A 138,630-nucleotide genomic window follows, 5' to 3' on the forward strand; every position below is an offset into this window, starting at 1 on the left:
AAAATCGTGAGATTGTTTTATAAGATTAAGGGAGAGAGATAAAAGGCTGTTAGGTTTTTAGATTTATCTAGGTGATAGTCTGAGAGCATAACATATCATTCATTCATCGTGGAACTTTGTGGAAGCTTTGCTTGTGAGGAAGATCAACCTGCGTGAATTGGTGTTCATCCAAGAGAAAGTGAAGTGGACGTGTTCGTACAAGACAAGAGTATTTGATCAATCTTCTTTTGTGGTGTAAGACAGTATCAATTGAGTCTTGTATATGTCCTCAAGTTTTTAGTGAAATTGGCTGTGTGCCTTGAGGTTTTTCTCTCCTGTGTGGAGGGTTTTTTCCTCGTGCGAGATTTCGTACAAATACTTTGTCGTCGTTTATTTTCTCAGTTTGTTGTGTTCTGATTTTTATTTTGCTGTGTAGTACAAGGATTGAATCACATATCAATCTTGCATATTGCATTTTAACATTGATCCATCCAGGTTTACATTTACAATTGGTATCAGAGCAGTCCTCTTAACTTATTTAGAGATATCCTAGGGACTACTGTGATGGATCGAGCAGCTGGATCAATCTCACATCCACCATACTTTGATGGTGAGAACTATGGTGCTTGGAAAGCAAAGATGAAGGCGTTTCTTTGGTCACTAGATGCTTGTGTTTGGAACACGGTAGTTTTTGGTTACTCTCCTCCAACCAAAACTATAATACACAAATCAAAGAAAATGTCTGAAGAAGGTAAGGGAGATGGTGATGTTGTCACTGAGGAAGTTGTTCTCAAATCTAATGAAGAATGGACACTAGCTGATCAAACTCACTCCATGAATAATCAAAAAGGATTGAATGCTCTATTTACTGCCTTATCTCCTGATCAATTCTCTAATATTTCAAATTGTGAGACCTCCAAGGAGGCTTGGGATATCTTGCAGGTCACATATGAAGGAATAAATGCTGTTAAAGAGTCAAAGCTTCAAAGGTATGTCACTCAGTTTGAAATTATTAGAATGGAAGAAGATGAAACCTTTTCCGATTTCTATGCTAAGTTAAATAATATTGTCAATGCTTGTGCTAATCTTGGAGATAAAATTCCTGAATCTAGAGTTGTCAAAAAGGTACTTAGATCACTACCTTCTAGGTTTCAACCTAAGAAAACAGCAATTGAAGAAGTTAGAGACTTAAACACAATGAAAATTGCTGAATTAGTTGGGTCTTTGAAAACCTATGAAATGGAGCTTCCTACTGTGAAAAGGAGTAAAAACATTGCTCTAAAAGCTGTAAAAGAAGAGTGTGAAGAAAGTGAGGAAATTGGTGATGAGGAATTTGCTCTAATCACTAGACAGTTTCAAAAATTTCTCAAGAGTAAAAACTTTAAGGGAAAAGGAACAAGTTCAGGATCGAAACCCTTTAAGTCCAACAATTTTAATTCTGAAAAAGGTTCCAGACTTATTAAACAAACTGAGGGTCGAAAATGTTATGAATGTCAGGGTTTTGGACATGAGGCAAAAGAATGTGCTAATACCTTGAAGAAATTAAAATCTGAAAAAAAACAAAGCCATGAAGAGTACTTGGAGTGATAGTGAATCAGATTCAGATTCTGACAGTGAGATAGTTGCATTTGTGGGATTTGCAAATATTGCTGATACAGAGGAATCTGATAGTCAGGAGCTTGATGCCGAAGAAATACTTCAAAAATATAATGAACTTTATCATGTCTCTGTCAAAATTAGAAAGCATAATTCTGATATGAAAGAAAAATTGAAAAATCTGGAAACTGAGAAAAGTAAGATCGAAACTGTGTTTCAATCTCGATTGTCTGAACTTGAGAAAGAAAACAAGTCACTGACTTCACAACTTGAGGCGTCTAAAGAAAAAATCATAAGATTAACAATTGGCGCAGAAAAGATTGACAAAATGCTCAGTATTGGAAAATCCAGTGAAGATAAAACTGGTTTGGGTTTTGATGGCTCTACCAATAGTTCTTCAGGAACAAAATTTGTGAAAACTTCAGGTACGTGTGCTATGCCTAAGACTTGTGTTCTTACCTGTCATGCTTGCGGTGAGGTAGGTCATATTCGACCTTTTTGTGACAAAAAATATTTGAAACATTCTGATAAGTTTTCTATTGGTGCAGCACGTACACATCTCTCAAATCTCTTGAGAGAAGCGAATAGGCTGTCTAAACTTGTTCATATTCCAAATTCATGGTTACGTAAGATGAAACTTGTGTGGAGAGAAAAGAAAAGGACTAAATCAATGAATGAATCACATTGCTGCTTACTTGCTCATTCTTCAATTAAGTCCAATGATTTCAAATGCTTTGTTGCCTTTACTGCCTTGGATTCTTGCAACCCTAACAAGTGGTATTTTGACAGTGGTTGTTCAAGGCATATGACAGGTGATACACGTTGGTTTCAGACATTCTCAGATAAAAAGGTAAGAGGCACAGTAACCTTTGGTGATGGTAAGAAAACCAAGGTTTCAGGTGAAGGTACGGTTACAGCCCCTGGTTTACCTACTTTGCATAATGTTTTACTTGTTGAAAACCTTACTGCAAACCTTATGAGTATTAGTCAACTATGTGATGATTTTGGTAAGGTTACATTTGACGAAATTGAATGCATCGTAAGTACAAAAACAGGTGAAAATGTCATTCGTGGACCAAGGTCTGATGATAATTGCTATTGTACTATGGCTAATGGTTTGAATGTTTGCTACAGGGTTGAAAACAATATCACTAATCTATGGCATCGAAGATTAGGACACATGAATTTCAGAGATCTATTCAAAATTTCAAAGAAAGAATATGTAAGGGGGCTGCCCACATTAAGTGGAAAACAAGAAGGAGTTTGTGGTGATTGTCAAATAGGAAAGCAGACCAAAAGCTCACACAGTCCCACCAACTTCTCATCCACATCAAAACCGTTGGAACTTATGCATATGGACTTGGTTGGTCCAATGCAAACATTAAGTTTGGGAGGTAAAAAGTATATACTGGTTCTTGTGGATGATTTCACTCGCTTTACATGGGTTGCTTTCTTGCATGATAAATCTGAAGCATTTAAATCTTTCTCTATTTTATGCATGAAAATTCAGAATGAAAAACATGATAACCTCATTAGACTAAGGACAGATCATGGGACAGAATTTGAGAATCATCTATTTTCTGAATTTTGTGATGAACATGGCATTTCACATGAGTTTTCTGCTCCTATTACACCTCAACAAAATGGGGTGGTTGAAAGGAAAAATAGAGTTTTGCTTGACATGAGTAGAGTAATGCTTAATTCTGCAAATTTGGCGAAACATTTTTGGGCTGAGGCAATAAGTTCTGCTTGCTATACTGCTAACAGAGTTTATTTAAGACCAAAGTCAACAGCAACTCCTTATGAACTTTGGAAAGGAAAGAAGCCTAATGTGAGTCATTTGAGAGTTTTTGGGAGTACATGTTATATATATAAAGATAGGGAACATCTCGCAAAATTTGACTCTAGAAGTGACATTGGTATTTTTCTTGGTTATTCTTTAACTAGCAAGGCGTATAGGGTCTACAACACTCGAACTAAGTCTGTAATGGAGTCCATAAATGTTGTGATTAATGATTCTGATTTGAAGCATGTCAAACAGATAAATGATGATGATGATCTCAATGGAATACAAACAGAAAGTAGGTGTGATCAAGTTCAAGCAGCGAATGACGCTTTAAGTATCACAAACTCAGAAGACATTCATGACACATCATCTCAAACACTTAGAATTGGAGCTAAGCAAGTAAAAAGAGATCACAAGCCAGAAAACATCATTGGGAAGCTTAATGATAAAATGAGAACTCGAAGTCAAGATGTTGAAGAAATAAGCTACTTGTGTTATGTCTCTCAGATTGAGCCAAAAAATGTCAAAGAAGCCATAGTTGACAATGATTGGATCTTAGCTATTCAAGAGGAGTTAAACCAGTTCGAAAGGAATGATGTTTGGTACTTAGTTCCACGGCCCAAGGATGCAAATGTTATTGGTACAAAGTGGATTTTTAGAAACAAGACTGATGAGAAAGGGAAGGTAATTCGCAATAAAGCTAGATTGGTTGCTCAAGGTTACACTCAAGTGGAAGGACTTGACTTTGATGAAACTTTTGCTCCTGTAGCAAGATTGGAATCAGTAAGATTATTGCTAGCAATTGCATGCCATCTCAGGATCAAGCTGTACCAGATGGATGTCAAAAGTGCGTTTCTGAATGGGGTCTTGCAGGAAGAAGTTTACGTGGAACAGCCAGCTGGATTCAAAGATCATTCTCATCCTGATCATGTTTACCGACTAAAGAAAGCATTGTATGGTTTAAAACAAGCACCTCGGACTTGGTATGAGAGGCTGTCATCTTATTTGCTTCAAAATGGCTACACCAGAGGAGCAATTGACAAAACTTTGTTTGTCAAACGGGTTAAAAGTGATTTCGTTGTTGCTCAAGTTTATGTGGATGATATTGTGTTTGGTTCCACCTCAAATTTTCTAGTTTCTGAATTTACTAATATTATGAGTAATGAATTTGAGATGAGTATGTGTGGAGAATTGAATTACTTTCTTGGTTTGCAGGTTCAACAATTGAAAGATGGAATGTTTCTGTCCCAAACAAAATATGCAAAGGATCTTGTCGCTAAGTTTGGTTTGGAAAGTGCCAAACCTGTGAGAAATCCCATGAGCTCCACAGCGAAGCTCCACAAAGATCCTACTGGAGAACCAATTGATCAAACGTTGTACAGAAGCATGATAGGGAGTTTACTATATCTTACTGCTAGTCGTCCTGACATTTCCTTTAGTGTTGGTGTTTGTGCAAGATTTCAAGCATGTCCTAAACAATCACATTTGGCTGCTGTTAAAAGAATAATACGATATATAAGTGGGACTTTATATTTTGGAATTCATTATTCCTTTGACTCAAATGTGGAAATTGCAGGATTTTCGGATGCAGATTGGGCTGGTAATATAGATGATAGAAAAAGCACTTCAGGAGGCTGTTTTTATCTAGGAAACAACCTAGTTGCGTGGCATAGTAAGAAACAAAATTGTGTCTCACTCTCCACCGCCGAGGCTGAATATATAGCTGCTGGTAGCTGCTGCACACAATTGTTATGGATGAAGCAGATGTTGTGTGACTATGGTATAGTACAAGGTACGTTGATCATTTTTTGCGATAACCAAAGTGCAATTAATATCTCAAAGAATCCTGTTGAGCACTCTCGCACTAAACACATTGATATAAGGCATCACTTTATACGTGATCTTGTAGAAGATGATCTTCTTGCATTGGAATATATTCCCACAGATAAACAACTTGCTGATATCTTCACAAAACCACTTGATAATAATCGATATGAACATCTCAGACAATCCATTGGTGTGTGCTCCATTGCCTGATTGTGTAGTTCTCAAAATGCCAGTAATGCATGTCTTTCGTCTGCATATGTGTCTTTCTATATATACATATATAAAATTCTTGTTAATCCCTCTGTGCTGCTACGATTCTTTTGATCTCAGATTGGATTACTATTGTGGTTTCACTACTCCATTAGAGATAAGGTGGTATTTTGTCTATCAAGAACCTAATATTGATATTCCCTATTTTGTCTGTTTTGTCATGTCTCAGTTTCTCACTATCTCAAGTGTTTGTGGGGGTATGAATTCATGATCAATCATACCTTGTTGATTAGTGGGGCACTTACGCTAGTTTTTTTTCCTACTCTGGTTGACCATAAGCACTATGCTGAAAAAAAAAAAAAAAAAAACATGTACTGCAATTACAATAATATTTATTTGGTCTCCTGTCTAAGCTTTGCAGTAGAAAGTTCAAGTTGCAAGGCACACAACGAAGATATGTAAACGTCTCACCGTTGTGACAACCGCTAGCAATAATGTGTCTCAAATACATGATGCAAGGCACACAATGAAGATATGTGAACGTCTCACCATTGTGACAACCGCTAGCAATAATGTGTCTCCAATAAATGATGCAAGGCACACAATGAGGATATGCAAACGTCTAAACATTGTGACAACTGATAGCATCTGTGTCAATTAGAATGCCCGATTTTGGACAAAACAACTAGTTTGTATGGGCTCTTTTGGTTCGTAAGGGGTGTTGACTATGGTTCTTTAATCCCACACTCTTGAGACACACTTACACTTCCTCACACAAGCTGTTTAAAATTCCCATACTTTTCCCTTGGTTATCTAGTTTTTAAATTTCCTCTTATCTCTTGTGGTTTTAGTTAAACTAAATGGACTATCCTGTATGCTGTGCCTAAGAGGAACTAGTACTGCACTTTGGGATTGGCATTCTACTTCTTTTTATCTCATGCATATCTATCTCTTTCTCTCTTTACTGGCAATTTGAACTACCATTTACTGGCATGGCATACCTTAGTTTTGTGATCATTGATCCGCTGCCTTTGATCTCTGTTCATTGGTTTCCTTGGCTTTCCCTTGACAAAAAGGGGGAGTAGTAATATGTTTTGTGTGTTAGATTCAGGGGGAGAATATGTTCGGTAGATCTTTTAAACTGTTCTGCAAATATATCTTTTGTGCTTCACCGGTAGTTTGTGTTTGTGCAGATAAATGTAATTCTCTGGAACAACTATTATTTCTTTTTCATTGGGAATTTTGTCTAGGAAATGCCAAAGGGAGAGATTGAAAGAGTTTTTTTTATTGGCTATTTCCTAGCAAATGTAAAGAGTCTGTAAGTTGGTTATTCCTAGTTTTAGAATTAATTGTAACTTACGACGTTGGAGCTTGCGGCACATGAGGAGCATGATTGACTAGTGTTACACGGCAAAGCTCTTTTCTGGTAAGAATCTTTTGCATTCATATAGGATTTGTATTCCTAATTAAAGATTACTTTGGTATAAAGTCTATACAAATCTGCATAGAGTCTTAAATAAGGAAGAGTTTTAAATAAGGCCAATCTCTTTATTTATTAGGTAAAAGAGTTAACCTAGTATATAAAGGGTTGGGCTGGACGTTTTTTTGGACTCCCCTTCGTTGCACTCAAATAAAAATCGTGAGATTGTTTTATAAGATTAAGGGAGAGAGATAAAAGGCTGTTAGGTTTTTAGATTTATCTAGGTGATAGTCTGAGAGCATAACATATCATTCATTCATCGTGGAACTTTGTGGAAGCTTTGCTTGTGAGGAAGATCAACCTGCGTGAATTGGTGTTCATCCAAGAGAAAGTGAAGTGGACGTGTTCGTACAAGACAAGAGTATTTGATCAATCTTCTTTTGTGGTGTAAGACAGTATCAATTGAGTCTTGTATATGTCCTCAAGTTTTTAGTGAAATTGGCTGTGTGCCTTGAGGTTTTTCTCTCCTGTGTGGAGGGTTTTTTCCTCGTGCGAGATTTCGTACAAATACTTTGTCGTCGTTTATTTTCTCAGTTTGTTGTGTTCTGATTTTTATTTTGCTGTGTAGTACAAGGATTGAATCACATATCAATCTTGCATATTGCATTTTAACATTGATCCATCCAGGTTTACATTTACAGTATCACATGCTACAGGACGGATCGCCTTGCTAAAAGCCGGAGCATTAAGAGAGAACTACACTACGCCAAGCCATCATCTGAAATCATGCAGCCTGCAAAAAAAAAAAATTAAGCAAAGAGTGATCAAGAATTAAGCAAAGACCCAAGATGGAAGCCTGCATATATGTGGAAGAAACATAAATAAGGATGCTACAAACCTCAAGTGGACAAATCATACAATACGAAGGAAGCCTTACGAGCTGATCCTGTCGCTTCTGCCAACACACGCTCAGCACCACCCGGAGTAACTCCTTTATTTATCAAGAGCCTACGTAGCTTACAACATTCATTTCTCAACTCATGACTTATTGCTCCTACTTTAGAAAATTGAGCTGATACTTCGGTATTCCGAACAGCCCGCGCCTCAAAAATGGCACGTGCTAATCTCGTCTTCAAAATGTCAAGTAAGAAGTCAATATGAAGCCCCAAGGAGGCGGCATCACGGATCGCATCTCTCCAGCACATAAGCCTATGCTCAGTGACGTCTAAGTATAGTGCGTTATCCATACCATGGAGTACAAGGCCAAGATCTCGAAACACCATATTTTTCAAACGAAAAGGGAGGTTACAGCAGCCCTCCATGCGAGCTCCATAAATATCAAAAAATCTACTCAAAGCCTTCATTGTTTCCGGGAATACTTGTGCGCCCCGAAATGTTTCATAGCCACGAAATACGTAGTGCAATGGAAGAAGCTCATCAGTGGATCTAAGTATTCTCACGTCGCTATCAAAAAAGGCAATGAAGGAATTCAAGTCATGCTCCCATGAAGTATCTACATTCTGGGGGGAAGAAGTTGGTGTTGGCAAGTGAGAAGTTGGTGCTGGCAAGGGGGAAGTTGGTGCTGGCAAGTGAGAAGTTGGTGCTGGCAAGGGGGAAGTTTTTTTTTTGAAAAGAGACAATAGTGTTCATTAGAACGTAAAAGAACGATACAGGAGATGGCCAAGAAGGCCACCAAACCGATACAAAGAAAAGAAAGACCTACACTACATGGCTACCGCTTTCCAGTCTAGATGGATAAGCTGATAGCTAATCTCCCTAAACTCTGCTGTAACAGAAGCCCAAAGTGATGCCCAGACACGGATACGGTCCCATAACTGCTCAATGTCCTCCCCGACCACATTCTCGAAAATTCTCCTGTTCCTTTCCCCCCATATTACCCAGAAAATGGCCATCAAAGCGCAATTTCCCAGCACTGAGCCCTTCCTCCTGCCATCAAAGAATTTCAGCCTAGTTACAAGCAACGCTTTGCAAGTTGCGAAGTTTCCCCACGTTAGGCCTGCCACCTTAAATAACTTAGCCCACAGGGATGAGGCAATCGGGCAAAGTAAGAATAGATGATCCACAGATTCGTTATCTTTTTTGCACATAACACACCAGTTAGGAGAGAAGTACCAGCCGGGTCTTTTCCTTTGGATCAAGTCGCAAGTATTAGTTTTGCCATGAGCAATTAGCCAAACTAATATTCTTACCTTAGGAGGGGCTTTAGCTTCCCAAATTACAGTGGACGGAGAGAAGAGAGATGATTGGTGATTTACCATTAGGTGTCTAGAGAATGATTTACAGGAGAAAGCTCCCGAGGTCTCCAGATTCCATACTCTGGTGTCACTTCTGCTTTGGATCAACACCACGTGTTCCAATCTTGAGAGTAACTCAGACAATTCTTCATTTTCCTCCTCCCTAAGATTCCTGCGAAAGCCAAAATCCCAACTCAGCGGAAGGGAATTCATGTCTATGCACATATCTGCGATCTTGGCATTCCTTTTACAAGAAGTTCGAAGAAGCCGTGGAAAACTCTCGCCCAAAGCTCTAACTCCCAGCCACACGTCTTCCCAGAATCTTATTCTCCCACCGTTGCCCACCTTGAGACGACAGCAAGCCACAAACGAGCCCAAACCTTTAATTATTTCTGTCCAAGGGCAACGGCTAGAACCATTTGACTTCCTTTTAGAATCCCAGCCATTCATCTGCAGCCCATATTTACTCTTTATTACATCATACCAAAGGGTGTTAGTTTCAGTTTGGAATCTCCATAGCCACTTCCCCAGTAGGGCCTCATTACGTTTTCTTAGGTTTCCTATCCCAAGTCCCCCATTTTCCTTTGGTAAAGACACAACCTCCCATTTCACCAAATGATCCTTCTTGCCTTCCTCCATACCCTCCCACAGAAAGTTCCTCAATATCTTCTCCAAGCGCTTTGCCACACTAGCAGGCATTCGGAATAATGATAAGAAGTAAGATGGCAGATTACTCAACACTGCTTGGATTAAGGTCAATCTTCCCCCTCGAGATAGCAAGGCCTTGCACCATCCTTCTACTCTTCGCTCCACTTTCTCGATTACTGGAACCCAAAATGGTAAGGTCTTAGGTTTACCACCGAGCGGCAGACCAAGATAAAGCAGCGGCCAACTTCCCATGCCGCAGCCTATCTCCTCAGACAGTGACTTGACTTCGTTGTCTTCTGCGTTAATTCCAACAATTGAGCATTTACCTCTGTTTATTTTCAATCCAGAGCACAGGTTGAACACCTCCAGAATGTTTAGTAAATTCCTAAAATTTCCTTCCTTGTCAGATAGGAGAAAAATAGTATCGTCTGCAAACTGTAGATGTGATACCATCACCCTATCTCTTCCCACGACCAGCCCCTCAAACAAACCTCTTTCTCTGGCCTTTGAACACAATCTGCTCAGTGTGTCTGCAACCAATGTAAAAAGAAAAGGAGACAGTGGATCTCCTTGTCTTATTCCCCTTGAAGCTCCAAACTTTCCCCTGGGCCTACCATTTATTAGAACTGAGTAGTTTGCTGAACGAAGACACCCTTTTATCCATTTCCTCCATGTCAAACCAAAGCCTTTTTTTTCCAGCACAAAATCTAGAAAACCCCAATCCACATGGTCGTAGGCTTTCTCGAAATCAATCTTGAATATGAATCCTTTTTGGTTTTTCATCCTTGTTTCTTCCACCACCTCGTTTGCTATCAGCACCGCATCCAAGATTTGCCTCTTTTTTATGAACGCCCCTTGCGTTTGAGATATGGTATCGCTCAGCACCTCTCTCAATCGAGCTGCCAAAACCTTTGCAATAATTTTGTACACACTTGTGATCAGACTTATAGGTCTAAAGTCTCCCACCTTGACTGCTTCAGCTTTCTTAGGAATTAGACAGATGTAGGTTTCATTGGTTACCAAGTTCACAATGCCTGACTCATAGAACTCTTCAAACACCCTCATTAAATCACCTTTCAGGATCGACCAACAGTGTTGAAAGCATGCCAATGAGAATCCATCTGGGCTTGGGGACTTTTCCTTTCCGCACTCAAAAATAGCTTTTCTGATTTCCTCCTCTTCGAAAGGTCTTTCCAACCATGAAGCCCTTAATTCCTCCAAAGCACACCAGTCCAAACCTTCTAGTCTAGGCCTCTCCCGACCCTCACTTGAGTATAAGTTTTTGAAGTATGAGATTATTTCTTGTTCAATTCTTCCATCATCTCCCGTAGTGGACCCATCTGCTAATTCTAGTTTTTCAATTGAATTCCGTTTCTTTCTGCAATTAACAATTCTGTGGAAGAACTTTGTGTTTGAGTCCCCTTCTTTTGCCCATGCCACCTTTGCTCTCTGTCTCCAAATGATCTCTTCTTTGAAAGCTATCTCTTCGATTCTTAGTCTCAGCTGCGCTCTCTCCTGTCTTCTGTCTTGGGATAGGCCATCCCTTTCCTCCAATAAATCTAAGTCCTTGATTCGTTCCTTTGCTTCTTTTGATTCGGAGCTATTGTCTCTACTGATTTCTTTACTCCATATCTTCACTTTGTCTTTCACAGCCTTTAGTTTCTTCATAAACTTGAAACCTTCCCACCGATGTTGTAGATCTCCCTCCCACCATTCTTTAAATTTTCCCCTGAAGTCTTGCTGCTTCAACCATGTATTCTCAAATTTAAAGGGCACCGGTCCCCATTTCTTTGCAATCGAGTCCAATAGTATGGGGCAATGGTCAGAGGTTACCCTAGATAGAGCCACTTGCCTAGTGTGAGGAAATAATTCCTCCCAGGCAGGGGTGAACATGAATCTGTCTAACCTTCTTAGGATCGCATTCTCCCTCATATTGGACCAGGTGAAAGCGGCGTTATGAAGATCCGGGTCACATAAATTTGTCTCCCTGATGAAGTCGTTAAACACCCTCATGCTTCTTGTGATTCTTCCCCCATTGGATTTTTCTGATGGAAATCTGGTGATATTAAAATCTCCCCCGATACACCAATTAGAACCACAGATGCCATAAACAGCAGCTAATTCTTCCCAAAACAGCACCCTGTCTCTTGAGCCATTTGGTCCATACACCCCTGTCAGCCACCACTCTTTTCCTTCTGTATCCACACAATTGATGGAAGCCGTATAATTTCCCAAGAGAGACTCTTTCACCTTGATAGCTTTTGTATTCCACATGATTAATATCCCTCCTGACGCTCCACATGAAGGAATACAAACCCACTCCCTAAATCTCGCTCCCCAAATATTTCCTATTAGTCTTTGGTCGACCTTCTCCTTCTTTGTTTCCTGGATCAGCACAACATCTGCATCATACGTCTTTAACATCTTCTTTATTACCACTCTTTTTTTCCTCCCCCCCAGTCCCCTTACATTCCAGCTAACTATCTTCATTGGTCTTTTTCTTTCCCCCATCCTCTTTCGTAGCTCACCCCGAATTTCAGATTTTCCAGTTCTCGTTTCCCTTTTCTCTTGGTATCCCTTTTTCCTGCTTGAATAACCTGTGTACTAATGTCCTCTTCCACCAATCGCAGGCCCATACTATCCAGCATTGTTTCCATGGTTTCTAAGCTCCCTTTGGGGGCATGTTTCTTTGAGCTCTCAGCAAGTGGTGAGACCCTTTCGTTTTCAAAAGTCTTACTGTTATTCCCCAGTCCAAACTCTTCTTCTTTACCTTCCCCTGAGTTTTCAGGAATTGGATCAATAGATTGATCCAATCCGTGGGGGGAACTAACCTGATTTGACTCGCCAGCCTGGTTATCCTTCTCAGAAAACATCTCTTGCAGATATTGTTCCGTTGCTGAATCTCCTCCCGGTTCCTCCGCAGCCACTGTGTCTACATCCTCAGACTCCACATCAGAGCTTGATAGTTCTTCCCAATTATCCGTTCCGGTGTAGTTCCCCATTTCTAGATCAGAATCAATACCCAAATCGACCTCCAGATCCTTGATGTTTGAGTGAACTTCCATATTCTCCAAAAACATCTGTGTCTCTGCGTCATGAATATCACATATTCGTGCCTGTGTTCCATCAGATAAGCCAATTCCCTCTTCATCGGACCCCCCCTCTTGCAAGTACTCATCTGCAGATTCCTTATCATAATGATTTATCACTGTTGTCAACTTTCCTTTTTTTTGTTTTCTTGCCCCCACTACCTTATCCTTCTCACGCTGGTTCCCAAATTTAGAGGGAGAAACCCGTGATAGTCCTTTTCCTTTGTTTTTATTCTGCCCGAATCTTGTAAAGAGATTTGGCATAGAGATAGGAGATTTCGGGTGGACCCACTTATTTCTCAATCCCATTCCAAACTCACTGTGCCGAGTGGGTCTGTTTGTTGGCAGCAGCATGTAATACTTATTACTCCTAGTCTTTTCTAGCTCTTGGTCCTTAATAGATATTGCTCTGGGCCCAACTTCAGAACCACTCAAGCCCCTCTTGGCATCCTTGAACATCCCTTTGTCCTTGAGTTCCACGTACTCTTTTTCTTTTTGTGTTGTGTGCAATTGCTCGACAAGCGTGAGAGCTTCCATGCTTCTGCCAACGACCAGAGGTATTGTTCGCGTGGTCTGGGATTCAGCGATCCCGCATGCCTCATGCGGACTTCCAGCTGGCGAGGTGGCCTCGATCACCGGTCCTCCTTCCTTTGCAATCTGTTTCTCGAGTCGGAATACTCCGCCCCAAGTCGGCGCCGGAGTTAATTCCACTAGTTTGTTACGAACTGACTGGTTTGGCCTTACCGCCGGTGATATTGGTCTGATCTGAACGTAATAGACCTCGTTTCCTTCTGCTAATTTAAGTAGTTCAGGCAAAAATCCAACTGTATTTTTTCGGACTTTCAGTTTGGCATCAATGAGGTATTTAAGCTTCTCAGTCCTCCAACCCACCTCCAGCAGACCTCCGCAAGCATCACCAATTCGTTCAAAGTATTTTTTGGACCACCAGTGTATCGGAAGCCCAGTGACAGCAATCCAACCTCCGTAGCTAACCACTTTTGTTATGTTGTTCTTCAGGCTTTGTTCCCAACACCACAATAACACCTCTGGTTGTCCGTCCATCTTCAGTTTCCTTGCTCCCCCTATCCTCGTTGCCTCCTCTTTACTGTTACAAGCAAAGAATGCTCTGTTATTTTGATATGGAAATAACTCTACTTTGAACTGTAGCCATTTGCCTAGAGCTTCTTCAATATCCTTCCAAGTCTGGTGTACTACTTGTCTCTCACAAGCAACCACCCAACTCCAATTTTCCGTTTGGGTCGAATTGTGTTGTGATGAAAAGTCTGCCTTTTTCTTTTCCACTTTTTGTCCCACTGTTCCTTTGTCTTGTACCGCCTCCTTGTACGATTTTCCTGTTATTCTAGTTCTATCATACGGCAGATTTTGTTCCTCTCCCCTTTGAACAGATCTTTCCTTTGTGAATCTATCACCAACTAGGATTACCTCTAAGCTTTCCTCCAGCTTTCTCCACCCTTGCCCTCCTTGACCTTGTGGTATTACAACCGACGACACAGTTCCATGCAAACATTTGGAGATCCTCAGAAAACGTCCATACTTGTTGCATGATTTCTCCATCCATAGGTGGTAAGAATCTCCTCTGAATTTTCGAAAAAATCTCTGTTCCTTCCTGTCCACAGGCTCTTGTAGTTGTTTTATGATCCATCGAACGCAGCCCAGTTCGACGGATATATGGAACACCTTGTCTTTGAGACTCTCACTGATCAAGATAGAGCCCCCATACGAAAGATCATCAATCTGAATGCAGAAAACTTTAGCTTCGACCCTGAAAAATCTAGGAATGTGTCTCACACTCCTCCCTGCCCGGTTTCTCTCTCTCTCTCTCTCTCTCTCTCTCATCTCACCAATTATATATCAGACGTGGAGCGGTATCTCATTCAACACGACCTACTATTCACTTGCTTTTCTTCAACGTACAGAGCTCTATTAATGGCGTCACTCTCCAATTGAAGCTTCAGGCCAACAATTTTAACCTAAAAACCAAGCCTTTTCCAAGTTCTTTGTCTTCACAAATATATAAAAAAAAATCCACAAATATATATATGAAAGCTCATTTCTGGCAAGGGGGAAGTTGGTGATGGCAAATGAGAAGTTGGTGATGGCAAGTGGGAAGTTGGTGCTGGCAAGTGGGAAGTTGGTGCTGGCAAGGGAGAAGTTGGTGCTGGCAAGTGAGAAGTTGGTGCTGGCAAGGGGGAAGTTGGTGCTGGCAAGTGAGAAGTTGGTGCTGGCAAGTGGGAAGTTGGTGCTGGCAAGTGGGAAGTTGGTGCTGGCAAGGGAGAAGTTGGTGCTGGCAAGTGAGAAGTTGGTGCTGGCAAGGGGGAAGTTGGTGCTGGCAAGGGGGAAGTTGGTGCTGGCAAGCGGGAAGTTGGTGCTGGGAAGAGGAAAGTTGGTGCGGAAAGAAGGATAGTTGGTGTTGGTATCGTATCTTCTACATCAAGATCGGTGAAATCCCCACCACCATCTCCTTCGACTTCCTCGTTAACCCTAGCCTCATCAGCACCATTGTCATTATTTATACAACCAGCTGACCCATTATTGCCACTGTCCCCGTGTCCTTCTGTGCATTCTTCGGCACCATCATCATTTTCAGATATACTTGAGAGTTTGCCTTTCTGGATATTTTGACAACTTGCAAGAACTTCTTCTTGCGGCTGTAAGGCAACTCCTGAAAAAGATACATACATCAGTTAAAGCGGGGAATGATCATGTATCAAAAGTACATTTGCGGCGCTTACTTTGATACTTGGTTGATTTCCTTACTTTGATACTTGGTTGACTTCCTGTTGTGGATGCGAGCATTAGAAGTTGTCACAAAAGATTTCGCATGCTTAAGGATTGGTGCAGCAAGTTCTTTTCTGGCCTTGGGAGGATCAATCGCAACCACTTTGGGCATAAACTTTTTTGGTTTCTTAGAAGCACACCCTCTACGCCGTGATTGGCTTCTTGCTTTCTCTTTTCATGAACACTACTCTTTTCTCCGTCACAAGATGCTTGTCGATATGTTTTTCTATCCGATCTGGAGAACTTCCCAACAATCTTACCACTTTTTGAAGTAAATGTCAAGTTTCGCTTCTCACTTAGGTAAATAGCTCTGTCCTCTGGCACCAGCCTTAGATGGCGATCGATAGAAGGGAGCAGTCCTGCACAACTATTCGTGTGAAATCGGTTGAAAGAGGCAAAACAACGGTTCCAGTAGACCCTGTAACCTTTTGAGAAGCTGCCAGCTCTTCCTTTATCAGCCAATGCAAAAGCAAATTCCCTACTATGGTCTGCAGCACCATTCCAATAAAACTTGTGCATTGAAGACGGTTCGTGGTAACCAGGCCCCAGTGGAACGCCTTGATCAAGCCCATGTTGTAGTTTAACCCGATGTGGTGAATAATAAACAGAAGTTTCACCATGGTTATCTCCGAAAGTAGGTAGTGGAAGACTCGCCACATTCAGGATGGCATTTCTTTTCTGCGGTGCACCGCTCGTCATTACCATGGAAATCTTTGCTACTCCATCCAGATCTCCATAGAGGGACACATGCTCAAACCCTTTCGGCACCATGGTGTAAGGGCGAAAAATGAAGTTCTCAATGTTGTCCAATGACTCAAGAAAATCTTGACCTTTACGTTGTCTCCTTTTGAACCACCGGGAAATTAAGGGGAGCATTTTCGGCGTGTAGGAATCCTCACTGGTTTCGATAAGTGCCTTAGCCTGTGGAAAAGAAAGTGGAGATACGTTCAAACCCTTGATGCGCTCCCAGAGAAATACTTGCAGAAAGCTTGAATTAAGAAGAGTTTCTAATGCCATGCTCCCAGCAACCCCTTTTTCAAGAAAATGTACTTGGTCCAGTAAAAGATACAGGTGTCCCAAGAACATGGGGGCTAAGGGGATTGCATCACCCCTTGCAATTGACAAAGCCATGGGGAATACCCTATCATGAATGAGATCTTGGTGGAAGTCACAAAACACGAACTTTCCCAACCACATAGATAACAGTGCCGACAGTCGGCAAGGATTTTCTTTGTCTTTATTCCCAAAATGTCTCACCCAACTACTAAACCGAAGGGACCGACTACTGGAAATAGGAGCACCCTTCCGAAGAATATGAAGTCTTTTTTTGTCCTCGGCACTCAGCAGAATATTAAATGGATCTTGATTACCGCTAACTGGAAGATGAAGGAGGTTCACCACGTCTTCAAGAGTAGGGGTGAACTCCCCCCATGAACATATAAAAGTATGGGTGTCAGTGCTCCATCTACGAACCACATGGCGAAGTAGCTCCACTTCTAAATGAATCTCATATTTTCTAGATAAGAAGATGGCGTCCAACACTTCGGTCCTCCGCAGGATATCTAGAGAAACCGGGTTTGCCAACTCGGACTCAACCCATTCAGACCAGCCCTTAGTAATGCCACAAGGATACTGAAAAAAAAGAGGAACCGCTGGGAACAAGCCTTTTTCTATACAGCATCTAGAAACGGTTGTGGGATCTATAGTAGGAATTGTCTCTGGTGCTGGTTCTCCCCCCATAAGCGTGCAAATATTCTTGATTGACGGAGGAGGTCGTCCTTTCTTCAAACCATCGTTCAGGGAAAATAAGTGATCCTTCATAGTCGAACCAGGATGAATTGGCAAAGCTTTAGAAGCCATAAAATTCTGAGTTCCTACAAGCAAAAAGAAAAAGAGAGAGAGGAAATGTATAAACAACATGCAAGATAATAGGCAAGCTTATTAATCAAGCATTTGGTCATTTCACATGGTATAATACCAAATCACACAACAATGTTTACATGCCAAGCTCGTAGGAGAATGAATGAGACCGACAGGCTCAATGCTAAAACATGCCAAGCAAAAACTTATAGACAAGCTTTCCAACCATGTCAGCTGGACATCCCATCTTTGGAAAATCGCCAAAATTCAAGTTTGCAGCCAATAAAAGTCAAACTTTCCAGACTTGAATTAGACATGTCAAGCTTTATCCTCCCAAAATTTCGCTGCATTTGGAGCTAGGGAAGTATGTCAAACAGATTCCCAAACACAGCCTGTGAAACAGAAATTACACGGCAGCTTATCCCCTACTTTAAAATCTCAGCAAGTATTTCATTTTTTCAAATGACACAAAACTAGTTCCGTCACGCCCGTTAAGGAGTCTACTTCATTTATCAAAAACTCAAGCTTCAAGCATAGAAAGCAAGCATGCAACAAGGGATGCCAAATCGCGGGGGATCCAAATAAGAAAAGGTTTTGCTTGTTCTCAATGCAGCAACCAATTATTCGTACAATGAAGTCAAGCATAAGCGGAGAAATACGAACAACCAGTTACAATACAAATTCGAAGCTATTTCACGAGGGTTTGAAGAGCAAGTAGGGAATTGTATACCTCCAGCAGAGTTCGTTAATGAACTTCATCAATCGATTGGTGGAGATGGAGGGGGCATCTCTAGTTGAACTTGGTTTCATTATTAAGCAGCGGTTAACTCTTGAAGAAGCAACATAAAAGATAAAGATCATCTTTCATGGGAAAAGGCAGAGGAACTTGCATCTTAAGAAGAAGCTTTTGGAGCACAGCTAAACCAACTCCATCAAGCTTGGAACCAAAGAGATTTGCGCACTCCCTCTCCCACAAAAAGAGAATCGTATATAAGGAATGCCTTGGCTACTCCTGCCCACCATTTTCAGTTTCTAGTTGGCATCAAGGATAGAGCTGCATGTCTCAAAAGGCAAAGTGCTACTGTCAATGCTTAGTGATTCGGAATCAATCGATGAACATATTGTGGAGAAAATGAAACCATAGGACATTACAATGGTCGGATGATTCTGGATTTTGGATATGATTTAGATAACATAATTTCAACCAGCTTTCATGAAGAAATCGAGATCATCCAAGCAGCAAATATCGAAAACAAGTGTGGAAAACCGAACAGGCAGATGCTCACCAGCCGTGAATGAACACAGACATTACGGAGCAGGTTCAGGCATCCAGCAAAATTCGAAAAATTCTGAAATTTTTACAGCATATAGTAACCGAGCAGATGATCAACTTCGATGAAGAAAGTTTTACGATCTGAGTGTCCGAAATATCACTTCCGTGCTGACGAACAGTACCCTGAAGTAGCGGCTTAAAGAAAAAAAAAAAAAAAAAAAAAAAGGGGGATGATGAAAAGAAAGACAAAAATTGGAACATGCGTCTCTTCAAATCGGCGAAAAGAAGAGGGGACAGAAGTTATTACCGCAAGTTATGAGTCTCTCAAGTGACAAGACAATCAAGAAAGGAGGTTCTCCCTGTTAAAGCAAGCTGCAAGCAACAAGCAAAAAAATAAATAAATAATTCATACACAGGGGGAGACTGAAACTTGCGGCTTCTCAATCAAAGAAAAGAAGGAGAATCATTTACCAGGACTGCTGGACTAGCAAGGCATCAAAAGAAGAGGAAAGTGGTTAAAGAAAAGGGGAAGTGTCTGAAGGAGGAAGAGACGAAAAGAGAAAGGAAGAGGAAAGAAGAAAAGAAAAAGAAGGAAAGAAGGGGTGGTCTTATGCGGAAGGTGGCAGGTGAATGTGGTTTTCACAATATAAATAAATAAATAAAGGAAACAAGCCCATTTTCCATGTCTTATTATTCAGCCCAGGAAAGTGTTGCTGGCAGTTCGAGTTTGGGCCAGATTTGATTATTTGGCCTATTTTAGTGACCCTTCGTAGCCCCAATAATCAAGGGGGCTAATGTAGAGGCCCAAAAAATTAAGGGAAGCCCAATCTCATCTCAAGCCCAATGCTTTGACTTACTGTAGAGAAGTCTATCTAAAACAAACATGCCATACTGGAAGATATTACAATTTGGCACGTGAGAGGTCACAGTAGACATATGAAATTCACCATTTTACTCAAGCCCATTTAATTCATTAAGCATTTTAAACAGGCCAAAGCCACATTCGTGCACAAGCATACAACTGACACACAAAAGACAAGCAACTCTCTCTCACTGTCGAATTACCCGACAAAGCTTAAGTGGGCCCAAGCCACATTCGTGCCCGGGGCTTGCTGAGCGGGTTGTGGTGTGGATGGTTACAAGGATCCATGAGGCCCATTAAAGGTTCAAAATTATGCAGATTTTGGGCTGCTTGGGAGCCCAAAATCCAGGCCCATTTTCTTGAACCCACTAATTGGGCAAGCAGAGAGATGAATCTGTCACTTCACCAGCACCCAACACCTACCCATATACACAGCACCTCTCCCATACGACATTAAACCAATCATACCCATGTATACAGCACCTCTCCCATACGACACTAAACCAACCGGCACCAAAACCTTATCTTTTCTCCCAAAAACCAACCACCCGGCATTGCATAGAAGGAAGGAGCCTCGTCATCTCAACTAGGAGACAAGAGTGCATAGCCGAGGAGCATGTGCGACCATCTTGGTACCGGAACAGCATGCGCGCATAGAGAGATGCATTCCAAGGTCTATAAAAGGGAGAACATACCAACCAGTCAGGGCAACAATCTCACTGCTGGAAAGAAGAAAAGTTACAAACAAGCCATAATCTGACTGCCGGAAACACTAGAGCTTATCCCAGAAGCCATCCCCCTCCCTTTTTCAGAAACTTCGTCCTTTTCCCCCCAAAAGCCATTCTCCCATTTCTTCCAGAAACCATCACCTACTTTCTTTGTTTTCCATAAACCAAAAAGCCATTCCAAGCTGTAAGAGAGCCTTAAGCCAAAACCCCATTTCAACCCAGGCAGACTCTCTCGCTAAACTCATAGAGACTTAGCTCCCACGCCACAAGCCACTCAAGCCAAGCCAAAATCTCAATTCACAACGATCATTATCAATTTGGTGAGAAGAAACCAGAGCATACCTTAAGTACTTTCTTTCGGAGTGTTTTGGGGTCTGATTCTTGAACTCAGAAAGGGGGTACTTTCTCTCTGTAGCGGTCCAAGCCCACAAATAACTGCAAGAACAAAATAAGCCCCCACAATACCATAATTCAGAATATCTGGGTTAAGAGATTGGCCGTGGAGAATTTACACAATTGGAGAATATTATTCAAAATATTTATTTATTTGGAGTGGGAGATTTCAGTTTGAAGACCAACAATCAATGATCATGATTTTAATCCAAGAAGGCATAAATTTGAGGACAAATTTTTGTCAACCCAGTGAGAATGATGTAGATAAAGAGCCATTAAAGTTTATGGGGCATTTGAATCAAAGCATTAATAAGTTCAATGCATGAACGTTTTGTTTTGGCTTCTAATAAATTCCATGTATTTGGAATGGAATAGTTAGAGTCGTAATTATTTGGATGGGGCTTAATGTATCTAGATTAACGGGTTTGAGTATTTTATTCTATCTTTTATGCCAAGTTTTGGGTATTCTTACACTAAACGGGGCTTGGTGGTTTGTGGTTCGTGTTTGACAAACATCCTTACTCGAGTGTCGCTGCTTCAGTTAGCTTATATAGGACAACACAAAAGGCAATTTGGTGCGTATTTGGGGCTCCATTTGCTCCATGGGTCATGTCATCTTATGCCACCTATCCCTTGGGCCCAATAGCCTTTTGAGCTATTTTGTCCATTTCCTTTTAAATCATATTTAAAGATCCAATCCAATATTTCTATATGTCAATATTAATTCCATAATTAATCTTTTAATTATAATTTAACTATTAAATTATAATTATAGTCTTACTTAATTGACCCGGTCGAACTATTTAACTTTGGTCAATTGCTCCGGTCAACACGTTGACTTTTGACCGCTAACTTTGACATTTGATTATCAACCATTGACTTGTGTCTCCTCATTTGTACCTCTAATCACATTCTTATGATGCCTCAGGTCTAAGGATTAGTTTGCACCATTGCATTTATGAGTTCCAACTTGACATGTGAGTAAAGACTTCCATGTTGTAACTCATGTGTTGGATAGCATTCAGTGTACTTGTTCTTCTACAAGCACCTACACACATATCAATGTGTCTCCACACTTAATGACTTGAGACTTTGTCATTCCCTACATATAAAGATGATACTGTGTGTACTGGTCTTTGCGGAATATTGACGCCCAATCAATATTCCTACGACCAGGAACATATTCAAGATTTAGGGATGATGAGAAGTCTCAATGTATGCAATCTCATTACATAGCTCTCATATCCACTTGTGTATTCCTTGGATTATAGTTGTTCTAAATATTGAAAGATAATATAGGATGATTTAATGTATAAAACAACCTTTCTTGCCCATTGATAACATAATATGTCTTTTATCAAAGATGTCCTTAACTCTAACTATTACATAATTAGTTGGCTTTAAGGGCATATTTCTAACAATCTCCCACTTGCACTTTAAAGCCAATCTGACATGTATCTAATACCCATCTTCTCCATGTGTCGGTCCAGTTGAAGCTGACTCATAGGATTTGTGAGTGGATCTGCTACATTGTCTACTGAAGCCACTTTGAGCACGATAATATCTCCATCAGCAACATATTCCCTAATTAAGTGATAGTGCCTCTAAATGTGCTTGGATCTTTGATGAGACCTTGGTTCCTTGGCTTGTGCTATAGCCCTGTTGTTGTCACAATATAAAATGACTGGTGACTCAATGCTTGGGACCACTCCAAGTTCAGTAATGAACTTCCTCACCCAAATTGCTTCCTTTACCGCTTCCGAAGTAGCTATGCACTCTACTTCAGTTGTGGAGTCCGCAGTGGTGCTCCGCTTGCAACATCTCCAACTGATTGCCCATCCATTCAATGTGAACACATATCCAAAAGTGGATTTCCGATCATCAACATCAGATTCAAAATTTGAGTCTGTATATCCTTCCACCAGTAATTCTGAGTTTCTTCCATAGACTAGGAACATATCCTTGGTCCTTCTGAGGTACTTTAACACAGTATTTACAGCATTCTAGTGTTTTGATCCTGGGTTTGATTGATATCTGCTTGTGATGCTCACAACATATCTAATATCAGGCCTCATACACAACATGACATACATTAGGCTCCCAATTGTGGAGGCATATGGGATCTTGCTCATCTGTATCACTGCTTCTGGGGTTTTAGGGCTCATACTCTTAGATAGGTGAATGCCATGTCTGATTGGCAAAAAACCCTTCTTGGAATGTTCCATTTGGAATCTTCCGAGCACCTTGTCCACATATAGGGATTGAGATAATCCAATTAGTTTTCTCGATCTATTCCTATAAATCTTGATACCCAGTATGTAAGATGCATTTCCCAGATCCTTCATTGAGAATGTCTTTGATAACCATAGTTTCACAGAGGTCAGCATGCCTATGTCGTTTCCAAACATTAATATGTCATCTACATATAGTATGAGGAATATGACTGCGCTCCCACTGTTTTTCTTGTACACACAAGGTTCATCTTCATTTTGGCTAAAACCATAACCTTTAACAAATTCATCAAAACGAATGTTCCAACTCATTGAAGCCTGCTTTAGTCCATAGATGGACCTTTGAAGTTTGCATACTTTCTTCTCTTCATGTTTAGATATGAATCCTTTAGGTTGATCCATGTAGATTTCTTCTTGAATGTGGCCATTCAGAAAAGCCGTTTTCACATCCATCTACCATATCTCATAGTCATAATATGCTGCTATGGCGAGAAGTATGCGGATGGATTTTATCATTGCTACATTAGAGAAAGTTTCTTCATAGTCAATTCCATTTCTTTGTCTATAGCCTTTAGCTACTAATCTAGCTTTATAGGTCTCCACCTTGCCATTTGAGCCCTTCTTTAACTTGAAGACCCATTTGTTTCTTATTGGTACAATACCTTTGGGAGGGTCAACCAGAGTCCAGACTTGGTTGGCATACATAGAATCCATCTTAGACTTCATGGCTTCCTACTATTTCTTTGAGTCAATGTCCAACATTGCCTTCGTGTAGGTTTCAGGATCTTTCATGTCATATCCCATGAGAATAACATGGTGTAAGCCCAGATATCTATCAGGTGCTTTACTGTTCCTTTCAGACCTACGTAGAGGTTGGGTGAGTGTGGGTAAAGGGACCGGATTGTCAACTAGATCAAACTCTACTTTATGTTCATGAGGCTCTCCAGACTCTTCCTTGAGCTCAACCTTTTGCACACAAATACCATCCAATGAAAAAATCAATCTCAAGAAATCTTGTAGATCTTGCAACAAACACCTTTTGTTCATTTGGAGGGTAGAAGTAGTATCCTAAAGTTTCCTTTGGATATCCAATGAATCTACACATTTCTGATCTAGCATCTAACTTGTCAATATCATACTTTTTGACATAAGCCGAACACCCCATATCTTAAGATGATTAAGACTTGGCTTCCCCCCAAACCACATTTCATATGGTGTTCTGGGCACGGATTTGGAAGGTACTCTATTTAGCAGGTATGCTACAGTTTGAAGTTCATATCCCCAAAACAATACTAGCAAGTCAGTATAACTCATCATTGATCGAACCATGTTCATTAATGTTCGATTTCTCCTTTCGGAGACACCATTAAGTTGTGGAGTTCCAGGTGGAGTCCATTGAGATAGGATGCCGTGTTTCTTGAGATATTCAAGAAACTCAATACTAAAGTATTCTCCTCCTCGATATGATCTTAGAATCTTGATACTCTATCTTATTTGCTTTCCAACTTCATTATTGAATTCTTTGAACTTTTCAAAGGCCTTGGACTTGTACTTTATTAGGTATACATAGCCCAACCGAGAGTAATCATCGGTGAACGTAATGAAGTAAGAAAAGTCACCCCTTGATGTAGTGGACAAAGGGCCCACATACATCAGTGTGGAATAATTCAAGAAGCTCAGGGACTCTTTCCCTTTTTCCTAAAAAAGGAAAGTTTGACATTTTGCCTTGAAGACAGGATTTGCAGGTGGGATAGGGACTGAACCCAAAGATTCAAGGTATCCATGTCTGACCATCCTTTGGATCCTATCTTGGCCAATATGTCCTAACTTTAGTGCCAAACTTGTGTCGGATTGAGTTCTTCTCTTGGCCTCTTAGGTCCTGGCATCTCAATCAAGCAGTTGCTATTTTCCACAATTTGAATTTGGTAGAGACCATCGATCATAGTACATTTACATATGATTTGATTGCCTTGTTGTAAAGAGCATCCCATTCTATTGAATGTGACAGTGTAATCTTCATTCAGCAATGTTGAAACAGATACTAGGTTTTTTACCCAACTTGGAAGATAAAGACATTCTTTAAGTTCAAGTGTCTCCTCATGTGGTAGCTTAAGGTGGAAAGTGCCTACTGCTTTTGCAGATATTTGGGTACCATTACCGACACGTAGCACTATTTCCCCTTTTGACAACTTCCTATGATCTGCTAGACCTTCCAATGTATTGCAAATGTGTCTACTAGCTCTTGAATCCATTATCCAGGTGGAAGTTTCAACTGCCATTATTGACTCAAGGACAAAATTGCTCTCTTCATAAGTTCTGTTCCTTGTGCATGAAAGATGTACATTACATCTCTTCTTCCTTTTAGCATCCTTATGGAAGCTAATCCCTTTTGACATTATATGGTTCATTTGAGGCTTGCTTTGTGTAATGTGTTATGAATGGGGTTCTACAGAAGTATCTAAAACATAACAGAAATAAAATTAGATTGTTTTGGTTAAGGCCATAGAGTTAGGGTCTTTAAATTCTATGGCTCCTCCCACTATTTTAAACGATTTCCATAACCCCTCAAAAATGGAATACAAGAGAGTTCTGTAAGATGTCTCTTAGCGGGATGGGAGGCTCTCTATTATTTGGATCACCGCACCATAATAGGATCTAGGGATACCACAAATAATAAAGAGAGAGTCCTTCTACTCATTCACATCATGATGTGAGTTCCCATATAATTTGGCCTCTAGCAAATGTATACCCCCGAATATTATCGTGAGGCACCATTGTACTAGTTAAGTATTAGCCCACCATTCTTGCAAAGTATAGTGATACAATCATGAACCTCATCATAATAAAATGTTGGTTCATGTTTGAGCCTATCCTTGCAACATCCAATATATAAATGAATTCTTCCTAAGCAAGAACATCTTGCTGTCAGCCCCTCATATCTGAGGCAAAGCCTTCACAAGGGTCAAGCCTATTTGGAATTCGCCATGGTGGAAGGCCACGACTAGGCTTTCAAAAAGTCTATCATTTTTCTACTTAATTTAGTTAATTGAGGGTTTTAAGGTCTCATCATAAACATGCTTAATCCAATTAAACTACTTGGCCTAGTACAACTATTATTCTAAATCATATTAGTAGTTGTACGATACTCCAACTATTTGTTTTGCAAATCAAATCAATTTCATAAAACTCTTTAATTTGAGATTGGGAATATGCACTACTACTAACGGAAAGCCTTTGCATTTCCTTTAGTTTAGAAAAATAGTCATCTATAGGTTTATGGATGATTATGGACTTGATTTCGATCTAACATCTAGCCAAGATGTCGAATCTAAGGCCTTTGGAAGGAGGTCGATTTTATTACGTGTCTTAACTACTTAAAACATTCATGGTTGTTATTGGGCGTTGGACCAATGAATAATACAAGTAAGCTTAACTTGATTATTCCTTCTCTTAATCTTCCTTCTTCCCTATAACTATTTGAGAATAGAGAACTTAAAGCTAGGGGTGGGCACGGTCCGGATTGGATCGGTTTCACCTCAAAATCACGCCCAAACCAATTACAATATGACGGTTTGGTTTGGTTCGGTTTGGATAAAAATTATAAAGGAAATCGAACCAAACCAAACCAAACCAATTTAAGACGGTTTGGTTCGGTTTGGTTTATCCCGGTTTGGGCCTAAGCCCAATTCTCTTTCTTTTTGCATTTTTTCAACATTATTAGCCCAATTTTAACCAACAAATTCACAACTTGCTTCATACATAAATAATTTTTTAGAGTACGAAACCATCCTAGAGCTCAAAATGTCATAAAACTTCATATTTCACTAACTAATATAGCTCAATTCAAATATTCATATATAGTAATTAACTAATTAGAGTATTACACATGTAAAATAAAATATAAATAGATAAATATAAACATAAACGATTCGGTTTAGTTTAAGTCTTTTAACAAAAGCTCAAAATCAAACCAAATCAAATCATATACAGTCCGGTTTGGTTTTTAAACTGTTTGACTTTTTGTTGGTCAAAACCAAACCAAACTGGTAATTATGGTTTGGTTCAGCCGGTTTCATCGGTTCGGCCGGATTGATGTCAAACTTAAAGCCTAATGGACTTTAAGGGAATTACATTTGAGATTAAGATAGAGGAGAGGCATGCAAGCCCCTATTTAATTTACAAACCAATAAATCAAACCTATTCCATTCATCTAATGAATAATCGGCCAATCACATTGTGTCATGTATTTGTGTTCATAAGTTCATAATAATCCCTTTGATTATTTAATCTCATTAGATAATTAACTTAGAATCTAATTCCAAAATTTGTTATTGGATAATATGGGTTTAATTTCAATGAAACATTTATTTCAAACAAATAAACAATTTTAACAAAAGGATGAAAAAACTTTGTCATTTAGTGAAATGGGGCAAAACTGCGATTAATTAAAGTTTTGGGCAAAAATGTAATTTTCCAGCAATTGCATAAACAGCCCCTAATTTACAAAAATGCATGAGGACCCCAAAAGGTATCCTAGGGTGGGGCCGGCCATGTAGGAGAGAGAGTGTATGTGTGTATGTGTTGTGTTGTGTGTGTTGATATTTTGAAAAAGATGGTGTGATTTTGGGATCACAAGGTGGTACCATCTTTTGTACCCAAAAAGCATCTTCATTTTCATTGGTTTCTTTTTAAAACTTTAGGGGACAAAAACTATATATTATATGAAAATGTCATAGGATGTCATAAAATGTTCTTGATTAATATTCAACATACAAATGTCTAGTATCAAATAAGATCAAAAAACATGCTTGACATGAACTCCTATGAACATATCATGAACACCAAGAACATTTCAAGAACCTTTTTCAAAACTTTATGACTCTTCATAAATCACACAAAAATCCTATATTCATGCAAAAATCATATCCAAGCTTGGAATTTCAAGACAAATACAACCATATAAACATTTCACACATGGACACACACAAGACCCAATGGTGTCATCTCTTGATTTTTCTTTTCATACTCCTGCTCATTCATCCTATTTCCCATATTTTATGAATAAGTGACATGAAAAAGAAATCTAACACATATATCACATAAGTTTGAAAACAAGCCCATATTAAAACCAATAACCAAAATAAAAGGCTCAAAGAGACTAGACCTTGGCTCTTGATACCACTTGAAGGAAACATGTATCTAATGCTTAGGAAATGAACTTTAGCCACAACCTATATAACAAAAACATTCTAAATGATGGATTCATTTTGTTTATACTAGTTGAGCTAAACCTTTTTCATTTTAAACCAAGTATCTTAGCCTAGTCTCTTTGAACACAAATAGAAAAGGAAAAAAAGGAATAGATCTTTACCCTTGATGAAATTTTCTTGATTTCTCAAGAATGAACATCATTGTTGGAAAGACCTTTTATTTCTCTTGATTTTGACTCTTTCACCTTAAGGCTCCAAGATTGGAGTCATCTACCTCACCACACCAAATGTTCCTAGAGATGAAGAGAATGCAATCAAGAAGTATGGATGCTAGTCTACTTCTTGATTAGACCAATTTTTGGTTTATGGAAGATGAGATATAAAAATGATCACTCATCAACCAAAGTAGGAAACCAAAAATCCTAGCTAGGTTTTCTCCAACACTTAGCTTATATAGGACAACACAAAAGGCAATTGGGTGGGTATTTGGGGCTCCATTTGGTCAATGGGTCATGTCATCTTATGCCACTTATCCCTTGGGCCCAATAGCCTTTTGGGCTATTTTGTCCATTTCCTTTTAAATCATATTTAAAAACCCAATCCAATATTTCTACATGTCAATATTAATTCCATAATTAATCTTTTAATTATAATTTAACTATCAAATTATAATTATAGTCTTACTTAATTAAACCAGTCAAACTATTTGACTTTGGTCAATTGCTCTGGACAATGTGTTGACTTTTGACTGTTGACTTTGACATTTGATTATCAACCATTGACTTGTGTCTCCTCATTTTATTTTTCCTCATTTGTATCTCTAATCACATTATTTGGGTGTGCATATCCGTAGGTTACCTTTAGCAAGATAGTTGGTTGACTCAACTCCTCAAAGATGATATACAAATTAAATTCTACAATTTAATTCTTCATATTAATAAAGGTTAATTGAAACCTTTTAGGACATCCACAAACCATGGTTGTCGCCTAGCAGCAAGTCACGGTTATCCGAGCTAAATGAGACGTTGTGAAAGAACCTATTCAAATTGGAATGACAGTGCAATTGAATCCTTTTTCTTTCAAGTCTTATCCACTACTCTGCGTAGAGATTTGACCAATCATATCTTGGAGTATTCTCTCTCTCCTTTACTGAGAGTAGAGATTTTTTGTTGTACATTCATTTGCTTCCATAACTTTATTGAGAATCCTGATGAGCACCTTTAAGCTATGCCTAATTCAGCATGACCGTATAGTGTCCTCAAAGATTAACAACATAGCCACAAAACATCTATGATGCCTCAAGTCTAAGGATTAGTTTGCACCATTGCAATTTATGAGTTCCAGCTTGACATGTGAGTAACAACTTCCATACTGTAACTCATGTGTTGGATCGCGTTCAGTGTACTTGTTCTTCTACAAGCACCTACACACATATCGATGTGTCTCCATACTTAGTGACTTGAGACCTTGCCATTCCCTACATATAGAGACGATACTGTGTGTATTGGTCTTTATGGAATATTGACGACCAATCAATATTTCTATGACCAGGAACATATTCAGGATTTAGGGATGATGAGAAGTCTCCATGTATGCAATCTCATTACATAGCTCTCATATCTACTTGTGTATTCCTTGGACTATGGTTGTTCTAGATGAATGAGTGTTTTTATTGAAAACTAAAGAACATCGCAAACATCGCAAGTTGTTCTTCTCAGATGTTCCTCTTCTTACCAAATGCCTCTACTTATATAGAAGAGATAAATGTTCTATAACACCAACACATACAAAGAAAAAACAAAAACACGTGCGTCACTAAACTAAAACAAATAATTGACAAGGAATCTTTTGGTAGAGAAATAAACATGTGAAGTTTGTTTTGGTACTTATGTGTCTTTATTATTTGATATGTTGTTCCCAATTTGTGTTGTAAAAAATTTTTTGATGCTTAATAAAATCTTGCTCTCCTTTTAGGTGTTTTGATCATTTGGCAAAATGTTGCGATGGAAATCTACTATGAAAAAAAAGACAGCTACACACGCAATTAATACAAGCAACAATCTAAACTATTAGTCAACTTTAAAAAAAAAAAGGGGGGGCGCGCGCGGGGGGGGGGGGGGGGGAATTCGAACTTGGGTGCAAGCCGGGGCTCACTGGCATGCCCAACTGACCTTGCCTTTTTTGTGTTTATTTTGTATTTTTTTTTTTTAACTTGAAAGTACATCCATTAGATAATTAAGGTGCATTTGGAAGTGATTTTGGAAGGGCCATAATTATTTTTGGGGAGAAGGATCTACCACGCTCTGCTTCTCCCCAGAATCACTTTAAGTAATTATAAGGAGAAGTGATTCTCCATGGAAGATTATTGGTCTTTTGGGTGATTTTGGGGGTAGAGAAATAGAAGTGATTTTCAGGATATTAAAGGGGACAAGGTTGAGCAGTTACTTTAAGTAATTATATGAAGAAGTGATCCTCCATAGAAGATTATTGGTCTTTTGGGTGATTTGGGGGGTAGAGAAATAGAAGTGATTTTCAGGATATTAAAGGGGACAAGGTTGAGCAGTTATGGGATCAAATTTGTTTCTGGGCGTCGTTGTGGACTTCTACTTCATCAAAATTTAGGGAGATCAGCTTTCATTTTATTTATGCTAAAATGTGGCAATAGTACCTTAACTAAGACCCAACTTTACTTTTTGTCCTTCAACTCTAAAAATTATTATGGTTGTTCTTCAATTAGATATTTTGTTACATCTTTTGTATTTTTGTCAATTTGGTTAAATTTTCTATCAAAATTAAGGGCAAATTGGGAAATTCATTTACTAGATAAGTAGACTCATTTATAAAATAAAAATAAAACCAGTCTCTCCGCTCTCTTGTCAACGATCATGTATGTGATCCTCTCCTTGTACTACAAGCAATCCTATCAATCCCAGACTCTCCTCCTAGTAATTAGTTTCCTATAATACACGATTGTAATGTTGGCAAATCCCTTTAGACCTATTGTACCCATATAAGTATGTACTATATACAATTGATTAATACAAGAGGAAATACATTTTCTACATGGTATCAGCTTGAGCCTAGGACTTTATTCCTACCATCTTGTCCTTCTTCTTCGCTCTCTCTCCTTGTCCTATCCCTATGGCGTCTTATTCATCTTCCTCCTCCTCCCTGTCGTCTATTCCTAGCCCCAACTCCTCTCACTTCATCAAACTCTTCGACTCCAACTATCTTATCTAGTTCCGTCAAATAAACCCTTCCTTGTTGACCATGGTCTCTGGAAATTTATTGATGGCTCTAATCCTTAGCCCCCCGCCACTGTCTCCTTTTCCACCACTGATCAAGAAACTACCACCATTGCTCCTATTCTCAAATCTAACCCCGAATATGACATGTGGTATTAACAAAACTAACTTATTGTCAGCTATATCACTAGCACACTTACTGAATCTATCCTTTATCTCATCATCGATTGTGACTATGTTCGTGATATTTGGGATTGTCTCCAACGCCATTTTTCTCAGTCCTCTATTTCCAGTGAGACCACTCTCTGTTTTCAACTCATAGATATGCAAAAAGGCTTCCAGTCTATTGATGAATACCTTCGCCATGCCAAATCTCTTGCCGATACCTTGGCTGCCATCAACGAACCCATATCCAATAAAGACCTTGTCATTGTTGTCCTTCATGGCCAAGGTCCAGACTAAAAGATGCTTGTAACTGGTCTCCTCAACTTTCCTCCCCTTCCCATCTTCATTGAACTCCGTGCTTGCTTGTTGGCCTTTGAAGCACAAACACCCATTAAATTGTGGGACCTGTGACTTTAAGTACATGACTTTTACGAATTGGTATGTATAAATTGGGAATAGTCATGTTTTTAACAGAGAAAAAATAAAATAATATTTATTTTGTTGTTTGTGAATAAAATAATAATAATTTATGTGAAAAGTTGCATTATTTCATGGTAATTGAAACATTGCACTTCCTGGACATTTCAGAATAAAGAGTTGCATCTCTATTTGAAGTCTGAGTCTGACAGAAAAGAAAAGGTTCCTCTTCGAAAGAAGGTAACTTACGGTTGTAATAGGAAAAGACACATTTGTTGATATTTTTCTGTCACATATTTTATAAACAGAGCCCTTGTTGCCTATAAATAGAGAAGGTCCTATAACATTTCATTCATCTAATTGTCATCCAACAATAGTAGTTTTTAGAACATTCATGGCATTGTATTTTTAGAAATATAGTGAGTTAGTAAGAGAGAGTTCATACACAAGTTTGAGTTCGCTTTTCTTGGGGATTGGAGTGCTACTTCAACAAGAAGTCGATCGATGTATCTAGGGAGACGTTTGCCAAGCAAATCTTAAAAGCACCTGTGAGGAGGCAATTTCGTCTTAAAGAGATAGAACCAAGTTCTGGACTCGATCATTTGTAAAATATTCTTAATTTCCTTGTCGTTATTTTCTTGTATTTATTTCGAATTTATAGTGAAGTTTTATTTTTGAAATTCTGTAAATATAGCAATTATCTTTATATTTTACCAACAAATGCTGTTCTTATGGTGACTCAACCATCCAACCCTGGCCTCCACCCAGTAACTACACCACTGCCACTACCCCTAACCCTACCCCCTCCCTCATTTAAAGACCTTCAATTGGGTAAACGGTTATGGTGGTTTGGATTGGATTAAGGCGTTGGATGTGTCTCTTTGAATTACCAAATACTCTGTCTCTGAGAATTTGAGCCATTTTCAATTCGAGCAATTGGGGAGAAGGAAAAGGCTGTGTGGGTTACTGATGGTCTTGCTCTGTAGAGCCTTCGTTTTATGTTATTCTTGCTTGACCTTTAAAAAGGTACTGAATTTCACACACACAGAAAAAAAATATTTATTTATTTATTTTTGCATATAATGATGTGCTCTTTTGCTTTATGGTACAAATAGATGAAATCAAACTAGAAAAGCTATGCGTCTGCGTGTGATTAGACATAGAGAGTTTTGATGGGTTTGATTTTGAATTGAATTATAGAAGGGGAAGAAGAAGGGTTGGGTGATTGTGGGGAGGGGGCAGTGCATGGTTAGGTTGAGAGGTGGTTTGGGTACAAGGGGGTGGTGGCTTGGTAAAAGTTTTATTTGCCCTTAAAAAAAAGGTCACGTGCATCACATGTGATTAATTTTGACAAAAAAAAAAACAGAATGGACAAAAGGGATGAGTGGTGATTGGAGGATGATTGTAGCTATTTTTGAAGGAAGAAAAGCAAAGTCGGATCTTAGTTCAGGGATCATTACTACAATTTTAACCTTTTATTTATTTAGATTGGAATGTCGTAGTCATGTAATGTAGAAGGGATATTTCTGGTTTTCATGTTGCTATCTTGACAACACTTGTTTGTTTTGTTGGTTCTGATCAGTGGCGGTTCCAGCCTGTGGCAGGTTGGGCTCATGCCCGGCCCAAATTTATGTTAAATAAATATTACCCACACTTTTCTCTCTCCTCTCTTCTCTTTTGCCCAGCCCAAATTTTTGTTAAAAAACATATTACTTAAACTCTCATCTCTCTCATCTCTTTCCATTTTTTTATTCTTTTCCCCTCTCTCCTTTTTTTATTCTTTTTCTTCTCTCCTCTCTATCTCTCTTTTTTTCGGTTGTTTTCCTTCTCTCTTCTCTCCCTCTTTTTTTTTTCTTTCTTTTCCTTCTCTCATCCCTCCTCTCTTTTTTTTCCGTTCTTTTTCTTCCATCTTCTCTCTTCTCTCTTCTCTCCTCTCTCTCTCTCTCTCTCTCTCTCTCTCTCTCTCTCTCTCTCTCTCTCTCTCTTTCTTATTTCTTCCTTTTCCTTCTCTCTTTTTGTTAGAAAAATATTACCTACATTACTTATGATTATTTAAAAAAATTTGTCTTGCACAAAGATAACTATTTCAGAAATTATGAAACATGATTGATAGGGCTATAGAGCTCGAGGTGGAAAGCTAAAAACGGATGTCATAATAAACGTTTATAAAAGGAAATAAGGGGAGAAATGAGGTCACAACTGGTTTTAAAAAATTAAAAAAAAACCTAGCTCCGCCAATTTTCTTCCTTCCCATTTCTCTCGAAATAAATCTAATTTTTTTAAAAATTAATGTAGTCCCCTATTTTATCTTTCTTTTTAATGTAACTTTTTTTTTTCTATTTTTTTCTTTTAATTTTTCTTTTGGTTTTTATTTTAGTTTTTGTATTTGTAGATATAAATGCATTTGAGAGTAAGGCTTATTATGTCTCCTCTCACTATGTAATTTTTTTTTTTTATGTTTATTAATGAAATTCACTCGTTTCGTCAAGTTTGTTATATGAATTTTGCCCGGCCGGCTTTCGAATCCTGGAACCGCCACTGGTTCTGATGTTTATTGGCAGTAAAATTTTGTTTCTTAAAAAAAAAAAAAAGAAAAAAAAAAGTGATTATCCAGAATCACTCCCAAGGCGTCAAAAATAAAAACTCTGAAACCAAAAACAAGGCACTACCAAACTGCGGATGGAATCTCATTCACGTGCGAAGAAAAAGCACGGGATATAAAGCCCAAAAAAGAAAAATGAGAAAAATGAGGGCCTCAGGTGAAAAAAAAAAAAAAACAGTGAGACGAGGACTCGCCAGACCGCGGTCATAACAGAGTAAACCGTAGGCAGCAAGCCCCACCTCTCATTGCGATCGTGTCTGGTCAAGAAAGAAACCCTTCTCGTTCTCGGCCCATAGGGTTTTCTCTTATAGCCTCTCACACCACCACCAAGCGATATGGGTATGTTTCTCTTCTTTACTACACTCTACACATTGTGCTTGCCTTCTTTTCTTTTGTTTTCCCAGTTACCAAACAGAGTTCAGAGAATGGTGGCTTTAAAATATGTGAACTTTTCTAGAAATGGAGCAGTAATATACTAATCTTTTAGTTAGAGAGTTGCATTTCAAAGCCTTTTCTTTTAGCCATTGACAAAGGTTAAGTGATAAAAAAAAACTGATTTAATGTGTGTATATGTGTATATGGGAGACACACTTGTCGGTTGCCTAGAATCTTGGTGACAGGTATGACCCACATTTCAGACTAATTTTCTTTGAATTTCCTTGGATATGGGTAAATTAAATTTTCAGTAGAGGATCTTCCTTGTAAAAAGGTTAAATTAAATTCTTTGGGGAAATGGGAGCAATTTAGAGTTTAGAGTTTGTTAGTGGCCTTTGGGTCACATGCTATCTTCTCTCCCCACATCTATGGAGATGTAGGGTGAGTTGGTGGGTTTAATACTAATAATTCACCAAGAAAAATAGAGGAAAAAAAGAGAAGGATGTGACTGACTTTCTAGTATTATCTTTAGGTCAACAGAAATGAAGGTCAAGTGAATGTAAAAATAGGCAAGGGCATGTAGGGAAATTCCGTAGTTTATGATATTTTTTATTGGGTCATAGGACATGTAAAAATAAGCATAATTGATATTGTGCTAAAACATAGTTGCACTTCTTGAAATGGAAAGAAGCTCTCCTGGAGCTGGATGAAATTTATCCCAGTCCCACCTTTCATCTGCAAGAATACATTTTTAATTGTATGGTGGCTCAGGGGCACATATTTAAAACAAATGGGCTATTAAATAATGTGTTGCTCTTCTACTAGGCCTACATGGGATTTCTAACCAAATTCAGTTTCATGGAGGAGTTCAATTTTTGTCAAATATGGATCAGTTTTGGCTTTTTGGTATATATAAGGAGCATGTGATTTTTTATTTTCTGTACTACGTACCAAAAAAGATTTCTTTACCACTTACAACGAGCATCTTCAGCTGGTTAGTTCTATAGGTTTTTTCTGTGCAGTGACTGTTTCCTGCAGGGGTTGCCATTCTTTCCTTTAATATAGTAAAAGACTATTGGCATAAGAATCTGGTTTACGATCATTTGATGCATAGATTTCCTTTCTTGGTTAGACTATAATATGATTTCCCTGCAGAAAAGGTGCTTTATGTCTGAAGGAAGTTTGATATCTCTAATTACTGAAAGTTTAGGTTGATCATGGTTAATCTGTGCTTCTTCCATTTTAACCAGCACTTTTGGGGTTGAATGCAAATCTAGAACACGATTGATCTTATTTTCTCCATAATGTTTATGATATTCATTGTATCTTTGTAATCAGGTTGCTCTTTGCAATTTTGGATTGAAGTAAATTAATATTTTGTAGTGAATGTATGCAATTGATGCTCCCTTTAGAAACCTTTCTGTCCTTTAAATGCTTCCAGTTTATATCTTCTACTTGATATGCTTCATTGGTATCTACGAAAACTAAACTAGAACATTTTCCCAACTAAGCCTGATCTATTACTAGGCTTTCTCATATAATTTCCATTTCTTTTCTCAATTGAAAATAAATGAAGCAATTGCAAAAGTGGAGTTGAAGTTGTTAGTTGGCCCACGAACCTTAGCTGAAGTGGTAAGGGGTGGATGGGGGTGAGGGTAGAGATCCTAGGTTCAAACCTCCCTGTAATAAAACAATTTTGTTCTTTGAATGTCTTATTTTATTTTTCAATCAGGAAATTACAAACACAATCATGGTATTGGATCTGAAAGGATGTCTCCAGCAACAAAGCCTCATGGAAGGGATGATTGGGATATAGAGTTTCAGATTCACCGTATGGAAGCAAAGGCATACCATGCTGTGTTGAGGGCTTTTAGTGCTCAATCGAATAATCTAACTTGGGTAAAGTTTTAAATGTTAACCTCTTTTTTGGCACTTACAGATTTCATAATCATGTTGCTTCCTATTTGTCTCTACGGATTATTTTTATTTCCTTGTGTTATTGTGAATTGTTTTCTTTCCATTTTTGTGTTATCTCAATATCCAAAAAGTCTTTTATTATATAGGGACGAGAGGCACTTATGACTGAGCTGCGGAAGGAACTTAATATTTCAGATAATGAACATGGAGATCTGCTCATGAAGATTAAGTCAGATGAGGCGATAAAAGTGATAAGGTCCTCATAATTTGTTCCCGTTTAGTCATACAATAATACATCTTTTGTGATTGTTATCATAACTTGGCTGTGGAAAATCTTGTACAGTTTTTTTCTTTTCACTTTTTTGGTGTATTTTATGCAGGGAATGGCGGAATGATGCCCGTTGTGCTCAAGAGTGTGGTAAGGATGCTCCTAGATATCCTTCTAAACTAGTGAGCAATGCTCAACAGAGAGAAGTGGAGACTCAACATCCTCCTGTTTCAAAGTCTCAAAAATATTCCTCATGCAGTCAGCCTTGTACAGAAGTTATCCCTTCTGCTACTGCTGCACCAGTAAGTAGAAAATTTCCAAGCTGAAGATTGTTTATTGTCATTACATTTATTTTATAGCACATTTCTACATCCTATGGAAGGATATTTGGTCTCAGTAATCTCTTTAATAAATATCACAGGGTGCCCAAATCAAAGACAATGGTGGAATGAGAGTGAAACTTGGAAGAAACTTTGTGACTCAAGGAAACAGCCCTTTTTTGAACTTGAAGGCATGTATTTATTTAACTGTGGCGATGCTAGAGTGTTAGTCTTGAAATTTGCATCTCTCTCTCTCTGTATGTCTCGCACTCACTCACTAGTCACTCTCCCATACACACTCAGAGGCTGTCTCTTGGGAACAAATATGAGCTCTCTTCTGCTAGAAGCAAACATATAAGTCCATATAAGTCTCTCTTGTTGGAGTTGTGGTTGCAAGAGAAGGCGAACATTTCATTTAGAAGGTAGTGAATGGGCTTACCTTTGAGTATTCATATCCTTAGTGGTGTGTTATAACTTATAAGTTGCTATAAATTTGTAAACTGTATTGGCAAGTCAGATGGACGAGTCTTATCGTCAACTTGATCTTGTCCCTTTAAATTACTTTTCTTGTTGACAATAACAATTGTAAAAATGGTTTTCTTGATGTCTTTTGTGTTTGCATGGGTAAAGAAAACTGTAGAGTTTGATTCAGTGTCTACTTGTTACTGTAACCGTGGATTTACAACAAAATAAATGATGCCTTAAAGCTGCTGTCATTGGATAATGATGTTGTTGGCTTGGAGAAGCTCAAGGAATTATAAGATTAAAAATCAAAATACATTTTTGTTGGTTATGTGGATTTAAGGCATAGATCTAACTTGATGTAGTACATTGAGTGGTCAATGCATTACTAATGCGCATCCTGACAACAAAACTTTTCACAGTTTTTCCTTATCACTCTTGATTATTCATGGTCCTTTTGGGGAGATTTCTATACTGTCCTTACATTTATCTTTGAGGAGTTTTAGATTTATTTCTTTACTTCTTCAGCTACAATCTACATTAACCTCTGGTTCTACTGGATTATACCAAAATAGTATGTAATTGGGACAATATTACCTTAATTATATGTTAGATTTGCTGATTCTAAGACCTACTCCAACCTCACTTATCCTGTACCAGGGACAGGTTCAGTTTATCTTTGTTTAGTTTCAGATTTATGTTTGTTTCCTATAACTTCCTTTAAATGATTGTACTAAAATCACATGCTTTGAACTCGAGTTTCTTAAAATTCTTATACAGTACCAAGGACAACTTAGCAAGGCTCAAGGGAGTGGTGACTTGGCAATGCTCTCATCTGGGAATGGCAGACAGTCTATGCATATAAATGGTCATAACCCTCAGGCACCATATGGTAGCAGAAGTACTGGACTGGTAAAATCCCAATTGAAGATGGGCGTTCACCCAACTGGCTCTGATAATTTAAACAAAAGTTCTGATTTGATTAAGATACGTGCTACAGATAAAGTCCTTTATGAGGTGAGCCAAAATTTGTGTTCATATTTTTTCATAACATGGTTATTTGTTTTTTGCAATGTTTTCATGAGTTAACTTGGATATTTATTTTTAAACTGGATTCGGGTGCTGATTTTAGAGGGGAAGTTTAAAATACAACTTTTGATGCAGATATATGAAATGAAGTATTGATGGTTTACAATACTTGATATTGGTAACCATTGGAATCCCAAATTATGTAAAGTAATGAGAGTTTTATAAATATGGCTAAGCCATGTTCAAAGAATCTTTACCTTTTTAAAAACATGAGTTGGAATTAATGGAGATTAGTGAGTAGGATAAAGTAAAATTGTATGTTATAATGGGATTCTTCCACCATTTTAGCAAACTTTGATTGGATGAACCTTGGTATAGGGTTTGTAGCTGTTTATAGATTTTAGCAAACTTTGATTGGATCAACCTTGATATAGGGTTTGTAGCTGTTAAAAGAAAGAAACAGAATAATTCTATTAAGATGTCATAAATACAAGTACAACAACAACAGGATCAGTCCACCAATGTACAGATAGATCTTCAAGACTCAATTAGCAAACAGCCTCAGATACAAGTAGAACAGCAATGTATGATGCCCAAAAGAACTTGATCTCCTCCTCGCAGATATTTTTCCGAAGAAATATGATCTTTGAATAAATTATCAGTATGTAATTGCCAACAAAAGAAATTTTAGTTGGACATCTGAATAATTTCCATTGACACAATTAGTTCTGAAGGGTTCTTTGCCGCTTTATCTGTATGAGGTAATTGAGTTTTTGTTTGTCTTTTCAAACTCTTACACCCACGTCCCTCATATTGGGAAATATGAATTATTAGGTCATTAAGTATTCTGTTATACATAACGAATCACATCAGTAAAAGTTTTATTTTTTGTCTTTTCCTTAGGTGGCATCTCCTACTCTTGAGACTCTGTCTTTTGTAGTTCTGGACTCTGTCCGTAGTTACTGATCCATTCAGCATGCTTTTGTGTATGCTCAACATATAAAGATGTTCTCACCTGCGCCCTTGAAAGGTGGTTAGTTCGGGATACAAAAAGGAGATATGATTGAAAATTCTATTAATATAGAAACATATGATTGAAAATTCTATTATTATAGAAACCTTGTTGTATACTCCGAAAGTGCTGCTTGTCGTGTGTTTGCTTATGTTGCATGTTTCGCTTTTGGCAGGTTGAGAAGCTATTTGATTGTCAAGAAAGCCTAGTCCCACTTCATGTTGAGAAGGCAAAGTTAATCCTTAAAGTAATTTCTATACCCCATCCTGCAGCAATGCAGATAGTACCATTTTGTTTAAATTTAAATATCTGGCCAATAAGAACTCAACTATGATTTTTAAAACCTTAAAAAAGTAATACTATAAACCACCCAAATTTTATTTTGGTTTAGGAGCATGAAAGAGCTATCCTTGAAGCACTTGGCAAACTGCCTGATGTGTCAGATGTAGGTAAGGACTTCTTTCTTCAATCCTCTCTTCTCTCTTTGACTGCTGATTTCTGAAATATGAATATTGACAAGTGCTTGATTTTGTAGATGATTCTCCCAAGCAAATCAGGCATAAGTATCCTCATGAACAGCTTCCAGTAATGGGACGCAAAATGTTGATACGCAATGACTTCTATGGATAGGCCGGTAGGTTGACATACTGAGGGTTTCTGTTCTATTGAAACACACGTGGTTAGGATTTCCTTTCATTGGCATTCGAGATGATGAAGCTGCCACTTAATTTGACCTGGTAATCTTAGAGATTTGAAGTCATGTATATATAACTATCTATCATACGGTCCAAGGCCATCCCAGGCCTAACTATAGCTTCCCATGGTGATCACTAAGAATAGATGTTAGCTTTTGTTGCTTTATGAACAGAAACGCTTGAGACAGATTTTCTGAGCAAATAGGTTTTCTTGGCACAAAGATGTTGGTAAAAATTAACTGGTTTATTTTGCTGAAAAGTTATCCCAATTTCAAAAAATGTTCAGTTGCCCACGTTCTGAACAGTGTTCATATTCTTTTGGTTGTAGCATGTGGATGTTTTGTTTTGCACCCTTGCTCTGTCTCTCTCTACCTTTTTTTCTTGCTGCTAGGAAATTTCGTTTTCTGGAACTTATTTCGGGTACATAAGAGATTTAATTGGGATTTCAAATCAGAGGACGAAAACTGTATCAGAATTCCAAATCATTATGGGTTTGAGATTTTAACAAAATGAAGGTGCCTCTTACTAAACCAACCCGTGTTACTGATATATCATGTGTCATTTTTTCTAGTATAGCTAAAGGCTTGTTATAAATAAATAAAAAAGAAAATAATAACACCGCACGTTACCTCTACGAAAGATAACAGATTCCTCTCCAGAAGTTCCAAAAATAATGGACTTCAATTAATATCTACATCCTCAGCAACACTTCCTCAACAAGCTCGTGTGTGAAGTTTTGAATGGCAAGCTCAACCTCCACACTTCAACCCAAGAAACTCTCACTTTTAATCCTCAACATATCCTTTCTCTTCCTCTTGTGTCTCTCTCTCATCACAACGCCTCTCTATTCTCTCTCTCATGACAGCTTAGGCTTACTGGGCCAATCCAATAATACAAATCTCAGTGAGATCAAACTAGTTGATGGCTGCACAAATCTCCATGACCACACAGATTATGCAACCAAGTGCTTGTATGTCAAAACACATACAGGTTGCAGGCCTAAAGGGTACATCAATTATCTCCAAATATTTTACTGCAATCTTGGCAAGTTTCCAGTTCTAGGCCATGCTGCAATTCTACTTTGGCTTTTTGTTTTGTTCTATCTGTTGGGAAACACAGCTGCTAATTATTTCTGTTCCTCCTTAGAGAGCTTGTCCAAAATCTTGAAGCTCTCTCCTACCATAGCCGGAGCCACCCTCCTCTCCCTCGGAAATGGGGCCTCCGATGTCTTTTCGAGCATCGTTTCTTTCACGAGATCCGGTGATGGTGATGTTGGCCTCAACAGTGTGCTAGGGGGTGCCTTCTTTGTGTCCAGCATTGTGGTAGGAGTTATTAGCATACTGATTAGCCCTCACCAGATTTCAGTTGATGAGGCCAGCTTTGTTAGAGATGTCATCTTCTTCTTATTCTCTCTCTCATCTCTTCTTGCAATCATTGTTATTGGAAGGATCAACTTGTGGGGTGCCATTTCTTTTCTTGCTATTTACTTCGTTTATGTTGGCACAGTTTCAGCCACTCAATTATACAAAAGGAAAAACAGAGAATTGTTAGGGGACAGGTTTTCAACATCTCTTGCTGCTTCAAAGAATTTACAAGTGCTACAAAGCTTTGATGACTTAGGAGATAGTACTAGTACACCATTACTAGGCTATGTCGATGAGGATAAACCTATTTTCGACACGAATTCGAAAGCCAGTCTTGATGTTCATCAAGAACAAAATTCTGGGTTTTCTTATTTGGGAACATTGATTTATATCTTGGAGTTACCTCTCTACTTGCCTAGAAGATTGACCATACCGGTTGTGAGTGAAGAAAGATGGTCCAAGCCATATGCAGTTATTTCTGTAACTTTGGCACCAGTTTTGCTGGCTGCCCTTTGCAACACACAGAGGGAGAATCTGAGCTCAAGAGGTAAATCAGTAACATACATGACAGCAGGGCTGATTGGGTTGGTTTTGGGTAATCTTGCATATGTGACCACAAATAAGTGGGGCCCACCAAAGAAGTGCTTGTTCCCTTGGCTTGTTGGTGGGTTTTTTATGAGTGTAGCTTGGACTTATATTATTGCTGCAGAATTGGTCTGTTTGTTAGAATCATATGGGAATATATTGGGGATTAGCCCTTCAATTCTAGGACTTACTGTCCTAGCTTGGGGTAACTCCCTTAATGATTTGATAGCTAATGTTGCTATGGCAGTGAATGGTGGGCCAGATGGGGCCCAGATTGCTATTTCAGGCTGTTATGCGGGTCCCATGTTTAACACATTGGTGGGAGTGGGTATGTCACTGGTTTTCTCATCTTGGTCTGAGTATCCATCCTCCTATGTCATTCCCATTGACCATTCTCTCTATGAAACGATAGCGTTTTTGATGGGTGGCTTGCTGTGGGCCCTCGTGATTTTGCCCAAGAAGGATATGAAGCTGGATCGTTACATGGGGATTGGCCTTGTGGCAATTTACTTGTGTTTTCTGTTTCTCAGGCTGGCCATGCTCTTGGTCTTTTGAATTTTAATTTCATGGCTCATTCAAAATGGGGCATTGTCGCAAGTTTATAGAAACTTCCTTTATCAATATACATACATTTTAGTTAAATAGTATCCTTTTGTCTAGTTATTTTGATGTCGAGTTAGTACTTCCTTTTTTTGTTATAAATGGTGTTAGAAATTTGGTTCAGACCAAATGGTTTTTAGTCAACTATGAGACACAAAATTGAAAGGATTTATAGTTCAAGTGATTAAAAACAATTAACTCTACATCCGATATCCTGTGTTCAAATCACCGCTCTCCTAATATCGTGGTTGAGCATGATAGACTCTTCCCCCAAGACATGTCAAAGGATTTTTAGCACACACACATGGTCCAAAAGCTTTTAATGCATCCACTTGGACTGGACGTCCATTTCCTTCCCGTGGTTTAAAAGCACTTATGTGGTCCATAGAGAGCCCATGGACACGGTGAGTTCGCCAGCCTGTTGGAGAGACAAGAAGCGTTGGGTAGGTAGCCAATTATCGCACGGGTTCCAAAGGTCGACTAGGTTGTGTGTTGTATTTTAATCATGATCCTCTTTAGTGAGGTCTGTGCCACAAATAATTCCACTTGTGCAGAATGCTTGTCGAGCACTCGCATGAAACATGTGGATTTTGTAGACTCTAAATTAGTAATTTTGTATCCAAATTATTATTCATAGAGCAGTGTAAACTTACATATTGGGAGTAGAGGTGCCAAATGGATCGGGTCGGCCCGTTTAAAGCTTATTTATTAAATTTTATTTATTTTAAAGAAAAATAATACATAATATTATTACATTTATATCTTAAATTCAAGTTTATTTCTTATTTTTAATAATATATATTAAAATTTAATGTTTTCTTTATATATAAAATAATGATTTTATTTTTCAAGTTTCAAATTTTAAAACCCAAATAATAATCCAGCCATTTTCTATGTAAATGTACTTTAAATAAAGTTATTGACCTCGTTTTTTAAAAAAAAAAAACAAATAATAAAAAAATTATTAGTATATACATAATTGTAAAAATGATTTAAATGATGTTGTAAAAAAAATTACAAAAACAATGCAATACATAAGTTAAATTTGGCGTGAGCCCATATCGGCCCGTTTAGTGGCCAAGCACGAGCACAGCCAGAGCCTGTGGGCTCGGGCCAAGATTGCAGATTTTTATAAATGAGCTGGCCCAACACAATCCATTTATTAAATGGGCCAGGCCAGGCCAGCACGGTCCTTTTGACACCTCTAGCTGGAAGTGAGAATTGTCATTCCTAAACAGCTTCTAGAAGCTGTTTCTCTAATTAATTTAGCATTACTGTGGCAGTAAATAAATTATCCACCAAAGTTATTCATTATAACGATAGTTATTGTTGGATGCGTATGACATTTCGCCTATAAACTCAAAAGAAAACACATAAGTAATTTAAGGGTCATTGACAAATAAGAAAAAAAACAGTGTCAATTGAGTAAAATAAAGGTTCTTGGTCCATTTTTATTCTCGTTACACTATATTTTCATGCAATTTCGAGTAAGAGTTTTTAGTAAGATTTAGGGTTTTTACAAGATTTAGGAATTTTGTACAATAAAATTTCACTAGTACTCCGCATATCATTTACAGCCAAGTCCACAATCGATGGTATCCTTATTGAGGATCTCTTGTAAAAGGGAGGAGGTAGAGTAAAAAGTTACAAAGCATAAATCCTTTTTTTTTTTCAAAGTTTGGAAGGGGGAGGGGAAGATTTCATTAGGGTTCGAACCTAAGACAACTGATCTGCAAACAAATGCTATTACCGCTGAGCTATGGACTCGTTGGCAGTTACAAAGCAATAACTTATTAGTAATCTAGCTAACATAAAGTAAATTATTAGTAAGATATGGTACACGTAAGTTAAATTTGAGAGATAATTGTTGCAGAATATAAATCCCACATCAGAAACTTGACTAAATGAATGGTTCCACTACTAATATCATCGAGACCTTTTGTATAAAACTCCACACTTGCTAAACATATGGTTAAGTTGGGGACAATATCAATATTACTAGTAGTGGGCCATGGGTTCGTCCCTCTAAAATCTTAACAGTAATGAGGTCAGACAACACCTACCTAAGTCATGGGACGAAGAGTACCATTAGCATTTGCAAATTGCAACAACAATCCTCTTAGGTAGAAATACTCAAAGCAAAGTCATACAAGGTAGAAATTACCAGTGTCAAAAGTCGTATAAGTCATTAATAAAAAAACCAAAAAAGAGAGATTTAGAGAGAGAGGCTCCTCCTTCTCTCTAAGATTTCTCTCATCTCCACCGCCCTTTTTTGAGTAGCTAGTGTTGACGCGAGTCTCCTAATTAATCAAGAAGATTTATTTCCTTGATTAATTAAGGGATTTACTTTCATATTCTATATAGTTGACAAATCATTGTATAATTAGGAGATACTATCCTAATTGATTACTGTATATATTTCCTTGTAAAACGCTCATGTAAACTTCTATATATACCTTCTTATGGAGATGAATAAAACCTAACCAAAAGTATTCAAACCATATTCATATTTAAGCATGGTATTAGAGCAATCGATCCTAAGTTGTCTCTAAACCCTTATCTCAAATTTCTCATATTCAAATCCAAAACCCTAAATCAAATTCCTCATATTTTTCCCTAAATCCAAATCCCTCAAATCTAAAGTCCTCAAATCCTCTTATCAAAATCCCTAAACACATAACCTCAAATCTTATACACATACCTCTCAAATCCAATCCCTACATCAAATTCATACATCAAATTCCTCAAATCAAATTCCTCAAATCAAAATTCCTCACATTTTCATATCACATCTTACTTCCGTTGAGATGTCAGGAACCCCTACGATTCTCCCCCTTATTGCAGACTCATAGAAGCATGTGGTCAATCCTGTTAACCCGGCTACCTAGACTCGTGCTTCTATCGCCACCACCAAAGGTTTTACTTTTCATACTTCCTCTCAAAAATCCGCATGGATTATTGACTCTGGTGCTACGGATCACATGACATTTGATCCTGGCCAACTTATTAGTTGCAAATCATCCACTCCGTCGGTGGTGTTTAATGCTAATGGTACCCCCTCCCCTGTGGTTGGGGAGGGCTCTCTATCTCTCTCCACTTCCTTACAACTGGATTCTGTATTATTTGTTCCATCTTTGAACCATAACTTGTTATCTGTTGCACAACTTACTGCTACTTTGGGATGTACTGTGACATTTTGGCCGAATCATTGTGTTTTTCAGGATATCCTCATAGGAAAGACAATTGGTTGTGGTACTCGGCGAGGCAAACTCTACCACTTGGACTGGGCACCAAATAGTGAGATCAAGGTTTGTCAAGCTTTCACAACCAGTGGAACTCGTTCTAAGGGGGAGAGAGACAAAATTTGGTTATGGCATAAACGTCTTGGGCATGCCTTGTTCGGTTATCTTAAGAAGTTGTTTCCATCATTATTTTATAGTCTTGATGTTTCCAACTTCCAGTGTGATACGTGTGAATTGGCTAAGAGTCATCATGTCCCGTTCCCATTAAGTTCAAATATGAGTTTGGTTCTGTTTTCTCTTGTTCATTCTGATGTTTGGGACCCTGCTAAAATTGTCACTCCGACAGGGGCTCGATGGTTTGTCACGTTTATAGATGATTGCACACGCATGACTTGGGTTTCCCTTCTCAAAACTAAAGTGAAAGTCAGTTCCAAGTTTCAACAGTTTTATCAAATGGTGGAGACTCAGTTTCATGCTAGAATTCAGGTTCTTCGTTCTGACAATGGCGGAAAATTTCTCAACCATGATCTTAACTAGTTCTTACAAGATCATGGCATCATACATTAACGCTCACGCCCTTACACTCCCCAACAAAATGGGGTGGCTGAAAGAAAGAACAAACACTTATTGGAAATCGTTCGTGCCTCTCTCTTTGGTGCCAATATGCCACAATCTTTTTGGGGCGAAGCCGTCGTCTCTGCAGCATACCTTATCCATCAGATTCCCTCTAGTATCCTAAATTTCTAAACACCACTTCAAACACTTCACCACCATATCCAAACACCTCCCACCCCAAACTTGGAACCCCGAATTTTCGATTGTGTTGTATTTGTCCACTTACATGATCACCAATGAAGCAAATTGGATCCCCGAGTTGAAAAGTATGTTTTCATTGGCTATGCACCTCATCAGAAAGGATACCGGTGTTATCATCCTCCTACTATGAAGGTCCTTACCTCCATAGATGTTCTGTTTCGGGAACATGACTTATATTTTTCAACAACCCATGAGGAGAATCGAGAATCCACCACTGCTCAAATTCTTGATTTTTTTTTCCACAGGACGTCACTCTGCATCAAACGACCGTTCGCCAGTGGAAAGAAACCGGTTGCCAGTGGAAAGCAACTGGTTGCCCCCCTTACTTCTTCAAATACAGAGAACCTGCTTCAAAACGATCGATCGCCAGCAGACAGTGACTGGTCGCCAGAGGAAAAGGATCAGTTGTCTTCACGCTGTCAAAATTAGGAGGAGGAAATTGAACCGTTTTATGAGATTTTGCCCGCTTAAGCTTCAGTGCCACACCAATCACCTGCTGAGAAAGTCATTCAGGTAACATCTTTTCCTGAAACTGATAACACTAATGAAATATCCCATGATGATTTGATTTCAGAAGGCACAGAGCCTACATATCAGCTTCCAGAAAGGAAGAACCGTGGTAAACCTCGAGTACAATATGAAGCATATCTTAAAGCCAAAGGGAAATACCCCATCAATAATTATATATCTCTCAGCAGATTATTAGAGTCATGTGTGCACTATGTGAAGCAGTTGGCTGACATATCTGTCCCCAACAGTATAACTAAAGCACTAGAAGACTCAAAATGGAAAGAAGCTATGAATAAAGAAATGAGAGCTCTTCAAAAGAATGTCACATGGGGACTTGTGCCCTTACCTCATGGAAAGAAGACAGTACGATGTAGGTGGATTTATACTGTGAAACTCAAAGCAGATGGATCCGTTGAAAGATATAAAGCTATATTGGTGACGAAGGGGTACACATAGAGATATGGGATAGACTACGAGGAGACCTTTGCCCCTGTAGCCAAGATTAACACTATTAGAGTCCTATTGTCTCTAGTAGCGAATCTTGATTGGCCACCACATCAGTTTGATGTTGAAAATGCATTCTTACATGGAGACTTGGAAGAAGAAGTATATATGGACTTACCCCATGATGTAATTCAGCTCCTGACAAGAAAAATCAAGTTTGCTAGCTCAGAAAGTCATTATATGGGTTAAAGCAATCTCCTAGGGCATGGTTTGGTAGATTTACTAAATCTATGAAGAATTTTGGATATACACAGAGTAATTCAGATCATACCATTTTCTTGAAGCTTGATGAAGGAAAACTTACTGCATTGATTGTTTATGTATATGACATAATCGTAACTGGAAACGACGCAGAAGAGCAACTGAAGTTGCAAAAGTATTTGTCTCAGGAATTTGAGATGAAGAATTTAGGTGATCTGAAGTACTTTCTCGAAATCGAAGTAGCAAGGTCAAAAACTAGTATATTTCTGTCTTAAAGGAAGTATGTAATGGATCTACTCACTGAAACATGAATGCTTGGATGTAAGCCTGCTGACACACCCATTGAGATGAATCACAAGTTGTGTGAAGACATGAACCAAGAACCAACTAATAAGGAACAGTACCAACGCCTTGTTGGAAGGTTGATATACTTGGCACACACAAGACCAGATATTGCATATGTTGTGAGTGTGGTTAGTCAGTTTGTGCATTCACCCAATGTTTCTCATAGGAATGCAGTTGATCGGATCTTAAGATACTTAAAGTCAGCCCCTGGGAAAGGATTAATGTTCTCAAAAAATGGAGATCTTGAAGTTGTTAGATATACAGATGCTGATTGGGTTGGTTCCATTACAGGTAGACACTCTACTTCTGGTTACTTTATATTCGTGGGAGGTAACCTAGTCACTTGGCGGAGTAAAAAGCAAAATGTGGTTTCTCGGTCTAGTGCAGAAGTAGAGTATCGAGGAATGGCTCAGGGAGTTTATGAATTATTGTGGATCAGAAGACTCTTGATAGAATTGGACTTCAAGCCAGAAAAGCCAATGAAGTTGCATTGTGTAACATCCCACATCGACCAACGGAGAGGGGGTGATCTGTCTTATATGTACATGCCCACCTCCATCTAGCACGAGGCCTTTTGGGAGCTGACTGGCTTCGGATTCATGGGAACTCCGAACTTAAGCGAGTTGGGGCTAGAGCAATCTTAGGATGGGTGACCCACTGGGAAGTTGCTCGTGAGTTCCCAAAAACAAAACTGCAAGGGTAGAGAAGGGGGCCCAAAGCGGACAATATCGTGCTACGACGGAGCCGATCTCGGGATGTGACAATTTGGTATCAGAGCCACTCTGCCGTGTGGTGCGAGTGTGCCGACGAGGACGTCGGGCCCCTAAGGGGGTTGAATTGTAACATCCCACATCGACCAACGGAGAGGGGGTGATGTGCCTTATATGTACATGCCCACCTCCATCTAGCACGAGGCCTTTTGGGAGTTCACTGGCTCATATTCGTGGGAACTCCGAAGTTAAGCGAGTTGGGGCTAGTGCAATCCCAGGATGGGTGACCCATTGGGAAGTTGCTCGTGAGTTCCCAGAAACAAAACCGTGAGGGCGGAGAGGGGGGCCCAAAGTGGACAATATTGTGCCACAGCGGAGCCAATCCCGGGATGTAACACATTGTGGCAACAAGTCAGCTATCGATATTGCCCATAATCCAGTTCAACGTGATCGAACCAAACATGTTGAGGTAGATAGACATTTTATCAAAGAAAAAATTGAGAATAAGATCATCCGCCTACTATTCGTAAAATCAGAAGATCAACTAGCAGATATCTTAACAAAAGCTGTTTGTGGCAGAGTATTTCATGACTCACTTACCAAGTTAGGCATTTGTGACATATGTGCACCAACTTGAGGAGGAGTGTTGATGTGAGTCTCTTAATTAATCAAGGAGGTTTATTTCCTTGATTAATTAAGGGATTTACTTTCCTATTCTATAGAGTTGACAAATCATTGTATAATTAGGAGATACTATCCTAATTGATTACTGTATCTATTTCCTTGTAAAGCGCTCATGTAAACTCCTATATATATCTCCTTATGGAGAAGAATAAAACATATGCAAAAGTATTCAAACCATATTCATATTTTAGTAGCTAGTGTCTCTCCCGTCGCCCTTCGGGGTGGCTACTCCGCCACTTATGGTGTGGCTACCCTGCCTCCTTTTGTGTGGCTCTTTTCCTTTTCCTTCATTTTCATTTTGTCCTTTTGAAAGCCCTTCCTCTCTGGTATTCTCTGATGCAAGCCCATAAGTCCTATAAGTCTTCTACTTCTTCCTCTGAACTTCCTCCCCCTTTGTTCTACAGCCCTCACATCTCCCTCATCTCACTTTCCTTTCATCCCTCCACCACCCCGTCGACCCGTATCTCTTCTCCCACAAAATCTCAAATCCAAAAGTCCTCTATCCCTAAGATTTACTTGGTTTGCCATCGGATTGATGCAGTTGTTTTACTCCATCAACCCATTCTTAGATCTAAGATTTGGATTTGCACTTGTGGGCTCTACAAATCTATGGTCAATCTTGACCACAACTTGATAGATTGCTTGAGTATAACGCATGGGGGCTTGCTCCCTCAAATCCACACTCTACATATCTCCTCTCTTGGTTCCCATGGCCCTTGCTTTTCTTGTGGCGGTGGCGGTTGCATATTTGTTGGTGGCGACGGCAGCTTGTTTTGTTTAGGGTTAGATTTTAGGGGTTTTGTTTTTTGTGGGCTTTTGTTGTTTTGGGCCTGCTATTTTGGCACTTTAGGTGGGGCTTTTATTTTGTGCTGTTTGAGCCCATGCAGTAGTCTACTGTTAAGAGACGGACAAGCTCCCCTGGGAGGTGTCGATACTCTGAACTCTAACTTTATTACTTGTTCCTGGTATCTGTTTGTGTTTAGTTGACTTTGTTTTTGGGCTATTGGTAGCCTTGTGGTGCTTTGCTCTTTGTTTGCTGTGTCTGGCTATTGTTAGCCGTGTTTCTCCCTAATGTACTATCTTTTGTTTAATGGAAAGTACATTTGACCCAAAAAAAAAAAGTCATATTAGTCAAACCAAATTCAAAGCAGAATTTGAAGTAGAAATACTCAAAGCAAAGCAAAGATTACCTAAGTAGGGTCTAGAGATGTAGTTCACAATTGTAGATAAACTACATATCACCCTCCATTTGCAAGGTAACAAAGGGTATGAGTAGGTAAAGCACCGGTGGATCCAAAAAGCCTTATCGTCGCCACTTGCCATCTTGGTTGGTGTGTGGCTATGAGGTAAGAAAAATTTATATAAGGTTAAGGTTTAAATGTTGGGTCGAGGTGAAAGTAGTCCAAGGTGGAGGATCAATCGCTTTGATACCATGTTTCGATTTCATAAATGGATTAGCATTCCACTACTTTCAACACTACTATTGTCCTAAACTGAACCATCAACATAGTCCACAAAGTATAATGTTTTATCACAAAATGCTTCAATCTTATTAATAGTGAAATCACTCAACTATATATTTTATTTTATCAAGTCTTCAAAGTAGAATTTCACATTCTTCGATAAATTATCTAATTTGAATCAATTTTAGACACTATATGTGGCCTAAGGATTTTAGCAAGCTTATTATTATTTCTTTAAAAAAAATCATGGCAAAAGGGTTTGGGTGTATGTGAACTTTAAATCGAGGGGAGAAAATTAAAGGTGTTATACAGTAGTAGTTGTCTCCAGTTATTGATGCCTGAACGAACTCCTTGTCGCCTTACTAAATTCTAAATGTCGTTTTGCTATTTATTTCAGTGTCAAAGCTTGTCAAGATCTACAAAAAGTATACGTTCCTCTCATCTCATATTCCCAATATTATATATATAGATTAAATTAATCTGGCATGTTGCCATTTGTAGGACCTATAATGCAATAAAATTGGACAAAACGAAGCTCTTGTTGTGGAGGAGAACCATTCACATTCAGTGTCGCTTGTTGAAGTGACGAGTTTTGAATTGACTTCAACTGGGATCATGAAATGTATCATCCTCCACCAAATGAATAATAATGACGATGCAGCTAGGTATTTTAATTAAATTCTATTTTCTTTTATGCAACCAAATATTTAGGAGGGGAGACTCGATTCTATAACCTCGGACGTATGAATAATTGCTCTCAACCACTTGAGTCACAAGTTTCTTATTTTAATTAAATTCTTATATTTTTTTTTAGACAATTGAGGGTTTAGGATCAAATTTAGGATCCAAGATTCTTGGGTAAATGCTCTTAAACACTTAAACTACAAGCCCTTTACCTTTAAGAAAATTCTTATAAATACAAAAGAAAGTGAGTCTCTCTGCTCGTCATATCTTGTCTCAATTACTAGAGGTGTAAAACGAGTTGTACTGGACCTGTCTATTTATGAAAATCACCAATCCCGGCCCGAGTCCACAGTTCTAGCTCATATGGGCTTCGACTGTGCTTGTGCCGGTCCACTAAATAGGCGGAGATGGGCCCATGCCCAATTTGACTCATGTATTGCATTTTGTTTTTGTAATTTTTTTTACAACTTCATTTAAATCTTTTTTTACAATGATGTATATATAAACAAGATTTATTATTTATTGAAAAAAGAGGTCAATAACTTTATTTAAAGTACATTTAAATAGAAAATGACTAAATTATTATTTGTATTTTAAAAATTGAAACTTGAAAAACAAAATCATTATTTTATATATAAAGAAAACATTAAATTTTAATATATATTATTAGAGAAAAGAAATAAACTTGAATTTAAGATATAAATATAATAATATTATGTATTATTTTCTTCTAAAATAAATATAATTTAATAAATAGATTTAATAATAAATATAATTTAATAAACTTGGACCTAATTACCTCATCCCAACTCACCCAAAAATACGTGCCGTGTTGTGTCGGACCTTACTTTAACGTGCCATGCCAGACCTTACTTTAACGGGCCATACTCGAGCCGACCCGGTCCGTTAGACATCTCCATCAATTACTCATATTTCTCTGTCAAAATTTGGCATAGCCTTAAAAGATAGGAAGTAAATGACAGTCAAACATGGACCCTTGGTTTGTACACTACACATCATGTCCATGTTGTCTTTTAGCCAATAATAATTTATCCAATTTATTATGAGGTGTCCCCTTCTTTACTTTGTCCAAACCTCAGTCTTGTTTTGGACTTCAACTTTTTCCCATTGTTGTTTCTTTTAATCTATTAAGCCTTTGTCTTCATGAAAATTATGATGGCAAGAAATGAACCAAAATACAATTGTATGACATAGAGAGCTCTTGTGCATATTGTCTGGCTTGTGGCCCACGAGAGTACTGTATATAGTAAAAGTATCATGCCAAAGGGTGCAGGTGTTTAGGACCACTTTGAGAAAATTTCAAGTTGATGGCGCAGACCAACCCACCCATAATTTCATATACCAAACTTACCTCCTTATATTTGCAATCAATAATTAGTTTCATTATGTAATGCTCCCAATTTCTGTAGGAAATACTATTTCTAATTCCATTCATTTACTATTTCGTTTGGTGTCATTGAGATAAGAGATGTCGTATTGTAGGTGCGGAAGGGAAAAAGGTTTTGTAATCATGTTGTTACAGCAATTCAAGTTTTGTTGGAGTATGCTTCCTTCCTCAAGGATGATATGGCAGAATAAAAATTTCAGGTCATGCAAAACATTGAGCTCCATATTCCATGAGAGGCAAACCAATCATAATGTGTGATGCATTTGTGATTGCATACATGGTTATGCACAGTTCCAGAAAATAAAAAACTAAAAACAACACATGATGGGTACAAATTGAATGATTCAAATCATTAGACGACATTGTAGAGTGAGCTCAAATGAGTGATCAACGGCATATTAATTACTAACCGGTTAGCACTTGAGTGGTCCTTAATGGAGCAAAACTCAACGATACGTGGTGAAGCGGTAATTTAAACCTTGCTTCGATATAGGTAGATGCTCTTAATTATTAGAGCTAGAAGGCCTAAGAAACCAAGCTTGAAATACAAATAATATGTTAGAGAAAAACAAAGCAGGATTTATTTATCAAATCCTTGAATACACAAAATAACAATAGCGACTTGGCTCAACCACCTCTTTACCAATACACAAAGGAGGTTATATATATTGTAAGAACAAGCTATTCTCTTTGTCTTCAGACAGACTTACAACTCAAACCTGCAATTACCAAATCTCTTTGGAAAATCATACCTTGGTGCAAAGGCATGGCGTTCCCGAAAGCTACATAATTTCGATATTTAGGAGAAATTATAGACTCAAAACAAAACAAGAAATTAGGGGCTTATCAACTACACCAGACACCTCAGTTGAAGCTGAAAACACAAGCAGCCTGCAACTTAGTTTGTCAACTAGACTAAACAAAGTTTGTAAGTAACTATTTACATTATAACTAATTTACAAATCTACAATTCAGTCATATCATACCACAGTTACTAGGATTAGTTTATCTCTTTTTGAAGCTTGAGAGAACCAAGTGTTTGAATCAACCTCAAAGACATAGAGCTGATGTATACAACTAAAAGCCCCCCTCCCAAGACCCCATCAAGCCTCATATTTCTCCTCGGTAGAACCACAAGTGCCCAAAGCAAGCCTCCTGCTAAGAAACACACTGTCTCCAACAGGTATGGATCTCCGCGGATCACAAGAGGTGATGGATATGTAGACCAAGCAGAGCCAACAAGGGATAAGCCTAATCCAAACAGAATGTTGAAGATGGGACCAGCATAACAGGCTGCAAATGCAATTTGAGTTCCTTCAGGTCCACCATTCAAAGCCATTGTCAAATTGGTAATCAAATCTCCAAATGAGTTACCCCAAGCAAGGACTGTTAGCCCTAAGATAGAAGGACTTACACCTAATAAGTACCCTACTGAAACTAGCAAACCCACCAATTCCTGAGCTGTAAAATAACTCCAAGCAACACTCATTAGAAACCCTGCAACAAGCCAAGGAAATAAACAATTCTTTGGTGGGCTTGACATCTCTGTTGTCACAAATGCAACAAGCCCAAAAGTGACTCCAAGAATCAATCCAGTAATATAGATCACCAAGCTTGTCATGAAGGTAACACAGTCAAATTGATGGTTCCAAAGGATTGACAATAGCACTGGTGCTAGTGTCACTGAAGCAACTGCATACGGCTTAGACCATCTCTCTTCACAAACAACAGGAATAGTCAATCTCCTTGTCAGATAAAGAGGCATCTCGAGTATGAAAAAAACCATACGACAAGAAGCTGATGATCTAAGATTAGAGCAGCATTTCTTGACTTCTAGTACTTCAGAACTGCCTTCTACAGCTCCTTCCTCTGCAGCACTAAGCTCTTCCTTTTCCATGTTGCTAAGAATTGGTACACTCAAGTCCATGTCATTCCTGGAAGTACAGTTTGATTCACTGATATCCCCAGCAGCATTCTTCCAATGAGTATGTGAGATGTAAACCACAATCACATAAACAACATACATTGAAGCAAAAGCCATTGCAGCCCACACATCTATTTCACTCTGAATCAAGATCAGAACCAAGAACAGAATGACCAAAAGGTAGAAGCAAATATCTCTCACAAAGTCACATTTCTTAACTCGAATACGCCTCTGGCGGATTGAAATGCTTATGATTCCAACCACAACACATGATACAAAGGAAGCTCCCCCCAAAATTGTACTAAGACCAATTTCACCTGTCCCACCACCCATAAACGAAACAAGACTGGAAAAAACATCAGGGGCTCCATTGCCAAGAGAGAGCAGAGTGACTCCAGCAATTGTAGGGGACAATTTTAGTAGCCTTGATAGATTTTCCAGTGAAGAACAAAAGTATTCAGAAGCTGTATTCCCCAACAAATAGAACAAAACCAGGAGCCACAAAAACATAAGAAAATAACCCAAAAGAGGAAAACTTCCAAAATTGCAGTAGAAAATGAAAAGATAGTCAATATAGCCTTGAGAGACACATGGGTTTTTGGATTTAAGGTAGAGGCACTTGGCTTCATAGTCATCTAAACGAAGAAAACCCTTGCAATCTAGTGTATTGCTGTCTCTGAAAATTTCAAGACTGCTTAGAACCAGATATTCTGAAGGGTGAAAATGTATAATCAAGAGAGCACATGCCACTAGGAGAAGTGAGATATTCAAGAAAATGATGTAATTCCTATACTTAGGCATGAAAACTGAGGTACCCATTATAGAGATTCAACCTGAGGCCAAAAATACAAAACAAAAATAGAAAAGTTCAATTGAACCTACCTAATCTATGCTTGTGCACAAGAGTAACTTGGAGTAGATCATGAACAAGGAATTGGGTTTATGGCAACTAGGTAGACAAACATTTGAAGGATGAAGGGTTCGGAATTTGGTGCCTTGAAAGGTTTCCTTTTGTGCAGACTGATTAAGCAATGGAATGGAGCTTTTGGTGAGAGTCAAGCCAATTGCAGATTCTCTTCTTGTTTCCACATTGTGGGAATATTTCACTTTCCCCATGAAAGGTATAGATCATACATGCTGACATGGCTGGGACACGTGTCATATGATAGTGCCATGGGGATCAGGACAGTCGACAAGCTTCAATTCAAGCTAAAACTACACGTGGAAATTGGGTAGACGTCATCTTTCACGGTGAGCATTAGCATCTGTGAAAGCGAAGATAACCCACGAATTCATACAAATTCTTTTTCTCTTGGCTAATGATTCTGTTAGGCTTGTACCAGTGTAGGTTTTTCTGGTTTTCTGGGGCTTCGGCCCTCGAAAAAAGACAGAGAACCCACGAAATAGACTTATGTGACGGCTTCAAACATCAATCCTTGTTTTGTTAACTTCAGATTTTTCTTTCTTTTTGATAAATTCTTTATATCATGCATATCATATATTTGTATGATTCTGCTAGGCTTGTACCAGTGTAGGTTTTTCTGCTAGGCTTCACATTCAGGTCGGCCCTCAGATTCCTGTACCTCATCAACACCATACTTGTATTCATACTATATCCAAAACAATTTCTCAAATTATCGAAAACAAAGAAAACTGAACTCTAAATATACAATACTTTTGTGGGTGTAATTATTATTATTTTTATTAATTGATGAAGTGAAGCAATGAGCTTGGAAATTCTTGGGATTTTTCTAATTGTTGGGTAATTTATTATATGACTACGAATCCCTCCGTTATTATTTGAGAACACTAAAAGTTGTTGTACCAAAAAAAAAAATTTGGTTAGAATGATTATGTTTATACATTAGACTAATTAAGCGAATAAATAATATAAGGGTGATAAAATTTGGAGGCCACATGAATCGAGGGTCCTAAGTAGCCACCTTATGGGCCTACCTTTTATGCCGACCTTGATCGCATTCTCCCAGTTCATCTCTTTTTAAGTACTAATGCCGACCTTTTTTGTTTTTTTTGGGGTGAAATACTAATGCCGACCTTAATAAGTGGTTCAACTACTAATAGTACTGATGCCTTTTGTAATAAAACTAGGGGTTGGCAACCGAATCAACGCACACCTGGAGGAGAGGAACCATATTCTAACCTTACTTAAGACAGAAGAGAGAGATCTGCAAACAAGTTTATTAAACTAAATAAGGACCAGAAGCATCACAATCAAAACCCTCAAAACAAAATTAAACAACGGGAAAAAAAAAACACTCAAATGCAGAAACCAACAACCACCTACATAGAATAATACTTAAACAAACTTCATTCTTTAATTTTACTAGACCATATATAGCAGCACCCTCCAGGCTTGGCAAGCTGGTCAATGACCATGGGTAACGATGCTGTCAATAATCTTAGCCACAACCTCCTTAGAATCCCTCAGCTTTCTGATGCTCTTATTCAGGTTTGTACGCTTCACTGCTACCGCCGGTGACTCCTCCAGCATCCTCTCAATCCCGCCACCGTAAGGTCCCATCAACTCATTCACAATCTCAGCTTCCATCTCCTTGTTCACCAGGTTGGAAATAGACAGCTGCAAATGCAACGCCATAAAATCAACAAACCTCCTCATAACAACCTTCCAATAAGCAGCCATCCTCATTTTCAGATCAAAGGCTTGAGGTAACATAAGAGGGTACCGCCTCAGACCTTCAACTTCCACCTCCCCAATACCTTCTATAGTTATAGTAGAAGGGCGTTCATTGTCACCTAAGACCCCTTCTATGAAGGCGTTCTGGTGAGCCATGAGCCTATTCCATTCAGCAACATACTCAGGATCACATGTATAATCCGTAAGCTTCTCCATATCCACAATTTCGGTCATCCATTTAATCGACCTTTCTTTCATCTTGGCCATCAGATTGTGTCCAGCTCGCCTCGCACATAGTTGAAGCTGATAATAATTATCCGAATGCCTCATCAACACAGAAATAACCACTTCCTCAATGTAAGTCCAAACCTGCTCCACAAACCCAATTGGTATGCTCGAAATTCCGCTCACTTTTCCCTGCAAGATAGTAAGAAAAGCATTGCGAGGAAGAAAATTCGGAAGTGCTATACCTTTCACTTCCTCCAATGCCTTGATCTCTTCTAACAAGAAGTTATTCTTCGGGTCGCTTTGAACACAATTGTGAAGTGCATCTGAGTACTGATTGAGCATTTCAACCAATCTAGCAGTGCAATGCATGTGTCTGTCTTCAGAGTACTCTTCAAATTCTCCTCTCAGAAGAATCTTCCTAAGAGATTCTTTGGCCAAACCAATGATCTGCATGAAAGCTGTCATGGCCTCAGCAACAGAGGAAAGATTCTTCGGCATTTTATTCAGTTCAGAAAGGCAGTAATTCAGCTTGTCATTAATCTTCTTCACAATTTCCGGCAAGTTTCTTGCTATGCTGTTAGCTTGAATTTGCACCAACTTTTGCGCCAAAACTGGAATACCGACAATAGATTTGTCGATCTTCGACAGAAGATGATGACTCTGAAATAGTTCATGAGCAATGGCCCTTGCCTCCTCATATGTTTCATCTCCAATGCGGTTCCTCACACAGACATAACCAAGTCCGATGTTGACATCATCTCCCGTGACCTTCTCGAGCAGTCCCTCAGGTGCCTTATCAACTTTTGTAACCACAGCCAGCGTCCTTTCACCAGTCTTATCCACACTCTGCGACATCCTAATCGATTCACAGGTGGCAAAATCGACACTGGCAGACAACACATTCAGAATGATACTCTCTTCTGGCTTTATATATTCCATGATCATATCTTTGATTTGATCATAAATATTTTCAGGCTGCCCATGAATAGGCACTCTAGTAATACCAGGCAAATCCACCATAGTCAAATCAGGAACACCCTTCTTTTTCACCAACAGAGTCAATGGGGTGTTAGAAATTCCCTTACCTCCCCCTGCAATAGAATTAGTGGCTTTAACAATATCATCAGTCACGTTGTCTTCATCGGTACGATCAGTTCTGCCGTTGTACTCCAAGGAAAGCTCTGGCAGAGGACTTGAGTGGTGCTGCAGCCTCATTATAAGGGGTACCCTTGTGCAGATGCCTTGACCCCGTGGGAGGCTGATGCCGGCCAAAGATTCAAGGACACTAGACTTTCCAGATGACTGGTCCCCAACCACCACAATTGTTGGGAGCTGAATGCCTTCATCCATTATCATCAAGTTACGGAGTTTGTCTACCGCGTCAAGTAGGGGACGGATTTTGTCATTGTAGGATGACACAATAGGTGCGCAGTTGATAGGTACAGCATCTTGTTCTACCTCAACCAGCGCGAATGACCCTTCACCATTCAAAACTGCAGCATTTGGTGTTGTCATGGACAGATTAGCTTGCTTTCCTCCTCCCATATCTGAATTGTAGCAAGAAAATAGTTCAGAAAGAGAGAGAGATATAGAGAGAGAGAGGGAGATAGTGGAGGTGTTGATGAGAAGAGAAATGAGACAAGCTAGCTAGCTATTGATGAGAAGAGAAGGGAGATAGATATGTTTGTCATGCAACTAGCTAGCTATTTATAAATGTTCAACCATGCCTCTGTGTTATTCTTCTGGGCTAAGCGACTTCCCCTTTCGGTTTTCAACATTTGGAAAACCCAAAGTTGTGGTTTGCTCATTTCATTTCATGCACTTATCAGTTTATGCACATACACGACATGAAAATTTTACTTTGATAAAGCAAAAAAAGGAATCAGCTTTACTTTGGTAAACCAATGTCGTGATTTCCTCATTCTCTCCAAAACTTCTCTCCTCTCCACCACCCTCTTCCGAGTAGCTGTAGCTTTCTCATTCAATGAAAAAGGAAACTTCTCTCCTCTCCAACTCAACTTTGGGTTTGCTAAATGTTGAAAGACCAAAGCGCATGTCCCTTAGCCCAGCAGAAAAATTATATTGGCTTTTGAATGGATGACTTTCCATTTATTTAACTAAAATTTGATAAATGATATATATTAATTGAAAATTTGTTTTTTTGGTCCCCATCTAATGAACATTTTTCCAATCAAATTGTATGTGGTTTCCTTCCAACAGACAAAAGCAAGCACATGAAAAATCTGGCGTTTAAAACTCACACTGTTTGCCTCACTTCTTCAGGGCCTGCAGCAGGATATTGATTCCTTAATGTAGAAGTAGATTCCTTAAAGTAGAAGCAGATGGACTAGAGTGCTTTTTAAAAGAAATTAGAATTGTTAAGGGAAAAAGTTGGTGTTGGTGATGTGGGTGTCCTGGAAAGGGGGATGTATAGGACTACTAGAAAACTTTTCAAATTCGTGCGTGACTCAAGTCCTCCAAAATTAAAGCTATACCTAAGCAGTGGGCTGAGTAAGTCTAGTAAAACTCATGATACTATTTGTACTATAGAAAAGTTGTCAGCAATGCGGTAAATAAGAGTATCTCTTTTAGAGGGAGATGTAAAATGCCTTGAAATGGACATTTTACATCTCAAAAACAAATTTAAAGCTCCAATGAATATTTGAGGATATAAATTTAAATAGCACCGGAAAGTGTAAAAATTTCATAGATATACATTATCTTTTACGTCTCTATTTGTGGGTCTCACTGACACAAATACATATGAAAAAGTTGGAGAACTAAAGTGGCTAAAGCTCCACTCACTCACGAGTTTATCAATACTCGCTCACATCTTCTTCAAGCTTGCACTGCCACTGATTTTAATTTTTTTTAATACAAGCGATATTCTATTTTAATCTAATTTAATCTATGGGGAGGGGGGGTTTAAACTCGAGTGCAGGGTGGGGAGCACATCCGCTCTAGCCAACTTGGCTACGCCCATGTTTGCCCCACTACGGACTCTTTTGACTAATTGAAAATGAGTTGTGGGGCCCACCACTAAGTCAACAAATTCAATTCAAAACACCTAAGGGCAAACCCAATAGTAAGCTCTAAATAGGGCTCTAAAAATGGTGGATAGAGACTCATTTGGAGCTCCAATGGAATCTTTCAGGCTCTAAAGATATCTCTCCCACAATGGAGGCTCTATATTTAAAGTTCTACAACTTTTATGTTGTAATTTAAGTATTAAATTTTTTTTTTATTGTAAACATATTTTGTGTTAATAGATATTTATGCTTTGCTAGTTCTTTTTAATGAACATTTTGTTTAAAAAAATTAAAATTTGGATGAGATTCTAATTATAAAAAAACTGCTAGCAAACACCATGAAACAAGGAACAAAACAAAAATAGAACCAAAAAAAAAAAGAAGCTAAAAAGAGGTCCATACAAGTTGCGGGCCTCACGTTAGAGCAAAAATGAGTAAAAAGTGGGCTCAACTTTTCCAGTTTGCGGGCCCCACATTGGTTCAGAGATCCCTATATTTATGTATGTGGTTGCATTCCTCTGGCTAAGCTGAGGGATTTACTGCCCAAAAGTGGACCATTAGAGCACTTCCACCACTAGGGGTTAGCCTAGGCAGGAGGGGCCCCTAGGCCCAAAAGGAGACTTCAGCGCGCAAGGTCCTACCTGGGCAAGCCCACGAGGAGATTTGGCATGTCTCCTTGCCTTCGGACTGCTGACGTCAGGCTGGCATTAGCACAAGAATTTCAAATTATTTTTACCGTTGGCACTTGGAATGCACGCGTCAACGGTAAAAACGTTCTGGATTTCTTGCGCTGACCCACAGCTACCAGAAACCAATGGCTACAAGCCACGTGGCTTCTCCTAGAGCCTCCGATCCAAAAATCTTATCAAATCCAAGGCTGTCCATTTTTTGGCTAAACAAATTGAAAAAAAATCGAAAAAATGTGTAAAAAAGATCAAAAAAATCTGGATTTTTTCTTTCTTTCTATAAATACATGCCAATATTATTCACTTTCCACACCAAATCTTCGTACAAATTCATCTCCTTCTAATATTTTTCACTTTCAACACAAATTTTTTTACTACTAAATTCCATTTGTGTAAAAATACAAATGACCTCTTCCATTGAAGCCAGAGGCGCGTGGACAACCGTGGAAGATATTTTGTTGTGTGAGTGTTGGGTCAAAGTTGGTCATTGCTCGATCATGGAGAATTTTGTGAAAGATCGGGTTCGGCTCGTATAGAAATGGCCTTGGCTAGTAGGTGAAATTTTTTGAATAAAGAGTTAGGGAAATGAAGAGATGCGTTGGCAAAAGCGAGGGAGAACATTCGAAGCGGTCAAAATCTTGGCGATGAGGTAAAATATTTCTAAATGCCATTTTATTCAATTTAATGTCACGTTTTTTTAAAAATATTTTCTTGCATTTCCATTTGTTTAAAAATAGATTATTCAAGCACAAATGTGGTTCAGTGCCATTGCCCAAGGCAAAAAAAGTTTTATCAATCACCAATGTTGGGACGTTGTGAAGAATTGTTCGAAATTCAAAATTATTTCCACTGGTCCGACGGTTGTGTTAAATGAGATGCTGATCCACGATTCATCGGCAACCGATTCGCCATTGGACTCCCCAATGGATCAAGACTCAACGTGAGCCGATGCCTATTGGGAGAAAGGCAACAACGGCCAAGAGAGGGAGCACTTCGAACACTGAATATGCAAAATTTTTGGAGCAAATTACTAAGAACAGCGCACTGAGAATTGAGAGAGACTATATGAAGCATATACAATTGAAAGGTAGCAGGAACAACAACAAGACATGGAGGATAGAGAGATGAAAATCATGGTCATGGATACGAGCCATATGTCTCCTGAAACAAAGTCCTATTGGACGCTAAAAAGAAGAGATGTTATGAGAAGAAAGCTTTTCCATGAAGATGGACCTAGTAACACAGATTGGTTAAATGATCAAAACCATTAGGCTGTATTGAAAGAGTTGACATATGTATTAATTTGTTATATTGTTTTTCTTTTATTGAATAAAGAAAGCATTAAATAATATAGCTATTTATTAAAAACATTTCATACATCAAAACAAACCTTAATTCATTACCAACCACACACAAAACAAAGCTTAATTAAAAACAAACTATAGTTTAAAACAAACCATAATTCCAAACAAAGAATTAAACTTGACTTCATCCATAGTGATTGCCTTTCATCACCCATAAGTGCTCGATCAAGTCAACTTGACGTCACTCGTGAACATAAGAAGATTGCATTTCCATATAATGATAAATCATACGATTGTTGTATTGATCGTCCCTAATCAACGATTCGTGCTCCAGTGGTTGTCCATGTGCTCCCATGGGCAGTTCATAAATTTTTGTCAATGTTTGTGTTCATGGGATCGGGTTCGAATATCTCTGGGGTATCATAATCATACTCATCCTCCATAATCATGTTATGGAAGATGATGCAAGTCATCATAATGCTCCAAAGCACCTCTTCATCAAACATACGAGCAGCACCCCTAATAATTGACCAACGAGCTTGTATACAACATCCTGACCTAAAATAAATATTAAATTAAAATTTTAATTAAGGAATTACATTTTTACCCTTAAGGGTAAGGGTAAATTGATCACTTTTAGTTTGGAAAGGATTTTAGGGATTGAGTTGCTCCGTTGCGTAGAGCTTGTCAATAAGAGTTCATGGACAGGCGGCACGCTCAATTCTGAGTTTTGACGGTTGAATAAGGGTCTAAAAACAAAAAGGGCAGTTTGGTCTTTTAGAAAAAAATTATTGCTTTAAAACTCAGAAACCCGGTTTTGCCCCCCAAAACCTTCATGCGTTCTCTCTCTCTCTCTCTCTCTCTCTCCCCTCCCTCGCGACAAACCCTAACTCGTCACTGTGCAAGCGACGATCGTTGTTGTCCGGCCAACTCAGGCCACGAGACCGGTCCCGATCGACTTGCCTCCACCCCCTTGTCTCATCCCACCCCCTATCGTAGTCGGAAAACACGTAGAATGCCACCCGTATCGAAGGAGAAAATCACCCAAAACCTATCCTCTTCGCCGGTGACAACTCTGGTGACTTCAGGCTGCGCCACCACCTAGAAAAGGTAGCTCTTCTCTCCCTTAGTCTTTCCCCTAAGGTCCGCGACATCATTTGTTGCCATAATCGCTGTATCAAGGCCGAGAAATTCCGGCCAAAAACCCTCACGAGTTCGTGCTCGATTGACCCTGTTTCGGCCATGTTTTGGCTGTGGTTTAAGACCAAAATTTGTCCCCCCTGGTGTGTTGGTTCCATATGTATGGATATTGATTGACAGTTTGGGATTTTTTCGATCGCTGGAAATTACTCAAGACACCTATGTGCTGCCGGCACGTGTGGCGGTACATGGGAAAAACAGTTTAGTTTAGTAAATGGGTCCGAGATCCTATGGGTGTTAGAAGGGAAGCAGGATTTGGCATGGATTCCAAAGGGAATCCGAGTCCGATCCTGTCATTGTAGGATATCAAAACACATTTCCACATCTTTCCTATAACCCTCTTGAAAGGCAGCAAAGCTTTTTCCCTTCTCTAATTGGGGATTCAGACTTGTTTTGATGAATGTCATCCACCTCGAATAAATTCCATCGGCTAAGCAATACCCACCCGAGTATACGGTATTGTTGATTTGATATGGGATTTGGGGGGAATGACCTCTCAAGACATCGTTGAATACTGGGGATTGACCAAGCACGTTGATGTCGTTTTAAGATCCGGCAACTCTAAAAGGGGCATGCCAAACCTAGGTATCGAATGATGCAACAGCCTCTAGAATTATACTTTTTTGGCCCTTCTTGTTCCCATAATCTCCTTGCCAAGCAATTGGGCAATTCTTCCACTGCTAGTGCATGCAGTCGATGCTTTCAATCATGATTGGGAAACCTTGAGCCTCGAATTTTTATAGAAGCCTTTGGAGGTCCTTAGGTTTAGGTTGCGGAGGTAATCCCTTGTGTAGACAGTTTCTATTGCATCACAGAATCTGACCAAGCACTCTAGGATAGTTGACTTCCACATCCTAGTAATCTCATCCACCTGGTTTGCAGATACCCCATACGCAAGCATCCGTAAAATAGCTGTAAGTTTTTGCTTCGGAAGAAGACCCAAAACCCCAATAGCATCATACTTCTGAACGGAGTATGCGTCGTAATTGCAGACATCATGCATGATTTTTTTGAACAAATGGGGCTGCATTCTATATCTCCCTTGAAAATCAGAAATAGAATACAACGAATTTGGGATAAAGTAATCTTTCAATAGATTCTTACCCCGAGAGTGCCTATAGATCATGTTCGGGACACGACCATGGTGGTGTTGCCTTAATTGATTGAGCATACCCACCGCTAAAACAACTTCATCCTCTTCTTCATCCAACTTATGATCTTCTTTAGCACATCTGCGCTTGATTTCTTCATCTTCTTGATGTTGTCTCTCCAACACCCTCCTCAGGTTAGCTATTGAGAGTAGAATGTGTTTTGTAAAATCTGAGGAATGAAGGGATAGAGAAGATATGGTGTGAGAGGTCTGAGTTGAGGGTGTAGTTTTAAAGAGGGATTTAGAAGATAGAGATGACATGTGGCGCAATTTTGGAGGGTGAAAATCTTATCTAAAATATGAGATTAGAATTTTATAATAAATATCGACACGTGTCAATTGAGAATCTTATCCAAAAATCTTAATCTGAAATTTGAGATCTGAATGTTACAATAAATATAGACACGTGGCAACCGAAAATCTTATCCAAAAATGTTATCTAAAATTTTAGATGAGAATTTTATAATAAATAGTTACGTGGCAATCGAAAATCTTATCAAAATTAATCGTTTAAGTATAAAAAATAGAAAATAAATTAAGTAATTGCCCTTGCCCTTGTCCATAAGGGTGGAAACACAATATGCAAGGGCTGCCACTATTCACATGAATAGTGACATACCTTGCCTTGCCCTTACCCTTTGGGATGGAAGTGCTCTAACAACTATACAATCAACGATTCCCAATTTTTTAATTTTTACTTCAATCTAATGGTCGAATTAATAATTAGTTTTAAATTCAAATTAAACATAACATTAATTAAATCCAACGGTAAAAAAAAATCAAAGGTCTAAATTACACTCCAAATTTAATCCCAATCACCATATTAGATTCATATTTTTGTTGATTTTCTCCTAATATATCTACATTTTTGTTCATACTTTGGATATCCACATCATTCTTCATTCCCTTTGTCTAATTAAGTTGTTAAAAAATTCTAAAAAAAAAAATCAAATACACTTTTTGACATTTCACCTCTCCAACGAGAGAATGTAAAATTTAGGAAAAAAATGCATATTTAGCATCCCAAGATTTTACATTTCCTACTGGAGCAAAATGGTTTTACATCTTGGAATATTTCAATCATGATTCATGATGCCACCGGAGATGTAAAAGTGCAATTTACATCCTCAGTTTAAATATTTGCATCGGAGATGCTCTAAGTTAAGTTTGACATGATATCTAATTAATGATGTTAAGTTTTTACGACTACTTTCACAAATATGGCCAAAAACTCACTTAAATAGACCATCAAAGTGAAAATAGAGAAGAAGAAAAAAAGTGTCGTGGATCAATCAGGTGGCATCATCCATGCTCGGTCATACATTTATTTTTTTTCTTTCCACGAAACACCACATTGCATATTAAAGAACCTATGTAAAGCACAGCCAGTGAACATCTCTATATGAATATTTGTGCAGCAATTGAACAAAACTTGACCAAATTATGACTTCAAACGTAAAAATGCATCAAAAGAGGTAGATATAAAGAACATGAAAAATGAGGAAGAGTCTTGGTTCGCCAGAACAAATGCAAAACAAAACAGTAGCTTTTAATTGCAAATAGACGGCATCCCGATCAAGTTGGTTTCCATTTTCTCTAACAATAAGGTTCGAGTACCAGAATTAAACAATTTTCTTTTCCTTCATATAACTTTGGCAATAACAGATGAAAAAGGGTGGAAGAACGCAGTCTCGGCCTGCCAACACCTTGTAGAGGCTGTATGTTCTTATTTTTCATGTTTGTTCCTCATATTTTCTTGAGCAAACTCTAAAAAATAAAAATAAAAATAAAAATAAGCAGCAGCAGAAGAGAAGCTCCAGAAATAAATGTTACAAGGGAATGCTGTTTTGTTTTGTTTTGTTTCATTCCATCCAAATCCCAAGTGTATAAATTTAGGAAACACTAGAAAATCCAGTTTATTTGGAGAAATTGCCTCTACTTCAATCTATTTTGTGACATGACCTTTTTTTTTGTTTTGGCAGAAAACTTCATGTAACTTAGCATGAATAGATTACTGAATAAGTCTAGATCAAACAGTAACAAATCGAAAACGAAAATAATATTCCGAATTAGATTTCTTCATAACTGCTGTTAACTAACATAGTAGAAAACACAGAAAGCCGAAAACACAATAAGAAGTTTATTTAGCAGATGGTAATGAAAGCAGAAAATATGAGAGGCAACAAGTCTGGCTTGTGTTGCTTCGATTCAGCTGCACCAAAATGGTTTCAACTGCATCCTCAACTTGTGATACTCGCAAGTGCACGAGCCGTTTGGTAGTATAGCATATGTAAGTGCGAGGTCGATCCCGCGAGGATTGGTGATTGAATGATCCAATTTGTTTCCCCTACACAAAATAGAAATGAAAAAAAGAAAATAAATAAAACAAGAAAAAAAAGAAATAACTCAAGCAAATAAGTTCCCAAGTTCAATTAGATTAATGGATTGATTCTAGCTAAAGTATGATTAAGCCATGGTGTTTGGTCAAAACCTTGTGTTCCTAATTCCCTAATTTGATCATTTGTTGTCTAACCTAAAACTAAGCATTAGGAACCCATTAAGCATAGAAGAACATTTTAAACAACCAAGTATGTATCTAATCCCTGTTGTCGAATGTCCATACATACTCTTCCTATCCATAGTTCAATTCGAATTAAAGCATGGTGTCTACTCTTAATTCAAACCAAGATAGCTAACATGCAAGCCTAAATGGTGATCAATCATTCAAACTAGCATATTAACTTATAAGCATAATGAATAAGAACAAAAATCATAATTGAAACTTGGAAACTAATTAAACTTGAATACTTAAGAAAGAATGTACATTACAAATAAAAGTAAAGTAGAACTTGAAAAACTTAAGGAGAATTTCAGCACAAATATTTCATTACAACAATTGAAAACTAGAAAGGAAACTAAGAGAATTTGAGGGAGAGAAGGGAAGGGAGCTCTAGAGAAGTGTTTGAGAGCTCCCCCCCTTGGGGTGTGTTTTGAAGCTTGAAGGCTTCTCTATTTATAGGGCTAAGAGGGAGGAACATCATGATGGATTCCCACACCATCCTTCATCTTTTGCTGCTGCACCTCAAGCATCTTCACATGGGTTCAAAGGTGATCAGATGTGGCTGCCTTTGCTGCCAACCCATGTGGTTGCCTTTTGGTTGCCAACCCATGTGGTTGCCTTTTGGTTGCTGAAAAACGAGTTTTCTGAACCAGTCTTGGTGTAGGAAGGCCAGAGGTTTCAAAACGTATCCAATGGTGCTCAAATTTGGATATGTTATACTAGACACCCATTGGAACAACTTCTATGAAGAAAGTATTCCCATCGGAGTAATAGAAGTGTGTGTTTTGGGCCTTGCAAGTTGGCAGCCGAACAGAGACTGGAATTGACTTCATTTTATTTCTTTGCTTTACATGCATGCACATGCTTTCTCTATAATAACTCCAGCATGTACCAACTTGCTCCTTTAGAATTTCATAGCTGGAATGCCTCCCCACTTCACTCATTATGTTGGATCCAAAGTCAGTTGCAGCATGGGTGAGGCACATGGCTTAAAGGAGGAGATAAGGCTCAAAGCTGGCAGCTGCAAATCCTGCTGAGCAAGGTTGGGTGTTGGACGGGCTGAGCACTCCACAAATGTCCAATTGGGCTGAAATTTGGATATGTTGTAGTAGACACCCATTGGAACATGTTTCATGAAGATCTTCACCTCATTCGAGCCCCATAGCATGCTGATCCAAGGCCAAGAAGTTGACCTACGAAATTGGGCTGGAAAGGGGTTGTAGCCAAAATGTGTTTGTCTTTAAGCTCATATTCCTCATATGCCAATCAGCCCTTAACATGCATGGATTGCATCAAATTTTATCTCTTGCTATCTTAACCTACAAAACACACAAACATAGGTAAGTGACTCAAAATAAAGAGAAACTAAGCAAAATCACTAAGTAAAGAAGGCATGCAAGTGTATGAAATTATGGACTTATCAAAATAGAAAATGAATTAAAAGCACAAGTTTAACTCAATAACATAACCAAATCATAAGCTAGAAGGGTACAAAATGATATACAATTATGAACCGATCAAATACCCCCAAACCTAGATTTTGCTAGTCCTCGAGCAAAACAACACAAAACAAAGTTAAAAACAAAACAAGAAGTTAACTAGACCACTTTTGTAGGTAACTCGATTGCATTGAGCGTATGCAACAAGCCTTTAAACCTCTAGGCATCCCTAGTAGGAGGAGTTGTGTCTCCTGAGGGTTTAACAGAAACGATACCCACAAACGTTTTACTAACTCTACAAAACAAGGTGGTTAGAAAACTTATTAGATTTGTTAGTCCTTAAGCAAAATAAAATAAACACAAAAACCAAAATAAAAATAATTACAAAACCAAAATAAATAAATAAATAAATAAATAAAATAAAAAGTAAACTCAAAACAATCTTTCCGAACATTTTCTGAAGAGAAATGACTCATGCACATAACTCAAAAGTTTTAACAATAAAAGCTCAATTTTAGATAATATTTACAAGGCGGCAAAGTTCAAAACACAACATGCTCAAAGTGTAGTAGTGTGATAGCCAAATGCAACAAATTCCCCAATCTTAGTTTTTACACAATTTCAAAAATCATACAAAGCACAAGTTCAACTTCAAATCTCACCAAAGTTGTCCTCTCACAAATGAATCACTCAAAAGAGGGCTACAATGCATCACTCAGTTATAAACATGAGATTAGAGTTAAACCATAAAGGACTTAACTCAAAATAGGAAGATGAAGAACTTGCATTAATATGATCTCAAGAAGGATGCCAAACACTTAAAAGTAAGAAAATGCTTGCAATTCAACCATATGACATTTAAGATCAATTTAGGTCTTTATTATAGGTTGTAATGGGGCCAAGGGTGTAAGGTGAGTGAGAAATGAAAGGTATGGATAATACAAAGTCCAAGGAACTCACAATGTAAGAGCATAAAATAAAATTGTTTACAAGACTTCGAATCATCACTATTAGATTTTTTCTTTTACATGATCAAAACTCCTTATACCTTCATTTACAATGGTTTACACTCCTTTCCAAACACCAAATTATTTTGAAGGCCCAAAAATGAATTTTTAATCAACCACCACTTAATCACAACTTTTTTTTTTTTTTTTTTCTTTATGTAATATCCCTTCCCAAACTTAGCATGAAAAACACATCCGAATTAGAGCTCATGAGTTCCTTAGAAAGGTAAATATTTGTTTTTCGGGCTAAGGTGAGGAGATATAATTGGTAAAATGAAAGAAAAGGTTTACATGTAGGCTCAAAATGGTTAACAATGGAAAATCATGCTTAAGCATGCATAAGGTTAGCTTGAAAGGCACAAACGATCCAAAGAGGGCCTTAATATCACTTCTTAAATGTCATGAAATCAAATTGCATAAGAATGAATGACTTTTAAGTGTTCAACCAAATCAATGAATAATGAGATCAAACAACAACTTTGATGACAAGAAAATAAGAATATGTGTATAACACTCATGAAATGAAGCACAAGGCTCAAAAGCTCACATTATATGGTTATGTAAGTCTAATTTATGCTTGATACAATTCTTTGGGTCATGCAAATCCTTTAATTGGAAAATTATGAAACAAATGGTAAGTGCAAAGAAGGTTTCGAACATATCATGCTAGAACGATGCCAAATTAATTAATTTTTTATTTTTTATTTTTTTTACAATAAAAAATAATAATAAAAAATAAATAAAATTCAATTTTCATTTAAGTCATGCAAACATTTATCACAATCTCATCAAATGTGTTCGGAAAGTGAAATAAAATCAAAATAAAACAAGACTCAAAATAAAAATAAAAAATAAAAGCAAGACTTAAACAAAATAAAATAAAAATAAAAACAAGCAAATAAAAAAAAATTTAAATTAAGGAAAAACCAAATTTACAAGTTAAACTCCAATACCCCCAAACCTAGAAATGAACATTGTCCTCAATGTTTAAAATTTAGGCACAAGCAATGTCAAAAATAACAAATGAAGGTATTAAAGCAATAAAAAATCACAAAACACACAAGAGTTAAAATACAAAAACAAAATAATTACAAAATAAAAATTACAAAACAAACAAACAAAAGAAACGAAACAGTAAAACACTCGAAACAGAAAGCCCTAAACAAACAGTCTTACGCAAACCAAAACCCAAACGATTGAAAGCCCAACCCAAAAGAAAATTAACTCACTTTGAAACCTAAACAACGGTGAAAACCCGACCCACAATGAAATCCGAAGCCCACACATTTTTTTTTTTTTATTTTTTTATTTTTAAGAAGAAACGTGAATTGGGAGCGCAAAGGCGGGATTTCTGAAAAGAGAAAATGTGGTCCCTAATGCCTCGGTTCCTGGGAAGTCACGGGCAAAAGAGGTGAGGGACGTGTCGGCGCGCAGAGGCCGCTTTCACATCCCCCAAGCCAGAATTATTGGCCTCTTGGGTGAAGCGGGACGACTTTTTCACTTTGAAGGTTGTGAAAGGTGAAAATGCAATTAAGGGGAGGTTGGGAAATGGGTGCGGCGACAAATAGAGATAAGCCGTAAGGGCCGCACAGAACTCAGAACTGCAACGGCTAGGGTTTAGCAGACTAAGTCTATAAAAGGTAAAAAGAAAGGGTGAAAAACACAAACTCAGAAACACACAAAAGAGAAAAGAAAGAAGAACAAAGAGTGAGAAATCAAATGGCCTCTTCCTACCCTTTTTCGTTGGATCTCAACCTAGCTCCACCGACTCAAACACGAGGCCAAGCAGCGGCACCAGTATGGATGCCCTACTTTGCTTCCGCACGGGGGCCTGTGACAGTAACTGACTCAATACTCCTGGACAACGATGTTGCCATTGGAGTGGCTAGAAATTTAGTGACTCCTAAAGATATACGTGTGTTTGGGACAAGAGATGACAACCGGGTCGTGAGCGATGCCCTAGCACTGAGCGTGCAGAGTACGGCAACAGTCGCAAGTTTGGGTCATCGCCTACTTGCGAAGTCCCATGAGGTAGAGGTGCTAAAAGGTCAGTTGGCGGCGGAGCGAAGTATGGTTGAAGAGTGCCAGAGTGTTATAAAAAGCTTGAAAAGGGAGAGGGCAAGAATAGTGGAGGTGAATCGACACCAGCTAGAAGTATTGCGGGACGAGAATAAAAACCTATTAAAAATGGTAGAGTTGTACTCTCGCGACATGCGAAAACAGCTGGAGGACCTAGACCGACCGGGTAAACGCAAGCAAGCAGATCGTGAGAGTAGTTACGCTCAAGCTAAGATTGCGATCTTTGGGAGCTCAAGTGGTGAGCCCCAAGAGGCTGTGCATGAAGCCCAGGAAGAGGACAGCCAGAGGGCCAAACTCAAAGCTCCAATGGTCGAGACACCGAGCACTGTGAAGAAATGATTTCCTACTGCATTATTGTTGTTTTTATTTTATTTTGTTGTTTTTGTAATTTCGTTATTTTATTTCGGAAATAAAAGTAAAGTTGCAGAAGGAAAAAGAAAACGGAAAAGAAAGCACAGTTCCCTAACTAAAATAAAATAAAGATGATAGCCGAAAGGGAAAAGCAAAAACACAAAGCTCTAGAAAATGAAAGTAACGGGCAAAAACACAAAACACCAGAAAACACGGAAAAAAGAAAAGTAAAGTGAAAGTTAATGTGCTCCCCCTTGAAGCGATTAGGTCGAGCATGCCCGGGAAATCCGAAATGGTGTTGGCTCTCTCTCATCAGCATATGTCTATTTAAACCACACCTCTGCAAGCGGATGATACCCAGCATTTCTTCCTGCAAACTCAAGGAAAAACATCAAAAAATTCAGAAGCAAAACAAATGGCATCCTCATGTAGTCATCTTGATGATCTAAACCTTGAGCTCTCACTTGCACCACCGAATGCCCAGACAAGGGCTTCTCCAACTCCTGTCTTCCCAAACTCCACATATCATCACGGCACGGCCTCAAACTTTGCTGAGGCAATACCGAACTTTGCTGAGGCAATGCCGAACAGAGCAGTGCTGCTCGGTGGCATGATTGGCAGTATACTCACACCGGCAGATCATCTGCATGTGGCACGTAGGTCTGACAAGATGGCAGTGGATGAGTCCCACTCTTTATCTGTGCTCCATGCGGTCTCGGCTACCAATTTGGGCATGCGATTACTGGCGAGGATGCGGGAGTGCACAGCGCTGAACGAGGAAGTGGCTTCCTTGAAGGCTATGGTGGCAGATTTGCAGAAGCGGCTTTACTGTGCCAATCAGCATGTGGAAGCACTGCAGAGAAAGAATGAGGACCATGTAGAGCTGCTGCAGATTCTACAAGTGCGAGACAATAGAGGCAAGCCATGATGATGATGAAGATGAAGATAAAGAAGATGAAGAAGAAGAAGAAGTTTTTGTTTTGTTTTTGTTTTTGTTTTTTTTGTTTTTGTTTTTGTTTTAGTTTTTTTTTTTGTTTTTGTTTTTAATGCAGAGTTTGAAATAAAATAAAAATGTGTTTTAACACTCAGAAATAAACTAACTAACCATACCACGTAAATAAAATACATAAACTAACTTAACAAAACAAAAACAAAAACAAATACTCAACAGAAAAGATAACAAAGAAAATATAAAAAAAACTTAATTTAAAAACACACGAATATACAAGCAACTCACGGATGACCAGTTAAGGGCCTCAGAAAACACAGCCAGGGGATCCGGGAAGGTTGGAGGGGTCACAATGGTCCCGCTTAAAACCCAAACTTCTTAGACACCGAAGGTGTCGCCTAAAGAACTCCTAGACACTGTATTGACGGAAGTGCTCACTGGGGTTACCATAAGTCAGCTCATATGAAAAATCTTTTTAAAATTTTTAAGATAAAAAAAAAACAAAAACAAATTAAGATAAAATGAAACAACAAACCATAAATGAAAATGAACTGAGTACTCTAAACAAACTCAAACAAACGAAATAAATTGTTGTACTAAAAGAAACAAACCAAGAAACCAAAGAAAAACACAAACAGCACTTTCTATCACCTATTTATCACCATTTGGACAGATTCGTTTCTCTGTTTTTCAGCTTCGACCTGTGTTCAGTTTTTAGGCCATAACTTTCCAACCGCAAGTCCAAATTTCACGTTCTTTATATGGTTGGATTCAGCACAGAAAAATAAAGAACCCAACGCGGACCAAAAGGCAAAAACAATAACAGAAATAAACATAATTCAAAGAAGAGAAAGGATTGAAATGCTCCCCTTGAGGCGATTAGGTCGAGCATGGATGCACTTGGAGGTCGACTTCTCCCATTGCTCCACACTTCCCATTTTTATGATTGAAGTTGCCATCTCTCTCCATTTTTATTAAGCTATCATAAATTGCTAAAACAAACACACAGACTTGAAATGGAATTAAAAGGATTAGGAAATAAAAGCTAAAATAAAAAGGAAAATCAACACCATCCAATTCCATGCTTCAAAGCAACAAGCACCAATGGGTTGTGTAAGCTGGGACTTAAACCCAGTTCTCTTGCTTGTTGGGCAATTGTCCTTTTCTGTTGGACTACAAACACAACTTGTCCATTAACGTCATTAACTTTAAAACAAGAAATTGTGCAGTTAAGAAAAAAAAATAAAATAAAGTAGGAAAGGCAAATAGAATCAAACAATGTTACCGATCCCCGGCAACGGCGCCAAAAACTTGTTGCTTCGATTCAGCTGCACCAAAATGGTTTCAACTGCATCCTCAACTTGTGATACTCGCAAGTGCACGAGCCGTTTGGTAGTATAGCATATGTAAGTGCGAGGTCGATCCCACGAGGATTGGTGATTGAATGATCCAATTTGTTTCCCCTACACAAAATAGAAATGAAAAAAAGAAAATAAATAAAACAAGAAAAAAAAGAAATAACTCAAGCAAATAAGTTCCCAAGTTCAATTAGATTAATGGATTGATTCTAGCTAAAGTATGATTAAGCCATGGTGTTTGGTCAAAACCTTGTGTTCCTAATTCCCTAATTTGATCATTTGTTGTCTAACCTAAAACTAAGCATTAGGAACCCATTAAGTATAGAAGAACATTTTAAACAACCAAGTATGTATCTAATCCCTGTTGTCGAATGTCCATACATACTCTTCCTATCCATAGTTCAATTCGAATTAAAGCATGGTGTCTACTCTTAATTCAAACCAAGATAGCTAACTTGCAAGCCTAAATGGTGATCAATCATTCAAACTAGCATATTAACTTATAAGCATAATGAATAAGAACAAAAATCATAATTGAAACTTGGAAACTAATTAAACTTGAATACTTAAGAAAGAATGTACATTACAAATAAAAGTAAAGTAGAACTTGAAAAACTTAAGGAGAATTTCAGCACAAATATTTCATTACAACAATTGAAAACTAGAAAGGAAACTAAGAGAATTTGAGGGAGAGAAGGGAAGGGAGCTCTAGAGAAGTGTTTGAGAGCTCCCCCCCTTGGGGTGTGTTTTGAAGCTTGAAGGCTTCTCTATTTATAGGGCTAAGAGGGAGGAACATCATGATGGATTCCCACACCATCCTTCATCTTTTGCTGCTGCACCTCAAGCATCTTCACATGGGTTCAAAGGTGATCAGATGTGGCTGCCTTTGCTGCCAACCCATGTGGTTGCCTTTTGGTTGCCAACCCATGTGGTTGCCTTTTGGTTGCTGAAAAACGAGTTTTCTGAACCAGTCTTGGTGTAGGAAGGCCAGAGGTTTCAAAACGTATCCAATGGTGCTCAAATTTGGATATGTTATACTAGACACCCATTGGAACAACTTCTATGAAGAAAGTATTCCCATCGGAGTAATAGAAGTGTGTGTTTTGGGCCTTGCAAGTTGGCAGCCGAACAGAGACTGGAATTGACTTCATTTTATTTCTTTGCTTTACATGCATGCACATGCTTTCTCTATAATAACTCCAGCATGTACCAACTTGCTCCTTTAGAATTTCATAGCTGGAATGCCTCCCCACTTCACTCATTATGTTGGATCCAAAGTCAGTTGCAGCATGGGTGAGGCACATGGCTTAAAGGAGGAGATAAGGCTCAAAGCTGGCAGCTGCAAATCCTGCTGAGCAAGGTTGGGTGTTGGACGGGCTGAGCACTCCACAAATGTCCAATTGGGCTGAAATTTGGATATGTTGTAGTAGACACCCATTGGAACATGTTTCATGAAGATCTTCACCTCATTCGAGCCCCATAGCATGCTGATCCAAGGCCAAGAAGTTGACCTACGAAATTGGGCTGGAAAGGGGTTGTAGCCAAAATGTGTTTGTCTTTAAGCTCATATTCCTCATATGCCAATCAGCCATTAACATGCATGGATTGCATCAAATTTTATCTCTTGCTATCTTAACCTACAAAACACACAAACATAGGTAAGTGACTCAAAATAAAGAGAAACTAAGCAAAATCACTAAGTAAAGAAGGCATGCAAGTGTATGAAATTATGGACTTATCAAAATAGAAAATGAATTAAAAGCACAAGTTTAACTCAATAACATAACCAAATCATAAGCTAGAAGGGTACAAAATGATATACAATTATGAACCGATCAGCTTGACAGTAGGAGGAAATGAACATTTCAAATTCATTGAAAATACTAAACTTAAAAAGTACAAACCACAACAATCGACACTTATAACAAAACGGAAACAAAATCCCACGAAAATAAAATCAGAAACGAAAAACCACAACAAGGGACAAACAAACTTCCATCTTTAATTTTAATAGACCACTTGTACCCCAAAAGTTTGGAATGCTGTTTAATCGACATAACAAATGAAGCTGTCCATGATCTTCGCCACAACCTCCTTGGAGTCTCTCAACTTCTTGATACTCTTATTCAGTTTCTCACGCTTCACCGCAACAGCAGGCGACTCCTCTAACATTTTCTCAATGCCACCACCGTAAGGACCCATCAACTCATTAACAATCTCAGCTTCCATTTCCTTGTTCACCAGGTTGGATACAGACAGCTGCAAATGCAGCGCCATACAGTCAACAAACCTCCTCAAAACAACCTTCCAATAAGCAGTCATCCTCATTTTCAGATCAAAAGCTTGACCTAACACTTTAGGGAACTGCCTCAAAACACCAACTTCCACCTCCCCAATACCTTCTATAGCTACAACAGAAGGCCGTTTCTCATCATTTAACACCCCATCTATGAAAGCACTCTGTTGAGACATTAGCCTGTTCCATTCAGAAACATACTCCAGATCACATGTATAATCCGTAAGCTTCTCCATGTCCACAATTTCAATAATCCACTTTATCGACCTTTCTTTCATCCTGGCCATCAGATTATGTCCAGCTCGCCTCGCATATAGTTGAAGCTGATAATAATTATCCGAATGCCTCGTCAACACAGAAATAACCACTTCCTCAATGTAAGTCCAAAACTGCTCCACAAACCCAATTGGTATGCTCGAAATTCCCCTCACCTTTCCCTGCAAGATAGTGAGAAAAGCATTGCGAGGAAGAAAATTCGGAAGACCTATACCTTTCACTTCCTCCAATACCTTGATCTTTTCAACCAAGAAGTTATTCTTCGGGTCACTTTCATCACATTTGTGAAGTGCATCTGAGTACTGATTGAGCATCTCAACCAATCTAGCAGTGCAATGCATGCGCCTGTCTTCAGAGTACTCTTCAAATTCCCCTCTCAGAAGAATCTTCCTAAGAGATTCTTTGGCCAAACCAATGATCTGCATGAAAGCTGTCATGGCCTCAGCAACAGAGGAAAGATTCTTCGGCATTTTATTCAGTTCAGAAAGGGAGTAATTCAGCTTTTCATTGATCTTCTTCACTATTTCCGGCAAGTTTCTTGCTATGCTGTTAGCTTGAATTTGCACCAACTTTTGCGCCAAAACAGGAATACCGACAATAGATTTGTCGATCTTCGACAGAAGAGGATGACACTGAAATAGTTCATGAGCAATGGCCCGTGCCTCCTCATATGTTTCATCTCCAATGCGGTTCCTCACACAGACATAACCAAGTCCGATGTTGACATCATCTCCCGTGACCTTCTCGAGCAGTCCCTCAGGTGCCTTATCAGCTTTTGTAACCACAGCCAGCGTCCTTTCACCAGTCTTATCCACACTCTGCGACATCCTAATCGATTCACAGGTGGCAAAATCGACACTGGCAGACAACACATTCAGAATGATACTCTCCTCTGGCTTTATATACTCCATGATCATGTCTTTGATCTGGTCATAAATATTTTCAGGCTGACCATGAACTGGGACCCTAGTGATCCCAGGCAAATCCACCATAGTCAAATCGGGAACACCATTTTTCTTCACTAACAGCGTCAATGGGGTGTTAGAAATTCCCTTCCCTCCCCCTGCAATAGAATTAGTTGCCTTAACAATATCGTCACAGATGTTGTCTTCATCAGTACTATCAATTGTGCCATTGTACTCCAAGGAAAGCTCTGGCTGAGGGCTTGAGTGGTGCTGCAGCCTCATTATCAGAGGTACCCTCGTGCAGATACCTTGACCCCGAGGGAGGCTGATGCCAGCCAAAGATTCGAGGACACTGGATTTTCCAGATGATTGGTCCCCAACCACCACAATTGTGGGGAGCTGAATGCCTTCATCCATTACCATCAAGTTACGGAGCTTGTCAACCGCATCGAGCAGGGGACGGATTTTGTCGTTGTAGGATGACACAATAGGAGCACAGTTGATAGGTACCGCATCTTCTGGTACCGGAACCAGTGCAACTGAGCCTTCACCATTTAAAATTGCAGTACTTGGTTTTCTCTTGGAGGCAGTAGCTTGCTTTCCTCCTCCCATATCTAAATTGTAGCAGGCAAAGAGTTGAAAGAAATAGAGAGCGAGACAGAGATTGAGAGGGAGTGAGAGTGAAGATTTGTTGATCAGAATAGAAACGAGACAGGTTATTATATAGATACGTTTTTCATGAAACTAGCTATTCATAATTAATTCTTCAACCACACCTCTGGACAATTCCAAATTCCAAATTAATATTTATTCTTCGGAATTGGAAAATGTATCAAATATCGTAAATGATCAAACCATATCCCCATGCGTCTCTGGACTCGTAAACGTTTCGCAAATCATATCCCATGCGTCCTTGGAGTTTCAACCTGTGCAATTATTAAGTATTACGTGCCCTTTGGTCTTTCAACATTCATGCATTTATCAGTTTCTGCACTTAATATTTCGAAGTTTCCTCCTACAAAAATAAATGTTCTATTCTGTGCTTTATTTATAATAGTAGACTGCAGAATACAATTTAATATATATCTAAAGGGATTTGAGAAGTCCAGACCTTTTCCATTTTTATTTACCTCGGCAAGATCCTCTGATTCGACCAACCGTAACAAAGTAAACAACCCAGCAAATAATCTACCGGACTTAATACATTAATCCTTAAAATTTAGAGTAATTTAGATTATAATTTGTAGATATTACAAATGGAAGAATGACACTTACACACACTTTTTTTTTGTTTGGTCACACACGCACATCAGTTACACACCTAAAAAGCCTTTTTGCTACTATAATTCTTGGGCTAAAAGGTTTTATAGGAGGCCCAGGGGCCTTTGCTACTATAATTCTTGCAAGAAAAAAGTACATGTTAGTGATTTACGGGAAAATATGAAATTAATTATTCTAAAAAGCATTTAGATTTTAATAAATAGTTTATATACATATATACATATAAAATTATCAATCTTTGAACGGAAAAAAAATGGAAAATGAGTTTTGTTAAAACATTTTAAAACCTGAGGGGATGTTTGTATAATTTTGAAACCTCATAGAGTTTCCGAACAATCCGAAAAAAAAGAAGAAGAATAGAAGTACAATTTTAGAACAGGAAGTCGAAAGTGAAATATTGAAAATTGTAGATCAGAGATGAAGAATATAGTTGGACTTGAGAAAGCACCTGCGAGAAAGGAGAAAATGAATTTGATTTGATTTTTTGGCAGATATGCTTTGGTTTTTTGGCAAAATCTGCTTTGGTTTTTTGGCAAATCTGATTTTTCTCTCTCAAATCCGTAGTATAAAGGTAATATAGGTATTTCATACACACAAGTAAACTGAAAAATAGCTATTAAATTGAAAAAATCCACAGCTGTCGTTTTTTGTGTTTTTTTTGGATCTGTTTATAATTTTTAAATGGTATATGATTTCTTTATAAGACTATGTCTAAGATTGGGTATATAACTAAATTTGTATTTATTTTAGAGGTTTTAATTAGTTTTACGTACGTAATGCCTAATTTAGAGGCAAATTGGAAGAAAGGCTGAGGATTTAGACGATAGGAGGAACAATGGCAAAAAAAAGAGTTTATATCCTTGATTTTCTGAAGGTACATTCAGGTTTAAATCAACAGTTTAGCCTAATTCTTAATTATACATTGGTTTTGCCTTTACTTTGTACTCTTCAGCATGGGTATTATTGGAGTTTAAAATGTCGCATCATATGATCTCTCCATAATCATCCAAAACCTTATTTCAAATTCAAACCCTATCCCGGTCCCTGAGGCATTCCTCCCAAACTCAACTCTTCTCTTCTCTTCTCCTCTCTCTCTCTCTCCCTCCCAAATCATCCAAAACCTTATTTCAAACCCTAATCCCCGTCCCTGAGGCATTCCTCCCAAACTCAACTCTTCTCCTCTCTCTCTCTGTCTCTCTCTGAACACCTCAAAACTTGTTCACCCACCGACAATGGTGGACCACGATTGCAAAGACTTGGATATGGGGTTCTCTCTCTCTCTCTCTCTCTCTCTCTCTCTGTGCCTCTGTTGTAACACTCGTAGTTGTTTCTGTGTTTGTGTATATGAATTTGACCCTCAGCAACCCTCTCAGGTTAATTATTTGTTTTTATGCAGATGTGAAGATAAGCCACTAGAGCCAGAGAATGAAGTAAGGATTCAATGCTTTCTGTTTACTGTAATCTTATTTATTAAATATCTGAATTGAAGTATATAGGAAAGAAACTTAGCATACAGTATTAGTTATGTGTATCTTAATTTGAAAGTAAGAGTTGCTGAAGAAGAATAATGGAACAATGTACAGGGAGGTGCAGATGGGGATCTGGAGAGTATAATCTTGGGTACCCGTGCTCTGCAGATCAGGTATTTGAAATTCCTAACCTTACTTTTCTGTCCAAAAATTGATTTGGTTTGTTAAGTTTTGGCTCTGACCGATCACAAATTTTTAATCTTTGGATGAGCAGAATGAATACCCCTGTGATGGTTGAATTGGAGGGTGAGACTCACCCACCTGAGGTAACATTCCCCTAGAGCTAGCTATAAATACTCTATGCTTTATGATTTAATCCCTTGTAAATCCTAATGTAGCATATAGGTGAATTGTAGATTTAATCAGATTAGCAGAAGCGAAAACAAAGAAAACAGAAATTAGATGAATAAAGATAGGTTTGGAATCACTCTAAGGGTTTCACACCCATTCTTGGCATCACACCAAGGGTTTGGCTTCTCACCAGAATTTCCATCTCTCGAAAATAAACTTTTACTCTATAACTCAACTATCCTCCAATGAATTACATGGGTTATTTATAACAAATCCTACTTAAATCAGGACTTAAGAACCCAATATACAAGGACCTAATTTTGTGAAAATTGACTTTCTAGCATTTTCAAGGGAGGGGGACGCTAAATAGCAAATGTATTTGATGCAGACATCATTGACAAACCTTTTAATAGAGTCTGGAGCAGATTTCCTTCTTTGTTGTTAGTTTCCTAATTTATTTAGTAGTTTCCTAGGTTCCCTAGTTTTCTGGATAATTGCTTTCTTCAGTACTCATGTGAGCAATATCAATAAGAGGTAAAACTGAAGGGCTGGAACTTATAGGGCTATTACATCTTAAAACAAAAGTGTGGATAATGCTGTATATTCCACGATTGCTACAGAGATTGCCAGCAACGTGTCCAGTAAATGCAGTCCAGATAGCGGCAACCAAAAACAAAACTAAAAACTAAAAACTAAAAAACTAAAAAATTGATAGCTGGTGTGTTGCATAAGGGCAAGAGGACCAAAAGTACTGTGTTGTGAATGTGTATCCTGATAGCAGCTAATTGAACACAAATGCAATGTTGATTTACAACGGATAACATGAAATCATGCTGTGCATAAAAAATATATGATTCTGGTAGTTACAGAGAATATCAATGTCAAATAGTAATGTCTCTAAAATCGAAAAGAAAGTGCATGATTTAATCCTTCCCCAATTCAATGAATGCACATTAGGCACTGTATAATTAATTAATGTTTGTAAGTCAGTTTCTTGCACATAGGAAGGCTAACTATACTTACGAACAAAAAGAGGAAATTAATTTTGGAACTGGAGGACCTTTTCTTGGTAATTAATTTTGGAAGAGGAGGACATGCTGGATAGTATGGAAGCATGACTGTAAACGAATGGTGTGAGTAATATATGTTTTTACTATTTTAGTTTAATCAATTGTGGTTTGTCTGTGTCCCTCTCGCTCCCTATGAAGTGTACGGATCAATGGAGGAGTTAGTTAATCAATTGTGTATGTAGTTGCTTATACATATAGTTGTGGGTTCAAAAGAGCTGCAATGAGTAAATATAATGGTTAAAATTGAAGTAATAATTCCCCAGATTCGACAAAGGTCACATTATAGGTGGCTTTACGGTTTTCATTTTACTTGTATTGGCTTTGTTTTGTCTCATAGGGAATACCTCTGTATTGCCACGTCTTGTCACTCTGATAGTCATTTTAAGTTACATATGAAAAGAATGTATGTAAGTGAGAGTTCCAATTTCTCCCAAAATTATACCCTAGATATTGTTCCCTTATGCTACACTAGCATAATCTCTTTTATTTTGAATTGCTTAGGGGTTGTTTGATAACAATGTCACTTTTTTAATTTCAGTTTTCATTTTCACTTCTTTTGAAAATTGAAAATTGAAAATATGTTTGGTAACTAATTTTAGTTTCTAGTTTTTTTAAAAGTGAAAACTTATTTCAAAATGAGGCCCAATTTTGAAAACTCCCGAAAATCAATTTCAGATTTTAGTTCACTTTTCACCTTTCATTTGAAAACTCTCATGTGCAGCCTCTCTCTCTCTTCAAAGAAGGGTTACCCTGACATAGGTCTGCTTCTGGTATTTGATTACATCCATTAGTTTGTAATGAAATCAATGCAGACTTTGATGGTTTTTAAAATGACTGTTCATATACCTGTATCTTTGATGGCTATCTTGGTGATCATGGTGTTGCTTTGTCTTAATAATATTTTCGCTGGTATTTGTGTTAATCATGCTGAACGTGGATGTAGTAGTGGAGGAAAGGCTTGGATGCCAATGTATCTTGAGGAGTTCAAATTCTTATTATTAACACTTTTTAAATTTTGCAGGATAGGAGTTCTCCAGCAAGTGCTTTGGAGATAAGGAAAATTCTTGATGTTCTGATGCACGCATCACAATGTCCTTTAGCTCCTGCATCACAATGTCAGTATCCCAATTGTCGTAAGATTAAGGGGCTTTTCCGCCATGGAATTCAATGCGAGGACCGTGTATCTGGAGGATGTGTTCTCTGTCAGAAGATGTGGTATGTCCTTCTACTTCATGCTCGAGCTTGCAAAGAATCTGAGTGCCATGTGCCACGTTGCAGGTTTGTGGATTTAACTTTTTTCTACTATGAGCTTTCAACTTTATCTCTCCTAGTTTTCTCTCCCGACTCCCGCTTTTTAAGGGTTATACTATAGATTCTCCTAAATAAATATGCATGCTTTCAGCGATTTAAAGGGACATATGAGGAAGCAGGAGCAGCAGAAGTCTGTGACGGAGATGGTGAGCGAATGGAGGTTGTGAAAGCAAGTTTGTGTGACTTTTTTTGGTGGCGTTTTAGAAGATGGTAGGGAGTTAACTATATCACAGGGGTGCGCCCATGTTGTGTAATAATAGGGGTTTCAGACTAAAACGAAAGACAATGACGTGGATATACAAACAAATGCCAACTTTATCGTGTACACATTTAGAAGTATATACGTATTGCATGTTGTACAATTTACAATTTCGTTAAAATGCGTGTACCTCAAGATCCTGATGATGAAAATCTACAATATGTGGGAAGCAGTTCAAATATCCAATTGAGATTGATGTGACCCAAAGCCAAAGGAGAAGGATTGTTATGAAGGAGGTGCCTCATGCAAGCACACTAAAGGTATCTTCTTGTAACCAAAATTGAGACCTAGAATTTAGAAACGGGCCAAGGGGGTCTTCTTGTAACCCAAATCGTTCCCTTGGACTGAAGGAATTTTTCGGGGTGATCATTGAGAGTACATAGGCTTAAATCCTTGAACCTCATCAATTTCTTGTATTCTTGTCTGTTCGTTTTTTTCTTTGCATGGTGCGTTTATTTATGAGTAATGCTACTCGTAGAGCATCCACAATGGGCTTCCTAAACCACTTCCTTAGACAAATTTTAGGGAGGAATTATAAAAATACACTCCAACCATGCTCCCTATCCACCTCTTAAAATATGAAGTCCTCTAGGAGCTCCTAAATCTAAGGAGAGAGAAAGGATTCCTAGTGGCTCTCTATAATTCAATGCTGCTTTATTTAATGAGTATTTCAAACCTTTATTTAATGCTAACTATATATATATTTTTTTAATAGAGATTGACCAATCAAAGAAGAGTTATAGCATTTATGACTCTCCAAATTAGGGAGTATGGTTGGAGTTGAAATTTTTTAGAGAGCTCCTAAAATAGCTTTCTTATATTTTTAGCTAAATTTTAGCTAAGAAATAGAGAGCATCATTGTGGATGCTCTTACCATACCATCTTATGTGGCAGATGAAGCGGCTAGCCACATTAATTAAAAAGTGACAATAAATTATAAAAGAAAAGAAAATGTTAAATTAATTTTAATTGATGTGGCTATCCATCTCATCTACCACATAAAGTGGTATGGGAATGTGGTATCCCCATTCCACATAAGTGCCTTCAACTTTTAGGATTAGTTTCCATCTGGAATAATGTTATGTTGTGTTTTTCCTTTTATTTTTTACCTCAAGTCCCTTCCAGTATTGTACTTTGCAATTGTAGGCTTTTTTTTTTTTCTTTTTTCCAACAGCTAAAGATGGGCCTGAGCTGCTGTAAAAAGAGCAAATGAGTGGAGTTGCCCTTGTGTCTAAGTTAAAGAATTAGACCCCAAGAGTGCTTCGAAAGGTTCGTGGAGCTTTAGGAAGCACTTTGGTTTCCTTCACCAACAAAACCAACAGTTGCTTACAGATGAATATTTTGGCTTGGCTTGAAAAGCTTGTGGCATGGGAATTGAGCATTCATGAGTTTAGCATTAGAGAGAGAAGGCTTGTATTTCCTATGAGAAACATGGGTTCAAAAGAAAGGGGAGAGGGAATTTTGATAGGATTTGTTGAGGGAAGAGAGGAAATAATGAGGGTGGAAGAATGGGTGGCTTGAGCAAATCTTCCAGCGGCTTGACGAAAGCTTCGTCACACTCTTGGGTGTTTTACTAGAAGAGAAAAGAGGAAGAAATAGAATAAGAGAGTTCGAAATTGAAAGGTTCCAGTAGTGAGAGGGGATGCTTGCTCTTTCTGGATGTGGTGATTTGCTGGGTAGGAGATGCCCGCTTTCATAGGCCCTGGAAGCTCCTCTTTCCCAAGAAACCTTAGTTGGTTCTTCCCACATCTGCCAAGTCTCCCCCTCCATTCCTTTTCTCTTCCTTTGATTCATCCCCATTTTGTGAAATCCCCCTAATCCAAACACATAGAGACAATATTTTTTTAGAGCTCTAGAGTTTTCCCGTAGCTATCCCTGTGGCCATCTCCTATCTCTGGCAATACTCCCTCCTTCTTTCCTCCCTTACTTTATGGCAAGAGTTGGTATGGAAAACAGATGGGTAAAGGTGTTGGTCTGAAGAGTGTTCTTCTCCCAGCAGCCTGCACACGCAAGTATCCTTTGGTTTTACAGATGGTTTGTCTTGGGTTTAGCTTTGGCCATGTGCTGGAGGCTTCCTGAGATATTTTTCTAAGTTGTTGGGCCACTTCCTAAGGTAATGGGCCAATCTACTAAGGTGATGGGCTAATTTACTAACGCGATGGGCCACTTTTCTCTCTTTCATGCTTACCCACATATTTGGGCTCAAGAAATGGGCTCGAGTTTTGGGGCTCCCAAGCAGCCCAAAACTTCCACTTCTGGCTCATCAATGGGTCTCGTGAGTGCTCGTAACCATCCATATCACAACCCACTCAGCAAGCTCAGGGCATTTGCGTGGCTTGGGCCCACTTAAGCTTGTAGGGTGGCTAGGTGCAAAATAAGAGTTTTCCACTTGGCATTGCATGTTGTTTGGCGTGCTCGTGCTCAAATTTTATCGCATTGTAAAGGGCTATGGTCGAGTCAAAATGACGTTTTGACGGGATAATAAGCATGGGTTCATAGAGCCGGTACATTTTATGGGCTCGTTACAACTCTTGGCGTGACGGGTTACATATTTGCTTGGCGTGGCACGTGGACCGTGACTCGTGCGAGCGCATACAACGAACTTTTGCGTACACAAATCTGGTTTCTTCTCAGTAAGGTGTCGCACTGGGCCGAGAATATATTTGGACATAGCCTTGGATTTTTTGGGCCTCAATAGCAATCTACTACTTCAAAATATATATCGTCCATGAGAATATGAGCTGATAAGCATAAGGGGTATCTCTCTTGTTTCTCAACATGTGATTGACTAGTTCGCCAAATGTTGAAAGACCAAAGAGCACAACCATAAGGTGTGATGCGGTTGGCAAACTGCCACCTTTAGCTGGCAAGCTATTTGGTGCCTTAATGACAGGGGTTCAAAATCCATTGGAAGCACTTTGTAGCCAGGGGCAAGCCGAATCCTGAGCTGTGATTAATCCCACCATTTGGATGTGAGGACACTTCGTGGTATTTACCAAAAAAAAAAAGACCAAAGAGCACGGTGCCCTGCTCAGCGGAAAATCATATACTGGTTTGTTTGTCATTGATTACTTGAATGAATATCATTTATTTAAAATTTGGTAAAATGTTTCGAGTCCAAAGAGTACGTTATTTTTTTGGTAAACTGGCGGCAAAAGTTCAAGAATCAAATAACTGCTAATGCCAAGATGGGGAAGACTAAAAGAAGAGCACATGTTATATATAGCAGAAAACTAAAATAGTTGTCATTTTTACATTAGATTAACATTTACTTGAATTAATAATTATTTTGTGTAAGTTTTGCTAATCATTTACTATTATAGTGACTGTTCGATCACAATTTACTATTCAAATGACCGTCCATGTCCTTCAATTTATCATGGAAGTATGCTCTCCATATATGTGATTGCACAATTATATATACCTAGTTTCATAGGAAACAAAGTTATACTTCTCCTACGTATCCTACACTTTGAAAATGGGAGGGGTAAAGCAGAGTTCTATTGCCTCAAGCTTAAGTGATGAAGGTTCACTACCATTTGTTCAATCAAAACAACAATAGACATCACCTCTCTCTCTGCACCTATTGTGTCTTCCTACAATCACAAAATCTGTCCTCTGCTTGATGCGGTTAACAAGCTCCATAACCTAAATGTGATGAAGAAAAACATCCAACTTCCCACCATTGTAGTTGTAGGGGACCAATCCTCTGGTAAGTCCAACGTCCTTGAGTCCTTGGCCGGCATCAGCCTTCCCTGCGGTCAAGGTATTTGCACAAGGGTATCTCTGATAATGAGGCTAAAACAGAGTTCCAGTCCTCAATCAGAGCTTTCCTTAAGTTACAATGGCAGAGAGGACCGCACAGATGAAGAACACATTTAAGAGGATATTATTAAAGCCACTAATTCTATAGCTAGCAGTGGTAAAGGAATTTCTAATACCCTATTGACTCTGACTGTGAAAAATAATGGCGTCCCAGATTTGACAATGGTTGATTTGTCTGGGATCACTAGAGTGCCTGTTCACGGCTAGCCGGAAAGTATTTATGATCAAATTAAAGACATGATCATGGAGTATATAAAGCCATAAGAGAGCATCATTTTGAATGTGTTCTCTGCTAGTGTTGATTTTACTACTTGTGAATCAATTAGGATGTCATAGAGTGTGGATAAGAAGGGGGAGGGGACTCTTGCTATTCTTACGAAAGTGGATAAGTTACCTGAAGGGTTGCTTGAGAAGGTCATAGGAGATGATGTGCACATCGGACTTGGTTATGTGTGTGTGAGGAACCAGATTGATGACAAAGACAGACACATGCATTGCACAGCTTGGTTGGTTGAGATGTTGAATCACTACTCAAATGAATAATAAACAACAACCAAGCCCGTACAGGTGCACGTACAATTTTTTTGAAGTGTCCAGCCAAAGATCCTCCATGGTTTTTTTCTTCAGGATATAAAAATTCAACCTATTTTACCGTTACAACGGAGTAGAGCGAGGCAATGGAATATCAAATCTTCCAAGTATGAGAGTCTATCGTAGTAACTACAACAATGACATGAATCATAATGAGAGATTAGGATGATGGACGTCGATGTATATATAGGCGAAACAATTGTTTGTCACACATATAAAATTCAAATCTCATGTATAAGTACGAGGGAAGATGAACAAGATTAACTTGGTAAAAAAAAAGTATGTGATTATTAGGAAAAACAAGATTGGGGAGAAGGATGTGGGTGTTATAGACACTTCTAAGAGTGAAGAAGATGACTTATGGGGATGGGGCCAGAGAAGAGCGGAGATACGAGCTGTGCTCAAGCGGACCAATTTTCTGCGTTTTGCCACTCGAGTGCGTATTAGTTCCGCTCGAGTGGGCGTTGCGGTTTTCAGGTTTAAAACTAGGTTCGCGCTTCAGTTCGTCATCCCCCCTCATTCCGATCTTCTCTTCTCAATTTTCTTCGATTTTCACTCCCCAATCTTCCCACTTTTTTGTGCCAACGTGGTCTCTAGAGGTTCTCCCTTCGGCTTCCTCACTCTAGGGTTTCACATTGGGAATTCATTCTATCCCGTCGAAATCACTTGTCATTACCGAATTGTTCTCTTTTTTGACAGTTCTTAGTCTTTCCGCTTTGGTTTGAGGCCATCCTTTACGGAACGTTGGGCTCCAAGTTCAAATTTGGTCTTCAAAAGGTAAGCACTTTGTTTGTTCTTCATATTCTTTTGAATTCTTTCGCATTTAAGACTTATTACTTGTTTGTTTTTGTATTTTTCATTGCTCTGGAATTGATTGGTTTCGGATTCCTTCCTACATTGGTATGTTTTCTCTTCTCTTTGTGTTTTTGGTTCTTGGCTATGATTTTCTTTTTACCTTTGGTGTTGGGCATGTCTTTTTGATTTGATTTTCTAGTTTTGTTTTATTGTGGTGCTATTATGGTTTGTTTTTGTTGTTTGGATTGTGGTTGATTTGGTCTATAGACTTTGTTTCACCATGTCTCATCGAATCAAGCACAAAAAAACAGCAACCATTAAGAATTGATTTTGTATTACCTACCTCCAATGTATAATAAACAACAACCAACGTCATACAGGTGCACATATAATTTTTTTGAAGTTTCCAACCGAAGATCCTCCATGGTTTTTTTTTTCTTCGGGATATAAAAATTAAACCTATTTTACCTCTACAATAGAGTAGAGCTTGGGATGGTGGACGTTGATGTACATATAGGCGAAACAATTGTTTGTCACACACATAAAATTCAAATCTCATGTATAAGTACGAGGGAAGATGAACAAGATTAAATTGATAAAAAAGAACTGCGATTACTAAGAAAAATAAGATTGGGGAGAAGGATGTGGGCTTTACAGATATTTCTAAGAGTGAAGAAGATGACATATGGGGAAGGGGGAAGAGAAAAGCGGAGATATGAGCTGCGCTCGAGCCCTAGATTTCCGCTCAAGCGGACCAATTTTCTACGTTCTACCGCTCGAGCGCGTATTAGTTCAGCTCGAGCGGGAGTCGCGCTTTTCAGGTTTAAAACCGATTTTGCGCTTCAGTTCGTCATCCCCCCTCATTCCGCTCAAGAGCAGCTCGTACCTCCGCTCTTTTCTCCTCAATTTTCACTCCCCAATCTTTTAACTTTGTTGTGCCAACTTGATCTCTAGAGTTTCTCCGTTTTTTTTAAACCCAGTTTCTTGCTCTTTCACCCAAATCTTCGGCTTCCTCACTCTAGGGTTTCACATTGAGAATTCACTCTTTCCCGTGGAAATCACTTGTCATTACCGAATTGTTCTCTTTTACGACGGTCCTTAGTCCTTCCGCATTGATTTGAGGTCATCCTTTACGGAATTTTGGGCTCCAAGCTCAAATTTGGTCTTCAAAAGGAAAGCACTTTGTTTGTTCTTCACACTCTCTTGAATTCTTTCGTATTTAAGACTTATTTCTTGTTTGTTTTGGTGATTTTCATTGCTTTGGAGTTGATTGGTGTTGGATTCCTTCCTATATTAGTATGTTTTCTCTTCTCTTTGTGTTTTTGGTTCTTATTTATGATTTTCATTTTACCTTTGGTGTTGGGCATGTCTTTTCGATTTGATTTTCTAGTTGTGCTATTATGGTTTGTTTTTGTTGTTTGGAGAGCGGTTGATTTGGTCTATAGACTTTATTTCGTTATGTCTCGTCGAATCAAGCACAAGAAAATAATAACCGTTAAGAATTGTTTTGTATTATCCACCTCCAATGCATAATGAACAACAACCAAGGTCATACAGGTGCATATACAATTTTTTTGAAGTTTCCAACCGAAGATCCTCCATGGTTTTTTTTTTCTTTTGGATATCAAAATTAAACCTACTTTATCTTTGCAACGGAGTAGAGCTTGGGATGGTGGACGTCGATGTACATATAGGCGAAACAATTGTTTGTCACACACATAAAATTCAAATATCATGTATAAGTATGAGGGAAGATGAACAAGATCAACTCGAAAAAAAAATAAGTCTGCGATTACGAGGAAAAACAAGATTGGGGAGAAGGATGTGGGCTTTACAGAGACTTCTGAGAGTGAAGAAGATCACTTATGTGGATGGTGGTAAAGAACTCAAAGGAGTATGTGGCGGCTGCTGGTGATGATGGAGAGTTGTTAAGAGTTAAGGCGGAATTGAGGCGAAAAAAGCTAACGTTCGGCAACTTCAAACTTCCCTGCAAGATTGTAAGCAAGCTTTTTTATTGACCGCGAGTAAGTTGATAGAAGTGGAGGCAATGATTGAGAAGAGGCTCGCACAATTAAACTTGAATTTGAAAAAGGATTGAGAAGAGGAGGTTTGGACAAAATATGTTTTGGGTATATAACAATGATGCTTAAACCGAAAATTTCATTGATTTTTTGGGTATATAGTGTAAGACTAATGTCATAGCTTCTTTAGTTGTGGGATGTGATGTACAAATTCCTCAAATTTTTGAGGTACATCATAAAAAAGGGATAAAACAAATCTTAGAGAAGTATGTAGTGATTGGTAGTGGAGCTAAGTATGCTTATCCGTTATTCGGTAAAACATATGTAGAAGGCCTATCCTGTGCCCAGGGCATGGTATTAGCTAAAAATACTATTGTATTTAGTGTCTTAAATGATAGGTTTACTGGGGGTGAGATTAGCAATTTTCACATTTATGAAAATGGGCATACATAACTTAAGAAAGAGAAGTTATTGGATCTCTACCTATGCGACTTTCAAATGCATTAAGTTTCGGATGAGAGTGCAATATACATTGATATTCCATTTATTGCGTCATGAACTAATGATTTAATCCATGAGATGACGAAGGATGATCTGAGAAAATTAATTAGCTGGTAAGTAAAATTATTGATTCACTATACAAAACTTTTATTCAATTTTTTATATGATTAATTTTTAAATTGAAATATTCTTAATTTTGTTGCAGTGATACCGAGTTAGAAACCTATCACTGTTTGGGTGAAGTAAGTTGGTTAGACATAACCTATCACTTATTTTGGGATTCAATGAGAGGTCAAGATTCGGCAACTAAATGTTATAAGGTGCTACGTCAAAATTATTCAAATTTTGATGAAATAGGGCATTGGGTATTAGATGATGATAACCTCGGAATGTGGTTGAAAGTCGATGAAGAACAACAAATTGTTTCTTTTGTATGCGAGGAATCAATAGAGATGCTGAGTTATATTTTGAAATATAACCCTTTTTATCCTCGTGCATATGATTAGTATAAACAAGTTTGAGACTTGTCCTAGATAAAGGCGCATAAACAAGTTTGAGACAAGAAAAGAACAATCGTTCAGAATTGATTTTGTATTACCTACTTCCAATGTATAATGAACAACAACCAAGGTCATACAGGTGCACATACAATTTTTTTTGAAGTTTCCAACTGAAGATACTCCATGGTTTTTTTTCTTCTGGATATAAAAATTAAACCCACTTTACCTCTGCAACGGAGTAGAGCTTGGGATGGTGGACGTCGATGTACATATAGGCGAAACAATTGTTTGTCACACACATAAAATTCAAATATTATGTATAAGTATGAGGGAAGATGAACAAGATCAACTCGATAAAAAAGAAGTCTGCGATTACTATGAAAAACAAGATTGGAGAGAAGGATGTGGGCGTTACAGAGACTTCTGAGAGTGAAGAAGATCACTTATGTGGATGGGGGTAGAGAACTCAGAGGAGTATGTGGCAGTTGCTAGTGATGATGGAGAGTTGTTAAAAGTCAAGGCGGAATTGAGGCTAAGAAGGCTAACATTCAGCAACATCAAACTTCCTTGTAAGTTTGTAAGCAAACTTTTTTATTGACCGTGAATAAATTGATAGAAGTGGAGGCAATGATTGAGAAGAGGCTCGCACAATTAAACTTGAGTGTGAAGAAGGATTGAGAAGAGGAGGCTTGGACAAAATATGTTTTGGGTATTTAACAATGATGCTTAAACCGAAAATTTCATTGGTTTTTTGGGTATATAGTGTAAGACTAATGTCATAGCTTCTTTAGTTGTGGGATTAGATGTGCAAATTCCTCAAATTTTTGAGCTACATCATAAAAAAGGGATAAAACAAATCTTAGAGAAGTATGTAGTGATTAGTAGTGGAGCTAAGTATGCTTATCTGTTCTTCGGTAAAACATATGTAGAAGGCCTATACTGTGCCCAAAGTAAGGTATTAGCTGAAAATACTATTCTATTTAGTGTATTAAATGATAGGTTTACTGGGGGTGAGATTAGCCATTTTCACATTTATGAAAATGGGCACACATAATTTAAGAAAGAGAAATTGTTGGATCTCTACCTACGCGACTTTCAAATGCATCAAGTTTCGGATGAGTGTGCAATATATATTGCTATTCTATTTATTGCGTCATGCACTAATGATTTAATCCATGAGATGACGAAGGATGATCTGAGAAAATTAATTAGCTAGTAAGTGAAATTATTGATTCACTATACAAAACGTTTATCCAATTTTTTATATGATTAATTTTTAAATTGAAATGTTCTTAATTTTGTTGCAGTGACACCGAGTTAGAACCCTATCACTGTTTGGGTGAAGTAAGTTGATTAGACATAATCTATCACTTATTTTGGGCTTCAATGAGAGGTCAAAATTCGGCAACTAAATGTTATAATGTGCTACATCAAAATTATTCAAATTTTGATGAAATAGGGCATTGGTTATTAAATGATGATAACCCTGGAATGTGGTTGAAAGTCTATGAAGAACAACAAATTGTATCTTTTGTATGCGAGGAATCAATAGAGATGCTGAGTTATATTTTGAAATATAACCCTTTTTATCCTCGTGCATATGACTAGTATAAACAAGTTTGAGACTTGTCCTAGATAAAGGTGCATAAACAAGTTTGAGACAAGAAAACAACAACCGTTAAGAATTGATTTTGTATTACATACCTCAAATGCATTAAGAACAACAACCAAGGTCATACAAGTGCACATACAATTTTTTTGAAGTTTCCAACCGAAGATCCTCCGTGGTTTTTTTTTTTTTTTTCTGGATATAAAAGTTAAACCTATTTTACCTCTGCAACGAAGTAGAGCTTGGGATGGTAGACGTCGATATACATATAGGCGAAACAATTGTTTGTCACACACATAAAATTCAAACATCATGTATAAGTATGAGGGAAGATGAACAAGATCAACTCGATAAAAAAGAAGTCTGCAATTACTAGGAAAAACAAGATTAAGGAGAATAATATGGGCATTACAGAGACTTCTGAGAGTGAAGAAGATCATTTATGGGGATGGGGGTAGAGAACTCAGAGGAGTATGTGGCGGCTGCTAGTGATGATGGAGAGTTGTTAAGAGTCAAGGCGGAATTGAGGCGAACAATGCTAATGTTCGGCAACTTCAAACTTCCTTGTAAAATTGTAAGCAAGCTTTTTTATTGACCGCGAGTAAGTTGATAGAATTGGAGGCAATGATTGAGAAGAGGCTCGCACAATTAAACCTGAATTTGAAAAATGATTGAGAAGAGGAGGCTTGGACAAAATATGTTTTGGGTATTGTTGTTAATAATATGTTAACTCGCAATTGTACGGGGCAATTAGTAGTATAGCAAGACAAGTACGAGGTCGTACCCACGAAGACTGAGAAGTTAAAACTAGTTATGTACTTAGATTCCCAAATTCAAGAAAGTAAGAGGTTATGTCTAAAACAGAATTTAAAACAAGAGTGGTTGTGATTGTTGAACAAAAGAAGCAAAATGAAATTTCAAACAAAAACAAGTAAACAAATGTAACAAAGAGTGGTTTTAAGAGTTGGAAAACAGATTTTGAGACTAGGGCATTCGAATCACCATAACAATTCAATTCTGGGTTATAAAGATTCAAGTAACAAGTCTAATTCAGATTCAAAGATTGATTCTAGCTAAAGTATGATTAGGCCATGGTGTTTGGTCCTAACCTTGTGTTCCTAATTCCCTAATTTGATCATTTGTTGTCTAACCTAAAATTAAGCATTAGGAACCCATTAAGCATAGAAGAACATTTTAAACAACCAAGTATGTATCTAATCCCTGTTGTCGAATGTCCATACATACTCTTCCTATTCATAGTTCAATTCGAATTAAAGCATGGTGTATACTCTTAATTCAAACCAAGATAGTTAACAAACAAGTTCTAATGGTGATCAATCATTCAAACAAGCATGTTAACTTATAAGCATAATGAATAAGAACATGAATCATGAATCAAACTTGAAACTCCAAACTTATAAACCCAGAATATTCATGTTAGGTTACATCGAAGCCCTAGTTATGGATTTAGCTACTCATAATGGAAAAGAGACTTGAACAGAAATGAGAAAACATAATGAATGCAATAAGAGTAGAAAAACCCTTTTTCTGAAGTTCTTGTGGTGTCCAAGGCTTCTCCAAGTGCTTCTCCACTTCTAATGCTTCTCCAAGAGCTTCCCCACTTCTCGAAAGATGATGAAGGATATGGAGGTGATTTGGGATGAGTTTGAGTGAGTGGTGATGGCTAAGGAAGATGAAATTCGTAGGGAAATGGAAGAGAGGTTTGCTGGAGTTGTTTTGGTGATTGTTGGAGTGTTTGGGATTTTGAGAGTGTTTGAGGATGGTTGGAGTGAATTGTGGGGTTGTGAATCCTAGGATTTGTTGTGTCTTGAATGTGGAATGGATGTGGTATTTATATGGAGAGGGGAGTGATAAATCTGAATTCAATATGGCTAATGCATACAACACTTGCATTATAAAAGATGAATTGGTTGATGCACTTCAGCAATAAATCCCACCAGCAGCCCTAGCTCATCTTCATGTCACCATGACCAAGCCTCCAACCAGCTACAATAGCTCATGCCTAGCTCACCATGACCAAGCTTCCAACCAGCTCATCCTGAGGTCAGCATGACCAGCAACTTCAAGGGCTTACAACTTGGGCTAGGCTGAATCAAATGAAGACTTTAAGATGTCCATTGTGAAGTTCAGAATGTGTATGATCCAACCACACAAGTATTGGCCCAATCCAAGCTCGGAGGAGGAAGTTAAGGCCGAAACAAATTGCTAACTCAGTTTGCTCGCTGACAAAATCCATCCTGAGCATGGTTCTGTGTTTGCTAGGTGACGGACTCCAGATTTATCCAATGGGGCTGACTTTTGGATATGTTATAGTACACACCCATTGGAACAACTTTCATGAAGAATGTTGCCTCATCCGAGCTATGTAGGTTGCTGAAACAAAGCTTGCAATATGACCTACGGAACTGGACTGGCAGGGGGCTGTAGCCAAAATGAGTTTGTCTTTAAGCTCTTCTTCTCTTCATCCAAATTAGGCCTTAACATGCATGAATTGCATGAATTATGCTCTCTTGCTCTTTTCGCCTACAAAACACACAAAGGGAGGCAAATAACTCAAAATTATAAGAAACTAAGCAAAAGAAGTAAGTAAATTGGGCATGTATATGTATGAAATTATGAGCTTAACAGGTATATAACAATGATGCTTAAACCGAAAATTTCATTGATTTTTTGGGTATATAGTGTAAGACTAATGTCATAGCTTCTTTACTTATGGGATGGGATGTGCAAATTCCTCAAATTTTTGAGGTACATCATAAAAAAGGGATAAAACAAATCTTAGAGAAGTATGTAGTGATTAGTAGTGGAGCTAGGTATGCTTATCCGTTCTTCGGTAAAACATATGTAGAAGACCTATCCTGTGCCCAAGGCAAGGTATTAGCTGAAAATACTATTGTATTTAGTGTCTTAAATAATAGGTTTACTAGGGGTGAGATTAGCCATTTTCACATTTATGAAAATGGGCACACATAATTTAAGAAAGAGAATATGAAAAGTATAAACAAGTTTGAGACTTGTCCTAGATAAAGGTGCATAAACTTCAGGTTAGGATCGAATTCATTATTCACCATGAATTTGCTTTCTATGAATCTTAGTCTTTGTTTATGCAATTATATGGTTGGTTTTCATTGATAATATCTTAGTATAATTTTGTTGGTTTGAATGCGTATGTATTAGAAAGTTGTGAACTCCAAGCTCCTTTATTTTTTGTTGGTTTGAATTCCCGAAAATAGAAGAATTTGTTAAACACTTGCCTATAATTGGTTGAATTCCAAGCTCCTTTATTATTTTGTTGGTTTGAATTGGTTGAATTTTTTGAGACATAAGAATATGATAAATACCCGCCTATGTAATTGAATTGATTAAATTGTTTGATGTAGTTTGATGATGATGACGATAATCCACTGCAATCTTCCACGGAGGTTGAGGGAATGGGAATGGAGGCCTTCTTTGATAGTTTTGGGAAGCATTGGTGTGCCCCGTTTGTGGGGTCTCTCTCATAGTTTTCGTTTAGTGGTGTAGTGTGTTTTGAGTTGGACTTTTATGTTTGTTTATTGTGGTAGCCTAGGCTAGCTAGTCTGTTTTTTTTTATTTTTTATTTTTTATAGTTGGATTTTTCTCATAGTTTCTGTTAGAGGTGTCGCCGTTATGCTTGTAATATAGCTTTGATGAGATGTGAAAGGAACAGTTAGAATGTGTAATATGGCTACTATTGATTTCTATGCCAAATTAACTGTTCAATTCACTTTTGTAATCTTGATACCCCTTGAAAAAGAAAAACAAAATCTATTTCATAGTAGTAGTGCTTTATTTGATCAGAAAATGGTCATCATTAAGTTTGTGAAGGGAAGATGTCTTCAATTAGCAACAATTGCAAGAAAGCTTGCACTTGTTTAAGAGACCAGGGATTTGGAATTTGATATCTAAATGATTTGAATCAGGAATTTAGAATCATCTTCAATTTCTAATTTAGAGAGCTTGAGGTGGAAAGCCAATATACTTGTCCTTACCATTTTCATGATTACAACACTCACGCATCATGCATCATTCGTGTGTTGTTTATTTTTTATTTGTTTCTTGCATATAGAATATACTGAGAGGGAGTTTTGGTCCAAATTTCTCCAATTTGTTTAAAGTCAAAATCCCACACCTGGATTCTGGCGCTCGAGCGCCTGATTTCGGCTCAACCAGGCCATTTTTATGCATTATGCCGCTCGAGAGCGTATTAGTTTCGCTCGAGCGGGCGTCGCGCTTTTCAAGTTTAAAACTTGGTTCGCATTTCAGTTCATCATCCACCCTCATTCCCCTCGATTGCAGCTCGTATCTCCGCTCTTCTTTCCTCGATTTTCTTCGATTTTCACTCTCTAATCTTCCCACTTTGTTGTGCCAACGTGATCTCTAGAGGTTCTCTCTTCTCTTTAACCCCAATTTTTTGCTCTTTCACCCAAATTTTCGGCATCCTCACTCTAGGGTTTCACATTGGGAATTCACTCAATCCCGTCGAAATCACTTGTCATTATCGAATTGTTCTCTTTTTTTACGGTCCTTAGTCCTTCCGCATTGATTTGAGGCCATCCTTTACGGAACTTTGGGCTCCAAGCTCAAATTTGGTCTTCAAAAGGTAAGCACTTTGTTTGTTCTTCATACTCTTTTGAATTCTTTCGCATTTAAGACTTATTTCTTGTTTGTTTTGGTGTTTTTCATTGCTTTGGAATTGATTGATTTTGGATTCCTTCCTACATTGGTATGTTTTCTCTTTTCTTTGTGTTTTTGGTTCTTGGCTATGATTTTCTTTTTACCTTTGTTGTTGGGCATGTCTTTTTGATTTAATTTTCTGGTTTTGTTTTATTGTGGTGCTATTATGGTTTGTTTTTGTTGTTTGGATTGTAGTTGATTTGGTCTATAGACTTTGTTTCGCCATGTCTCGTCGAATCAAGCACAAGAAAACAACAACCATTAAGAATTGATTTTGTATTACTTACCTCCAATGCATAATAAACAACAACCAAGATCATATAGGTGCACATACAATTTTTTTGAAACAACTTTCATGAAGAATGTTGCCTCATCCGAGCTATGTAGGTTGCTGAAACAAAGCTTGCAATATGACCTACGGAACTAGACTGGCAGGGGGCTGTAGCCAAAATGAGTTTGTCTTTAAGCTCTTCTTCTCTTCATCCAAATTAGGCCTTAACATGCATGAATTGCATGAATTATGCTCTCTTGCTCTTTTCGCCTACAAAACACACAAAGGGAGGCAAATAACTCAAAATTATAAGAAACTAAGCAAAAGAAGTAAGTAAATTGGGCATGTATATGTATGAAATTATGAGCTTAACAGGTATATAACAATGATGCTTAAACCGAAAATTTCATTGATTTTTTGGGTATATAGTGTAAGACTAATGTCATAGCTTCTTTACTTATGGGATGGGATGTGCAAATTCCTCAAATTTTTGAGGTACATCATAAAAAAGGGATAAAACAAATCTTAGAGAAGTATGTAGTGATTAGTAGTGGAGCTAGGTATGCTTATCCGTTCTTCGGTAAAACATATGTAGAAGACCTATCCTGTGCCCAAGGCAAGGTATTAGCTGAAAATACTATTGTATTTAGTGTCTTAAATAATAGGTTTACTAGGGGTGAGATTAGCCATTTTCACATTTATGAAAATGGGCACACATAATTTAAGAAAGAGAATATGAAAAGTATAAACAAGTTTGAGACTTGTCCTAGATAAAGGTGCATAAACTTCAGGTTAGGATCGAATTCATTATTCACCATGAATTTGCTTTCTATGAATCTTAGTCTTTGTTTATGCAATTATATGGTTGGTTTTCATTGATAATATCTTAGTATAATTTTGTTGGTTTGAATGCGTATGTATTAGAAAGTTGTGAACTCCAAGCTCCTTTATTTTTTGTTGGTTTGAATTCCCGAAAATAGAAGAATTTGTTAAACACTTGCCTATAATTGGTTGAATTCCAAGCTCCTTTATTATTTTGTTGGTTTGAATTGGTTGAATTTTTTGAGACATAAGAATATGATAAATACCCGCCTATGTAATTGAATTGATTAAATTGTTTGATGTAGTTTGATGATGATGACGATAATCCACTGCAATCTTCCACGGAGGTTGAGGGAATGGGAATGGAGGCCTTCTTTGATAGTTTTGGGAAGCATTGGTGTGCCCCGTTTGTGGGGTCTCTCTCATAGTTTTCGTTTAGTGGTGTAGTGTGTTTTGAGTTGGACTTTTATGTTTGTTTATTGTGGTAGCCTAGGCTAGCTAGTCTGTTTTTTTTTATTTTTTATTTTTTATAGTTGGATTTTTCTCATAGTTTCTGTTAGAGGTGTCGCCGTTATGCTTGTAATATAGCTTTGATGAGATGTGAAAGGAACAGTTAGAATGTGTAATATGGCTACTATTGATTTCTATGCCAAATTAACTGTTCAATTCACTTTTGTAATCTTGATACCCCTTGAAAAAGAAAAACAAAATCTATTTCATAGTAGTAGTGCTTTATTTGATCAGAAAATGGTCATCATTAAGTTTGTGAAGGGAAGATGTCTTCAATTAGCAACAATTGCAAGAAAGCTTGCACTTGTTTAAGAGACCAGGGATTTGGAATTTGATATCTAAATGATTTGAATCAGGAATTTAGAATCATCTTCAATTTCTAATTTAGAGAGCTTGAGGTGGAAAGCCAATATACTTGTCCTTACCATTTTCATGATTACAACACTCACGCATCATGCATCATTCGTGTGTTGTTTATTTTTTATTTGTTTCTTGCATATAGAATATACTGAGAGGGAGTTTTGGTCCAAATTTCTCCAATTTGTTTAAAGTCAAAATCCCACACCTGGATTCTGGCGCTCGAGCGCCTGATTTCGGCTCAACCAGGCCATTTTTATGCATTATGCCGCTCGAGAGCGTATTAGTTTCGCTCGAGCGGGCGTCGCGCTTTTCAAGTTTAAAACTTGGTTCGCATTTCAGTTCATCATCCACCCTCATTCCCCTCGATTGCAGCTCGTATCTCCGCTCTTCTTTCCTCGATTTTCTTCGATTTTCACTCTCTAATCTTCCCACTTTGTTGTGCCAACGTGATCTCTAGAGGTTCTCTCTTCTCTTTAACCCCAATTTTTTGCTCTTTCACCCAAATTTTCGGCATCCTCACTCTAGGGTTTCACATTGGGAATTCACTCAATCCCGTCGAAATCACTTGTCATTATCGAATTGTTCTCTTTTTTTACGGTCCTTAGTCCTTCCGCATTGATTTGAGGCCATCCTTTACGGAACTTTGGGCTCCAAGCTCAAATTTGGTCTTCAAAAGGTAAGCACTTTGTTTGTTCTTCATACTCTTTTGAATTCTTTCGCATTTAAGACTTATTTCTTGTTTGTTTTGGTGTTTTTCATTGCTTTGGAATTGATTGATTTTGGATTCCTTCCTACATTGGTATGTTTTCTCTTTTCTTTGTGTTTTTGGTTCTTGGCTATGATTTTCTTTTTACCTTTGTTGTTGGGCATGTCTTTTTGATTTAATTTTCTGGTTTTGTTTTATTGTGGTGCTATTATGGTTTGTTTTTGTTGTTTGGATTGTAGTTGATTTGGTCTATAGACTTTGTTTCGCCATGTCTCGTCGAATCAAGCACAAGAAAACAACAACCATTAAGAATTGATTTTGTATTACTTACCTCCAATGCATAATAAACAACAACCAAGATCATATAGGTGTACATACAATTTTTTTGAAGTTTCCAACCGAAGATCATACACGGTTTTTTTTTTCTTCAGGATATAAAAATTAAACATATTTTATCTCTGCAACGGAGTAGAGCTTGGGATGGTGGACGTCGATCAACATATGGACGAAACAATTGTTTGTCACACACATAAAATTTAAATATCATGTATAAATACGAGGGAAGATGAACAAGAATAACTCGGTAAAAAAGAAGTCTGCGATTACTAGGAAAAATAAGATTGGGGAGAATGATGTGGGCGTTACAGAGACTTCTAAGGGTGAAGAAGATGACATATGGGGACGGGGGAAGAGAAAAGCGGAGATACGAGCTGTGCTCGAGCGCCTGATTTCCGCTCAAGTGGACCAATTTTCTACGTTCTGCCGCTCGAGCGCGTATTAGTTCCGCTCGAGCGAGAGTCACACTTTTCAGGTTTAAAACCTGGTTTGCGCTTCAGTTCGTCATCCCTCTTTATTCTGCTCGAGTGCAACTCTTGTCTTCGCTCTTTTCTCCTCGATTTTCTTCGATTTTTACTCCCCAATCTTCTCACTTTGTTGTGCCAACATGATCTCTAGAGTTTCTCCCTTCTCTTTAACCCCAATTTCTTGCTTTTTCACCCAAATCTTCGGCATCCTCACTCGAGGGTTTCACATTGGGAATTCACTCTATCCCATCGAAATCACTTGTCATTACTGAATTGTTCTCTTTTTTGACTGTCCTTAGTCCTTCCGCGTTGATTTGAGGCCATCCTTTACGGAACTTTGGGCTCCAAGCTCAATTATGGTCTTCAAAAGGTAAGCACTTTGTTTGTTCTTCATACTCTTTTAAATTCTTTCGCATTTAAGACTTATTTCTTGTTTGTTTTGGTGTTTTTCATTGCTTTGGAATTGATTGATGTTGGATTCCTTCCTACATTGGTATATTTTCTCTTTTCTTTGTGTTTTTGGTTCTTGGCTATGACTTTCTTCTTACCTTTGGTGTTGGGCACTTCTTTTTGATTTGATTTTCTAATTTTGTTTTCTTGTGGTGCTATTATGGTTTGTTTTTGTTGTTTGGATTGTGGTTAATTTGGTCTATAGACTTTGTTTCACCATTTCTCATCGAATGAAGCATAAGAAAACAACAACCATTAAGAATTGATTTTGTATTACCTACCTCTAATGCATGAAAAACAACAACCAAGGTCATACATGTGCACATACAATTTGTTTGAAGTTTCCAACCGGAGTATTACCTACCTTCAGGATATGAAAAGTAAACATATTTTACCTCTGCAATGGAGTAGAGCTTGGGACGGTGGACGTCGATGTACGTATATGCAAACAATTGTTTGTCACACACATAAAATTCAAATATCATGTATAAGTATGAGGGAAGATGAGCAAGATTAACTCGATAAAAAAGAAGTCTGCGATTACTAAGAAAAACAAGATTGGGGAGAAGGATGTGGGCGTTACAAAGACTTCTAAGAGTGAAGAAGATCACTTATGGGGATGGGGGAAGAGAACTCAGAGGAGTATTTGGCGGCTAGTGATGATGGAGAGTTGTTAAGAGTCAAGGCGGAATTGAGGGCGAACAAGGCTAACGTTCGGTAACTTCAAACTTCTCTGTAAGATTGTAAGCAAGCTTTTTTATTGACCACGAGTAAGTTGATGGTAGTGGAGGCAATGATTGAGAAGAGGCTCGCACAATTAAACTTGAATTTGAAAAAGGATTGAGAAGAGGAGGCTTGGACAAAATATGTTTTGGGTATATAACAATGATGCTTAAACCAAAAATTTCATTGGGTTTTTAGGTATATAGTGTAAGACTAATGTCATAGCTTCTTTAGTTGTGAGATGGAATGCACAAATTCCTCAAATTTTTTAGGTACATCATAAAAAAGGGATAAAACAAATCTTAGAGAAGTATGTAGTGATTGATAGTGGAGCTAAGTATGCTTATCCGTTCTTCGGTAAAACATATGTAGAAAGCCTATCCTGTGCCATAGGGCAAGGTATTAGCTAAAAATACTATTGTATTTAGTGTCTTAAATGATAGGTTTACTGGGGGTGAGATTAACCATTTTCACATTTATGAAAATGGGCACATATAATTTAAAAAAGAGAAGTTGTTGGATCTCTACCTACACGACTTTCAAATGCATCAAATTCCGGATGAGAGTACAATATACATTGCTATTCCATTTATTGCATCGTGCACTGATGATTTAATTCATGATATGACGAAGGATGATCTGAGAAAATTAATTAGCTGGTAAGTGAAATTATTAATTCGCTGTACAAAACGTTTATCCAATTTTTTATATGATTAATTTTTAAATTGAAAAGTTTTTAATTTTGTTCCAGTGATACCGAGTTAGAAGCCTATCACTGCTTGGGTGAAGTAAGTTGGTTAGACATAACCTATCACTTATTTTGGGCTTCAATTAAAGGTTAAGATTCGGCAACTACATGTTATAAGGTGCTACGTCAAAATTATTCGGCAACTAAAAGTTGATGAAGAACAACAAATTGTATCTTTTGTATGCGATGAATCAATAGAGATGCTGAGTTATATTTTGAAATATAACCCTTTTTATCCCCCCACATATGACTAATATAAACAAGTTTGAGACTTGTCTTAGATAAAGGTGCATAAAATTCAGGTTAGGATCGAATTCATTATTCACCATGAATTTGCATTCATGATTATAACGCTCACGCATCATGCATCATACGTGTGTTGTTTATTTTTTATTTGTTTCTTGCATATAGCATATATTGAGAGGGAGTTTTGGTCCAAATTTCTTTATTTTTTTTTCCGCTCAAGTGGACCATTTTTATGAGTTATGCCGCTCGAGCGTGTATTAGTTCTGCTCGAGCGGGCGTTGCACTTTTCAAGTTTAAAACCTGGTTCGCGCTTCAGTTTGTCATCCACCCTCATTCCGCTCGAGCGCAACTTGTATCTCCACTCTTCTCTTCTCGATTTTCTTCGATTTTCACTCCCTAATCTTCCTTCTTTGTTGTGCCAACGTGATCTCTAGAGGTTCTCCCTTCTCTTTAACCCCAATTTCTTGTTTTTTCACCAAAATCTTCGGCTTCCTCACTCTAGGATTTCACATTGGGAATTCACTCCATCCCGTCGAAATCACTTGTTATTACCGAATTGTTCTCTTTTTCAACGGTTCTTAGCCCTTCCGTGTTGATTTGAGGCCATCCTTTATGGAACTTTTGACTCCAAGCTCAAATTTAGTCTTCAAAAGATAAGCACTTTGTTTGTTCTTCATACTCTCTTGAATTCTTTTGCATTTTAGACTTATTTCTTGTTTGTTTTTGTGTTTTTCATTGCTTTTTAATTGATTGGTGTTGGATTCCTTCATATATTGGTCTGTTTTCTCTTCTCTTTGTGTTTTTGGTTCCTTGCTATGATTTTCTTTTTACCTTTGGTGTTGGGCATGTCTTTTTTATTTGATTTTCTGGTTTTGTTTTCTTGTGGTGCTATTATGGTTTGTTTCGTCATGTCTCGTCGAATCAAACACAAGAAAATAACAATCATGAAGAGTTGATTTTGTATTTCCTACCTCCAATGCATAATAAACAACAACCAAGTTCATACAGGTGCACATACAATTTTTTTGAAGTGTCCAACCAAAGATCCTCCATGATTTCTTTTTTCCTTCAGGATATAAAAATTCAACCTATTTTACCTCTGCAACGGAGTAGAGCGATGCGATGGAATATCAAATCTTCTAAGTATGAGAGGTTATTGTAGTAACTACAGCAATGACATGAATCGCAATGAGAGATTGGGATGGTGGACATCGATGTATATATAGGCAAAACAATTGTTTGTCACACACATAAAATTCAAATCTCATGTGTAAATACGAGGGAAGATGAACAAGATTAACTTGATAAAAAAAAAGTCTGCGATTACTGGGAAAAACAAGGTTGGCGAGAAAGATGTGGGCATTATAGAGACTTTTGAGAGTGAAGAAGGTGACTTATAGGGATGGGGGAAGAGAACTCAGAGGAGTATGTGGCTACTGGTGATGATAGAGAGTTGTCAAGAGTCAAGGTGGAATTGAGGGCCAGCAAGGGTAACGTATGCCAGCTTCAAACTTCTCTGTAAGATTGTGAGCAAGCTTTTTTATTGACCACGAGTGAGTTGATGGAAGTGGAGGCAAGGATTGAGAAGAGGCTCGAACATTTAAACTTGAATTTGAAGAAGGATTGAGAAAAGTAGGCTTAGACAAAATAGGTTTTAGGTATATAACAATGATGCTTAAATAAAAAATTTCATTCATTTTTTGGGTATATAGCATAAGACTAATGTCATAAGTCTTGTGAAAGGGATGGTGTATGCAGGAATATTAAAGCTATACAAAAGGTAAATGAGCTAGAATATTTATGAATATATATAATAGTGTTTAAGATATGCTATAGAATAAGAGAGTCTATCGTGGTAACTAGGCCAATAACATGAATCCCAACGAGAGATTGAGATGGTGGATGTCAAAGAACGTATGCTAAATGAGGCACGCGAAACAATTTTCTATCACACAAAACAAAAAATTCAAATTTCATTTTGGTCCTATCTGCATAACTAATGGAGCAACTGTCATATTTGAAATTGGAGTATGGAACAACCTAGCCGTGAAGAGTTGATTTTGTATTTCCTACCTCCAATGCATAATAAACAACAACCAAGCTTGTATTGGTGCACGTTCAATTTTTTTGAAGTCTCCTGCCGAAGATCCTCCATGGTGTTTTTTTTTCTTCATAATATAAAAATTCAACCTATTTTACCTCTGCAACGGAATAAAGCGATGCGATGGAATATCAAATCTTCCAAGTATAAGAGTCTATCGTGGTAACTACGGCAATGACATGAATCGCAATGAGAAATTGGGATGGTGGATGTTAATGTATGTATAGGCGAAACAATTATTTGTCACACATATAAAATTCAAATCTCATGTCGAAGTATGAAACCCGAAGTTCTAAGTTATATAATTATTTTAGCGCTTGAAGTCCTGAATGTATAGAACTCAAACATGTAGCTTTGAGTGACGAATTACGCATATGTTCATTTATTTATTTATTTTAGTAATATGATCACCTTTTTTTTATTGAGGCATATTTTAATTTTTCATGACAATTAATTCGTTCTGAATTTTTTATTTTTTATTTTTTTAGACATATTCAACAATGTTAAATCTCACGAAGCTTGAGTTTGTTGCACTTGAAATTTCTGGCAATAACTATTTGACATGGATCCTCGATGCTGAAATTCATTTGAATGCAAAGGATTTTGGAAATACCATCAAGGAAGGAAATGAAACATCCTGGCAGGATCGCTCGAAAGCTATGGTTTTCCTCCGCCATTACCTTCATGAAGGGTTGAGATCTGAATACATTGGGGTGAAGGATCCCGCTATCTTATGGAAAAATTTGGAAGAAATGTATGACCAGTAGAAGAGTATAATACTTCCAAAGGCTCGTTATGATTGGATGCACCTGCGCTTGCAGGATTTCAAAACAATGAATGAGTATAACTCAGCAATGTTCAAAACTGTCTCTCAACTGAGGTTGTGTGGAGACACAGTTACTGATGAAGATATATTGGAGAAAACATTTACAACTTTTCATGCATCCAACATGCTCCTACAGCAGCAATACCGATAAAGGGGATTTACAAAATATTCTCAATTGATTTCTTGTCTCCTTGTTGCTGAACAAAATAATGAGCTTTTGATAATAAAAAAATCATCATTCTCATCCAACTTGCTCAAAACCATTTCCTGAAGCAAATGCAAAATGTATCATTTCTTGAAACAAATGCAAAATGCATCATTCCCTAAAGCGAATGTAAGCAATCGTGGCTGTGGTTGTGGCCGTGGTCATGGTCATTATAATTTTCGAAACCGAGGTGGTCACAATCAGGCCTTGTTGGAGTTGGCTCGACTAAACGAAGGAAAGAAGGAAGCAGCCCAGCATGCAGGCGCTCGAGCGGAACTGCAGGCGCTTGAGCGGCAGAGGCATCTTGGCGCAGGCGCTCGAGCGGATCGCGATTTCCTGTTTCAAAACAGGTCGGTTTTTGGCCTAGTTTTGGGAGGTTTTTTAGTTTCCTATTCCTTATATGATTGTGCTAAAGGCCTATACATATAAATAAGTACTTTAGACTATGGTTCAGAAGAGATTCAAGATACACAAACCTAGGGTGAGAGAAAAAGAGATCTAGAGAGAGAGAGAGAGAGAGAGATCAAAGGGAGTTCTTTATTGTAACCAAAGGGATTTTTCTCATACTAGTGAATTTTCTCGGGGATCACCGGAGAGGACGTAGGCACGACGCCGAACCTCTATAAATTCTTGTGTGTTCTTGTGTGTGTTTACTTTTGTGGTTTCGTGTACAATTTATCTTTGCGTAGCTTGTGTTGTGATTGTTTTCGCACAACAAGTGGTATCAGAGCCTAGTTGCGGCGAGCATTGGTTTATGCCCAAGTGCTCTTATAACTTTAAGAGCGGCGGTGTGTTGAAGATGGCAGGCGACAAGGACGAAGAATGTTCCGGTACTAAGTCACAACGGGTATCAAGCACAAAGGTGGAGTTAAAGCCATTCACCGGCAAGGAGAACTTCACGCTTTGGCAAAGAAGAATGAAGCATGTTCTTAAGCAGCAGGGTCTTAGCAAAGTTTTGGAAGGCAAGGAAAAGAAGCTGGTAACCATGACAGATGCAGAGTGGGATGACTTAGACGAGCTTGCTAGAGGATCCATCGAACAACATCTAACCGATGAGGTGTTGTGTAATGCGATGGAAGACACCGCAAAGCAAACATGGGAAAAGCTAGAAGAGATGTTTGCGTCAAAATCATTGTCCAACAAGCTTTTCTTAAAGGAAGAGCTTCACTCTCTTAAGATGGAGGAGGGTGCAAGCATGATGGAGCACGTAAGCGCCTTTAATAGGTGTATTGCTGACTTGCAGAGAATGGATGAGGTTTATAAGTCGGAAGACAAGGCCGTGATGCTGTTGACATCCTTGCCACCGTCTTATAAACACTTTCGCACGACGCTTATGTTCGGGAAGGAAACCTTGAAGTATGAAGAGGTCACGCAAGACATCCTGACGCATGACAGAATGGTTCAACGTTCCGATGGAGTCTCTCAAGGTGAAGGTCTTGTGGTCAAGTCTGGAGAGAGAGGTAGATCGAGCAAGCGTGAGGGCAAGAAAAGCAATAAGGGAAGGTCAAAATCCAAGGCGAAAGATGGTTGTTTCAAGTGTGGGTCAAAGGATCATTGGAAGAAGAATTGCCCTACATGGCGAGAGAAGAGAAACAAAGGGAAGAAGCCGGATGAAGCCGGGGTCGCGGAAGAGAGCGACGGTGAGCTTTTACTTACTAGTAGCATTGTTAATACTGATGCACTTGCTATTACTTCCAGGGTTTCTGCTTCTGATTGGATTTTGGATTCCGGGTGCTCGTATCACATGTGTTCAAACAAGTCTTGGTTTGACACATATGAGACGGACAATGGCAGTGAAGTTATGATCGGGGACGGCTCAGTTTGTAGAGTCGAAGGAACAGGTACAATCAAGGTGAAGATGCATGACGGCGTGGTTAGAACATTGGGTATGGTTAGGTACATACCTAAGCTGAAGAAGAATTTCATCTCCCTAAGTACTTTTGACAAGAATGGTTATTCGTACAAGTGTATGGGAGGAAAGCTCATAGTTTTGAAGGGTTCACTCGTGATTATGAAAGGGGAGATTCAACCTAACTGCCTGTATCGATTATGTGGTACAACAGTGACCGGTGGAGTAGCTATATCTACCAAGAAGAACTCAGAAGATGATACTCAGCTTTGGCATTTGAGGCTAGGGCACATGAGTCAGCGAGCCATGCAAGAGTTGCACAAACGGAAGCTTCTAAAGGGTGTGCACAGTTGCAAACTTGAGTTCTGCAAGTATTGTACCATGGGGAAGCAGTCGAAAGTGACATTCAAGCTGCAAGACAAGGAAAAGAGGAGCACGAGAGTGCTTGACTATATTCACTCGGATATGTGGGGGCCCGCGCCAGTTAAGTCATTGGGTGGAGCTCGCTACTATGTTACTTTCTTGGATGATTTTTCTAGAAAGGTTTGGGTCTATTTCATGAAGGAGAAATCCGAGGTCTTCACAAAATTCAAGGTGTGGAAGGCAGAAGTAGAGAACCTGACAGGAAGGAAGATCAAGGTCCTTAGGAGTGACAATGGGGGGGAATATAAAGATAGCAAATTTCTGGAGTTTTGCAAGAGCGAAGGTATCAAGAGGCATTTTGCCGTGAAGAAGACGCCCCAACAGAATGGAGCCGCAGAGAGGATGAACAGAACTCTCATGGAGCGTGAGAGGTGCATGAGGATTCATGCAGGCTTGCCCGAGGAATTTTGGGCGAAGGCGGTTAACCACGCTTCCTATTTGGTTAACTGGTCACCATCAAAGTATCTTGATTTCAAGTGTGCGGAAGAGGTATGGTCTAACAAGTCTATTGAGTATTCTATTTTGAAAGTATTTGGATGCAGTGCCTATGCTCTTATACCTAGTGATGAGAGAATCAAGTTGAAGCCAAAGTCTCTTGAATGCATATTCCTCGGGTTTGAGAGTGGTGTGAAGGGTTTCAAGTTATGGGATCCAGTGAACCAGAAGAAGATACTCAGTAGAGACGTTGTCTTTGACAAGAAGACTATGCCTATGATTAAAGTCAAGAAACCAGAGGTGAAGGAGAATGTTGTTGGGACAGAAACAACCGTTACAGAATCATCTAGTAGAGTGTTCGGGGGTACTCCGAGTTTGCAGCCAATTGGAGACGTCCATGAAGCAGTGGAGTCCGACACTGAGGTGGAGGAATTTGGGCAACAACAACAGACTCAAGATAATGATGAAGAAGAGGCTCAAGATCAGGTGGAGCCGCCATCCATAGCAAGGTCCAGGCCCAAGAGAACCATCAAACCTCCTCAATGGTTTGGATGGGAGACGGATGCAGTTTACTATGCTCTAAACATAAGTGAAGGAGACCCAACTAGGTTCCAAGAAGCAGTTGAGAGTGTGGAGCGGGAAATTTGGATGAGTGCTATGATGGATGAGATGGAATCTCTACACCGGAACTCCGTTTGGGAGTTGGTCCCTAAACCCAAAGACAGAAAGGTGATTGGCTGCAAGTGGGTGTTTAGGAAGAAGGAAGGAATATGTGAAAAGGAGCCAACTAGATTCAAGCTCGTCTAGTGGCTAAGGGATACTTACAGAAGGAAGGAATTGATTATGATGAGATTTTTTCCCCGATTGTAAAGCATACTTCTATACGGTTATTGCTCTCCATAGCAGCACAGTGGGACATGGAGGTGGAGCAAATGGATGTGAAGACAGCTTTTCTCCATGGAGACTTAGAGGAAGATATCTACATGAGTCAACCTCAAGGGTTCGTTGAAGCAAATAAGGGAAATCTGGTTTGCAGGTTGAAGAAGTCTTTGTATGGGCTCAAGCAATCTCCAAGACAGTGGTACAAGCGCTTTGACACTTATATGTTGCGGATTGGGTATAGAAGATGTGAATCGGATTGCTGTGTGTATTCTCATGTGTTCAAGGATGGGAAGATCATTCTGTTACTACTTTATGTGGATGATATGCTGATTACGTGTCAAGATGTGTCAAAGGTTCAAGAGTTGAAGATCCAACTTGGGAAGGAGTTTGACATGAAGGATCTTGGACCCGCACAAAAGATCCTAGGAATGGAAATAAGGAGAGACCGAGATGAGGGCAAGTTGTGGCTGTCACAAAGCAAGTACATAGCTAAGGTACTTGAAAGATTCAATATGTTGGATTGCAAGCTCGTGTCTACTCCTTTGGCGGAGCACTTCAGGCTAAGTGCCCAAGAGAGTCCTTCTAGTGACAAAGAGAAGGATGAGATGAGTAAGGTTCCGTATGCAAGCGCAGTAGGGTGTCTCATGTACGCAATGGTTTGCACACGCCCCGACTTAGCTCAAGCTGTGAGTGTAGTTTCAAGATACATGGCAAATCCGGGCAAACAACACTGGAATGCGGTGAAGTGGATTTTCAGGTATTTGAAGGGCACCAAGAGGTTTGGGATTTTGTTTGAAAGACAACAAAGAAAGGCATGTGTGTTGGGATATGTGGATTCAGATTATGCGGGAGACTTAGACAAGAGAAGGTCCACCACAGGGTATGTTTTCGTTTGTGGTGGAGCACCGATTAGCTGGAGAGCGGTGCTACAATCAGTCACTGCATTGTCTACTACTGAAGCGAAGTATATGGCACTAACGGAGGCTTCTAAGGAAGCATTATGGTTGCAAAGATTGGCACAAGAGTTCGGGATAGCTCAAGACCTGGTGGTGATTAAGTGTGACAGTCAAAGTGCTATATGTTTGACCAAGAACCAAGTGTATCATGGAAGATCCAAACATATTCATGTACGGTACCACCGGATAAGGGATTGGGTGAACGATGGGGACATTGCGATAGAGAAGGTTCATACAGATGAGAACGCTTCAGATTGCTTGACCAAGCCAGTTACAGCTGAGAAGTTCAGACATTGTTTGAGCTTGCTCAATCTTGTTACATGCTGAAGATTGAGGTGGAGCTCTTGGGAGTTACTAGAACGATTTCCAAGAGGTTTGAAGATGTTCTAGGGATCAATGGTTTTCACAAAGGTGTTTAGGCTCGCCAAGGTGGAGATTGTTGGAGTTGGCTCGACTAAACGAAGGAAAGAAGGAAGCAGCCCAGCATGCAGGCGCTCGAGCGGCAGAGGCATCTTGGCGCAGGCGCTCGAGCGGACCTGCAGGCGCTCGAGCGGATCGCGATTTCCTGTTTCAAAACAGGTCGGTTTTAAGGCCTATACATATAAATAGGTACTTTAGACTAGGGTTCAGAAGAGATTCAAGATACACAAACCTAGGGTGAGAGAAAAAAAGATCTAGAGAGAGAGAGAGAGAGAGAGAGAGATAGATCAAAGGGAGTTCTTTATTGTAACCAAAGAGATTTTTCTCATACTAGTGAATTTTCTCGGGGATCACCGGAGAGGACGTAGGCACGACGCCGAACCTCTATAAATTCTTGTGTGTTCTTGTGTGTGTTTACTTTTGTGATTTCGTGTGCAATTTATCTTTGCGTAGCTTGTGTTGTGATTGTTGCGTAGTCCATCAACGACAAGGTCTTGGAAGTGTGTTCGCACAACAGGCCTCAAATAAGAAAAGTGCACCATACCACCAGAAGTGGAATAACAATGAAGAAAAACAAGAAAAAGGAAAAGGAAAAGGAAAAGGTAAAGGTGTGCAAATTAATTCTGAAAAGAAAATTGATGAGGTTTGCTATAGGTGTGGCATGAAAGGACATTGGTCTTATAACTATCGTACGGTGAAACACCTTGTTAATCTTTTTCAAGCATCAATTAAGGGAAAGGGAAAAGAGAAAAAGACAAACTTCATCGATTTCAGCCACATTTTTTATGATTTCACTGAGCCAATGGATATCACCCATTTGGATGTGTCAAATTTCTTTGCGGAACTAAGTGGCACATTTCACCATTCATTTGGTGATGAAAATATGAATGTTGGTGATGAAAATATAAAGGATGGTGATGATGATGCCAATGATGGGAACCCCAATATTGACTAATGCTATGTTGCTTTATTTCAATTCAAGAAAACGATATGAATTTATGATTTAAGTTTCAACTTTTCATTTGTAATGCTTTCAAGTCAATAAAAGATCTGATCTAATAATTTATATATATATTGATTGTTATTATTATATTTATTCATAAATTTATTATATGTATTTTTCTTTAAACGAAGAAATATGGAAAATGTCAATGCCTTGAGCAATTCCAAGATGCATGATGGAGATGTATGTTTGGTGGACAATGCAACAACACATACAACTCTTCTGGATAAGAAATATTTTTCAAACTTAAAATTAGTAAAAGACAATGTCAATACAATTTCAGGTAGTGCAAAGCTAATCGAAGGCTCTAGAAGAGCAAATATAATATTGCCTTGAGGAACACACATTTATATCAAAGAGGCTTTATATTTTGTCAAATCTTGATGAAATCTGATTAGTTTTAAGGATATACGTCTTAGTGGGTTTTATATTGAAACTACAAATGAGGGGAATATAGAAAATCTTTTTATTACTTCTATTGTTTCATGCCAGAAGCATGTAGTAGAAAAACTTCCAGCTTTCTCATCTTACTTGTATTATACAACTATAAGTGCAATAGAATCAAATATCATGATGAACCAGAAGTTCAGTGATCCAAATTATGCTTTGGCATGACCGACTTGGCCATCTGAGGTCAACAATAATGCATCGAATACTTGAAAATTCATATGGTCATCGATTAAAGAACCAAAGGATTCTTTTATCTAGTGATTGTCCATGTTAGGCTTGCTCACAAGGAAAATTGGTTATTAAACCATCTCCCTTGAAAGTTGCTAGTGAATCCCCAACGTTTTCACAATGAATCCAAGGGGATATGTGTGGACCTATTCATCCACCATGTGGGCCATTTCATTATTTTATGATTTTGATAGACGCATCATCAAGATGGTCACATGTTTGCCTACTTTTTACTTGTTCTATTGCATTTGCTAAGTTTCTTGCTCAAATAATCAAATTGAGAGCATAATTTCCTGACTATCCAATTAAGACAATTCGTCTTGATAATGCTGGTGAGTTTACATCTCAAGCATTTGATGATTATTGCATGTCCATTGGCATTGGTATTGAACATCCGGTTGCACATACGCATATTGAAAATGAATTAGCAGAGTCCTTTATCAATTACCTTCAAATGATTGTTTGTTCTTTACTTTTAAGATAAAAATTACCTACTTCTACTTGGTGTCAAGCTATATTGCATGTTGCATCCTTAGTTCGCATCCGGCCAACTGCTTATCATCAATATTCTCCATTACAACTTGTTTTGGGCCAACAACCTAATATTTCTCATTATTTAAAAATTTATGGTTGTGATATTTATGTTCCCATTTCTCCACCACAACGAACTAAGATGGGGCCTCAACGACGTCATGGAATTTACATTGGATTTGATTTTCCATCTATAATTAGATATCTTGAACCCGTGACGGGTGATATGTTTACAGCACGCTTTGTGGATTGCCATTTTGATGAGACAATTTTTCCACCATTAGGGCGAGAAAATGTGCCGCTTCCAGAAGAATGACATGAAATTACATGGAATGCATCATCATTGTCTCATCTTGATCCACATACAAATCAAAGTGAACGTAAAGTTCAAAGGATCATTCATTTAAAGTATAGCAAATCAATTACTGGATGCATTTACTAACACAAAGAAAGTAACCAAATCTCATATACCGGCTGTAAATACTCCAGCACGGATTGATGTCCCTGAAGGTAAACGTTATAGTACATTAAAGGCACACTTGAAGCGTGGTCATCCTGTTGGTGCTAAAGATAAAAATCCCTAAAAGAAAAGGACACAAGAAATGCCTATTCCAGAAGAAGATAAAAATCCAAAACAAATTAGTACTCTTGATGAGCCAAAAACTAATCAGTTTAAAATTGATGAAGATATAGCCCCTATAGAGGCACATACACAAGAAGAAGTACAAACATCAGAAGAGATCTCTTTGAATTATTTGAGTATAAGAGAAAGCTGGGATAGAAAGAAAACTATTATTGATGATGTCTTTGCATACGTGGTTGCTATAGAAATCATAAAAGATAATGAGGATCTTGAACCAAAAACTGTTGAAGAATGTCGACATAGAAAGGATTGGCCAAAATGGAAAGATGCAATCCAATCATAATTAAATTCCTTGGAAAATTGTAAAGTATTTGGACCAATAGTCCGAACACCTGAAGGTGTGAAACCGGTTGGATACAAATGGATGTTTGTAAGGAAACGTAATGAGAAAATTGAAATTGTAAGATACAAAGCACGGCTTGTGGCACAAGGTTTCTCGCAGAGACCTGGAATCCATTATGAGGAGACATATTCCCTATGATAAATGCAATCACATTACGTTTCTTGATTTGTTTGGTTGTCACAGATTGACTTGATATGAAACTTATGGATGTAGTTACTGCATACCTATACGGATCACTTGAGAATGATATCTATATGAAAATCCTAGAAGGATTTAAATTGCCTGAAGTAAATGATCCAAAATATCATGATATGTATTCAATTAAGTTACAACGATCCTTGTATGTATTAAAGAAATCTGGAAGAATGTGGCATAACCACCTTAGTGAATATCTTATACAAGAAGGATATGTAAATAATCCAATTTGTCCTTGTGTTTTTATTAAAAGATCTAGAAATGGGTTTGCTATTATTGTAGTATACATGGATGATTTAAACCTTGTTGGAATTCCTGAAGAGCTTACAAAGACTGCTGCTTATTTAATGAAGGAATTTGAGATGAAAAATCTTGGGAGGACTAAATTTTGTCTCGGCCTGCAAATTGAGCATTCACCTATCCATAGGTGAAATTGAAGGGATGAGGAACAACTCACCTGGCAGAGGTCATGGATCACAGCGATCAAGTTCTCACTTTGAAAATGGCAGTGCATGGATGTTGCCTTCTCGGCTGTGTTACTGTGGAAATACTGCCAAAGTTCAGACTTCTTGGACTGCTGCACATCCACGGAGGAGGTTTCATGTGTGTGCAAGGGTAAGTCTATAGGCTTTTCAATTTTTGCTTGCGAATTTTTTAGATTTGATGAAGCTGGGTTTTAGTTTCCCCTTGTTTTAAGCATTATGTTGTTTAATGCAGAAGAATGGTTTTAGATTATGGGAATGGGGTGATCCTGAAATGTGTGAGAGATCTAAGCAAATAATATCCTGGCTGCTAAGGAAGATCAACAAGTTGGAAAATGAAAAAAAAAAAAAAAAAAAAGAAGGCTTGATTGTATGTCGACAGCGAAAAACCCTTGGTTTTGGGTGTCAGTGTTGTTGTTTTTGATGTTTGTGTGGTTGGTGTTTGGCACAGATAAAGGCAAATATTGATATTTGCAATTGCCATTTTAATTAGGTAATTTGGTCATTGTAATGATATGACTTTAGAAAAGGAAATGACTTTGTATGAAATGTAATGCGCCTTCAGAAAAAGGAGTGACTTTGTGTGTTAGCAATGTAACGAAAGTGGCATGGATGAGTTATTTTGTGAAGTTAATTGCAAGGATTTCGAAATTACATACATTATCCAAATCAGTACTTAGATGAAAGACTAAATTGCCATCCAAACTGTCTTACAAAAGAATTCCATCCAAAGTCAATTCCATATGTTTACAAAAACTAATCCATCCATGCCTAATGCATCTGTTTACAAAACAAACCCATAGTCGATCCAACGGTCCGAACATAACAAACCCGGATAACGCCTAATATGTGATATCCGATCGATAGTCCAATGATAACTAAATTCAAATCCAAGCATACCGTCGTGCTCAGGACGACATGGGGATTATTTTAGAACACAAAGACCAGCCACAAAGTGGCCCACGTGTCGACAGCGCGTGGGTGCCCAAAGCAATTCCGGGGATCGGAAAACCTCCAAACCACTGGTCAAGACCTATACCTACATGATCAGGACATTAAGTGGAGCAACTTTTGTTCTTGGGCCATGGCCAAAAAGTGGGCGGAGATAACCGGAATTACGAGCCGAAACCGGCCAAAACTTTAAGCGATAATTTGAGTTCCAAAACGTAAAAATCGATCCTAAACAACCCAACCATCAGCTAGAACACATTGAGATGATGAAAAAGCATATCTAGATCGAAAAAATTGGTGGCCGGAATCACCGGAGCGAGAGATGGAAACTTTGGGTAAAAACCAAAAACATTTTGGTATTTTCCGGCGAAATGCAGCTGCAATGGCTGCAGCTGAGGGGTGGAGTAGGAAGAGGACAACATGTTGGTTCTTTTGGTACCAACCTCGTCGCGTTTGGTGGTCGGAGGTGGTGGTGGCGACCCAAAAATGGGTCGGATGAACAATAACAGAGGGGGAGGGGAGGTGCTGTGTGCGAAGGGGGAGGGAGGAAGAAGGAGAAAAAGAAAAGAAAAATTAAAATTGCCCGGTTACTGTAATAGTACTGTTTGCTACAATAACACATTTAAAAATTCCCTTTACATCCTTTTCGTTTTCAGACTTTTCCTCCTTCGTTACAACTCAGAATTGGGCGTGCCGCATGTCTACGAACTCGTATTGACGAGCTCTACGCAATGGTGCCACTCATTTCCCCAAAATCCTTCCAGATCGAAAAGTGATCAAAGTGACCCTACATCCTTATGGCAAAATTGTAATTTCACAATTACATCAATTGAACAAAATGATTAAATTGGGTCAGGGGTGTTACAAGCCAAGTGAAAGTTAAATAAGTCATACAAAATCAAACCCATCCAAGCCAAGTGACAATTAAACAAGCCATGTTTACAAAAACAAATCCATCCATCCAAACTTCATTCCTTCCATCGATTTACAAAAAAAAAGAATTCATTCATCCAAAATGTATTCCATCCCTAGTCATGTCGTTTCAATTTGGCAACTAAACTCTCCATGGCCTTGCCCTTTGGGCTGGATACGTGTACCCAACTTTTTTTCCAGGGGTCATGACTGAGTGAGGTTCATTCATTTGGGAAGCTTGAGTCACTTAAGAAGCTTGAGTGACCTGAGAAGCTTGATTCACTTGGGTTGCAACACCTTGATTCAATTGTGAACTAACATATGGAGTTGGTTGCCTTGGCACTTGGGAGATAGATCATCCTCATCTCACCTATTTGACAACATAAATAGTGTCAAATCCATCAAAACCAACCATAATTCTATAGTACTTTTGTTGTTAAAATACTAAATTTAACTTACACCAATCAAAGTTCTCATTTCACTCATTGTTGGCATTGACATTTGAGGTTGTTGTTGTTGACCTCCTCCACCCTATACATAATCGAAAGTGAAATAAAATTAAATAAAAAAGGACTGAATTAACATATATCAAAGTAAATGAAATTATTTATCTATGAACTGCCACTTACACTAACAGTTGTTGGAGCTGCTCCTCTTGCCATTATTGGGCCTTGTGAAGTAGAAGCTTGATTTACTTGGGAGACAATTCCTCCTCTTCTTACCTATTTGATAAATTAAATAAGGTCAAATCCATCAAAACCACCCAGAATTATAAAACATTGAATTTGGCTTACACCAAACTTTGCGTGACTTTGACCCCTAGGCTGGATTGAACTTTGATGTTGTTGTTGCTGACCTCCTCCATTTACACCCTCACTTGTTGGAGCAACTCCTCTTGCCATTCTTGGCCTACTTGTTCCTCTTCGCCTTCCTCTAGCAGAATCTTGTTAAAACAGTCAACAAGTTAATGAAAGCAGTTGAAATCAGTTCCATGTATGAAAATAAATAAATCAGTTCCATGTATGAAATTAATAAATTAGTTTGGAGCAACTTATAACAGTGTCTTACCTGTGTTGTACAACCAGCAGCATTATGGCCTTGCACTCCACATTTGGTACAAGTTATAACAATGCCATACCTCCTCAGTTTGGTTGCCCCCCTTGGTATCTCATCAGCTTCCTTTTGTCTGCTAATCCTTGGCCTTCCTGGTTGTTTGTGATAAAAAGGGGGCTTGATGGGTCTGTGTCCAGTTTTTCTCCAATGATCTGAACTAGGCATTGGAGAAATGTAGCCTTCGTAAGCCCTATCATAGGCAGACCTTTTAATTCCCTAAGTATAGCCATTCTTAACATGAGATATATTCTAATTCTCTCCAGCAAACTCACAATGGGCTTATCCCTTGCTTCCAAAATGGCAGCATTAAAACACTCACACAAGTTATTAAGAAGAATATCACATTTAGCATCGCATGAGAAATGTGATCTACTCCAATTAGATGTTGGCCTATTTTTAAGCCACTTATAAGCCTCATGTGACTGAGATAACATCTTATCCATCTCAACATCAAAATTGGGTATTGTTGTTGCCCTAGCTGCTGCCCAAAGCCTCTGCTTTAATGCTAATCCGCTATGTCCAAGACTCTTAAAATTGTTGTGCAAATGCCTTACACAATGCCTATGCTCTGCATTTCGCATCAAAGCATTAATGGCCTGTCTTAACCCATTTTGCTTATCTGTAATGAATACCCAGCCTTTGCCATTTTCAATCTCAATATCATCAAAGAAAATCTGCATCAACCATGCCCAAGTCTCCTTATTCTCAACTTCAACTGCAGCAAATGCAATGGGATACATCCCATTATTTGCTTTTATCCCCACTGTAGTAAGAATCTATCCTGGATGACTTCCCTTAATATGACACCCATCAAAACCGACCACTGGCCTACAACCTTCAACAAATCCTTTCTTTAATGCTCCAAAAAAAATATACATCCTTTGGAAGATAGGATCCTCACCTTGCAACTGAGTCTTCACTAATACAGTGCTACCAGGATTGTTGGCCTTTAACTCCTCACAATAATCCCATAATTTTGCGTATGGTTCTTCAATGCTGCCAAGTGTCTTCTTTTTAGATAATCTCTTGGCTTTAAAAACTTGATTTTCAGTTACATCAATACCATCATGTTTCCTCACAGGCTTCATGAAATCGGCCACACTCATGTCAGGATTATCTTGTAGTTGCTCATCAAACCTAGCAGCCAACCATGTAGAAGTTGCATATTTTGTCTTTTGGAGCTTTCCACAAGTATGTGTAGGCTTGTACGTCTTGATCCTCATAGTTGGCCCCTTTCCCACGTGAGATGCATAAAGCACCCAAGGACACTTTGGGATAGCCTCTCCTTCAAAAATTAATCTAACTTTATTTGAATCATTCTTGGTCCATTTCAAAGGTCTAGCAGCTGCAACAGCATAATACCTTATTGCCTCTCTGCATTGTTGCATGTTTGGGAACTCCATGCCCAAATGATAGTGGGGATCAACTAGATCAGTCTCTCTTTTGAACTGCTTAAACCTTGGAGGTTTTCTTCTACAGCTACGCTTTTTCACCCCTTCAACTTCATCATGTTCTTCCTTTTCTGAAAGACTTCTCAAATCCTCTGAATTGTAATGGTACTCATCATTATATGCCTCCCCATGTTATTTGTGAGGATTCAACACCTTCATCTACCACATACTTATCAAAATCACGATCATCTACATTTACTTCTTCGTTGGCCTTCTCTTGCTCAGATTGCTCATAGTCAGAGTCTAAGAACTGAAACTTCAATTCGGCACGCTTCTCTGCATTAGCAATTAAATCCTCTTTAACATCCTTATCATTATCTTCATAATTCCCATCACTATCTTCATCTACATCTTCATAATTCTCATTAAGATCTTCATCATTATCTTCAAATTCATCATCATCATCACCATCCAATGTGTCTATCACAACATTAAAGCTCGTCCATTTATCTTCAACATTCAAACAATCAACTCTAATTGCCACATCCACAAACTCACTAGGATCTTGTTCACTCTCCCACAAATTATCCCAACCATCACCCTATTGACCACAATCTGAAGTATTCACATTAGTTTCAACATCAACTTGGTGTAAATTTGGGGGAAGCGAACCATCAAAGTGAAATGTAGGTGTATATGCAAATGCAAATGCTTGACTCTCTAACAAGAGGGGGTTTTGGCTTATGTGAGAGGTACAAATTCTGAATCCTAGATGAAGGAATTTGTTGCACAAACTCAAGTACATGGCCATCTGTTTCTAGTGAAAGAAAAGCCTTTGTTGTGCTTCTATAGTGAAAACACGTTTTCAACTGGTTGTATCTGAGTGATGTAGCAATGTCATACATGTCCAACATTGAAAAATGATCCTCAATACAGTTATCTATCCATTGTACCCTACCACCCAATTATTTCCCCTTCTTAAAATTCCCTCCATGGTGAACCTTCATAGTGAAGTTATCTGGATCAACTACAAAGGCATAACAACACTTAATGTAACCAACAACTTACATTTATAGCCATAACAACACATTTACTTTTGACAAAACAAAAACTTGCTCACATCAAACAAAACCAAAAGTTATAGACCAAGCACAGACAAATCACATGCACTACCCTTGGGACCTCAAATATATTTCATTTTCAGAAAGGAATATCACCCAAAAAAAAAAAAAAAGAATCTTAGCTAAACTACTTTACAGAAGGGAGATAAGAAACACTATTCTACCGACGCCATTGGACCACAATGATTCAAAACGAGAAAAAAGAAGACTTCTTGTACTTTGGAGGACGACCACTACTACGCATAATTGGAGCCATATTTCATCGAATCCACAAAACCCGTTTCAAGAATCTCACCAATTTGAAACCCTCAGTCTTCAAATCATCTATTCAGTGCTTAATCGTCGAATCTCCTCTTCCCCAAAACAAACCCTCCTTTACTAATAGTCATGTGAATTGACCCTTAGTGACTTTTGTTTTTCTTATTTCTTTTTAAATCAACGACTTGTGTGATCGGGGAAGGGGCTGACTGGAGTTATTAGGGTGGAGAGAAGAAACTACCCTTTGAACAGTGACAATTTGACGGAGTATTGGATGTCAAAAAGTTGATTTAGATGGTAGGGGGGGAATTGGTGATAAAAAAATAATTCGTATCCTTAATTTTCCAAAAAAAAGGTTAGAGCGCAAATTGAAAGTAGCGTACAAATTTAGGGGGTAGATTGATAGTTAACTCTTAACCCTTATTTATAATCTCAGCTATTAAACGCATATTATATTACATATTTGATCGGGCCTCAGCAAGCCTAAATAAGCAGGACCAGGCCATTTTTTGGCTCAATGGGGCCGAAGACATGTGACCTTGGGCCATCTGCCATCCTCAGCCCAAAAGAAATTATTCGTTAACATCAAGAACCAACAAACCAATCTCAAGTCGATTACACCAAAGTTTTTCTTCTTGCTCATTTTAGTTTCAATTTTGCATATTATTTCGTTACATATTATTTTTAGTTTCTCTTCCGTCCCTGTAATGTCTATGTGATCGTTAGTTAACATCAAAATTAATCAATGGGTTCTACTGCTGCTGCTGCTGCTGCTGTGAATATGGCGTCTTTGATTACTGCCATCCCTGTTTCTTCGACAAAATTGAACTTCAATGACAAATTTACATCTGGGTTTCATTTCAAAGGAGCTAGGGCCATCACCAAAATCACTGCCATCTCTCCCAACGGCTCTGCTTCTCGTTCTGCTTCACATGGGGTTAGCTTATGTCTCTTGCCCTTCTCTTTTCGTGCATATTCTTTTATTTTCCTGGAATTTCTGTTTTGAGTTGTTGATTTATTGGAGAAAGTAGTAGTGGATTGGTTGCTCATCGAATTGGCATCCCTAGGAGTTTCTTTAATTTCTCTTTAACTTGATGCATTAATTTCTATCACTTTTGCATTTTTGTGGGTTGACCATGTTTTTTTTTGGTTGAGCAAATAACCTTTTATGTTTGTTGGATTTTACTGTTGATAAAGATTTATTGAACCTGAAGATCAAAGATAATGAATTTAGAAGGAGCAATATAACCAATCAAAGTACGCATGGGCATGTGCTTAACGCAAATCTCTGTTGATTTTCTGGTTCCTTTTGGTTTTTATTTCCTTCTTGTTGACATTCAGTAAGAATTAATTTAGTTCTTCAAATTGCTAAAGCTATCTAGAGTTCCATTTCTCAGTGTGTGCATGATTGTGCATGCAGCTGTGTGTCCTTATGTACACATTGGGATAGATTGAAGACTTCTTCATTTTTGTAACTAATTGAGATTTGAAGTATCCTGTAATCATATATCCTTCCGTAGAAGTATATGATGTGTCTAAATCTCTTACAATATTTATTTGGTGCTATAGGCTGAGTGCTCAGCTGGGGATGTGGATAAACGAAGAAGTAGTCTTGAATCTCTGTTTTGTTATGATATGGCTGTACCAGAAGAGAGAATTGAGAAGCCTATTGGGATATCTTTGGCCGAGAAAGTCATTGGAAATAAGCCCCGATGCATTGATTGTGAAGCCAAAGGTGCCATCCTTTGCACCACTTGTTCTGGTTCAGGCCTGTATGTTGATTCAATATTGGAGAGCCAGGGCATTATTGTCAAAGTCCGCTGCCTAGGTAAATAACTTTTCTTCCTCTAAAAGCTGTGTTTTACAGACACATGTGCAAGCACGTTGGACATTCTTGCACTCCCATTTATAATTTGACTTCTAGCAAGTATGAGTTACAATTTGTTTTGACTAGTATGTTCTTTGCCAACTTCAAAATTGGGTTGTTTGTTCAAGTTAACTATAAAATGAAAATGCAGTACATTACACAAATATGCACCCAAAAAAAATGGATTGTATTACCAGTAACAGCTTGGAGGAGGGGAGGGGGGGTGGGGGCGGGGCGTGGGGTGGGTTTAACCTTACCACCTTCTGACTAAACAGCCAAGGACAAGTTAGTTGTTTGTTTTTGTCAATTCTTGTTCAGAACAGACTTTACTAATTTTCTATAGAAGGTAGGATCAGTAGTAACAGCTTGTCATTTTTTGATGTTATTATGTATTATATATACTTAGGCTCTATCATTCTCTTCCAAATTTCTCCCCGAAGTGAGGTCAAACGGAGAAAGATCACAACTTTGTCTTCATGGATTCTTACTCTGTTTGATATGAGTTATGCAGAAGATCGTAATTTGAAGGCGAAGAAGTCTTGAGCTAGAATGGATGTTTTCCATCTACTTAAATAAGTTGTTATGATAGTTTGGAATTTGAACTTGAATACTTTCTCCACAAGTTATTGAATTCTAGGTATTTATAGGTAGGTTCAGAATTTTTTTGAATTTTGGTAGTCTCTTTTCTTATGTGATTGTTTGATTTGGATGAGTGAAATTTTATAGTTGATGACAGCCGTTTAAGAAGAAAGAGATTACTCCACTTGATTGTCAATAATACATAGTATTGATTATACAAGACGAATGATAATATGCTAATGCTTTAATTATTTCATGTAGGTTGTGGGGGAACCGGTAACATTATGTGTTCAGAATGCGGTGGCCGTGGCCATTTAGGATGACCTACTGGTTCGCTTATCTTCATTCCATGGATTTGTTTCATGTGCAAGTAACTTGTATTATAGACATAAGGCCTTCTCGTATTCTTTGGTTCATGGTGGGTGATTCTACGATAAATCTGTATTCGAGTGTAACAGTAATGTATGTGATTCATTTAGTTTTGGCAATGCTATTCTGCCTCAGATTTTATGCGCTCTTTATCATGTTGAAATTCTCAGAACTGCATATGCTTTACAGACAAACAAGCATCAGAGGTGCCTTCAACAAATTAAGCTTAAAAGAGAAATAAAGGGAACTTCAATGTAAACCTGTTGTCTTTTGGTAAAATTTGAACCTATATACAAGAACGAAAGTTATAAGTTTTCATGTAGTATAACCAACAGAATAAATGCTAGGTCGTAAATTCCATGGTCTGATAAAGATGGAGTCTAAGATTATGGACATATACAAGCCGAAAAATTACTGGTTTTTATGTTTAGCAGCATCTTATCTCTTGTGGTACTTTCCTATATATCCATCTTGAATGATTTGAGAATGAGTCTTTGGTCCAGCTGCTCCTGAGATAGGCATGACTTGTTAATAGCTTGCGATTGTTATGCTTGAAATCTCTGGAGCTCATCAAGGCGAACGGGGATGGTCGAGTCAAAGCGAACGCTCTCTGGATTTTCTGCATAAGCCACATAGTAAGACGAAACACATGCTTGGGGCCATGCCATGGCAATCCTACACTGAAATCACAGACATCAAAGCCAAAGTCAGAAGGCATCAAGGTATTGATATTTGTAAGGTTATGGGCAAAGAGAATGTACAGCTAGAGTTATTTACCATGAAATAGCCGATGAAGAATGCATAGATTGAAACTTCTGTAGCATAGCTCTTATGAATAGCAAGAGCCCAAGTTCCACTCACTAGGCTGCATATTGCACCTGCTGCCACCCCAGAAAGAAAGCACAATGATCCTGTGCGATCCAAGTCGATTAATTCTTTCAATCCTGCACTCCTGAACATCTCCCAAGTATCTGATGATGCCTGCATGAAGCCCTTATCATACGCCCCTACGTGCACAAAACCCCACCGGTTCCCATACATTACCAGCGTTGAAGCCATTCCTGCATAACAGTTGGCACATGAAAACAGAAACTCGTCGGTATCCCCTGCAACCAATTTCATGCCTCGGGCAGAGCCCCGAATAACCCCGAGAACTGGAACCAAGATGGAGCCAATGCAGATACTTCCCATCAAGTGCTTAAGGGTGTCGCGGAAAGCCTTAGGTGTGTCAATATCTGTTCCCCATGCAAAGTGCATGTACTTGATGCGTGAGACAGTAACAAGAAGTATGTTCTTGATTACTTGCATAGTCCATGCCATGCTCAGCAAGATTACTGAGTGGAACAGCACATTCAAACTACTTCTGGTGGCAGTGGCTCTTCCAATGCCGGACACCAAGAAACATGAGTAAAGAATGCTGATGGAAATTGACTGAAGGACTAACATGGTAGTTTTAGCAGGAGGGAAAGCAGTGGAAACTGATAAAATCCGGATGGCGTATTCAAAACGGGGACTGACCCAACAGGCATACAGGGATTGAATGAGGGCACAAATGACTGCAACCACGCCTGCGGCCAAACTTTGAGCAGATTCCACAGATACAAGCAGTACACCGACAGCGCAGGTTAGCAAGGGGCTAAGCCAAAAGGCAGCCTTGATAGCTTTAGAAGGGCTTGAGCCAGTGACCCATTGCCATATGAAAGCAACAATTGCAGAGCAGGCTGTTGAAGTGAGCAATGGAGGATAAAACTTGAGGGGTTGAAAATGGTGATTGCGAGAGGTGGAGATGAGGAGGCCATACAGTGTAAGGAAGACGATGAAGATGGCGATGAGGATCAAGTGCAAGTAAAAAAGAATTGTAAAGAGCCTCCTGAGGAATTTCCCAGCCGTGGATATCTCAGTTGGAATGATGCTAGGCTGTTGTGCCTGCATCCACAGCAAATCAACAAGAAAGTCAACTGGTGAAGTTCAAAGATAAACCAAATTGGTACTGGAAAATTAGATTGGAAAGAGGGAAATTGCAAGGAATTTGAAAAGGGGAGAAAAGAAAGACGAGCAAGAACAAGAAAGAAACAAGAAATGGGTGACAGAGATGAGAGAGCCAGAGAAAGAAACAAGAACCTTGATGTGGTTGGTGAATGAAGGTCTATCTTCTTCTTCTTGAACTTCTCTTTGCATGTTCTTTGAAGTTGCACTAGTTGAATGAAGTTCCATCATTTGACCTTGTTGTTTAAAAATATATATCTTGAATTTCTACAAGTTCCTTTGCCTTCAAGATTCAACGAAATGAGATGGATGGAAATTTCCCAGGTTCGAATTAAAAACATGATATATATAGTGTGCATTGAACTGACCAAGTCTTAGACTCTCTCCAATTTGCTTGAGACGTACTCTTTCTTTGCGTCATGCGTGGCTTTTAGTTTTGCTAATCAGGCAGCTCATCGCAGTGACGTGATGAATTAGAGTTGAACTTCTGGCCCTGTGTTTTCCCTCGTGAAGAAGTTGGGTTTTTAACTTTTTTCTCCTCTTTTTTCCCTGGAAAATCCGTTGAAGCTTTTCTGTTTCTTTTTCTTCTTTATTTCAAAGACGTGGAACACGAGGAATTACAAGTTGTCTGATCTGTTAAAAAGGAGAGATGTTTCTTTGGTCAGCTGCTAACTGACTTTTAACTTTCCGAGTTACTCATCACTTTTGCTGCAAACATAATTACAGGATTTCCCATCAACTTGTAATTACAGACACTTTTTTTAAAATAAACAAGAAAGTTACAAAGTAGATCTGCGATGGATCTTACCACCATACAGATCAAACTTCATATAAAAGCTAATATCAAAGGGAAGAAATTTGAACCAAATACAAGGATTAGGATGAGATTGTCCTCTCGTAGCTAAAAAGTCAGCAACTTGATTGGCTTCTCTATAGGTATGGTGGTGATTGGTAATATGATCAAATTGCTGAAATAAGTGCCAAATGTCTTGAATAATTGTTCGAATGTACCAAGGGATCTTCTTTGTGAGAATTTGAACTAAAATTTTGGAATCACCTTCAATTTCCAAGTTTTGAAGATGGGGATATTGGTTCCACTACTAATAGTAACAAGGCTTTTTGTGATAAAATTCGGCACCGATTGAGCTATGTAGGTGGTTAAGTTGCCTATAATATTAGTGTTGTTAATAATGGGCTGCTCATCCGTCTTTCTGAAATTTAACATGGTATCAAAGCGGCCTAATTGATTAGGCCTGAATTATTAGCATTTTCCCTTACTCAATACGTACTGTTAACATGTTGGGCTTAAATGATTGATTTCGATTTGGAATTGGTTACACGTGTGGCCCACTATATGTTGATCCCACATGAGAGGCCGTGTTGAAGAATATGTATATACTTTGTTTTGAATGTTTTATGAATTATGTAAATAAGAGACAATGTTGTGAATTCAATACTACATGATTTTAGACGTATAAAAATAAAATTGACAATGAAAATATCTATTATAAAGTCAGATTCAAATAGTTGTAGTCACAGACTTGACCAAAAAAATTTGAACTAGAACACCCCTCAAACAAACAAAAAAAAATATCAATAACTTATGTGAAATTTTTATTTGAAGTTTAGAAGGTGGTATTGTAATTAAATGATGTGAAATTTATATTTAATGTTTCAGTAGTATTGTAATAAACGAAACAAAGGCTCAAGTTATATAAACTTTTGGGCATCAATAACACATCAATTTTTGGCCTAAGTGTATGATTTTGTTTTCGAGATCTAAAGGGAGTCTATCAATTATGATTGGTTTTTTATTAATAACAAAATTGATTATATTTTTTTTGGTGGACTACAAATTACTCAAATTTGACAATTATGTTCCTTTTATATTAAATAAGTTGAATAATAGATTTAGTAAGGTGTAGGCCATTGGCGGACCCAATGAAGGACAACTGTGGGCACTTGCCCACACTTACAAAAAAGTTGCAGCTGTATAATCCCACCCAAACTCATATTTTTTAATTTTTTTTAGGTCTTTCTTAGGTGGAGCCCCCCACATGGCCCATCCAATACATACACTTTAAACTTAAAGTTTATATTAAAAAAGAAAAACCCTATGTTATAAAAGAAGAATAAAGATCCCACCAAGTACACATCATTATCCACACGATTGTTGATTTTTTTTAATAATATGCATGTGGTTAAGATAAGAATAATATCGGTGGCTGATTTTTTAAAAGTCCTCTTTTATGGTTCATTGTATTTGAATAATCCACACGATTGTGACCATAGACGACCGAATGTCTTTGTAGTAATAGAAAGAAAAGGAGAGACCCTTCCCGTCCGTCAACCACGTTACATATCCAACCAAACTATATCGTTGTACACATCATTATCTAAGAAAGTTCTCTTTATTTGAATACTCCACACGATTGTGACCATAGACGACTAAAAGTCTTTGAAGTAATACTCGTCCGTCAACCATGTTACATACCCAACCACGTCACAATTTTTTTATTTTTGCAAAATTGAATATTTGAGCATGTATAAAAACAATTGTGTTAACCACATTTTTAATAGAGATGAGCCCTACATATGTAAGTCCTATCTCTATAGGCCATGCCAACCCATTAGAGCATCTCCAAGGGACATGTCAAATAACAAATATCAAATTTAAATTTGATGGCTGATGTGGCAATTTGACATTTACACATTTTTACACTCCACCCAATATGTCAAATAAATAATTATTGTAACTGTCAAATCATTCAAGATAAAAAAATAAAAAAAATAAAAAAAAAAAGGAAAATAATAAATGAAAGTAACAGTCAGTTGTCTTTAAAAAATAATAAAATATTCATTTGACATCTTGTTTTTGGGATGTCAAAAGTAACAGCTGAACCTCCAGCCTTCATTCCACATCAACTTTGACAATTCGGTTGGAGTGATGTGAGATGTTATTTCTAGCCGTTAAATGTCTATGTGGCACTTTTGACATATCGGTTGGAGATGCTCTTATGGCTTTGGGTTGTGCTCAAGTCAGGCCAAGTTCGTTTATTTATGAAAATCATTAAGTTTGGTTTGAGCCTACAGCCCTAACCCATATGAGCTTGGGCTTGGCTCTGGCTAGGACACTAAACAATCCAACATGGGCCCAAGCCAAGCCTAACTTATGTATTTCTTCAATTTTTTTGTAGGTTTTTTACAATTTTATTTCAAATTTTTTTTAAAACAATCATGTATATACTAAAAAGATTTCTTATTTGTTAGAAAAAGAAGCCAATTCTAAACTATTATTCAGGTTGAAAAAATTGAAACTTGAAGAACAAAATCATAATTTTATTTACAAAGAAAGCATTGATTTTTAAAATCTATCATTAGAAAAAATAATTGACTTAAATTTAAGATAAAAATATAATAATATTATACTCTTTTTCTCTAAAAATAAATATAATATAATGAATGGCCTTGGGGCAGGGTCGATCGTTGGGCCGAATTAACTCATTCAGGGTAGCCTATATGTGTCGGGCCATGCCAAGCCCCACTTTAATCAAGCTCGTGGCGAGCATCCAGATTTAAACTCAAAGTTAACTTTTATAGTTGAGGGAGAATCAAACGGCGAAGGGAGGGCTAGACAACCACATTAAATGTGATTTGTACCGTGAGACTCATCTGCATCAACTTGTTAGAGCCAACTGATCACAAGGATTAAGAAGAAATTAAGGTCCGTCAATTTCACCTGCAGAGAAGAAGCTGGTACAGAGTTGAAGTGTTTCTTTACTTGCAAAGTCAAGAGCTAAAGAATTTATAAATAAAAGCAAAAGATATGTTCCAAAGGACAATGAATCTCTCTCAAGAATAAACAACTTATTTGAACAACCTTCAAATACTCTCCACTCAGACACCTTGTCAAAACGTCTCACAGCAGACCAAAGCCAAGACTTGAATCAAATCATCTTCTACTCTTTGAGTTCCCAGTTGACAACTCCTACTTGGAATTCTCTTCTTTTCCCAAACACATACTCTGTCTAATTCCCAATTGACAACTCCTAATTGGAATTACATTGCTATTGTTTGTAATCATAATTCTATGTCAACATCAGTGCTTGATATAATTTTATAAGTTGGTCACCATCTCAAGCTTATCTAAAATCAAATTCGTATCTGCAGGCCTTTTTGGGCGTTGCTGATATTGCTGACAACCCTCATCAGACACATTGTATTATCTCGAGTAGATTACAATGGTGTCTGAGAAGAGTTGTTTATGTCTGATAGGGTCCCCCTAGGCCTTATTAGACTTTCTATTGTTTTAATTTAGTGTATTTAGGTTCATACGAATTTGTATTTGCTTTCCTGTAACAATACTACATCCATCAGACACTTTTTGTCTTTGAACTTGTATTGTTCTTTCTGTCCTATATTAGTTTAAAGTTTTCATTCTTCCAAGTTTTATTCCATAGCAAGTGAAATGTTGAAGTCCTTTTAATTGGGGCATATAAAAGAACCTATCCAAGCCAGATTCCCTACTTGGAGTACAATGACTTCGGTTAGAGGTTGAGATCAACGAGCGCAATATATTCATCACATCATTTCACCACACTTCATCTCTTCCTACTAGGAGAGTAAAACACTAGTAGTGCCACGCCTAATGCACCTAAAGCGAAACGCCAGCATTGAGTCCATCTTAAGGGCCCAATCTAGCATTTCTTGACTAGCAAGCAACTCATAGCAACCAAAATATAGCCTGCAAGAAAATTAGGCATCATAGTGTTCACCAAAAAGCCCATATACACGTACACCCTTACTATGCGTATTGGTGTTGCAACAATCTTTGACACCAAATATAACTACAGAAAATCTCTGACTATGCCTATTGTTATTGGTAAGGTACGAAATTGTGTATTTTTAGGTTAAAATACTAGGCTATATAGGTTTATTTATTTATTTCCCCAAACCTTCACTAGGCTACAACCCACTATGTGGTTCGCCAGTGCCTATACGGATGTTCCTCAAATAAGCTTATTTGAGAGATCACTCAACTGAAGCTCTCTGTATATGTATAGTTCATTAACCCATTATGTAGTTCGCCAGTGTCAATCCGTTGTGTTCACTAATTTTCTTTTTCATTATTTCATTTTTTTAGAAGAGAAATTCCATTAATTTTCAAGAACAGTACAAAAGAACTTGCATGTATAAACGTAAAGAAGGAAACACGCATCTAATGCTTAGGAAATGAACTTTAGTCACAACCTATACAACAAAAACATTCTAAATGACGGATTCATTTTGTTTATACTAGTTGAGGTAAACCTTTTTCATTTTAAACCAAGTATCTTAGCCTAATCTCTTTGAAGACAAATAGAAAAAGGAAAAGGGGAATAGATCTTTACCCTTAATGACATTTTCTTGATTTCTCAAGAATGAACACCTTTGTTGGAAAGGCCTTTTGTTTCTCTTGATTTTGACTCCTTCATCTTAAGGCACCAAGATTGGAGTCTTCTACCTCACCACACCAAATGCTCCTAGAGATAAAGGGAAGGCAATCAAGAAGTATGGATGCTAGTCTACTTCTTGATTGGACCAATTTTTGGTTTATGGAAGATGAGATACAAAGATGATCACTCATCAATCAAAGTAGGAAAACCAAAAAACCCTAGCTATGTTTTCTCCAACACTTAGCTTATATAGGACAACACAAAAAGGCCATTGGTGGGTATTTGAGGCTCCAATTGGTCAATGGGTCATGTCATCTTATGCCACTTATCCCTTGGGCCCAATAGTCTTTTGGGCTATTTTGTCCCCTTATCTTATGCCCCTAAATCATTTAATTATAATTTAATATAATTATAGTCTTACTTAATTGACCCGGTCGAACTATTTGACTTTGGTCAATTGCTCCGGTCAACATGTTGACTTTTGACCGTTGACTTTGACATGTGTCTCCTCATTTCATGTCTCCTCATTTGTACCTCTAATAACATTCTTTGGGTGTGCAGATCCATAGGTTCCCTTTAGTAAGATAGTGGGTTAACTCAACTCCTCAAACATGATATACGAATTAAATTCCACAATTTAATTCTTCCTATTAATAAAGGTTAATTGAAACCTTTTAGGACATCTATGTTGCGTCGATTCAGCTGCACAAAAATGGATTCAGCTGCATCTTCAACTTGTGATACTCGCAAGTGCACGAGCCGTTCGATAGTATAGCATATGTAAGTGCGAGGTCGATTCCACAGGGATTGGTGATTGAATAATCCAATTCAATTTTCCTACACAAAATAGAAAAACAAGAAAGAAAATAAATAAAACAAGAAAGAAAGAAAAGAAAATAACTCAAGCAGATAAGTTCCCAAGTTCAATTATATTAACGGATTGATTCTAGCTAAAGTATGATTAAGCCATGGTGTTTGGTCCTAACCTTGTATTCCTAATTCCATAATTTGATCATCTGTTGTCTAACCTAAACTAAGCATTAGGAATCCATTAAGCATAGAAGAACATTTTAAACAACCAAGTATGTATCTAATCCCTATTGTCGAATATCCATACATACTCTTCCTATTCATAGTTCAATTCGAATTAAAGCATGGTGTCTACTCTTAATTCAAATCAAGATAGCTAACATGCAAGCCTAAATGGTGATCAATCATTCAAACTAGCATATTAACTTATAAGCATAATGAATAAGAACAAAAACCATAATTGAAACTTGGAACTAATCAAACTTGAAACTAAAGAAAAGAATTTACATAACAATGAAAAGTAAAGTGGAACTAAGAAAAACTTAAGGAGAATTTCAGCACAAAGATTTCATTACAACAATTGAAAACTAGAAAGAGAAACTAAGAGAATTTGAGTGAGAGAAGGGAGGGGAGCTCTAGAGAAGTGTTTGAGAGCTCCCCCCTTTGGGGGTGTGTTTTGAAGCTTGAACACTTTTCTATTTATAGGGCTAAGAGGGAGGAACATCATGATGAATTCCAACACCACCATTCCTCTTTTAATACAATCCATAACTCCCACTTCATCTTGTCTATGTTAGTGTGGTTGGAATCAATTCCATCTCATACTTCTTTTGCTGCTGCATGTTGCGTAGATACAGCTGCACCAAAGTGGATTCAGTTGCATCCTCAACTTGTGATACTCGCAAGTGCACGAGCCGTTGGTAGTTTAGCATATGTAAGTGCGAGGTCGATTCCACAGGGATTGGTGATTGAATGATCCAACTCAGTTTTCCTACAAAACATAAATGAAAACAAAAGAAACAAAACAAGAAGAAAGAATGTACATTAAGAAAAATAAATTACAACTTGGAGAACATTAAAGAGAGCATTTGAGGAAGAAAGGAGAAGTGTTTGGGAAAAGTGGTTAAGGACATGGAGGCTTTTTGGAGAAGAAAGTAGAAGTAGAGAATTGTTTGAGAAAGTGTTTGGAGAATTTGATGAAGAAAGTGTTTGGAAACTTGGAGGATTTTGGAAGAGAAGGTTTGAGAACATTGGGAATTTGGAAGAGAAAGTGTTTGGGACATGTTTGAGAGCATGGAGAACTTTGAAGGAGAATAGAGAAGTGTTTGGAGAATTTAGAAGAAGAGAAGGGAGAAGAAAGTGTTTGAGAGCTTTGAGGATTAGAAGAAGAGAAGAGAGATGTGCTTGAGAAATTTGGAGAATTTGATGAAGGAATGTGGAGAAGTGTTTGAAGAACATGGAGACTTGAAGAAGAGAATATTGGAAGAGTAAGGAAAGTGGTGTTTGGGAACTTTGTGGATTTTGGAAGAGAAAGTGTTTGGAAAATTGGAGAATGTTTGAGAACTTTGGAACGGAAAGAAAGGTGTTTGTGAAGTGTTTGAGACATGGAGATGTTTGGAAGAGAAGGGAAATGTGTTTGGGAAATTTGGAGAAGGGAGGAGAAGTGTTTGAGTAGTTTAGAGAATTTGATGAAGGATGGGAGAAGTGTTTGAGAATTTAGAAGAAAGAAAATTTAGTAGAATGATCTCATTACAACAATTGAGAACTACAAAGGGAAACTAAGAGAATTTGAGGGAGAGAAGGGAAGGGAGCTCTAGAGAAGTGCTTGAGAGCTCCCCCCCTTGGGGTGTTATTACAAGCTTAGAGAACTTCCCTATTTATAGGCCTAGGGGAAGTGAAAATCAGAATTCAATAAGACTAATGCATACAACACTTGAATTATAAAATCTGAAATGGTTGATGCACTTGTATTAGAAAATCTGAAATGGGTGATGCACTTGTATTAGAAAATCTTGAATTGGTTGATGCACTTCACCACTAAATCCCACCAGCAGCCCTAGCTCATCTTCATGTCACCATGACCAAGCTTCCAACCAGAAATGATAGCTCATACCTAGCTCACCATGACCAAGCATCCAACCAGCACATGCTGAGGTCAGCATGACCAGCAACTTCAAGGGCTTACAACTTGGGCTTCTCTTAATCAAATTAGGACTTTAAGCACTCTAAATTGAAGTTCAGAATGTCTTCTTTCCAGCCATATGTTATTTGGGCCAATCCAAGGTCGGAGGAAAAAGTTAAGGCCGAAACAAATTGCTAACTCATTTTCCGCGCTGATAAGATCCATCCTGAGCATGGTTCTGTGTTTGCTAGGTAACGGACTCCAGATTTATCCAATGGGGCTGAATTTTGGATATGTTATAGTACACACCAATTGGAGCAACTTTCATGAAGAATGTGGCCTCATCCGAGCTATGTAGGTTATTGAAACAAAGCTTGCAATATGACCTACGGAACTGGACTGGCAGGGGGCTGTAGCCATAATGAATTTGTCTTTAAGCTCTTCATCAATTCATCCAAATTAGGCCTTAACATGCTTGAATTGCATGAATTATGTTCTCCAAAGCCATCATTGTTACCTAAAGCTCAATTAACTGAAAGATAAACACAAAAAGGATTAAAAGCACAAGTTTAACTCAAAAACATAACCAAATCATAAGCTAGAAGGGTAAGAAATAATATACAATTATGAACCGATCAATTACCCCCAAACCTAAATTTTGCTAGTCCTCGAGCAAAACAACACAAAACAAAGTTAAAAACAAAACTAGAAGTTAACTAAACCACTTTCGTAGGTAACTCGATTGCATTTAGCATATGCAACAAGCCTTTAAACCTCTAGGCATCCCTAGTAGGAGGAGTTGTGTCTCCTGAGGGTTTAACAGATACGATACCCACAAACGTTTTACTGACTCTGTAAAACAAAGTAATTAGAAAACTTAAAGATTGTTAGTCCTTAAGCAAAACCAAAAACAAAAACAAACACAAAAACACAAAGAACTTAAAACAATTTTTCCGAACATTTTCTGAAGAGAAATGACTCATGCACATGACTTAAACGTTTTAACAATAAAAGCTCAATTTTTAGACATTATTTACAAAGCGGCAAAGTTCTAAACACAATATGCTCAAAGTGTAGTAGTGTGATAGCCAAATGCAACAAATTCCCCAATCTTAGTTTTCACACAATTTCAAAAATCATACAAAGCATAAGTTCAACTTCAAATCTCACCAAAGTTGTCATCTCACAAATGAATCACTCAGAAGAGGGCTATAATGCACACTCAGTTATAAACATGAGAATAGAGTTAAACCATAAGGGACTTAACTCGCAATAGAAATATGAAGAACTTGCATTAATATGATCTCAAGAAGGATGTCAAACACTTAAAAGTAGAAAAATGAATGCAATTCAACCACATGACATTTAAGATCAATTTAGGTCTTTAACATGGGTTGTAATGGGGCCAAGGGTGTAAGGTGAGTAAGAAATGAAGGATATGGATAATACAAAGTCCAAGGAACTCGCAATGCAAGAGCATAAAATAATTGTTTACAAGACTTCGAATCATCACGATTAGATTTTTTTCTTTTACCTGATCAAAACTCCTTATACCCTTCATTTACATTGATTCACTCCTTTCCTGAACAACCACCAATTTATTTTGAAGGCCCAAAAATGAAATTTCATTCAACCACCACTTAATCACAACTTTTCTCTTTTCTTTCACCAATTGTGTGAATTTTTTTTTTTTCTTCGAAATTCCCAAACTTAGTATGAAAAACACATCCCAATTAAAGCTCATGAGTTCTTTAGAAAGGTAAATATTTGTTTTTCAGGCTAAGGCGAGGAAATATAATTGGTTAAATGAAAGAAAAGGTTTACATGTAGGCTCAAAATGGTTAACAATGGAAAATCATGCTTAAGCATGCATAAGGTTAGCTTGAAAGGCACAAACGATCCAAAGAGGGCCTTAATATCACTTCTTAAATGTCGTGAAGTCAAATTGCATAAGAATGAATGACTTTTAAGTGTTCAACCAAATCAATGAATAATGAGATCAAACAACAACTTTGATGACAAGAAAATAAGAGTATGTATATAACACTCATGAATTGAAGTACAAGGCTCAAAAGCTCACTTTATATGGTTATATAAGTCTAATTTGTGCTTGATACAATTCTTTGGGTCATGCAAATCCTTTAATTGGAAAATTATGAAACAAATGGCAAGTGTAAAGAAGGTTTCAAACATATCATGCTAGAACAATGCCAAATTTTTTTTTATTTTTTAATAAAGAAAAAAAAACACTAAAATAAAATGAAATCCAATTTTTATTTAAGTCATGCAAACATTTATCACTATCTCATCATAAGTGTTCGGAAAGTGACTCAAAACAAAAACAAAACAAAACAATACTTAAAATAAAAACAAGCAAAAAAATAAATATATTTTTTTTATTTTTTATTTTTTTTTAATTTTAAGAAAAACCAAATTTACTTGCTAAACTCCAATACCCCCAAACCTAGAAATGAACATTGTCCTCAATGTTTAAAAATTAGCCACAACCAATGTCATAACAACAAATGAAGGGTATTAAAGCAAATAAAAATCACAAAACATACAAAAATAAAATAAAACAATTACAAAATAAAAATTACAAAACAAACAATCAAATAAA

At 38.0% G+C, this 138,630-nt stretch overlaps 11 protein-coding genes, 1 long non-coding RNA gene and 2 pseudogenes across 18 annotated transcripts; 6 read left to right on the plus strand and 8 right to left on the minus strand.

The window, feature by feature from the left end:
* Positions 1-12,207: 12,207 nt before the first annotated feature.
* LOC148292879 (uncharacterized) lies at positions 12,208-14,944 on the minus strand. The gene has a single exon (XM_088256100.1). It carries the CDS (start codon positions 14,665-14,667, stop codon positions 12,208-12,210), a length of 2,460 nt encoding a protein of 819 aa, XP_088112226.1. The 5' UTR covers positions 14,668-14,944.
* Positions 14,945-15,094: 150 nt separating this feature from the next.
* Positions 15,095-19,368, minus strand: LOC110773182 (serine/threonine-protein phosphatase 7 long form homolog). 5 transcript variants are annotated; one of them, XR_015837174.1, is made up of 6 exons: positions 19,214-19,368; positions 19,050-19,114; positions 18,756-18,937; positions 18,200-18,523; positions 15,564-17,483; positions 15,095-15,493 (listed from the first exon to the last, which is right to left on the minus strand). XR_015837174.1 is itself a non-coding variant. In XM_021977683.2 (6 exons), exon 5 carries the CDS (start codon positions 17,467-17,469, stop codon positions 15,637-15,639), a length of 1,833 nt encoding a protein of 610 aa, XP_021833375.1. In that variant the 5' UTR covers positions 17,470-17,483; positions 18,200-18,523; positions 18,756-18,937; positions 19,050-19,114; positions 19,214-19,368; the 3' UTR covers positions 15,095-15,493; positions 15,589-15,636. The 5 variants fall into 5 exon arrangements, 1 of the variants encoding a protein (XP_021833375.1); XR_015837176.1 differs by having other exon boundaries at positions 18,200-18,531; XR_015837175.1 differs by having other exon boundaries at positions 18,622-18,937.
* Positions 19,369-22,161: 2,793 nt separating this feature from the next.
* LOC148292880 (secreted RxLR effector protein 161 pseudogene) lies at positions 22,162-22,920 on the minus strand (annotated as a pseudogene).
* An 11,814-nt stretch (positions 22,921-34,734) lies between these two features.
* LOC110773171 (protein EMSY-LIKE 1-like) lies at positions 34,735-40,976 on the plus strand. 3 transcript variants are annotated; one of them, XR_002529263.2, is made up of 9 exons: positions 34,735-34,934; positions 36,703-36,869; positions 37,034-37,143; positions 37,268-37,457; positions 37,577-37,666; positions 38,718-38,954; positions 39,870-39,996; positions 40,154-40,225; positions 40,370-40,427. XR_002529263.2 is itself a non-coding variant. In XM_088244388.1 (9 exons), exons 1-9 carry the CDS (start codon positions 34,931-34,933, stop codon positions 40,565-40,567), a joined length of 978 nt encoding a protein of 325 aa, XP_088100514.1. In that variant the 5' UTR covers positions 34,735-34,930; the 3' UTR covers positions 40,568-40,976. The 3 variants fall into 3 exon arrangements, 2 of the variants coding, with proteins under 2 accessions (XP_088100514.1, XP_021833364.1); XM_088244388.1 differs by lacking the exon at positions 39,870-39,996 and adding an exon at positions 40,514-40,976 and having other exon boundaries at positions 40,370-40,423; XM_021977672.2 differs by lacking the exon at positions 39,870-39,996 and adding an exon at positions 40,514-40,974.
* Positions 40,977-41,452: 476 nt separating this feature from the next.
* On the plus strand, positions 41,453-43,267 carry CAX7 (calcium exchanger 7). Its single transcript, XM_088244387.1, has 2 exons — positions 41,453-41,679; positions 41,820-43,267. Exons 1-2 carry the CDS (start codon positions 41,595-41,597, stop codon positions 43,175-43,177), a joined length of 1,443 nt encoding a protein of 480 aa, XP_088100513.1. The 5' UTR covers positions 41,453-41,594; the 3' UTR covers positions 43,178-43,267.
* An 11,061-nt stretch (positions 43,268-54,328) lies between these two features.
* Positions 54,329-56,813, minus strand: LOC110773176 (Sodium/calcium exchanger family protein). The gene has a single exon (XM_021977676.2). It carries the CDS (start codon positions 56,530-56,532, stop codon positions 54,790-54,792), a length of 1,743 nt encoding a protein of 580 aa, XP_021833368.1. The 5' UTR covers positions 56,533-56,813; the 3' UTR covers positions 54,329-54,789.
* Positions 56,814-57,896: 1,083 nt separating this feature from the next.
* LOC110773177 (dynamin-related protein 4C) lies at positions 57,897-60,425 on the minus strand. The gene has a single exon (XM_021977677.2). It carries the CDS (start codon positions 60,140-60,142, stop codon positions 58,100-58,102), a length of 2,043 nt encoding a protein of 680 aa, XP_021833369.1. The 5' UTR covers positions 60,143-60,425; the 3' UTR covers positions 57,897-58,099.
* A 7,583-nt stretch (positions 60,426-68,008) lies between these two features.
* On the minus strand, positions 68,009-71,669 carry LOC148292881 (uncharacterized). Its single transcript, XR_015825797.1, has 2 exons — positions 68,796-71,669; positions 68,009-68,313 (listed from the first exon to the last, which is right to left on the minus strand). It is a non-coding gene; the product is annotated as an uncharacterized LOC148292881 (long non-coding RNA).
* A 6,086-nt stretch (positions 71,670-77,755) lies between these two features.
* Positions 77,756-79,798, minus strand: LOC110773175 (dynamin-related protein 4C-like). The gene has a single exon (XM_021977675.2). It carries the CDS (start codon positions 79,796-79,798, stop codon positions 77,756-77,758), a length of 2,043 nt encoding a protein of 680 aa, XP_021833367.2.
* A 1,643-nt stretch (positions 79,799-81,441) lies between these two features.
* LOC110773178 (histone acetyltransferase HAC1-like) lies at positions 81,442-85,048 on the plus strand. The gene is made up of 6 exons (XM_021977678.2): positions 81,442-81,734; positions 81,864-81,897; positions 82,051-82,109; positions 82,211-82,262; positions 84,379-84,635; positions 84,760-85,048. The coding sequence occupies exons 1-6, from the start codon at positions 81,700-81,702 to the stop codon at positions 84,833-84,835; spliced, it is 513 nt and encodes a 170-aa protein (XP_021833370.1). The 5' UTR covers positions 81,442-81,699; the 3' UTR covers positions 84,836-85,048.
* A 3,241-nt stretch (positions 85,049-88,289) lies between these two features.
* LOC110773174 (putative dynamin-related protein 4A) lies at positions 88,290-101,006 on the plus strand (annotated as a pseudogene).
* A 5,520-nt stretch (positions 101,007-106,526) lies between these two features.
* Positions 106,527-108,202, plus strand: LOC148292882 (uncharacterized). Its single transcript, XM_088244482.1, has 3 exons — positions 106,527-106,619; positions 107,714-107,938; positions 108,047-108,202. The coding sequence occupies exons 1-3, from the start codon at positions 106,527-106,529 to the stop codon at positions 108,200-108,202; spliced, it is 474 nt and encodes a 157-aa protein (XP_088100608.1).
* A 15,252-nt stretch (positions 108,203-123,454) lies between these two features.
* On the plus strand, positions 123,455-125,805 carry LOC110773181 (DnaJ/Hsp40 cysteine-rich domain superfamily protein). Its single transcript, XM_021977680.2, has 3 exons — positions 123,455-123,779; positions 124,412-124,670; positions 125,550-125,805. The coding sequence occupies exons 1-3, from the start codon at positions 123,588-123,590 to the stop codon at positions 125,609-125,611; spliced, it is 513 nt and encodes a 170-aa protein (XP_021833372.1). The 5' UTR covers positions 123,455-123,587; the 3' UTR covers positions 125,612-125,805.
* Positions 125,806-125,982: 177 nt separating this feature from the next.
* On the minus strand, positions 125,983-128,353 carry LOC110773180 (uncharacterized). Its single transcript, XM_021977679.2, has 4 exons — positions 128,012-128,353; positions 127,779-127,926; positions 126,435-127,583; positions 125,983-126,337 (listed from the first exon to the last, which is right to left on the minus strand). Exons 2-4 carry the CDS (start codon positions 127,872-127,874, stop codon positions 126,203-126,205), a joined length of 1,380 nt encoding a protein of 459 aa, XP_021833371.1. The 5' UTR covers positions 127,875-127,926; positions 128,012-128,353; the 3' UTR covers positions 125,983-126,202.
* Positions 128,354-138,630: the final 10,277 nt, after the last annotated feature.

This window comes from Prunus avium, chromosome 7 (assembly GCF_965620075.1).
Source record: "Prunus avium chromosome 7, drPruAviu1.hap1.1, whole genome shotgun sequence".
NCBI lineage: Eukaryota > Viridiplantae > Streptophyta > Magnoliopsida > Rosales > Rosaceae > Prunus > Prunus avium.

Coding starts and splice junctions, on each gene's coding strand:
- LOC148292879 (XM_088256100.1), bottom strand. CDS start 14,667: ATGAGAGAGAGAGAGAGAGAGAGAGAGAGAAACCGGGCAGGGAGGAGT.
- LOC148292882 (XM_088244482.1), top strand. CDS start 106,527: ATGGGGGAAGAGAACTCAGAGGAGTATGTGGCTACTGGTGATGATAGA. Junction 106,620..107,713: donor TGAGGGCCAGCAAGGGTAAC/GTATGCCAGCTT, acceptor TTATTTTTTTAG/ACATATTCAACAATGTTAAA. Junction 107,939..108,046: donor TGAGATCTGAATACATTGGG/GTGAAGGATCCC, acceptor CTGCGCTTGCAG/GATTTCAAAACAATGAATGA.
- LOC110773176 (XM_021977676.2), bottom strand. CDS start 56,532: ATGGGTACCTCAGTTTTCATGCCTAAGTATAGGAATTACATCATTTTC.
- LOC110773182 (XM_021977683.2), bottom strand. CDS start 17,469: ATGGCTTCTAAAGCTTTGCCAATTCATCCTGGTTCGACTATGAAGGAT.
- LOC110773181 (XM_021977680.2), top strand. CDS start 123,588: ATGGGTTCTACTGCTGCTGCTGCTGCTGCTGTGAATATGGCGTCTTTG. Junction 123,780..124,411: donor CTCGTTCTGCTTCACATGGG/GTTAGCTTATGT, acceptor TTGGTGCTATAG/GCTGAGTGCTCAGCTGGGGA. Junction 124,671..125,549: donor TGTCAAAGTCCGCTGCCTAG/GTAAATAACTTT, acceptor TATTTCATGTAG/GTTGTGGGGGAACCGGTAAC.
- LOC110773175 (XM_021977675.2), bottom strand. CDS start 79,798: ATGGGAGGAGGAAAGCAAGCTACTGCCTCCAAGAGAAAACCAAGTACT.
- LOC110773177 (XM_021977677.2), bottom strand. CDS start 60,142: ATGGGAGGAGGAAAGCAAGCTAATCTGTCCATGACAACACCAAATGCT.
- LOC110773180 (XM_021977679.2), bottom strand. CDS start 127,874: ATGATGGAACTTCATTCAACTAGTGCAACTTCAAAGAACATGCAAAGA. Junction 127,584..127,778: donor CATTCACCAACCACATCAAG/GTTCTTGTTTCT, acceptor CTGTGGATGCAG/GCACAACAGCCTAGCATCAT. Junction 126,338..126,434: donor TCTTCATCGGCTATTTCATG/GTAAATAACTCT, acceptor CTGTGATTTCAG/TGTAGGATTGCCATGGCATG.
- LOC110773171 (XM_021977672.2), top strand. Junction 37,144..37,267: donor GAGGCGATAAAAGTGATAAG/GTCCTCATAATT, acceptor TATTTTATGCAG/GGAATGGCGGAATGATGCCC. Junction 37,458..37,576: donor CTTCTGCTACTGCTGCACCA/GTAAGTAGAAAA, acceptor TAAATATCACAG/GGTGCCCAAATCAAAGACAA.
- CAX7 (XM_088244387.1), top strand. CDS start 41,595: ATGGCTGCACAAATCTCCATGACCACACAGATTATGCAACCAAGTGCT. Junction 41,680..41,819: donor ACAGGTTGCAGGCCTAAAGG/GTACATCAATTA, acceptor GTTCCTCCTTAG/AGAGCTTGTCCAAAATCTTG.
- LOC110773178 (XM_021977678.2), top strand. CDS start 81,700: ATGGTGGACCACGATTGCAAAGACTTGGATATGGG. Junction 81,898..82,050: donor CACTAGAGCCAGAGAATGAA/GTAAGGATTCAA, acceptor AACAATGTACAG/GGAGGTGCAGATGGGGATCT. Junction 84,636..84,759: donor TGCCATGTGCCACGTTGCAG/GTTTGTGGATTT, acceptor GCATGCTTTCAG/CGATTTAAAGGGACATATGA.